The sequence below is a fragment of the Anas acuta genome, chromosome 3, assembly GCF_963932015.1.
Source record: "Anas acuta chromosome 3, bAnaAcu1.1, whole genome shotgun sequence".
In the NCBI taxonomy this organism is placed as follows: Eukaryota; Metazoa; Chordata; class Aves; order Anseriformes; family Anatidae; genus Anas; species Anas acuta.
The window spans coordinates 59,451,885-59,591,444 of NC_088981.1; the positions used below are offsets into that span (position 1 = coordinate 59,451,885).

The window sequence follows — 139,560 nt, forward strand, 5'->3', positions numbered from 1 at the left end:
TACAGGGCACCACTAACAACTTCTGTCCCATACCATGAGGCTGAACCACATGGGGATGAGCTGTAATCACCCAAAACATAGAGGTGAACATCTGAGGGCAGATGTATGAGGAACTGACCTTAGCATTCATCCCATGGACAAAGCAAAACCGCCAGGAAATATTTTGCATGTTCAAAATTTAGTATTTTGAAAAGAAAAAAAAAAAAAAATCTTATGCTGGGCAGTTTCCTCTGCCTCAGTATTTTCTGATTCTAAGCCAAATTGACAAATTGCTTTTGGTTTCTTTTGTTGCATTTTAAGGAAGTGAGAGCAAAAATATGCACATTGCACAAGAAAATGAGTTCCCATGAGAGGTATTTTTTTTTCAGTTTTTCAGGTCAATGTGTTCCTTATGGTTAAGTGACATTTCACTAAAAATCTAAATTCTTGACTGGCATCTGTTTGAAATAAAACTGCAAATCCAACCATCACTGATGTGAACCATGATCCTGGTTCTTATTCCATCCAGAACACATGAGTATGACATCACCAAATATTTAAAAGACCTTACATCATCACAAAATTGGATTCTACCTTCTACTGTAAAAAAATTGTTTCTGTGTTCTCTAAAGAAAAATTGATTCTTTTCATGCCTACTCCGGATGCTGCAATGCTTTTATGCCTATAGCAGCTGATTGCTTTGACCCTGAAGTCCTTCTTGCAGTGCTGCTGACTTGCTGAATCACAGAGTTCATTCACAGCCTCTTGCCAGAGAATAATATGCTGAATGCAAAACTTGCTATAGCAGCAATAAAAAAAAAATGAAATCAGATAATACAAAAAATAAAAATAAATAAAATAATAAATAGACAAAATACTAATAAAAGACTTGTCAAGGTCAAGCAGATGAATGGTAGTGTGACTTCATATGCCACAAATTTTAAGTATTAAACTTCCCCACATGAAAGCTTACTTTGACTTCCCCTGATGTTTCAGTGATAATAAGGACACCAAAAGCAGGGAATTCAAGTAATATTCTTGCATTGTCTTTAATTACTCCCATGGGTGTGAAAACTTCAGAACAGTATAAAATAGCACCAAGGGCAAGAGCTACCAAGGGATGGAGGTTCCTGAATCTCTCCTAATTCCAGCTTCAGAGATGCAATCTCTGCATGACTGTGACTTGATCTTGAATGTATCCAATCCAAAGGCATTTTAGGTGCTGTAACACTGAAGTTCTTGAAGTATCACAAATTTATTTTCTGAAAAAGAAAAAAAATAATAATAATAAACACTACAAGCCGTGATGCTACCAATGAAGCAATTTGGACTTAATTGCTAGCTAGATGCCTACACACACCAGTGCAGATAAATCACCCTTCCTCTAAAAGTGCATCTGCTGGCTTTGCCATCATCTATCCAATGCACTTGGTAGCTGGCATCACAGAACAGGAGAGGGGATGACTCCTGCTGCAATTTAGCATCAAAGGCAGACTTTGGCCATGCCAGATGATTTGCTGTGCCCAAAATTCACTTGACGTATGACTGGGTAGACTTGTATGCTCTTTACTGCCTTGTGTCCAGCAGTTGAGACTTCTGTGCTGGAAATCTGAGGGATCTGCATGCTCTAAGCTGTCTTACCTGCCACATCTGTCACCTGAAGGAGTCATCCTGACCTGCTTACTTAGAGCACATTTAATGCATCTGACCATGCACAAATCTAGCCAGCTGCTAACCTCCATGCAGGAGGATTAAGCCCTCCTTGAACTCTGTGGGAGTCTTTCATATAATAAAGCATCAATTAAAAAAAAAGTTAGGAAAAAAGGCCTAGGTAGCTGAGGAGGGATGTCTTATGAAAAGGCAGCTACATTTTAGCCCTGTTCTTGGATTCACCAAGGGGAAGTCATGCTCAACCAACCTTGTTGCCTTCTATGATGGCATCACCAGCTGGGTAGATGGGGGGGGAGCAGTGGATGTCAAGCAAGGCTTTTGATACTGTCTCCCATGACATCCTACTAGGAAAGCTGAGAAAGTGTGGGATAGATGAGTGGACGTCAAGGTTGGTTGAGAACTGGCTGACTGGCCAAGTTCAGAGGGTGGTGATCAGAAGAGCAGAGTCTGGCTGGAGGCCTGTGACTAGCGGTGTTCCCCAGGGGTCGGTGCTGAGTCCAGTCTTGTTCAACATCTTCATCAATGACCTTGATGAGGGAATAGTGCCTGCCCTCAGCAAGTATGCCAATGACACAAAGCTGGGGGGAGTGGCTGACATGCCAGAAGGCTGTACTGCCATTCAGCGAGACCTGGACCAGCTGGAGGGATGGGCAAGAAGACACCAAATGAGATTTAATAAGAGCAAGTGTAGAGTCCTGCACCTGGGAAGGAACAACCCGAAGTATCAGTACAGGCTGGGGGACGACCTGCTGGAGAGGAGCTCTGAGGAGAAGGACCTGGGGGTCCTGGTAGACGACAGGTTGACCATGAGCCAGCACGGTGCCCTTGTGGCCAAGAGGGCTAATGGGATCCTGGCATGCATTAAAAGGAGCGTGGCCAGCAGGTCAAGGGAGGTGATCCTCCCCCTCTACTCTGCCCTAGTCAGGCCTCATCTGGAGTACTGTTCTGGGCTCCCTGGTACAAGACAGGGATCTCCTGGAAAGAGTCCAGCGGAGGGCCACAAAGATGATACGGGGCCTGGAGCATCTTCCCTATGAAGAAAGGCTGAGAGACCTGGGTCTGTTCAGCCTGGAGAAGAGAAGACTGAGAGGGGATCTCCTCAATGTATATAAATATCTGAGGGGTGGGGGACAGAAGGATGTAGCCAACCTCTTCTCAGTGGTTTGTGGGGATAGGACAAGGGGCAACAGCTGCAAGTTAGAGCACAGGAAGTTCCGCACTGACATGCGGAAGAACTTCTTCACCGTGAGGGTGACGGAGCATTGGAGCAGGCTGCCTAGGGAGGTTGTGGAGTCTCCTTCTCTGGAGATATTCAAGGCCTGTCTGGACACTTACCTGGGCAACCTGCTTTGGCAGGGGGGTTGGACCCAATGATCTTTCGAGGTCCCTTCCAACCCCTACAGTTCTGTGATTCTATCCAATCTTCAAACTAGGATGGAAATCTCCTTTTCTCTTCTCTTCTCTTCTTTCCTGCTGTGTAATCCTGCCAGGAACAGTGTTTTCTTATGATACTGCAGTGAATAAAACCTAGAACTAGAGAAATGTGAAAACTCAGCAAGAGAAGTAAAGTAGAGAGACAATTCTTCCCAGCTATAGCTGAAATGGAGGCTTATTGGGTTTCCAAGGCATTCTGGCCTTCAGACTCTAAATAAATCTTTATTGTTTTTATTATATATCTGAAAGAAAAGAAACTGCTGAGTAATAACAAAGAATTTGCAGACCTGTTTGTACAACCTGAATCCCTCATTTAGGGAAGTTTATTGGGTGATCAAGGACTCTTGGGAGAAGAGGTGATGCAGTCCTCTCTCACCTCCTGGACTGCTCAGAGCTTCCCATAATGTAGCTATGACGCTGTCACTTCACATATGCACAAAACAGTGATGTGCAAAAGAGAGTACGGCTTTGTTATACAGCCAAATACTTTGAGATGTGATGAGATCATTCAAGGCAGATTTTGACCAAAAGTAGCACTCCTACCACAACAGATCTTAACAGGGACCCATAGCCATCCAACTCCTTCTATGTTTGAAGTCAGTTAATGCCTTATAAACTTACAACCTCTTTGAGATGGCCTGCATTGCTAACGCTTTTCAAACTGGTAGAGAGGAATGGAAATCTGCCATGCCTCAATGCTCAGCAATCAAAATACTTATGGAAATCCTTCCCCCAGAAAAGAACAAACAAAAATCTTCCCTTCCCTTCCCGAAAGCTCTATACTGATACTAGACAGCATTTGCAAACATAGTATAAAATAGAACTGAGTTTTTGGTGTTACTCCATCTTCTGATGTTGCAAAACAAATACATTATGCCTAGTTTTAGGGCAATTCTGGGGAGTCTTACAGAGCTCCTTTTCAGGCAGTGCTCATGTCAGCTTCCATGAGCTTCAGGATTTCATATTTCTCTTGCACATCATGTGATTTCAGATGAAACAAGGTTCCTTGACAGTTATGCTCAATATCCTATTTTAGGAGGAGGCTTTATTTTTCTTTTTGTGAAAGGAAGAAATAGAAGGAAAGGTGAAAGGGAGAACACCATGCTAATCTCAGATTTAGTGTCACAGAAAGTAAGCAGTGCTATTTTAGGAAGCTGTTCAGGCACAGGATTCCCTTAGTCTGTTAATTCATTTGAATAAAGCATAAGCTAACCCCTCTCTTGACGTGTCGGTCACAGTGGACAATCCTCTTCTCTGCACACACATGCAGACAGTGACATCGAGCTACAATGAAAGCCACCACAATGTTTGGAAGTACAGCTAGGTATAAATGACTCACTAAGCCTTTAATACTTCCGTGAACAGTGAGGCTTATGTCTAAATGAAAATGACATGATCCTTCTTCGAAATGCAAGGAATAAGTCCTTCTTTACTGCTCCCCCCATCCATGTTGTTGTTGTTCTTGACTTCTGAATAAGATGGTGCCTGTGGAGAAGCAAAGTAAGGGTTGGAAACCCCTTAATTTATTTCAGATGTGTCTAATGAGACTCCACCTCTCCCCACATAACCTCACATCTATGATAACTGGTGTCAGTGCATTGATCACCTGAGGCAGCTGGAGTAAAATCAGGTTTCTACCACACATGGAAAATCTGATGCTGATGTTTGCAGAGGTTCTGGTCTCTGTGGGAGCCTGCAAAGCTGAGTTATGCACTATGGAAGTGCAGCATTTTTTCCCCATCCTGTGCAGGGGGTGCAGGCCTAACATCCTCTCACAGTGGGAGAGGGAGAAGGGACATGTTCTAGGCTTACTAATTTCACTGTGATACTGAGGAAAATAAATCAGACAAAGCAACAACATAGCCCCTGTGAACAGCAATGCTGAAAGAGCCCTGCTCTGCCTGAGCTGACCTGACCATGGTCCCACATAAACATCAGAACTAGTGTGCTGGGAAAAGAGAATTCCTGGTCATCTAATAAAGACAACAGCACAGATGAAATCTAGCATGCCCGGGCTGGCATTTAACCATGTTACCAAAGCAACCTGCAGCCTGTAAACATCAGGAAACAAATCTACTTAAGGTTCCTGCTGACTTGTGCCAGTGGGGAAGCTGCGGGGCAGCAGAGGTCAACTGGAGGAGCCCAGCAGGGTGGTGGGCACCCAGCTTCCCTGGCAGCAACCTGCCTGGGAGGAGCACAGCCCTGGGGCAGGGGAGGGCTTCTGTGGTACAGCCAGGGGATGCGCTGATTCAGGGTCACCCCTCAGCCCATTCCAGCCCATCAGTGAGGCTGCCAGACAGCAGAAATTTCAACAAAGGTCTAACAGCACCGTGGTACTACTTCTGTGAAGAGTGACTATGCCTTGAGTGCATGAAGGTGAGATTAGCTACAGTTCTCTACCCTGCTATTAGGGCATGCGACACCAGACCTGTAACATACTATAGCAATGTGTTGAGATTCCAGAAGTACTTCACTGAGTGACTCAAACGTAGCTAGTGTGTATATTCAGCGCATCTCAGAAGAGAGGCTCATTCCTTTGGAGGTTCCTGTGTTGACATTTTTAGTATATGATGTAAGAATTCAAGGGCAGTCCATCATCAGATCACAAAGGCGACCTCCTTATGCTTTACAGGTAAAGAGAGGTCAAGGTTTTCCTTTTTAAAGATAATTATTTTTATTGTTATAAGATTAGCATGTTCTTGTTTGTCAGATTTTTGGTTAGAGTTGTAGGGTGTTTAGAAAAGTCACCTTACCATCACTAAATATGACATCACCTTGATAAATGTTATTGTCTTGTCAAGTCAATATGAGATTATACAGTTTGAGATTGAGATTCTTCAGAAATTCAATCCACATGTCATGCCAACACCACCTGAGGGATCTAAAATACTTCGACTTAGATCAAAGATAACATGCCAACTCAGATCCTATTGGAGACCATAGAGTTTAGTTCATTTTCTTAAAGAAGAATAATTAGAAATATCTGACATTACACAATAGTTCAAAGTATTCACTCAAAATAGGAATAAATAATAATAATAAAGATCATAATAACACATTTGCTTTGAAATCTACACTTACACAGCACCTTTTACGTAAAGACTAACTCAAGACTGCAGAGTGATGATTTAACAAGCAAGAATCACTCTTCCCACAACTTCAGCATAGACACACATACGCAGTGGAAAGGAGGATCCACATCACACCACATCAGAATACTGTGAGGTTGGACATAAACTACAGTGTCTCTGCAAGTGTGGGGGAATTCAGACAAAGGGAAGTTATTAAGCCAAAATAGAATTTGGTCAGGAAATGAGGCTGACTCACTCTCCCAACAATTATATCATCTTCTTCTAACTTTTCCTGAAAAAGATTAAAATCTACTGTTTTACAAGACATTGGTTTACATTGTCACGATATGCCCCTACCAAGCAGGGAAGTTGGCATTTTAAAAAACTCTCAAACAGACAGAAATAAAAATAAAATTAAAATAAATTTTCCCTGAAAAATTCACAAGTTTCTGTTGTCTGTGCCTACTGTCTTAAGAATAATCCTACCTACACTTGATACAATGGCAAAACCAACCCTGATGACAACACTGTAGTGCTGGGCCTCGAGACTCCTACTCTAGTTTTCTGCTGTCAGAAGTATCCTGTTGAATGCTTCTGTAAATGGATATGCACAAAACTACAGATGACAATGGCAAACAAAAAGGTGACTATGTCATAAATATTCTTTCAAAAATCATGAATGGCATGGAGATATATAATCTTCAAAACTGTTTCCAATACATCACTCTTTCCATATGCCTGTGCATATTGGCTGAAATCTTCCAAGCACTGTCATTACAAGGGAATTTTATGAACATTAATTCAGTAGGTGAATGGCTAATACAGCATTTTTGCTCTCTAATAGCATCCACATTAATGCTGAAAATAGCAAACTGAAAACATGTTATCTTGGAACCCATATCTGAATCAATAAGGTGATCCAATTTGTTTGTTTGGAGCAGCTTGGTCACTGAGCTGTGAAGCTCTGGCTCCAGCTTCTGACATGTTTCTGACATTTTAATTGGAAATCCTTTTAATCTGCTGGCCCATATACAATTAACTTCCTCTGGTAATATATTCACCTTTTAACTAAAATCATTGTGGATAACTAGAAGGAACTGCTATATCTTCATTATGCATTAAAAAAAAAATGAAGAAATCATAACACTTTACTCAGTGTTTTCATTAAGAAAAGTAATGGAATAAGTTAAGAACAATCATTTGGATACATATCCTCCAAAGTAATTCTGTCACTAAATTGTTCTTCTAACATAGAAGGCTTTGTAGATGTAGACGCTAAGACCACTTAAAGCAAGAAGACCGTTAACCTTAGATTTAGTAACCTAGTTGGATTATCTGAGAGGAAATTGTTAATTATTGCTTGTGAGGCTCTAGAAATAGCCTCAATCTGATGTAACTAGTGCTTAAAAATAAAGCCATTTGCACTGTTAGCAGAGAAATCAAATTATCCCTAAAAAAGGGGATCACCTGTTAGGCATACCCTCCATTCTGCACCTGGGCTGACAGGGCTGACACCTGGGCTCCCTATGCAGAGAGCAAATAAGAGATAGCATTTCATCCAACTCAGCTACTCCCAATAAACAAACAATGTAAGAACTGTCTGAATAAAAATCGCATCAATTAGAGAAGACTATTTCTGTGCGGATTTTTTCTTAGAATTTATACAGAAATAGATCAGTTCCTTCCTTGCACACTTGCTGCAGAGGCTTGTTTGATAGCACATACTTCTCTCCCAAGGCCATTACCAGAAAAGTCAGCTACTCACATGATGTCCCTTCACGTCATTTTAAATCTATTATTTAGTTAATCCAAATATTTAATTAGACATTTCAATATTAAAGCAATTTGCAAGCTTCCTATGTACTCAGCAACAATTATGTATCAGCTTAGTAATAGAAGAATGACTAACATTTAGTTGAAATTCTCTCTAAAGACTACTGTGATATGTTTCAAATTGTTGATTTGTTTTTGCCTTACCAGACCTGGTAAGAAACAAAGACTTTGTAAATCTGTTTTTTGGGGGTTGTAATTCTTCTTGCTTTGTAAATGCCAGCGTATCATTTTGCAGCACAGTGACATCACAACAGAGCAGTATGTAGAGATTGCTCTGCATGCCCGCACCATAACATAGCAAAACAAAGTTTCTGTGAGCAAGAAAATAGTTTCCAGGGCATTAACCTTCAATTGCAGGCTCCAGGATGTAGACTCACCTTGGTAAAACCAGACTGATCCTATGAAAGCTGAGGCTTCAGCCAAAGCACTTGTTTGTAGCAGGATACTTCGTAAGAACAGAACCAGACAAACAGGAAACACTCTCTCTGTCATCTAAATAATAAGCACCTTACCAGACTTCTATTCATACAGAAGAAGTCTAGTAATTAATGGATTTATGATTACAGGGTTCGGGTCCTAGCTGAGAGGTAAGAACCACTTGGTTCGACCACTGAGAGTTAAAAGTTTGTGGAGGAAAAGAGGGATCGGGCCACAGGAGGATGGCGCAGACGAAGGAGGGAGAAGCAACAGCATGGTGAGGGAGTGGTGGCTCGGGTGCAGGACCTGCGAGCCTTGCATGCCTGTGGCTTCTTGTGTCACTGGAACTGCATGGTGAAGAAGTAGGTAAGGAATTCAGCTGTGCGTCATTTACTTTATATCCAGTAGCATCTCAGAAAACTCTCCCCTGAGAAGCAATTTCAAAATACACTTACAGCACTTGAACGCAATACCTTAAAGCAATTACAAATACCAGCTAGTAAAAGAGTTGGCAGATGCTCACAATCTTTCAAAAATCAGAGATAAGGAAATGCTGGCTCTCTTTGTTTCTGCCTCCAAAAATTAGCTTCTCCAAGCACCACACATTTGTCCAGTCTGCCAGCTATCCTACTAATATTTTCAAATTCATTTTGGCCAAGGGATAGCAAAGAGAAGGAGCAGCCATTTTGTTTCCTTCACAGCTAAAGTAGGAAAATCTTACATGAGTCAAAACTACTCAAGGGTGCCCATGTGATTGGTGACAAGGGAGGCAGATAGAGGCTGGGCCCTGTACTGAGAGCCTCTCCCGTATTGACCCCCCCCCCCCCCGCCTGCACCTCCCCTTCTCTCTTGCTGCCAAAACTTGGGCATCCTCAGCAAAATCTGGGAAATGTTCCCCAACACAGTGCTGAAGTATGTAAGATCATCAAACTGCCTTTATCTTCTTAGCCATTACCACTCATGGATTTGAAACCTGGTTAGGGTAGAGAAAGGTCTTCCTTCCATGTACTCTACCCAGTTTTCCCACAGGTAATAATTTAATAATTAGTCTTCCAGATAACATTATAAGTGGATTTCTAGAGAAGTTATAAACAAAAATCTACATTTGTCCTTGCAGGGTAATATTCTGGATGCTATGAAACAAGAAACTACCAGCTTCATCCATCCTTGGATGTTTTTTCATTATCACTTTTGTGGTAGGGACCTAGTCAAAACTGAATGTAGGCAAAATTAAGCAGGTGCAGGCAGAAGAGAGTCATTTGTATGCCAAATGCTCATGTGTCTAAGACTTCCTTTACTTGTATGGTGTTCTTCAATGGTGTCTTTGGTCTACTAAAGCAGAAAACAGTCTTTTGTTCTGGCATTGAGAGAGGTATGCTTGAACAGAGAATTGTGTCGCTTATAGCCATTACATTATTTTCACTTCAGTGCTTTAAATAATCTGAAAGTCTGTGAAGAAGGAAAAAGAAATACAGAAAATTCTAGCACATTTTATCCTGCAAAGAACTGGTTAAAGTATGTGTCTGTTCCTAGGTAGTAAGCTAAAGTAAGCTTCATTTTGCTTAGAAGCAAGACCAAATGCCCTGGAAAAGGCAATAAGTATTTGCTTTATGAAACAGGGTTCCTTTCACAGCTTGGGCTTCTGTCAGGGCAAGTTGGTATAGTTTTCTAATTAAAAATAAATAAATAAATAACTGACTTAGAAATCCCTCCTGTACACTGGGGAGAGGACAAGTCATAGGGTTTGGATGCAACGTAAAGTGCAAATCAGCCTTTCCACCTTCAATGCTAAATACAATGCTGATCTCTGATTTGTCTTCCTTAAAGAGTTATGGAACAAATCAGAAAGAAAGACTCCTAAGGAAGAAAATGGACTTAATTTTTTTGGAAAACTCTTAACTCATTAGAAAGATGCACTGACTATTATACTGAGCAAGGGACTATGACAAACGGTACTGTCAAGTGAGCATACTCAGTATGAATGAGAAGACAGAAGAACTGAACTGGAAAACCCACACACCTTAAAGTTGTGTTTAATGGACAGCAACCTACTGTCTAACCATCACTTTTAGGAAAGTATGCAACTTCTTCAGGAGAAGAGGAATAGTGATGCAGGATCAGGCACTGGTTGCATTGATCTTAATGACAACATATTTAATTATTTCAGTGGGGAAAGGATCGGGCCTGTAGGTGAAAGCATGAAAATTTATCTCCATACTAATGAACCAACATCAGCAGGAAAGAAAGCCTGTTGTGTGAAAACAGCTAATTGTAAATGCAAGTCTAAAAGTAATTTTGCATTTATGTTTGCAAAAAGACAGGCAAGACATGAAAAACAAGCCTTTCAGCCAAGAAAAATGGATATTAATTCAGTTCCCCAGCTAGGGCATCTGTGCAAACAATACCATCCTCAGGCAGTTAAAACAGAGAACACCATAGCTAATAGGGTAATGTTGATTAACACCTGACCACTTCACAGGGAGTGAAGAATAGATTTGGCAGATTAGCAAAATGAAACGATGTCACCTAAAAAGCCATTTCACACTCAGTGCTTCTACAAGAATGTTCAAGGTTTGAACATTTTTCTTAGCCAAAACTGGAGTGTTTGACTATTTTTGTGAGGTTAGAAAAAAAAGATTATTATTTGGTAAATCTTAATATTCCATGTAGATCATTTTTAAACTAACTTTGCTTTTAACCATTTAAAAAGCTGGAGCTCTTTTGCTGTAGACCAAGTTAATTTTTCAGCTATGAAAATATTTTTACACAAATGGGTATTTAATAGCTTAAGAACATTTTCATAATGTTTCTCAAAAGTAGGAATTTAATTAAATCAACTGATGGTCACGAATAATTTCAATATAAACTATTTTTAATGTTCAGTAGAAAGATTTCTAATCAGATCAGCTCTGGTCCCATACAAGACGATTTTGACAAAATTCTGAGAAAATCAGTTACAGCACCTGGAGACCTCGCTGCAGCACGTTACATCATGCCAAGAACTTGCAGGTGTGATTAGCTTCTTCTTTGAAAGACTAAATTTGAAAGTAGTGGCCCTTAGAAACATGTAGGAAAGTGAGACTGTCTTTTTTTTTTTTTTTTTTTATCCTGCACTTTATTTATTTATTTGTTTATTTATTTTACAGACAGAGACTTCTGTTGCCCAGGAGCATTTAGTTTGTAGAAAATATGATTCATCTGTGTTCACATTTAGTTCTGGTGGTTCCACTTTGGTAGGGAAATGAACACCATGTGTTGAACACTGATATTAAAAAAAAAAATCAGAATCTGAAAAAAATAGCCTAAGAGATCTGGTCTTACCCCATTGCTAGGAGGACTGGAGATTTGTGGGACCAGAATAGTTTCTGTCTTATGTTAAGGTCTGTAACTAGATTGACAGGAGTTGAAGTAATCAGAACCCTTTAGATATTTTCAGCATCATGCATATATGTTGTCTACATAGCCTCAGACTGACCTCAGTTTGAGGTTAACTTGAAGTTTGTTGCAAGTCAATTAAAAAAAAAAAAAAAAGAAAAGAAACACAACTGTGTTAGGTAACTGCCAACAGCTGAGCAGGGCAGAATCCCGTCATGCAGACTGGGGCTTTTCTGAGCCTCCAACAGCCAACTCAAGCCATTCCTCGGCTGCTCAAAGGAGCCTATTCACAGTCCAGCAAAACACAGATGGTTTTTATTTACAGCTTGCCAGTATCATCCAGACTAGCAGCTAATTGAAACTGTACTATTTTCATGCTTGATCTTTGCTGAGCTATAAATGAAGAGCCTTGAAAAAATATTTTCCCTCATACACTTATACAGTGCACCTTATATTTGCCCTCCTCAAATTCCCAAGAAGTTACCAAGCAGTGCCAAAAGCTCCTTAAAGATTATGGACGACTGAATCATCACAGAATGATTTTTGAGTGACCTAGGAAAGCATTTTATATAAGAGGCTTCGTGGATTGAGAGGGGAAAATGTATGCAAGCCCTTCTAGCATAGGTTGGGAACTGAGTGTAGGATTAAAGCTTGGAAACTGTTCATTTTGATTTGTTCCAATCCCAGCTTTGCTGGGTGAGTCTGAGAAATTCTGGCAAACAGCTGTGTGAGAGACTGCCGTCACAGGAAATAAGGAACCACTGTAGGATGCACAGAATACCTCTATCAACTTTGTTTCTTAAAAAGAAACTGAAGCCCAGGAGCCTACCCCAGCTTTTATACATGCTGAGTTCTTGCAGGACTCTGCTGTTAATTAGGTTTGCAAAGCAGGACAGAAAACAGAATTTATGTAAGGCTGTGGATGTGGAGATTGGTAAATTTTAAGTTGGTCTGCAGGAAAATTGAAAGAAAAATAAGAGTGAGGATTTATTGTGTGAGAGAGACTGCTATCTGGAGTCACGTAAGGCTGCCAGTAGAAGATAAAAATACAAAACACGCTTGAAGTAAAATAAGCATGCAAGAATCTCACTACAGAATGACAATTATTTTCTTCATATAGGGAGAATTTTTTAGGCAAAAAATGTGCTTCTTCACTATCTCCTAACTAGGTAAATACATAAAATTCTCTTGTCCATTTTATTTACATGCTTATTGTTATTGCTGTTAAGAATGAACCATAAACAGAGATCTGCAATCCTAGGCACTGTGGGGATGAAGAGGAGGAGGCAGTCCACACCCTGAACTGCTTACAGTAAAAACAGACAAGACAGCCAAAAATTAGAGAAAGGAGATAAAATACACCAAAAAAAAAAAATCTATGGCAGCAAACACTGGTATTTTCACAGTTGTACTGTCTTCCCAAGCCCTGGTTGCACTTGGGGTAGGGGCAGGAATATGATAAACTAAAGGGATAGACATGCACATATGCACACACACACACACACACACACACAAAAAAAAAAAAAAAAAAAAGAGAGAGAGAAGCAAAGGAGGGAGTGAGAGAAGGAAGGCAAGCTAGAGGGAGAAAGCTGAAACCATCAGGGGCATATCCAGGGAAACAACAGTGAAGAGGCTTGGATGAGGTGAGCATCATGGTAAATAGCTGCTTGGCATCAACTTGCCAAAACTATAGCTAATATTATCAATGTTGATGAGTCTCAGCTCACTTTGTCTGTGGCTGTTGGCACAAACGCCCAGTTACAACTCCAAAGGCCATACATTTGGAAGAGCAGGAGATCCTAATCCTGCAGACAGATATGATTTTTCCCTTATGCATTTCTAAATATGGAAAGAATTGGAAACATTTTTCTCTGAGTATCTTATTCTCCAAAAAATGAGGTTTGGGGCTTAGACAAAATTACACAGAAATCCATGGCAAATTCATGAAATTGTTTCAGCTAGGGGAAAAGGAATGTGTTTATTTAAGTTCAAATGTTTTACTTTGACATTTTTAAACAAAAAAAAAAAGTTACCTGTATTTATTTTAAAATTAATTAAACTTTACCTTCATTTCACTGGGCCTCATATGAATTTGTAAGATACTGACTAAGCCTAAAAATCATTATGCAATGTCCTGGATGCAAGACGAGCCTTGTACTATTTGCCAGCAAACAGAGGAGTGCAATGAAAAGTTTGCAGTTGTGCTAAGCACAGCAGACAGAATTTATCTTCAGCGCTACCTTCCAACATGCATTTTACATAATATGTTGCTTTTCTGTTCCTTTTTTCAAGGTGATTTGGACAAATGTACACCTGATCAGTTGATCTGGACAATTCTTCTCATTCATCACCCAGTATGCTTGCTTACCCCAAAACACACACATACACAATGTACTTTCAGCTTTTCAGAAACTGGGCGTTTTCCCTCAAATACTGGAGAAAATCGAAGTGGCTGCCTGTTGTTCCACAGGTTGCCAGATTCAAGGTGAGAGGAGAGGGCACTCTGAAGATGAGCTCTTTCTATGGAGAGTACCTTTCCAGAAATATTTTTGCACAGAAAACAGAGGGTTCCTAAACACCATGTGAGCGGTTCTTTATTTCCATGGTCTCACACAAGCAAAGGGGCAGGCTTTAAGGAGCCATTTCCATATTAGGTTTAAGTTTACTGGTCAAAGACGATACCCTAAGTTACACCCAGCAATGAAATCCAAACAGGTGTAGCACTAAGTGCTACCTGCAAGAATGCCTGGTCAGCAAGCCAGCAGTGACATGCCACTCCAGCTGTAAGTAATCTTAACCTGGGGCCAAACTATGCAGGGCCTGAACTTTGTTCTGCACTTGGCACAGAGTAAATTGGCAATCTAACAGACAAAGACTTTGCTGTCTAAATTTAGATGTGTTGCTACAATGAGAACAACCAATATGTTGATTATGGACTAAGGGAGTGTAGAAATCACAGCCTTCCCCTCAAAACTGCTTGGATCTGGCACAAGTCATGTTTTGATGATGTTTCTGTTAATTTTAAAGATATTATTCGATAAAATTGGGCCTCACCATGACAGAAACAAGCTTTAATGGGTGGTGGAAGGAGAGTGGGACAATATTTCTGTAAGACTTCAAGAACCCTTCTACTATGAACAGATTAGAGATGAGGTCACCCATGCTCAGATCAATGATGTAGACATCAAGATAACTGTGAACTTCAAGAGGCACTTGAAGTTGCAGTCTATAGAGTTGCAGAAAGTCTTTCAAACCCTAACAAGGAGTCTGCATGTGATACATGGTTGTTAAGAAACCAATGAAGGATTCAAAGAGAAAGAGAGATGGATGAAAATCACATGCACTTTTTTCTTTTTTTTTTTTTTTTTTTTTTTTTTCAGACAGACCAAGGGGGAATAATGAAGAACACCATAGAGGAAACCACAGTAGTAATCACCCAACCACTGGTGAGTTCCTGCACCAGAATCTAATCAAGGAGGCTCCATGGCAAACATGACTTCCAAACCTGGACCTAGGGCAAGAATTTAGTGACTCTTGTTATACTTGCCACACAGAGACAGCAAACAGAAGACAGTAAAAAGAAAAGTAAAAAGAAAAAGAAAGAGAAAGGGAAAGAAAAAGAGAAAGAGAAAAGAAAAAAAGATAAAGAAAAACAGGGAAAAAGGAAAAAAAAAAAGAGAGAGAAGAAAAGGAAGAAAAAATATAAAAGATATAAAATATAAAAATATAAAAATATAAAATATAAAAATTCTCTCAGCCTGGCTGAGAGAATTTTAACAAATTTTGTCATTATACATTGCATGAAGGGAGGAATCCAATGAAGCGACAAAAAGAGATATCTGATTCTACCCAAGCTTCAAACATGGTTTTCTGATGGCTTTCCTTAGTTGCTGCCTACATTCATATACCTGTATGTATAACTCACTTTTCAGATGCAATCACACACTTCTGCCCACCAACTTACAAAATAAAAGGTATGCAGATCAGTGTAAAATGCAAGTGAAGGTGAAAAAATATTGGAGAAAGTCGAAAAATCATGTACAGATTCATTCATTATATTTTGATTCACATTTAACTCAGATAAAAATGTTATTGGTTTAGCTACTTCACAATGGACTAATGTTCAAAATGGCACTTGAGAATGAAGTAATTTATTACATTTAAAATTAAAATTAAGGGAAGTCCAAGATATAAACCAAATACTTACTACTCACTGGCAGAAATCAATTTATTTATTTATTTTGAGATAGATTTTCATAAAATATGCAGCATTCTATTAAAATAGTATAAAAAATAAAAGAGAGATTGATTACTTCCTCAGGTAGTGCACAGTGATATAGCTGTGGTCATTTTTCAATCATGCAGAGTGGAGAAAAAAAAAAAACTGTTTCTAATTATAAGGAAGAGGTTTCAGAAAAAAAAAAAAAAGAAAAGGAAAAAAAAGCTACACTCACAAGTAAGTTACACTCAGAAAAATATTTGGTGGGGTTTACACAAGCTCATAAATGTGTAGAGGTTAACCATGATGAATAAGCAACTGAGAAGTCTTTTCCAAACAAACTAGCATCCTTTGCCTTTTTATCTGTCAATCCTCAGAAGTAGACATTGTGAGTTAACCTGCCATTGGTGGAGTTCAGGTTTTTCAGAGTCTCTCTTCTACCTTGCTTCTAGCTGTTTGTTTTTGTTTTCGTTTTCGCTCTTTCCTTAGAACTAGATTATGTCTGTCCTACAGACATAGCAGGCAATGTCTGACCTAATCAAGATGCTGTCATTTAGTGAACAATATTGGTGGTAGGTGGACAGTTGGATTAGATGATCTCAGAGGTCTTTTCCAACTTTAATGATTCTATGACTCTATGACGTGCATCTGATTAAGTTGTTTTACCTCACCTTGTATTTAGTGTTGAGGAATAGACACTTCCATAACCTGATTCCTCTCGTCCACATGTAGATTTCTAAAAGCATCCAGATGCATTGTGTTCAAAATGGCAGAAAAGAAAAGGTCTCCTTTCTGGCCAGTGACTGGACAGGGGAGGCCTGGGAGATCAGCTAATAGACATGAGACAAGAAAACAGTTAAGAGACTAGATGCATAAATTGCAGATACATGAAAGAGGAACACTGTCTTGAAAATACAATTTTCTTCAGTGTTTCAGAAGCAAACATATTTTGTCCCTGGCATTGTGTAGCTATTTTCCTTTTCAGCTACAACATCATAGTATTAAAAGGTAAGACTTTATTCTTCTTCTCAAAGACAATTCTCTGGATTTCAAAATCTGTTCCCCAAGAAAAACAAAAGAATTATTTTCTATCACCTGAAAATTGGATTAGAGGGTGCTCACAACAAGACATCCAGTTTATTAGAATATCATCCACTGAAAGAAGAAACACGACGGCAACGTATGTACGATAAGTTGTAAGGTTTTTCACCCTGCATTTCAGCCTCAGGCTTCAGCCTCAGGGTCATCGTTTTTAATAACATATCTACAAGCGACTGGAAGTCTCCAGGCAACCACCATGTTGCATTTGGTCACTAAATAAAATTATCAGATGACAGAAGAGAAGAAAAAAAGATAACCTGAGTAGATGACAAACCCCCATTCATTTGTCATGATTCAGAGGATACATTACTTTGAGTTGGACTTTGTACATACTTATCAAGTATCTTAATGCAGTTATTAAGTACAAGGTCATGACAGTATTAAATATGAATTGCTGTGGTACCACACCCAGGTGATATATCTGACATGTAAAGGTCTAGAAATAATCTGATGCTTATCAGAGCTTTGATTAGGGTCAAACACTGATCTGAATGGGGTGGGGGGATAGCTGTAGACATGCAGGATGTTTTCTGTGACCCCAAGAAATCCACATTGGCCACCTCAGGCAATGCTACTTAGAAGGGAGCTATAAATTCTGGGCTGAAGTACAGCCTAATAATCTGCAATCAGGGTTGTTACAGTGTAGTGGTGATGCGATATTTTCTAAACATTAATGAATGTAGTAATTATTGTTAAGCTCTCATTTTGTGTATTAATTTTAAAATTTTTGAGGGTACTGTTCTACTCAGGGGCCAAAGGCCTCTCCAGAAGGACTTTTACTTCCAGTTATTCAGTCTCTGCTTCCAACCTGAGTATTATACTTTGATATTTATAATGAGAGAGTGCATGTGGAAAGAGCAAGTGTTTATACCACCATTCTTAACTGAATCGCTTTCAAGATATGGTTCAGTTCAGACTAGAACAGGGTGAATTTTGTATGGTGTTTTATACAGTTTTGTATGGGTCATTCATTCTTATTTCTGGTTTAAAACAAGCAGTCTTATGAGATCCTGTCTTCAGTTCAATCAGCTCAAATCATACATGTATACCATTCATGTTTTGAATAATACATAGTACTAAAACACAGGGACACATTCTTAACATCCTGATGATTTATATTGCAACACATCACTGTCTTGGCGAGTTGAAATCCACAGCACACAAAACATGAAGGTTCTTTCACATACTGATAATTACTTTTAAATTCTGTAAGATAATCAAGGAAGTGTGAGAAGTCATAAGGCTACATTCTCTTCACAGGATATTAATAGTTCTTGCTTTCTTGCTTTTTCTTTCTCTCTCTTTCTCTCTCTCTCCTTTCTTTCCTGAATGGTCTGTCCCTGGAGAAATACTTCTGTAAATAAATGCTTGATGAAGAAGTAAGAAATGAGTGAGAGAGTTTCAGAAGTTTTCATATTTCCTGCAGATTTTCCTTACCCAGAAGCCACAAATCTGCTGTTCTACATCATCAGGCTTGCAGCAAGTGTGAAAGGCCATCTGTAGCAAATACGCCGTCTTACCTAGTGCTCTTTTTCTTCTAAGAGGAGACATTGAATGATTTGTGAGAATTTTCTTAAATTCCTATTACTCATATCCTTTATGATTTTTCCAAATGAAATGTTATTAAATATGAAATGTTATTAAATGACTAGTGCTCATTTTGAATGTATGACTAGGTTTCTCAAGCACTGGCAGAGGTTTATATGCTCACCTCAAAACACCTCCTTAGTTGGAAATCACTGAAGTCAGGCTATTTGATATCCTTGTGAAACAACAAGTTGTGCTGAGCAAGCACTCTATTCAAAAGCCCATCTTCAAAGTGGATGCTAGAGCCCAGATGCTCAAGTGCACTGAGGTACCTAACTCCACCAGGCTGAGGATTAGGGTCTAAGTGTTTATCTTGGCAGGCATTTCTAGCTGTAAGCCAGGACTGGGTGCAGATGGAGAATTAGCTTCTTTTCCACTTTTAGAAATAAGCATTTGAGCTGAGCACAAAAGCACTATGAAAGTTTCTAAGACATTTGTCTGCACATCTTAAGGATTTATCTTTCTGTTATAGAGAGACTAATACATTTCACTATGTTCACAGCAAAGCACAGTCTTGGCTCTGGCCTTGTTGTGTCCTTTGGGAGCCCACGGCTTCGTTTTTTCAAGCTCAGTGATCTGTCTATATTTCTACCTCAGGCTTCTGATGTGCTTCTTATAAGCTACAATTACAGGTGAACAGGTAAAACAAGAATTCAAGGGCACTGCTAAAATGCTGGGCTCAGCATCCCTCAGTCCCTCATCTATCACCACTTTTGTTTTCCTACATTTAGAACATACCAGCAGTTGAGAAAAAAAGAAAAAGTCATAGAAAAATCATAGAACCATGCCATTCTCTGCCTACTTGTCTGGAACTCAACAGAGAATCTGATTGCTTTCCATTTGCATGAGGAAAAAATAAAAAAAAAAAAAAAAGAGTAATGTTAAGGTCCACAAAATAAGATGTATTCAGATACTACAGTAATGATAGAGAAGGATGTATTCTTGTATGTAAGGAAATAATTTCTGAGCAGTAAAGATAGAAAGCTCCAATAATAAGCTTTGTTTTTCACTCTCCTCCTCCCTCTTCCCATAAACTTAGTTTGGAAAGTGGAATTATATGCATGTTCCTGAAACAATATATTACTCACTCAAAGGCCATAGCTTTCACGGCCACTTTCAGCCAGAAATGTGCTAGCAAGATGCACCTTCACATTCAGTTTCTTGTTACCACTTTTTCTCTCTTCTACTGCACCTGCACCCATTCAGTGTGCAATAAACCACTGTACAGGTGGTATGGACAACAACTAACATGGCAAGAAAAAAATAAAAATGTTGTGAATCTCTGCCCTCCCACTCCATCCTCCTGGTCTAGTTGTGCTTAGATACACAGTGATTTTGCTAGCACAGAATGAGAGGTAATAGTGGGGAATCACAAGGCAGAGGACAGACAGGGAATAATGATTCTTTGAGCTATCTGCCTGCATATCTACATATGGCAGGAGCCGGGGAGGGGCCAGGCATAATCCTCACACTAAAGGGGACTCTTCCTGCTCCATCAGACCTCTGCAATTCTTTTCCTTATAAAGGTAAAATATTCCTTGGTTTCTTTGTGTAACTGTATGCGTATGCTTATGTGTGATAGTAAAAAATGCATGTAGCTAACTGTAAAGGAGACCCTGTATTTTAATATGAAACTAAACAGTTATGAATTTATGATCTCTAACAGGTGAGAAGTTAATTCCAGTATCTCATCAGGGTCATTTGAGAGATTAACTAGTCATTCCTGGGGTATGAGGGCCATTGCCAACTGCTTTGAAAGTAGATGCTTTCTGCAGGAAAGCTGGGGTCATCATGATACCAGATGGCACAACGATGCTGATCTATACACAAATATGAGGGCTCTTGTCCTTCTCTGCCACCAGTCTCTTCCTGCTTTGCACACATATTCTCTGCCATATGATGCAGCAGTCTTGTGACTGTTCAGCCTTTCTTTTCCCCCACATCCACACTCAGGTTTCAGTCAGCTCTGTAATCTCCATCTCTACCAAGTCTCAAAAAGAGGGAAAAAAATGCATTTACAGTTACAATGCTATGTCCCAGACCAGCTCATTTAAAAAATAGCATAAATGGGAGCCCTGCAAAACTCGGTACATTCTATCTCATAAATCCACAAAAATAGTCATTAAAAGGACTGCTTGGGTTCATTTCTTTGTTATCTTTCATATTTTTCTATGCAAGCCTGGAGTTTAGCTGATTTCTGATAACTCCAAACACAATACATAGGCAGGTGATTCCTTCCAGAGGAAGATACCAACGTCATTGCGGAGGCCTGCCTTACACACACTAATCCTTTGAAAACAAAGTATACCTGTATGCAAACAACAGGGATGAAAAGCCCAATGATGCTAGCTGATTGCTTTCCATGAAGTGATCCCAAGCAGGGTGTCCTGGAAGAAGTTATTCTCTTATTATTGCCATGGTAAATCAGCAAAGAAAAATAGACAAAGCCTATATTAATAGCCTGTGTCTCTACTTGAAGTAATGAGAGGTTTGAAATGTACTCCTTCTGACAGATAGAAATAGTAAGAGATTATTTGGCCAAAAAATGATCATTCAGTGACATAAAATTCATGCAGCATTCTTATTACTACCTTTCTGGCTAGGCTGATAGATCATGTGAACAGGCAGGCAGCTTGAAAGAGTAGATGTAGACATACACATGTATATATACATCTAAACTTTGATTTTACAGCAATCAGAGCTAAAGAAATCTTTTGTACTAAGTGCTTTTCAATAAGTATTATTCTTATCTTCTGTTCCCTGTGCTTTTGCCGTATGTTTCCCAGATTCTTCAGGTTTTAGACAAATGAGGGCTATTCGACGCTTGAGTTGCGCTACTTCCTTGTAGCTGCTTGGACAAACTACCAGTTCATCCTCTGAATCAAGTAAGAATGAGCCAGAAAAATTACCAGGACTCCAGAGGGTAAAGTGTCACTTCTTCAATGGGGAGGGCAGGGAGCAGTAGTGACTGATGGTGAACTGAAAACATCTTTCTATTGAACCACCTATTCATTTTCTTTCTCCAGTCCCAACTCAGGGAAAATACCCTCCGCTTTGAGACATGAGGAATTAGCTAAATAGTGCCTCTCAATCCTTGTTGCTGGTTGCACTGGTGTTAAAGATGAAGACTGTGAGAAAGAGGAAGCGCAATCTATTCATTTGAAGAAATAAAACAATGACAACAGAAGAAATCATTTGGATTGTTTCTTCAGTTCTGTTTTCAAGTGCAGCCTCACTGATGGACTTGCTTACAACACAAGCCACTCCCTGTTTCCTCAAAAAGAGTTAGTTCATTGCCTCAGCAGTAGTGCAAGAGCTTCCTGAAGTAGTTTGCACAGCAATCTCATTCTCTGATCATCATGCCAGCTACATTTCCAGAACTCAAGAGGCTGTAGAAACTGCTCAAATGTACATTTGGATAGTGCATGATTAATCCATGACGCTAAGATGACATAAGTCTAAAACAGCTTATGATCCTTACAGAACCTTGTCTTACAAGGAACAGATAGAAAAAACAGACAGTATTTATAGTCAGAGAAATGATCCCCAGATGCTGCTTTAGAGCTGACCCTGCAAGCCAGCAAGTTTTTCATATAGTCCTCAATTTATTTCCACCCAGCCAGCTTTGCATCTTGGATCTCACAGCCCCAGAGACTCCCACCAAACCTTACAGCACCTCTCTCCCAACCCCAGGTGTGGTTCACAGTGCACCTCTGATGAGTCTGCCACCTTCTCTCACAGCCCTACAATCAACTTTGTCTAAACCCCTGAACCACCCTACAATTCACCTCTCCCACCTTTTGAATATTTATGTATTTATATTCCACCACCCTCAGCATGTATACCCATCAGTACATGCACAAATCTTTGTAAAAATCTGCACTCTGTCTCCCTAAGTGCTACCTCCTTCACTATCTACTTGCCAGTTATACCATTGCCAGAGCAATAGCTAGGTGCTGGTCTTGGGACCTACATATTTCTGGTGCTTTTTTGAAGCCCATGACTTCTAGATGCTTGGTTTGAGTATTGCCAATTCTACAAGCCTCCAGCAAGTGCTCTGGGACAGGTCAAACAAAGCATTTAAAGGCAAAGCTAACTTTAAGAGCAGAAATGATGGCATTAAAAGCAAAACAACTGTTCACACACTCATAAATAATCATTTGCCCCAGTGCTTTGACAGACTCAGGTTGATTTCATTCAAAAATCAGCCTTTCAGATGAAGACCTTCATGTCTGAACCTTTCTCCTGCTGTTTTTAATAAGAAACTGCCTTCATTTAGAAACAGGTCTTTCCCAATGCACTCCACAGGGGGAATGTAATTATATGTGATAGAAGTCATGACTTCTAAGAGAAGATATAAGGTATCTGTTTCACTGCCTTCTTTATAGACTTGTGCTTAGATCATTGCTGGTTTAATTAACTTAAATGTTAATTTTCTGTGGACTATAGATTTAAATAAAAGATTTGATGAACAAAATCTAGCTTTTAGATCAATGCAGCAAAACTATTTTTAGTCTAAAAAGGAGAAATTGCTCAATTTAACTAGCTGTTCTCAAATCCTCCTAGCCTGCTTTCACCACCTGATTTTATTCAAACCCAGAGCAGCTCCCGATGAAGCAAGTGACTTGCACAGGATTAGGGGGAATTGTATGACTCTCTTGGTCTTTCCTGCGGCACCTGTATCATCACATTCAGTCCCTACATAATCATACTGCTAAGAGCTATCAGGTTTTACATGCTGCATGTGAGACTGGAAAGTAAATGTTGGTTGTTTTGCCATTTCTTCCCTTTCCCCTCCCCTCCCTTCTCTTCTCCCAAACGTCCTGTATCTCAACAACTGCAGAGCAGCACCCTGCTGCTCTGATCCCACATGCTGGTCAGCAGATCACAGATCAGGTTGACCATCTGCCTATAGCATGGGGAACTGCAGTGTGTGGGAGAAGCCTTGGCAGCTGGGGATTTTCCATCTGAGAGACCATGTGTCCCCAGGACCTTGCAGGAAGTGGCACTTGCCAGCTGCCACGTGTACATGATGTGACACGGCATCACCGCGCTGAGGTGGCCCAGGGAGCAGCTGCTTTCTTTCCCCTTCAGGGTTCTGCAGAGTGAAGCAGTCCTGGGCTCCTTCGTATGATGATATTGGCTTGACTCACCTTTCACACCAGTGTACAGCAGAGCATAAAAACCACAGAAGCAAGCTGCAGTAAAAACCTATTGTCTTCTCTTGTGTCCTATACATTTATCCTGTTTGTATTTGGTCCTAAACAGAAATAATTATATAGAAATAAGTTAACCTCCTGTATGTCTTGGAATTTAGCAACCTACATTGTAAGTCCAGTGAGATTCTGTAGCAGCAAAAGATTTTGACACAACTGCCTTGAGACCCTATGGGAAAAGCTAAAACTACATTTTATTTTTTTTTTTTTAAGATTAAAAAGAGGAGGAAATATGTTTAAAAGTTTGTTTTCTTAAATGGGTATCTAGACCCATGTGAGAAAGAACAGACTACTTCAGCTGAAATGTGAGTGGCAGTAACAGGTACACTCGTGAGGTGGTGAAGGCAAGAGGCACAAGGCTGCTTTTGGTGATGATATACTCAGTGGGGAAAACAAACAGCTGTGAGTGGGTTTAAAGTAGAAAACCAGTGTGACTTCCTCCACACCTGGTATGCAGGGGGTGTGCAGAACCAGGACAGCTTGTGCATCTAGGGGCAGGGAGGTCAGGGAAAAAGCATTCAGCAGGACAGAAAAACAGCTTGCTACACACACTGGAACCCTCTTTTTGCCATGCCCAACATCCCTGATGGCAGCTTCCACCATACTGAGGGATGTGGTGCTACACAGCGTTAAGCCTTGCTGAGGGCTGCAGGCCAGTGTGCCTGCCCACAGCAGCCATGCCTGCACAGGCAGCCTGAACACCGGCCTGATGCTGATGCTAGGCCTTTTTTTTTTTACTAGCTGCCTCTCCCCAGCAATGATGCCTTTGGTCAAGTTTTGATGAGTTCACCAGAATCTGGGAGTGCTCATTACTAATATAAATATGTCCGCTTTTGTTGTGGAGACCAAATTTGAATGTAAATGTCCTTGTTGAAGAAGGAACTCTGCTTAAAGACATTCATAAGATACAGCTGCCTGTTCCATAAATAATTTTGCTGTTCTGGTTCAGCTGACCTGATAAGAAAGAAGATTAGGGCTGGGCTCCATCTTTGTAGATGGGACCACGTGCCTCTGCACACAAGGTAGTCCTTTGGACATGCTGTGTCCACAACGTGCCAGCAGAGAAGCCAGGGCCAGGTCTGCCATGGCCCAGACAGAGCAGCTGGGGTGCAGGAGCTCAGCCCCTCAACTGTCACTTGCTGCTGTCTTCCCCCAGATCCCAGCAGTAGTGAATTTACCTGATGAGATTGGCCAGGCTGTGGAGGTGACACCCAGTTCCCAAAATGACTGCAAGGAGCCATCTCTAGACACCTCTGCTCTCCCTTACCACTGCCCCTGCACACCACCTGTCCCCATAGTGCCTCCTGTCCCCACAACTGCCCTGTCCCCTGACCAGCCTCCAGGAGGGGGCCTGAAAAAGCCAGACACATGCTGGGTTTCACTTCAGTGTCCTGGGTGCATGATGCTGCCCACCGGCAGTGCCTGATGACCCTCCACAGCCCTGCAGCAAGGCAGGAATGCTGACAGGCCTTTAGCTGTTGCTAAACAAATGTTTGGTTTCAATGCAAATGCTTGGTTTCAATAGCTGAAATGGTTGAATGCTAGCTAAAATCGTGACCAAAGACAGGGATAAAACAACAAGCTATCAAGTGATTAAATCCTGGAGACTAAAGTGGGGCTGCAGCCACCTAGGATAAACCATCAGGACCCAACAAAGAGTGTTTTCTGCTGGTGGCAGTGGCATTAGCCCTACCATGCCACATGCCACACTCTCCCAAAACAGACCCTGACCCGGGGTCATGGCTTCGGGCTGATATTTCCATAGGTGTCTCTCTTTGCTTCCCCCTGCCACTTCTCCATCTCCATCCCACAGCTGTGCCTCACCACCAGGTGTAACAGCTTGGGCACCCCACCTGCCAGCCCCAGAACTTCCCACATTGCCCACAGCCAGCACTGTTCTTCACTTTTAGCAAGCTCCAGCTTTTCAGTGTTGCAACAATATTAGCTGAGTCTACCGGAGAGACTCGTGATCAGAAAAAAGGGGCAGGTTTTATTATAGTTGTCTGTCCTTTCCTCATAAAAAACACTGCTTTTTCATCTTCTGGCTACACTGCTTGTCAAGCTGCTGGTCAGGAAGTGAAGAAAATGGCTATTTGTTTAGATGTCAGAGAAGGTGTCATGGCTGTCAAACATGCCGGTAATTCAGCATCATGGGGAGCTGTGGGGTGGCTGCAAAAATGTGGATGCATTGTTCCAAAAGTAATACCCCAGCAGTGAAAAGAGATTTAAATGTTAAATTGAGTTAATTTACATTGAGTTAATCACTGTAGAACTGCCACATGCACTCACCCGGCTTTGTCCTTGGTCCCAATCCTCATCTGTTGCTGCGCACTGAGGATCTGCACTGAGGTCAGGGATTTCCCAGACAGAAATGCAAGCATCACAGAGCATCTGCACAGGGTCACATCCATCTGCTGTGTTTGCGCACTTACTCTGTGTACTTGCTCTACTATGAGTCAGACCTAAGCAGTAAATCCAGCATGCCAGCATATATGCAACTACTGTGCATGCAGAGATTATCTGTGCTTCATGTGTGCACTTGCAGTGATATATAATCCAGATGATGAAAACATAGAGATGTTCCTGACCAACATTCAGATATCTAGATTATCATTACATAGCTCAGAAAGTGTGAAGGGACCTGGATGAGAGGATATGAGAAAATTATACTCAGTTAAAGGCTCTTTTTCCATGCCTTAGTAGTGTAGAAAGGACTTTGGAAATACTAATAGAGCCTGCAGAAATTTCCTCAGTAGAAGTCTAATCGCACATTGCAATCAGACATACAGCTACTCCTGAGCAAATGCTTCATGCCTTAGCTGACATGTGGCACTGAGCTAATACAAGTTGTGCAATTACCCACCAAATGGTTATCACTGAAGTGATAGCTGGTACAGTAGCAGCTTTCCAATAATGGAAAACAGAATCAGAGACCCTTACATCAGCTGTGTAACTGTTTAAAATGCATTTCTACTACATTCTAGGACGGGTTATATTTACACCACAGAAACAGATAACAAACATGATTTTGTAAAAGTAAAATTAATATGATTTATTACTTTGCCTACAAAAATGTGATTTATATTTGTAAAAGTTTCTGAAATACATAAAGACAGAAAAACTGGATAAAAAGAATAAATGTGCCTTTTTAATGGTTGCTTATTGACCATCATTAATGAATAAGCTCAGAAACAAGATTTTAGCCCTGGAGTGTTGGACATGAAAGTTAATTATCACTTTGCAACCTCTTAAATATGTCTGTAATATCCAAACAATCAGGATACAGTGATCTCTGTGTAAGATAGCATATAGCAAATGTTCCTCTCCCATGCCTCTTCGCATGCTGATCAAATGACGCTTGCTGTCCTGGAACTATATTTCATCCACATGTTCTCTCCATCCTCATCCACTCTTCCCAAGAACAACAACAGAGAGCTCTGCATGGGTATATTAACAGTGAGAAAGTGATGACTGGTTACATGAGTCTGGACTTGCTCAGGCTCACAGCTGGCCAAACAAACCTCCCTGCATGCTGTAGCCCGCTCTTCTATTGATGAATCACAGCAGCAATTGAAGCATTTAAAAGCAATAAACTAGTTTCTACTAGCCTGCGATTCAACCTGCTGTTTTAAGGGGGATATGTTGTAGTGGGTAAAGTAGCTTGAGCCCTTCTCATTTCCTTAGCTCTGGCTGGTATCGGCTGGTGTGTATTTGCAGCTACAGGGCTGACAAGCTTTCCCATTTCTGTTGGGACTGCACCCTGCATATATTTTCCTCTTCAGCAGGCACAGAACTTGCTGACTGATTTGAAACAACTTTGACAACTCTCAAATATATTGTTCCTTCAAAGTTCCTGCAAGGGTCACAAGAACAGACAGCTATTGGATGGATTTATAAGTGAAGCTTAGACCTTGAGAATCTGTGGATATAATCTGCAGAAAGAAAGAGACAGATACAAGCAATGAGTACAAAGCATGAAATCAGGTTTCTTACAGGGTTCTGTCTATTGGTTGATTTAACAGACCAGTATTAGGATGTTTTGCTCCCTCTGACGATTCCCCTACACTTTTTCCCCTTACAACTCCCCTTCAGAATAATGTTCCAGCAGTGTTTTATTCTTATATCGAATTTGATTCAAATCAACAAGTAGTTCGAAAAGCTAAGAGGAAAAAGAGCTATATATACAGACTCCTCACCAAGGTGTGTAAATAGAATGCTTAAAAAGTAGATGAAAGAACTATGGCAATAAATCTTGTTTCACAGCAAATATTTTTTTATTATTATTTTTTATTTTTTGCTGCTGCTCATAGAATAACTTAATTTATGACAAAAAGTTTTATAAAAGCCCGTGTGTTTCTCATGGGCAGTTTACAAAAGTAACTATATACTGAAAATAGTTGTAATTTTCTTCTTTGGCTTGTTGTTTCTCTTTTATCTGGCTAGAAATTTCAGGTTCACCAAAGGACTAACATGCAGAAGCTAGTTTTTTTGTTTGTTTGTTTGTGTTTGTTTTTTTTTTGTTGTTTGTTTGTTTGTTTGTTTCAAGTCTCCTGATGCAGAATTGTTGGTCCTGGGTGGACTCCTCATACAGTGCAGAGGAGCATTGTATGCCACAGGGGATAAAAGAGGAGGGTAGACAAGCTGTTGGGACACTGCTAAGAATGGGGTTAAAACTCCATTATTTTACTTCTCCTTGAAGGCAGGTATCTCAGTACTTTCACTCAGTATTCCCAGGCCTTAATTTACATGAGAAAGAACATATCTGTATACCCTTCCTTCCAATACATTGAGTGGGCATTACAGTTTTCTTCAAAACCATGACTGCTGTTTGTGTTTACATGCTTGTAAAAAGTGTTGGTATCTAGAGTGCTCAAGGGAATGTCAAAAGCAAGGATTTTTCCCTGGAAATGTGGGGTTTAAATTCCGTGAAGGAAAAAAAAAAAAAAAAAAAGGTGAATATACCTGTGTAAACAGACCATAACTCAGTTAGGCATTTTCTCCCTTTGCCAGATACAGGCAAAAAGGCCTTTTTTTTCACCAGCTATGTTTTGAAAGCTGCCATTGCATTTTGAATCTAGTATGCTCAGTTTGGAGCTTCCAAGAAAACCTGCTACATTAGGTTGTTAAGGGGAGACAAACAGAAAAAAATACATTTTACTGATCCTGATGGGGAAGAGAAATGAGGCAAGCCTCAAGCTACTTGTCGCTGCCAGTCTGGGGGACTTCCATGAGGAGTTCAGGCACTACTAGGACAGAGCAGTGGCTGGGATGAACTTTCTGGGGCTTTTTTAAAAATGTTTAACTCAGGTAGTGATGTCCTTTTATTGGCCCAAGAGAATTGTTTGAATTCCTGCATGTCCCAAAGACTACAGTTATACTAAATGTCTCTGTTCTTGGGAGAAAAAGCCATGCACTGGGTGTAAAGAGAAGTATTTGCACCCTGAAGGCCCTGGGACAAAGGAATTTGAGCCTGCAACCTTCACCTTTTGCTGAAGCTAAAGGCAATACCCCTCAAGTTTCTTAGCAATCTATCATAGAATAAAATGCTTTTCCAACCTCAAATCTGTCTGTTAGCATGACCCTGATCTTGAGGGGAAGATATACAAAGCAGAACACCAGTACTATGTACTGCCTTCCATCAGCGGTCTGATGACACCACTGTCTTGTTTCCAGGTGGTTGCCAATATCTGATACTTCAGAAAGTACTAGGTGAGTAGGGGAAGTAACCAAAATATATCTAGAAGGGAGAAAGAAGGAATTCTTTCATAGCCCAAAGGCGAACATGTGAGCTCCTCAGGACTGATTTCAGCCTGTGATTTGGAGTCTCCCACTGATGGACATTTATCAGCAATTGGATCTTGTCATGCCTTTATCAGTAGAAGTTTAAAAGCTCTCTACTCCCAGATATCCATCCTGTATGCTATCACTTGTACAAAACATGTGAATCACCTTGGGCTTTTTTTTTTTTTTTTTTAAAGTGAATAAATTACGGTCCTTTTGCTTCCACCACTATGCTTTCCTTGGCAGCCCACAGGAGAGCTTTCTGGCTCCCCTTTGAAATGTCTGTAGTATTTCCTCAGCCTCTTTTTAGGAGTGAGGACCAGAAACGCATGCCAGCTTCTGGCAGTGGTTAACTAATGCCATACACAGAGGTAAGCTCACATCTCCATTTCTGCTTTCTAAACAACTTTTGACAGAGCATTTCACTAAGCATTTATTAAAGGTAAAAGCAATAGTGCTCCTGCAGGTAAACCTCTGCCTTCAGGGAGCAAGTCCAGGCCATTCCTCAGGAAGGCACTTGTATTTACTCACCCAGGATTCAGGAAGGTTTGGCTCAGGCCTCTTGAGCAACCTTAAGAAGCGAATTTGACCTTTCTGTGCTGCCATCATTCTTACCTCAGCCCTGTTTCTGTAAGACATGTACAATACTTGTGCTGCACTGGTCCCACCTGCTTTATCTACAGGCACATCTGCACAGATGGTAGCTCTGCCTGCACTCTGACTCAGACGAGTGAAAGCCTTCTCCAGGCTAGAAGCTGTTTGGACGTGTTACTGAAGGCTGTGCCCATGCTAATGCTTCCTGCTTCCCCACAGAGAAATTAGGCATGTTGAGTTATTGAATTTACTGTTGTGGGTCTCGTCAAGCATAAAAATCACCAGCGCTCTCCAGCATGGAGAGCTCCGGTGCCAAAGCAGTCTCAGGTCTCACATTTCTCTTGTCCAGCATCTAAGCGTGCCCTGCATGCACTCAGCCTACTTTCCTCTCTCCCTCCCCCATCCTCCTGAACAGCACGCACGAGGGTTGCATTACTGCAGACAGATCAAGATCTTAAAACCAAACAGGCTGTAACGAACCCCATGCTAGGGAAGTAAGCGTTTCATTTTCCCAGGAGCTGGGAACATGATGTCCTCATGCCGCTGCTCAGGAATGCCATTGTGACACAGCATCATGATCCTTTCTGGTGACACGGGGATTCCTCGGCCACACATCTTTGGATTGGGTGTCCCCTGCATGCCTGGCTGCCCCAAGGGCTCTCCTGAGAGCCACAGCTCCAGTAATGGCAAAATAGCAAATCTCTCATATGTTGTCTATGCAAGCTTCTACCCCGCAGTGAGTTTAGGGTGAAGTAGTGTGTATACTCAGTCTATAAAATTACAATAAATTACATGCTGCACTGGCAGTGTTGTGGATTCATTGCATCTGGGTAATAAAATGATTATCTTTGGTGGGGATTGCTAAAAGTAATCAGTGTTGCTCCTAAAACCTTTGCTCTTACAAACAATAAATAATAACAGCAGGAACTGCAAGCTTCCTTCTCCCCACATTACCAATAGTGGTGGAACAATGTTAATATATGACTTTACCTTTACTAATATTGAAATGATAACTGAGTTTCCTGACACACCTGACTTAAAATAGCCATAGGAGATTCATGAAAATCTTTCAAAGTGTGGGTATATCTGGGCACTTTAACTGCACATAAGTAGAAATCATGCAATGTTTCCTATAACTTGCTGTGACTTCCCTGCACTCTCATGCTGGCTACTGAGCCTGTGACAACATTACAGAAGGGTTATGTCTCTCTAGCAGAGGTGATGGCAATTAAAGTCGGTAAACTGGTAAAAGAACACATAAACTAATAAAATTCTGTGGAGAAGGTTTTGGTATTGTTCCTGAATCATGGCCTAAACTCATTTATTCTTCTGTTTACCGGTTTAGTCATTTATTTGTAAGGTTTATGTCTGGGATTTTCATGGTTAATTCCTCTGAGCAGTCAGCCACCAGGCTTGTTGTTGTAAATATGAGTCTAGACATAATTTAGATTAATTCACCCTAATGATGCTGTCAGTATGAATATATTACAATGCAAGTGCATAATATGCAGTTGAAATGCAAACTCCAAACGGGCTTTGCTGTGACCTGCCTTGCTGTGCCTTAACATACTGTAATTATTCTAGTAGGAAAAGTAATGGGGAACATGTTCTTCCTTTAGTTACTAGGGGAAGCCTTTGCAGAGGTGTGTGGAGTTTAATGAACTCCAGACCATATTTATTCAAGGGCTGATCCTACAGTGTTGTCTGGTTTCCCTTTAACAATCATTGCTCCTCTTTTATTCCTCTTTTCAAAAGGATTACTGAGAAAAAGCTGTGAATATCTTTTTGGTGCTCATGTTCATTGGGTGCTTGAGCAACAATTAAGCTGTGGCCACTGTCTTTCTGCACAGGTAGTACGGTCTGAGGGACTGCTGGGCTTCCTATCCCAAACTTTTCTTTCTTTCTTTGTTTATTTATTTATTTATTGCTACTTATAACTTATCCCTTGATGCTTAGCTTGCAAACAGCATGCAGGAAACAATTACTTTAGAAGGCATCCCATCATGGTATATTTAAATGTAACTGAACAGAAACATTTCTAATATCTCTTTATATGATAATTACATAAAATTCTCTGTATAGGGTCTAAATATCTTTATCAAACCAGCTTGAATATGTCTATGGCTTGTGCACAGGCTGTTCCCATCTAAAGAGAATTTAATTGGCATACAACTGGAGACTATAGTCAAACTGCCACATGTGCAAGACACACTTATGACTGAGCAGGAGACAATTAAAACCCTTTGTAGCAAGAGAGAATGGGAATTTCTAGAAGCTGTTGCCCCAGGCAATTGGCCACATGGCAAACCATGGCCAAAGCCAAGGAACATGGTCTCAGAGGCTTCCTTGTACCTATTGAAAGCTGTTGCACCAGAGACTAGAAGAAAACAGATGGTAAGATAAGCCCAGTCACCTTCATCTGGGATGGAAGAACAGAGCTTCTTATAGCAAGAACTCACAGGAAAGCAATCCTGGAAACAGGGGTCAGGGAAAGTGCCGGCTGCTCTTAGCTTCTACTGCGCTTAAGGGAATATGTTTGCTGGCAATGACTGGGATTGCAATGAAGGGAAATGTCTGATTTATGAAGCTATTTTATACTCATAACAAAAACAATTCTTACAGAATGTTAGCTAGTTTATCAGACTACTTGGCTGATATGGGTGTGTAGACGTACATATATATGTAGGTATGGATGTGTATCTATGCTGACTCTGCTGTATTTTTGCTTTGATTTGATTCTCCGGGCTCTCCCAGGAGATGTTCAGTTCTCTCCAATACCTCCTCAGTCAGTGGAAGATGTGGCTGCTTGGCATCTCTGAGGACTGATGAACTGAAGCTCTCAGCCCACTCTTGTCCATACAACATATCCTGTCATAGAGTGAAAAGTTTTAATACTTAGCTACCCACTTGGGAGACAGACAAATTTAGAATTTCAGAGTAAATGAATCTGAGGAACATAACAAGTTAGATAATGAGCTCTAGGCCACACAAGATCTCTGTACTAGATAGAGACAAATAACCTAGAATTTAAGAATCTCATACTTTGACCAATACCCTTTAAATATCTTTATAGAAAGCGTATGATTTAAAAGGTGTGGAGGTTAAAGAAGGAACAAGTCTAGCCTTTCCCGGGAGGGCTTCTCAAAAATTATCTCTCTTGGAAAGAGCAAAGAAACCTGTTCCAAATTTAATCTGATGACACCAAATCACTACTGGGTTGGTTTGCAGGTATAAATCTACATAAGCACTGAATGCCAACCCTGCAGTACTGCAAACAGACCTCTCACATGCCTACATAAAACCCTGCAAGTAAAAGAGTTACTTTCCTCAGAACATTTTGTAAACCATTAATCTAGTTTATCCTTGCATGAGCAGTTAGTCTTACAAATGCTTTTCCCCTCACCTTTCCAGCAACAAACAAATCACCCTATTAACTAGCTAGCTTTAGGTGTATGAAAGACATAGGCTCAAAAGCATTACTTAATTTTGTATAATTCTCTTCATGTTTTCATTCCAAGAATTTCAGTGATTGTGGAACAGTACCATAACAAGTGTACAAGAAATTCTACAGGAAGTCAATAAGCTATATGATTATGCATGACATTATACATGACATGAGAGCTTGGTCCAATCAGATTACCACAGTGCCATTTGGTCATAAGTTCCTTGTTCTGTTTTTAGAGACATGGAGCACTATCATAGTCTAAATCCTTCAGATATCATGGTCTAAATCCCATAGATCCCTTCTGAGCAATTATTTCAGGTAAACATGTTTTAGCATAAAATATCATAAAAGCCTTCTTTGGTTCAAGTTGAAAACTAATGAATTTATTGGGGGTGCTTACTAACAGGATGAGGTGCAGGGATCCATGGGGTCCAGGAAATGAACTATAATCAGCTTTTTTGTTTGTTTGTTTTGTTTTGTAACTGTGCAAACCCTTTCTCATCAAATTCAGGTTTGCACAGAAGGAAAAGAAATGGAATCAATTACCTTTAAATTAAAAGTGGTGGGTTTTTTAGTCACCACTTCTTTTTAAGGTCTCAGACACTGGGCAAATAGTATCAGAAGTAAAGTTTTCACTCAATTTATTTTCTAGGTATTTCTTTCACTCAGACCATTCTATAATCAAATAAAATAAAACTTATAAACTTTGGTCCTTCTTGCAGCTATGGGATTACTGAACATTGAGCTCAAAGATATTTTTACAAGAACAAGTTTTCCAGGGCTCTTTCTGCTGCTCTCTCCTCTCACAAGACACTTGACAGAATAATGATCAACTATTACAATAGATCAGCTGGACACTCAGTCATCACTGTGCACACCTCTCTGCAAGCCAGCTCAATAGCAAAGGTGCTGGCAAGCAGCAGTGGCAGCACCCTGCATGCAGGACAGGCTTCCATGGAGTTTGTTTCAGTTTGGACACTGAAAGGGTTAAAAACCATACTGAAATCTCTCCTGACTATCACAGGCAGTTAATCTTACTTTAAAAGAACACATTTCGCCTGTAGACATCACTGCCTGGGGGTGTGACTGAGCAGAACAAGAGTGGCCAGAGGGGCTTTGCTACAGCAGGCACAAGACGGGTGGCCCAGGGAAGGGCTGAAGCACCTGATTGTCCCCACACACCTCACCACTCCCCCCTGCAATGGAAATGAAGCCCCATCCCCCCTAACTGAATGCTGGGCAAGGCACTGTCAAAACACCCCCAGGCTTCAGTGAGATCAGGATTTCATTTGTCCTTCTGGAAGAAGAATAACGTAGTCCACTGCAAGGAATTGAGGCTGACGTCTCCAGGTTATGCTTTAGAGCCCCCCCCCCCCCCCCCCCCCCCCAACAACCTGCCTTGTGCTGAACATGAGCTGTTTACACTCTGATGCCTGCAAAATCAACCTGAGTGTTACGGAGAGATTTCTTTCCCAAGAAGGTGATTATGAAATGTTTGCTAATTCTAGGAACTGTGTTAAATTGTTCCCAAAGAATATATCAGCATAAGGGCAGAGAGAGCTATTCCCAAAAAGTAACTAGGCTACTGGGGTTTGGTGTTTTTTTTTTGTTGTTGTTGTTTGTTTGTTTGTCTTTTCTCCTTCTTGCTGAGCATCCTCCAGCAATATGCATTTACTTTAAATGTATTTTTCTGAATGCATTTGAATTGATTATTGTCAGTATACTTCTATCACAGGGAATTATGGCGCATAATTATAACTCAAGCTGTGCTGCCTCACTGGATGCGGTCAGACAAGATGCAGATTTTATTCCCTAAGTGTAGGAGAATACAAGTATTTCCGTAGCAAAGCATTCATGTTTAAAAGAAAGTCTCCTTGAGTGTAAGTGTTTATAATTCCAAATTCCTTTAGAGCAAATATTTGTGTCTATAAAATTAATTTACAAAAGATGGGACAGGATGTGTGCAGAAAATAAAGGTCAAAACCATAAAAGTGAACTAAAAAGAATAAAACTAAAGTCCTTGAAGTACGGTATGTGATTGTTGTGCATGTATTACAGGTATGGGCCATTTGGAAGAAATAGCTATACCTGGGTGAATGTAAGCATGCAGTTCAGAAAATACATGGAATGTAGGCTGCTATTTCCAAAGCTCATTGTGTATGTGTGTGTATGTGTGTGTGTGCACATGCATAAAGGAGAGGGAGAGGGAAAATGAGGGAGAGAGTGGGAGGAAGATAGGTAGAGAGACAGAATCCCCCCCCTTTTTTTTTTTTTCCTCCCATCAAGATGATTATAGTGTCCTTAGAAAAGAGAGTGCTCTCCTAAAGATTTTCACTTCAAAGAAAAGTTCTCAGTGAAGGCTTATCCTCTCCTTCTCTCATTAGTAGGCAGAGAAGCCTTTAACATAATTGATAATCTAGCATAGAAAAGAAGAGGAGTGTATTTCTCTACCAAGTCAGGCAAAACATTTTAAAGGCATGTGACTGAAGTGAAAGAAGAAAAAGAAGCAGCAACACTTTAGAGGACTGTAAACATAGACCTACAAATACCAATGCAACTCAGGTACTTCTGGCTGCTTAGTCTTATACCTCTATTATAAGACTCCTGTGGCAGTTTCATTTCTGGCATCAGTGTCTCTGTTTTCTCCACCTTTTTTTTTTCTTTAAATCTACATTTTAATTCCCCAGATACACTCTGTGTATGAGAGGGAAAATAACTGCTACCTGCCTGCATCTAGATGTTGATGATGGTTCATGCCCCAGGTGCTTCCAGACACCTGCACTTTGACACACCACCTACAACTGCAGGTGTGCGCCTAGGCAAATCTCACATTTGCCAGTGCTTCTCCATAGAGTCTGGGCTGAATCCATCCTGCACCCTGAGTTTGTAAGATGCACATATGAGTGGCTGAAAAGAAATGACAAAAATGCTTAGCTCCCCAACCCAGTTTATACAGTCATGTCCAGCAGATCTCACTTCTGCATGCTTATGAATGAATGAGTCCTATTCCAAATTAAATGAATCCATGTTGAATAAATATTAGTATGGTTTTAATTATCCCATTCATTTAGGGCCAAGTCATAACCTAAAAGGTTCACTTTGTTTAATACATCAGGGCCTGGAGAATGTCCACAGCCTTTCAAATCTTATCTCAGAGATGCCACTGGTCAATTTTTATTAATTTCTCCAAGTTACACTTGCTCTTTTCCTTTTGATATGCTCTGCAAATGGATTTTGTGGCAGCTTCCTTTTCAGTACTGAATATTTTACAATCTTTGGATTTAATTAGCTGCATTTCCATGTTATTACATCAAAGTAGAAGCTACTATTTAATGACAACAACAAAAATAAAGACTAAAGGAAGCCAAAAAAAAAAAAAAAGTCCTCTATTTTTTTCTCTCCCTTAAAAGAAGACTCAGCTAGCACAAAGGGGAATTGCAGGTCCTTTTACTTCCAGAGCCAAGAGCACAAATAGGACAATGACGGTGACATAATGAGCAATTCTGTAAGCCTGGGAAACTATCATTCGGCTAGTTTGCATTACAAAAGAGTCAGTGTTACTTAATGGACAAATACGGGTTAAGAGATGCTAGGTCTGAAGCACTACTAATCTGCATCAAATATGAAATCAGCTGTCTACTGTTAAATGCCAAGTCTCCTGGCATACAGAAATACCTGAATATGGACAGATACTTCTCCCTGTTTTTCAATATCATCCTTGTGGTTGCCAAACTATATATGAACTGTAGAAATTTTACGCAGCAGAAGAAAAGAATGAGGAAGGAGAAACAGATTTACTGCCTGTAGTAACATAGCAGATGTATGGAATGAACATTTATGAAAAAAGAACTATATATATATGACAGAATTTTTACAATGCCACGTCTTATAAACATGCTGTCAACCCTAACCTATACTACCCCACCTTTTACAGCATTTTTGTCAGTCACCTCACAAATATAAACTATATACTTACAATTTTTATCACTTTCCCGGTTAGTATCAGAAAAGCTACCAGATGAGAACAGAAGAAACATCTGTTTTAGTCCAAATGCAAGGCTAGAAGGCTAGAAAAGGCACAAAAACAATGTGAAATGGACACATTAAATGTTATTTAAGAAGGCTTTTACTGAATATGCTTTTTTGGTTTCTATGAATATAAGCAAACAAGCTTTATGTTTTAAATCCATTAGCAAAAAACATTTTCTTCCAGTTCAGTGTGGTACATAAGAATGCCTCAATATGAGTCATGCTAGAAGTCAGCTTGTCCACAGGAGAACTGCTGAGGTCTCTACCACTTAAATCTAGGGCTCAGAAGTAGTTGCCTCAGCACAATTGTGTATATTAATGAGCAATTGTTATTTAGTCTAAAAGAGGGAAATGTTACCTCTCTCCATTCACCAGTCCTTTATTGTGGTAAATTATGGACACTTGACAGTTACCAAAATATTCCTGAAAGACTAATAAATTAAATTAAATTAAATTAACAAAATATAAATGTAAATCAAACCTTTTCTGAAGTTAATCAGGACACAGAAGAATCAGTGTATTTCAGGCCCGTGAAACTGAATAGTGGATCTGGAAGAATAATAATAATAGCTAAAAAATATATATATTTTTAAAATCATACCACATCAAAGGCATTTTCATTTGGAATGAATCAATTTCTGCAGAATTGCTATGCCTTACTTCACTTTTTACCTTTTGGCAACTTTTCCAAAAATGGGAGAATTTTAAAGGTATGATGCAGAGAGCCAAAAAAGAAAATGCAATAACAGAGCAGAAATGTGATACAGGTGATATAAGATAAAATAAGGAAAGGAGAGCTGTTAAGTCCTTTCCTGCCCGAATAATTCAATACGACACAAGCACTGAAATGATGTGGATTTTTTTGCTTGCAACCAAAAACCAAAAACCCCTCAGAAAAGGTAACCATATCCCACAGCTGTCAAAAGCCCAAGCAGACCAAAGACAGAGAGACCCGTGGGAGAGGGTGAGAATCTTTTTCCAGCTGGAATGGCACCCAGGTTACAGGGTACTCACTGTCCCTGCTCCTTGACACGCCTGACTCCTCCTTCTGTCACAGAACCGCTGTCACCTGGAGCATTGCTTGCTGGGCAATGGCATGGGGAGGCCGTGCTGGAGCGCAGGTGATAGTTGGCATCTGTTCAGCAAGCAACGTGGAGACAGCAAGCAGTGGAGTCTGTCTGCATCTTGTTTTGTCTTTGCTGCTCACAGGGTAGTCACTCACACCAAGCTCCCTTATTTGCTCTTACTTATAAACGTGACCTTCTCAGGGTTTGGCTCATAGTTGCTCACATTGGATTTCCATAAAGCTGGGCAATGATCAAGACTTCATTTTTCATGTAGCTCCAGGGAGAGTGTGTAAAATTGACATTGAAGCTAAGTGCACTAGATTAAAAGAAACAGCAGTGCATAATAAGTCCCAAGTCACCCTGTTGTAACATCAGAAGAACAGACTGAGAACAAGAAATTTTTCAGCAGTGCTTTATGGCTCAATATTTATCATCACAAAATGGTATTTCATGCATAATGACAGGAAGTAGCCAAACATTAGAATATTTCAAGCACGTATAGAATTTTGATTCCATGAAGCATAACATAAAATAACTGTTCTGGATGAAGCCTGAGCAGTTGATGATATTTTTTACTATTGTTTTTGTGATCCATATGGCTCCTGCTCACTCTTATGTCTGGATCTATATTGGGTGGCAAAGTGCCTTTGGATTATGAGACTGACCTGACCCTCTTTGACTCCAGTTTTGGATGCATGCTCCTAAGTTTGGTGAGTTAGGTTTAATCTTTAATTAAGGACACCTTGTATTCTAGATAATAATTTAACATTAACCTGAGATATACCAAACCTTTTTAACCCTTGATGTTGTGGCTCAGAGGAGACAGTACTGAGCAAAGGCCAGAAATACAAATTCCAAAATTCAGGGGTAGAAGGTAGATGGCAACTTCCAGTCAAAACCCTTTGTTTGCACATCTGTTGGATGGACAGCCTTGCATACTGATGTACAGATGTGTATGCTAAGCTTCTAACAGCTCCCATGCATCTACAAGTATGAAATCATTTTCTTATGTCTAACGTAACATCAAGGCCATGACAAAAGGTTGTGTGAAAGAGACATCTGTCCTGAGACATCTGAAAGAGACATCTGAGACAGCCTAAGTGTACGGGTACAAAATCTCTTCTCCCACTACAGCAAGCTGGCTGCCTAGAGGTGGACCTTGGTACTTACTGCTCACTGTAAGGCCACAAAGGTGAAGATACCATACCTTTGGAATCAGTTATTAATGTGTTACTGCTGACTGGGCTGCTAAATTATTACCTTTTAAAACTCTGCCATGGAGATGTCAGTGTAGCTGCATATTTACCTTGCACTCAGTTTCATCCCAATAAGATAAGTGTCAATGTATTTTTGTTGTCTTTTCCTGAATTCCTACCTAGTGGGACAGGGAGTATTAAAACCAGCAATCGTGGAGATGTGGAAGACATTAGAACATTTTTTGGGAACAAACTGGATGCTTGTAAACTGAAGAAGCTTCTGTGGTGCCTCTTTCTAGGAAACAGTATACTGAAAACATCAGCCATTTTAGATGGGGCTGTTCCATTTCTTAGACATTCAGTTAAGAATACAGTGTGTTTGGAATCCACAGAGTATTCAAGATAGTCCTGAAACCCTTTACAGTCCATCAAAAAAATATCCCAGATGGTTGTTCTTCTAAGGACAGATTGGGCAATGATTTGTCTGAAGAGAGATAGCATTTCTATTGCTCGGGAATGACCTGTGGGGAGATCTGAAAGGTTATTTAGTGAGTATAAGTATTCTAGCTTAAATGCTACATACCTCTAATTCAAGTCTGCCCACATCCTGCAGAAAACTCAATCAGATTTGACCATTTTCTGATTAGGTCTGAGGCTTAATCCACTATGGATGAAAAAAAATTGAAACCTTGGCCAAAGAGCTAGGTCGATGCAGTTAATTGTAAGCAATGGTAGGCTCTTTCAGTGAGAGACAAAGCAGCACTGGCAACTCTTTGTTCTTGGTAGAGTGAACAGCTGATGATTTGAAGTCTTTGTTCCTTTGTTTGTTAGATGTCTGAGAGGGTCAGAGTCTGCCCTAAGAGTACTCTCGTGCAGTATTGTGTCGTCTCAGTCATCCTGCTAAGCTTGCATGTGAGTCTTACTTAATTAATAAATGGCAGATATGTATCAGTATGCTAATGATTCCTGGCTCTGCATGTCCATCTCCTCTGACCCTTGCCACACAATGACATAAACGACATGGTGTCTGCACAGATTTGGTGCCTGCCCCATGAGCAGTAACTGGCTAAGCCCTCCTCTAGCTAAAATAAGAGAGAAAAGTTCCATTGTTGATGGGAGAACTGGCAACAGTTCCCCTGTGCTACTGGTCTGGAGGCACCAGCCTTTTGCATTTAGTGTCTGGTCTTGCAGTGCCTGAACATACAAGGAGGACCTTTCTGTCTGCTGCTGGTGAAAAGGGTACAACACCTTCTTGCAGTCACATTGGATACATCTGCATGGGATCCAGGGTAATTGCTTTGTCTGCAGTTTGAATGAACCAAAACCTGAGAAGCCAGGACCTCAAGCTCAAAGCTGTTACATCTCAGCATCTACCGGCCTGTAACTGTGAATGTACTTGTGTTTTGCCTCAACACACAGTGCAGGTATTGCCTCATCTACCAAAAGCCTTAGTCACTTTGGGAACAGGCTGTTATCATGCTCACAACAAAAACCTGCCACCTAATCCCCTGGGAAATTGAAGCTGATACAGCAGATAGCTGCCTTTGACTCAGAAGTCTTGGTAGAGGTGCTTTGACGCTTAGGTTTGTTTGATGATAAAGATGATAAAGGGTAAAGGTTAAGGATTTGCTTTTATCATGTAGTCCCTGCACTGATTTCAGAGCTGTTACTGGAAAAAACATTCTCTTTGGCCATGATGACAACATAGTATTAACTAAAGATGTACAACTTAGCAGGGAGTAGTTGAGAAGCTACCTCCATCGATATTATTTAAAAAAAAATCTGTTTGAACATGCCCAAGCCCAGATTTGCTGCCCTCCTAAATACAGTATGAATTTTAACATTCCTCTTGGCATTTGAGAGGATGCAGGTCAAAAAAGTAATGTATTAAGCATTTCTATGTAGGGAACTCAGTCAATTATTTGTGGTTTTGAATTAATTTATTTATCATCAAAAGAACTGCATTAAAAAAAAAATCATGAAAGCAACAATGGAAATATATAACAGAAAATGAGAGGATTTGCACATGAAATGAACACTGATGGGTCAGCTGTCTGTCACTGGATGATAATGAAAGCCCCCAAATCATACAACAGCTATTTATAAAATGTGATAAGGTCAATAAGAAAAAAAAAAAAAAAAAAAAAAAAAAAAAAAAAAAGAGTGCAAAACATTAAACATTAGAAACTTATATCTGTCTGAAAAGACATGGTGAAAAATATGTCACAAAATAAACAATTTGCAATTTTGCAAATGTTTCACAATGCTGACATTGTCTTATGACTCCTAACTAAATCCAGCAGTACGGTATGCTGAGATATTCAAATGCTGCCATTTGTATAAGAGCTGAATGCAAAGTAGTTTTCTGATATGCAGGAATTTTTGAGATTTCAAAGCTGAATGAGGACAAAGAGAAAAAATTGAAATTCTGTGTGATGTCACAATAATAATTAAAAAATGGTTGCTGCAATCCAAATATTTTTTTCCTGATGATTTATTTAAACCTTTTTCATGGTGCATTAATAAAAATTGCTCAAGAAAAAAAAAAAAAAATAATAATTTTATGTCACAGAAAACTTTTTCTTTAAAGAATCAGAAAGAGTTATTTTGACAATTTGGAATTAATTTATCCCAAGACTTACTAAAATCAACTCTTTTCTGTGAATAGTTTCAGTTCTGACATATGGAATTCTGTAATGAAAAGTGCTTTTACTGAAAATGCTTTAATTACTTTTACCTTTCTTTCTTTCAATGGTTTTCATGGCAGTGTCTGGCTTATAACATTCTAACATAATAAGAATTCTCTTTAGATTCCTAAAGAATTATCTGAATAATTTTCCATGTTAATTTGGTTTATGATAGGTTACAATAATTTTGTTAATCATATTTTTTTCCAGTATCTTCAGACATCTCTGTATTTTTGATCAAGAATACAATTTGACATAATCAATTATGGGATGTGCCTCAGCACTAATGTTAATTGTTAATGGGTATTTTTGACATTATCTGAACCAAGACATTTGTTATAACTGATCAAAGGAGTTTTTTTAGACTACCTCAAACTGTATGAAATACTGAGACATTCATGCAGATGTTTCTACTATGAATTCAGATTTTATGAATACATAATTTTTGGAATTGCATGGAGGAAAAATATAAGGTTCCTGAAAAACCTGCACAGTAAAAGTAAAAAAATGCAAAACATAAGAAAGAAGTTCAAAGACAGATTGTTGGTTGCACCAGATTCCCAGCATTGAGATTTTCAGAAGATGGCATATCTTATATAGGAATAAACAGACTTTTAGAACTACTGGTTTCTCCAGCTGACAACACTGAGATCTAAAATAGTGACACATCTTTTTCAGTACTGTGCTCAAATATACAGAAGTGAATGCCTGTGTCACATGGGAGACTCGTAACATGAGCAGTGAAACATATCTTCCACAGGCTACCTAGCCATTAATGTTTATGGAATGTAAGCAGAAGAAAAGCTTCTAAATTATCCAGGTTAAAATGGTTCCATATTTTCACGTCAATGCAGTAGTTTTTATATGCAAATGTGTGTCACATAAAAATTCATTAGTAATGCTAGCTAGATGCTAAAGAGTATTACTACCACTGCCTACAACTGTTTCTCAGAAAAATGCAAGTCGTGTTGTGGAGTGGTTAATATGGAAAGGCTGAAGTCATCTGGAAAAACAGCTTTGTTTGGGGGTGTTAATTATCTCATATATTGGAAATCTGTTTCATTTCACAAAAGTACGCACAAAAAGTGGCCTGACACATTTTCCTCACACTTTCAGACTACAGAGGGTTGATCTTGAGGAAATTAAATGTTTCTCACTTCAGTGATGTGAATATTCACCTCACAGTTCAATCCTGGTATCAATGACATGGAAGCAACACCTTCAGTCTCAGCAGCAAGTTTCCCAGATTTGGGCCACAATTACACAGTGTTGTCAGTACCTTCATGCCCGAATCTGTTGACGTTAATTGCAGGTGTTACTTCTTTCACCATGCTATGTGCAGCTACCTTGGGGTTTCTATGGAACTAGGGGTGTAGAGCTGCTCCCCTCTTGCACCACCTGATAACTAAAGGATTCCTTTGTAACAGGAGGGGACACTGAGAAAGTTAGAAAAGGAAGCACAGCTGGTAAACTTCCAGCTATTGCTATGATATATGGTTCTATAAAACTCTCAGATGTGTAGATACTGGACATAGAAATACAAGAAAATGAGATTCCAGCTACAAAGGGTTCAGAATTCTAAATCACTGTCTCACCCATGAAAACAGACAGGAGAAATCTCAACAACTGTAACATGCAAAGTTACATCGATAACCACATTGTCAGTTGATCTTCATGGATGAGTGTGAAGCAAAATACATTACAGGAGGGAGAAAGTCACGAGGAACATGATTTATGCATTTAATTACCTTAGGAACCAGTTAATAAAGGTCTTTCCAATGATGTCTTTCCATTCCAGGTGTTCAGTGCAGACATGTTCACACTTTGTAGGCAATTACTAGACAAGCTCTAGAAGGAAGCAGCAGAAGCACCTTCTGCAAGGGAACAGTGGCTTTCTGTAAAAGCAAAAGTATTTGAGGACACATCAAATGCAGAGGTCTGCAGCACAAAGTAAAAAGCATGAGCTGATATTTCCCCTGGGACTCTGCACAGAACAGTCAGGACTTACCAGGCTCTCCATAATGCTTCATTTCTGTTTGCTCTTCCACCTAAAGGAGAGTGTTTCTGTTGGATTTGTCTGGATTTTGAGAATCAGACAATATGAATCACAATTCTGGGAAGGCCTAAAGAAATTTGATTGCACAATGTTAGTCAAGGAATGTAAAAAGAAAAACTACTGCAGACATGGACACAGTCTGAAAAAGCAGCAGAAGCCTCTGAAAATGGAGACATTTTTCTGCCAGAACAATTATAGTGTAATCAAAATTTCATTATAAATGGAACTGCAATTCCCACATTGCACATATGAAACAATTAGTGACTTTAATTTGCTTTGCTATAAATGGAGGTTTGCAATAGCTGAGTTTCCTGTGAAGATAGAGTCAGGTAATTCAGTTATAATGGTACCTGATTTTTTTTTCAAATTGCCAGTACATAAATATTTTCTGATGCAAGCTTCTTTTGTCTTTAAGCCACCAAAAGCATTGTCATCTAGACAGCCAATTTATCTCCCTGAGAAATGGTCATGTGGCCCCCTCTGCTACTCAGCCCAAGGTCTTCCAAGCAGATAAAGACTGGCTGACAGACCTTGAGATACAGGGCAAAAACCAGCCAGCATTGCCACTCATTTTGCCCTTTTGCAGGGCTAACTGATGATTTAGACTAGTAGAGTGTGTGTCAGTGTTACTTACACTGTGCCTTGTAGAAATACCACTTGGAAACACTCCTACACAGACAGCTCATACCTTGGGTCTGACTGCAACAGGAGTCAGCGAAGATACAAGTTTGGGAGAGGAGCAACTGGGTAGGTCTTGGCTCTGTCTCCCCTACACGGCAGCCACTGTAACTGACCCTCATGTGGGCTGTTGCAATTTTTAAATGTTATGAGCTAATGTTAATAGGCTATTACCCCATGTCCCCCTCTCCAACCATCTGAAGGAGCAAATGAGTAATTGTGATTCATCTGATCCCTCTGAGGGATCAGGTTTCTTGGGAATATTTCTAAGTTGGTGCTGGTCCCATCGGAGTCTTTTCCTCACCTCTGTGCCAAACAGTCTTAAGCAAGCCCATTTTAGGTGGACTACATGATATCGACTTTGTACTTTTTGGAAATTTGTCTTGGCTTTGTACAGTGAGGCAGAGTGAAACAAAGGAATTTTGGGGCCCCAAATGAAATGCAGTTATTCGCTTGACTGTAGTAGCTGGAGAATATAACAGGAAAACCTCTCTTCTAGTTTAATTGTTTTTTGTTTGTTTGTTTGTTTAAATAAACAGAGGAAATTTTGCTACACTACAGGGAATGTGGAGGCACTGACCTAGAATTCACAGTGAAGAGGAATCAAGAGGGGGATGTCAAAAGGTACTCCCCAGTGGCCAGCTGAGTAGGGAGAAAGGACAGCAGAAGCTGAGTGCACTAGTTGCTGATTTTTATTAGGGTGATAAATGCTGTTCATGCCAAATGGCTCCGTGGTGTGAGCGAAAAAGGTGACTAGGGCAGAAACACCACCCTGGGAAGCGAGCAGATGAGAACACTAGATGATCTGTAGACAAAAATGTCCCCCAAAAAGTGAAGGGCAATGAGAGCACAGACCTAGCTACTGTAACAATCAGTGGATTTTTTTGGCCTGGGGGGATGGTTGCAATAATTCGTTTCTCAACCTGCTAGACAGAGAGAGCAGATTTCCACAGCATGAGTACTCAAGCATGCATGCTGAGCCTGCTGAGGAAAATGAACAGCATCTCCAGGTTGGACTTGTTTGTACATTCCCATAAAACTGTCCTTGACAGCACTGGCAAATGTCCTAGATAAGTGCATGTCCTAGCTGTGATTTTTTGTTTGTTTGATTTTGGACAAAAAACACACATTTAAATAAATCCGTAGTAGAAAGCTTAGACTACCAAATCCATGCAAAACATCAGCAGCCTCCACAGAGCTTGCTTATTTTAAACATCATCTAAAAAACATTAATGCTTCCATGCTCAAGGTGTCATTGGTGGGAATGGAGTCCAAGTCCTCTTTCAGTAGCTAGGTATTATTAATGATTTCAGTCCTATCTTCTCAAATAAAGTGGGCAGCTGCTAAACCTCCACCCACCTCCCCTCCCCACCCAAAACATCACAGATCTCATTTAAATCTCTCACAGCTTGGACTTAATTACTGTCTGCTTGGGAACTGAATGGTTCACATAGACAGACCATCCATAAAACCCCACCCCTGGAAATGTCAGGACATGGCCTTATTCCAGAGCATAGCAGGGGAAATAAGTGTGATTGAAAGAGTGAAATACACTCATGATAAGACCTTTATTTTGATTATAATATTATTATTTTTTTCTCATTTTAAAGGGGCTTTATATTCCTGCATGCCTCTTCCTACCTGGTGAACTCTGCCTGCTCATCCGTGGCTGCACACCCAGCAGCGTTTCCTTAGGAGCCAGGAAAATCCCAGCGACCCTGGCTGGTGTCACACAGATGCTGTGCAGAGCCACACGCGTGCACCAGACTGCGAGCTGTGGATGAATGGGAGGGAGCTGCAGGGGGAGCGGCACCGAGAGCTCATTCAGCCCCAGCACTGACTCCAGCAGACTGTGCTCTGAAGGAGCTGCTGTGGCTGCAGGGAGGCTTTGCTTTGTGAATGGATTCAAGGAATGTGAAAGAAGCCAGTTAAAATTATTGACTTGATAAGGTTTCCATGAAATTCAATTTTTTCCCCTAATGTTTTTTGTTCCCCTATCTTGAGAAACCTTACAGATCAATTAAGATGCAATCAGGGAATCTAATTAAGTGCCTGTGGTAATAACGATGACCTTCCTCTTTGCTGGCTTTTTTTTTTTTTTTTAGATTGGACTTTTCTGGGTAAAAAAATAGAGTCCTGGCATAAACAAAGCATCTCTGTCTATTCCAGTGAAATTTTGCTTACTTTAGAACGAGATCTCCTCTTCCTCTCTGCTTTGTGAATACTAGTTTTATTTTATTTCATGTATCATTTTGTTTTCATCCCTCTTCTAAGTAATACTCGAGGAAATGAGATGCCTGAAATAATCAAACAGCAAAAGTCAAGTATGCAAAAATTAAAAACCAGCTACCCACTTAGGCTATTTAGCTAAACTGACTGATCATGGTCACAGAAATTTTCACAGTTTGAATTCTGCTCAGGTCAGCAGCAAGCAAAACTCATTATTTTCTGGTGATTGTTTTGTGGCCTATAGGATATAGATAGATGTTTTCTTCCCGTGGAATAGGTTTTATATCTCCAACTCTCTGTAGGCTAGAAATGGGAACTACATGTGGCCGCATAGATGGGGATTTCAGCTCACCTATGAAATATGGAACAATTGCTTCCAGGCCTGGAATGCTTTCAAACTATCAGACCTTCAGATTGCTTCTGATATTGTGTATGAACAAAAACTGTTGTAAGCCATTTTTAAGAAGTTTGAACAGCTGGAGAGCTGTTAGATTTTCTTTTCTATTCTGCCAGACACAGATTGCAAAGGACCGGTGTAGTCAATCAGTTCAGACAGAGACGAAGGTCTGGAGCTCTCTGATGGTGGCTAGCCCACTGCTCCAGCCATGCCATATTTCTGGGCAGCACTCTTCATTCTTGTTTGTTCAACTCTCGCAGCTGAGGAAATTCCCCTATTCCTTCCCTCTTCCCACAATGAATGTTATTTTGCATCAGGAAACTTTGTTAGGGTCCCACCATGGTTTAGTTTTTCCCTAACTAAAACCAAGTTTGAATATCACAAATCTTTGTCAGCGCTGAGAAGTGTCCCAGAAATACCTCAAAAGGAGAGGACAGGGCTGAAACACCCAGAGTGGACACACTGCTAGTTTTGAGAAAGCTTCCAAACATGCTTTTATTTCTTCACAACAGTTTTATTTACATTAATCTTTTATTGCTAGATATTATACCTCCAGCTCTAGTTTCTGGTATGTGAATGTGGTGATTGTATGTTGGGGCTGTTAGTGCATCTCTCACTTCCCTATTCATGGAGCACAGGGGTGAACACAAATAGGATTTTGGGGATGAGTGCTGTGTGTTGGTGAGATAAAATAAAGAAAAAATTAGATGTGGTGTAAGAGGGGTGCCCTCACCATGAGGTTTCAAGGTAGATGTGGACTAGGCTGGTAGCTAAAGGAGCAACTAAGCCCTAAGGCAGAGCTGAGATGAAAGCCATATGCAGACTCAACTAGTCTCATGTCTGGAGGTAGGTTAAGGGACTGGAAGGGTCAAATGTTCATTTTCTCCGTTCAGTTTTCATACACCCTGAGCCCTTCCAATGGCACACCAGGAAATAAGCTGTGTCATTCCCTGTTGGATACCCGCATCAAATATCAGGTCTGCAGTTGCTAGAAGCTACCCACTTCTCCCTGCCTGAAAAGGACAAGAGGGTAGGAAAGAAGCACTCACTAACTCTGAGGTCTGAGAACCAGTAGCTGACAGGAGATGCATGATAAATCTTAGATCATAAATGATCTGCAACACAGGTTTTTGGGCCATGCCAGAGATGCAGGCAACATTGAAAGTACAGCAAAGAGAACCTTACCAAGGGTTGTGATACTAAAAGCCTGAGACTTCACATTCAACTTTTTCTTAGGCAAGGCTGTTATGCCTGTAGCTGATTACACTTCCTTCAGGAAGATCTGCAATGAAAAAATTTACCTGATCTCCTATGGGGGTGCCTCATTGGGATTTACGTATTACTGTGTGCTTTTCAACTCTCCAAAATTTTGCCACTAGGAAAATTCTGCATTACTTTCCTGACTGCCCTAATAAAAAACTTATTTTATCATTGGGTGAATATATGACAGTTTAATGGAAACTGCTAAAGGCTGTTAAAGCATGAAGTACCTGTAGGACTTCTTTAAAGTGCCTGGTACATCTGGCAGGCCACCAAGTTGATGAAAGCCTTTGGTCTTTCATGACAGTCACAATAAAGCACTGCTGAGGGGGTTGGCTTGGCTCAAGTTCTGATTTTCCTACTCAATTTTTATGCCTTTTGATTGCAGTTAAATGCAGTGAACATGGAGTTTTATGCTTATATCGGGTTTAATTATGAAGCCATGCTTTTGGCACAATAATGCAGTGTAACACTTTTCCTTAGGAAAATCTCTCTGGCTTCAAATCTTTGTCTACTGGTGGAAAAACAAATGTGTGGGGTACCTCTTCTGCTGCTTTTTAAGACTTTTGCCCATGTGTGTGTGCTAAATAAATGCTCTGCAGCTATTAAGTCACACTTCTGTTTTCTATGATTAAAAAAAAAAAAAAAAAAAAAAGTAAATTAAATCCCTTGAGATCATGGAGCCTAAAGGATTTCAGCTAAGAAGAAATCCTATAAAAATACGGATATTCTGGAGAGGCCAGGAGGGCTTTGCACGATACAATGGTAGTGTCCTAGTACATTCCCCAGACATCAGTGTACCTGCCTCAAAAAACATATCCTGCAGTACTTTAAAACTATCAGGCTAGCTTGAAAGCAGATGGGGTTTTGTTTGTTTGTTTGTTGTGGCCCTTTTTTTTTTAAGTCTAATGGAAATATGCTTAAATTAAGTGCTTAGCTTAGCTCATCCAGCTGAAAATAGGCCAACATCCAAATGAAATAAATAGCGAAAAGTATCTGGAGGCCAAGTCTCTGACACCAGGAGCCATGAGATACATTCATGCAGGCAGTCACCACCACCATCAGCACTGGAAAGGGGAAGGAGAAGAAGATTTCAGCCTGTAGTCTGGAAATCTTATAGAAAAGGTAGAGGCATCACAAATGCTTTTGTGAAAGAGAATATCGTGCTGAGCCCTCGGGAGAAATATCTGATGCTGAGAGTCAGATCAAAGCTGTGGTTGAATAGATCAAAGATCTCAAAAATAAATGTATGTGCACAGCAAGCTGGCCGGTTAGCCGAAGTGAAAGCCATTTCTGAACAATAGTTTTCTTGCATATCAGATGAGCCGACAAAGCACATGGTGCTCAGAATAGAGTACTGGGAGATGCCACTGGTAAAAACTCACCATTATCTACTTCTCTATCTATAAGCACCAGAATATAGGCCTGACAGCTCTAAAGTGCAGGAAAGGATTAATGAGAGATTTTTTCCCAAATTGCTAGTGACTGGATGTAGGGGATGCTCGGTGCAGGGAGTTCTCACTGAGACGTGCTGAGAATTCCAGATTTTCTAAAAAAAAAACCTCCAACACGCCTCTGGCTGGGCAGTCTGAATTGCTGGGCAGTTTTCAGAGGCTGGGCTGAATTGCTGCTTGGTGAAATCCATTAGCTGCAGACAGAGGGGCAGAGTGGAAAATTCCCTCTCTCCTTGCTCCAGTGACTATTTTATTATTTATCCAAAGTGGAACAATTCTGATGAGATATTGGTTCTTCAGACCACTGCTTCGGACAGTCCTTTAAGGACACCAAAATGCAAAATTACGTCTTTTGTGTGACTTGGACCTCGAACTCACAGCTCCCAAGGGAGTACTCTGAATTGTGATTTGTGGTGGGGTTGTACATCCTCCCTGCAGTTTTGAACAGAATTTTTGTCCTGGTCCCAAGGAGTATTTCTGTATTAAAATGCCACTGTAACAGAGGGAAGGGAAGGGAAGGGAAGGGAAGGGAAGGGAAGGGAAGGGAAGGGAAGGGAAGGGAAGGGAAGGGAAGGGAAGGGAAGGGAAGGGAAGGGAAGGGAAGGGAAGGGAAGGGAAGGGAAGGGAAGGGAAGGGAAGGGAAGGGAAGGGAAGGGAAGGGAAGGGAAGGGAAGGGAAGGGAAGGGAAGGGAAGGGAAGGGAAGGGAAGGGAAGGGAAGGGAAGGGAAGGGAAGGGAAGGGAAGGGAAGGGAAGGGAAGGGACTTATGAATAGATAGCATAGCCTGAAAGCACTGTGACAGGGGGTCTCAGTTAGGTACCCAGGCCAGAAAAATAGTGGGATATTCTATGGGATAGCCAGAGCAGTAGGTGTAAGTTCATAGTTTCATCTGTAAATGCAATAAGGAGAAACCTACTGGGGTTAAGATAGAGAGCTTACATGCTCTTGTTTTTCAAGTATCTTCCCAAAAAAAAAAGGATGAAAAGGGCAGAGAAAAATGACAGAATGTATTCAAGAGCAAGTGAAAACAGATTCTGCTGAAAAATGTGAAATGCTCAGTCTATTTACCTTACTGTAGAGGTGCTTGAGAAGTAACCAATTTACAGTAGACCAGTATCTTCAAATGAGGGGAAATTCTCTGTACTACAGGGCTGACAGATCTCAGAGAGAAAGGCTGAAGAGGAAGCTATGGCTAGAACTAGAAAGCCAGATTAATATTAGAAATAAGGTCCTTTCTTGAAACAGAGGTTCATTAACCTGGACAGAAGACAAAAGAAAGTGATGAAGTCTCTTTTATTTTCCAGACCTTGTTGGAAGATATAGCATAATTAAATGATATTTTACAGTTTAGTTAAACACATGTGATTGGAATCACTGGGCTTGATGAAATGTACCTCTATCAAATTTAATAAACGGGAGGTTTGACAAGGTGTCCTTTCAAGATCCTTTTCAGCCCTATTTTTGTGTAATGAAATAGTCTTTCTAGGTTTAAAATCTAAATATCTCTGTTTCTAGGGCAGAAAAATAATAAAAGGAGAAATATCTGAACAAATTTGTCTGTGACTGCTTTCTTTACATTCATCTACATCAGATGTGGTAATTGTACTTTATGGGAACCACCAGTTTCCTTTAAGCTCATTGAACTTCACAATGAAGCTCCAGAGCTTCCCTGTCTACAACATGTCCTGTCACATAACCCAGCATTGCACTGATCACTGGATGGGCTTTTTTTCCAAAGTACCACACTCTAAACCATTGCAAGGAAAGCAATGTTTTATACAGATATAAAATTAACTCATGTCTCTTTTCTTTTCACACTGACTGTCCACATATACCACATATAAAACGAGAGCCTACTGCTGTCACTCTCCCAAGGGAAGCATATTGCCTTTCAGCACTTCTTTCCCTGAGCCTTCCTCCTATCCTTTGTATGGTTATTTGTGCTCAGCTGCTCTGCCTGTGCATCTCTCCCTCCCTCTCTCTCTCTCCCTCCCTGCTGTTGCCGAACTGCAGCTCCCACTGGAATTTGCACAATCAAACCCAGCTCTCATCTCAAACGGCAGTGAATCACATCACCTGGAGCAGAGGAATAGCGAACTGAGCCCAGTAGCCTTGCTGCCTATGAAGCGTGAGGTACCAGTAGCACCCGACAGACAGAAGGATCAGGGTTTGTGTGAGACCTACTTAGCCTGAGATCTTCTGCCTGTGATTTGAAAGCTGTCACAGGCTTTTATAGGAGTCTGTGCATTTAGTGGACGTTTTTAAGAAGCTGATAGCCTGCTGCAGCTGAGAGCTGGGAAAGGCTGCTGCTCGCTGCTGCTGCTGCAGTAGCTGGTGCAGCAGGATGAATGTGTAAAGGACAGCTGCCCAAGCCGTGTCGGTGAGGCTCCCGTCCTGCTCTGTCATTAACTGAAAGGATACAGAAGAAAGCAGATGCACTAAGCAAGTGCCACACTGGATCTATTACTGTGCACCCTTCACTGTGGAAAATGGTCAACAAAGACATGAATGGATTTCCAGTCAAGAAGTGCTCAGCCTTTCAGTTTTTTAAAAAGAGGGTAAGATTTTCCTTTAATTATTTATTTCTTTACACTTTCTTTTGTTGTTGTTGTTTCTGTTAATGTGAAAGTCATTGACAAGGGAAGGTGTTTTAGTACCAGTCTCGTAGTGCACGGAGCCCGTTGTGCCGGCAGCCCGACTGAACACCAAGGGCAATAACCATGGGCAAACAGGAGCTGGAGAGAGGGACGGGGGGACCAAAAGGCATTACGTAAGCACTCTTTGCTGAGGAATGTATATCTCAATCAGGGCTGACCACAGGGCTTGACGCCATACAAGCAGCTATTCAGACTGGGATAATACAGTCCAAATCAGAGTGCGGGTTTGTTGCAGCTTGTCTTGCTCTCTAACTCCCTCCTCCACATGCACCTAGGGGTATGACTCCCTCCACACCTTTCATTCATTTGCCCGAAGTGCTGCATTACCGACCTCCATTCATCATCTCTCGGAACACGGACAAAAAAGAGAGAACAAAGAGGTGTTTGTGAGCTCAGCAAAATATTTCACAGTCTGTAATTTGACTGTAATCACAATTAACATGGGAGAAAAGAATGAGAGGGAGGTACACCTGGATTTGGTTTTCTTTTATATTCTTTAGCTAAAGGAGGTATGTCAGGATTTCAAAAAGCTCTGTTACATATTCTATTTGGCTGCTGGTTCCTTAAAGACATGTACCTGTAATGCTCTACTTCATCACCTTAGTTAAGTCTTTTCTATTTCTTTGACTCTTCTATAGCGATGGTGCTGCACACTCTCCGTTTAACTTGAACAACAAAGTCCTTTCCATGTGGCAGCAGGACAGGTATTCTGAATATGCCTGGGTAGACCCAGAAAGGAGAAGCAAAGCATCAGATCTGGGGACTCTTCTATGGAAAGGATTTCCTGAATGATTAAAACGACAAACCTCTCTTTAAACAGACTGGTGTAGGAGAAGATAAGCTGCTCCATTCACTCACTCACTCACTCATTCATTCATTCATTCATTCCCATTCATTCTCTCTCTTCGTTATGCCAAGATTATGGTCAGTCCATTTAACCCTTCAGGCAACGAAAGCAACGCCTGCACCAGTTACTGATTTAAAAGCCAGGGTCAAACCCTTCTGGGCACCAAGATGCCAGATTTAAGGGCAGACTAGAAAATGCTAGCAGGGTCACTTGGAGAAAAGAAGAGTAATTGTTGCTGACTTTTTTGTTGTTTCCAAGGTTGTCTGATTAAGCCTCATAGAGATAATCCAGACACCATGCACACTCAGCCCATAAAAATGGTTCTCGTCCCAGGCAACTTTTCATTTAAGTATATTACTTTTGGTACATGTATGTTTGATACTCAGGTCACCAGAAAGGACTATCTTGTTTTCAGAATTGCTGAGAGGCTTAAAGATAAATGTATTAAAGAGCAAATAAAATAGCTTTCAGTTCCTGTAAGAGGTTAATTATTGGCAGTTGTCTTCTGCCTCTGTTTAGAGCTAAAACAAGTTATCACTGGAAACCTCTACATCATTTTGTTCTAGAAGCAGGGAAAATAGTTTTTGGATGTTTGTGGGTTGCTGGTTGTTTTTGTTTTTCAAAGCTATACTGCTGATCAGTGAATTTCTCATTGGAAAAGATTGTTGGCTGTAGTCATATCTGAAGAAGCTAGCATAGTGGAACAGTCCCAGACAGTGGGTCAGGAGAAAATAGCCATTTTTCTTTTCTCAATGCTTATGTTTTATCAGATGTTACCTTCTTGCTATTGTGATGAAGATGGATGCAATCAGTAAAACCAATTTACAGACACAACCGAAGGAAATTCCCTCCCTATACAGTTCTGTCAATCAATATGCATGTTCATTAATATTTCTCTTATCCCAATAGGTATCCCTATCTTCCTTCCAGAAAAACCTCTGCATTCACACCTTAATTACGTTGTTCTTACTGTGCTTGAAATGTATACAAGCAAGAAGAGCTACATGTTTATAATGTGTTACTGACTTCCAGTAATGTATACTGTGTTTGTTGGCCAAGTAACATGCTGGTTTTAATTACTGGGAGGATGGGGCAAGATGGTTAAAGACAGTTGACTTTGTTCACTACCAATGATATAGACACTCTGTTTGAAGAACCACCAAAATCCTGTGCCTGCAGAAGCACAACTGTTAGGTTTCTTGATTTGGATCTAGTGGGTGAGGTTATCTGTTTGACAGGTGCATCACCACAGCACCAGTAGGCCATAACCAACACCAGCAAATAAGGTGCATCCTACATTCACAGTGAGAGACCTCTGTGAGGTCTTCCCCACAGAGCTCAGAAGACCTCACTGAAGGGGTGAGGTATTCCTGTCCACACTGTACTTACTGATGATGGAAAGCCAGAGAAGCAGCTTTGTTGTGTGGATGCTAGATAGGCTTCCCCTGGATCACCAGCAGGGTCTTTAATGAAATAAGGGGTGGGACCCTGACACCTCCAGTTTAAAGTCACCACATTTTTCTCCTGGAAAAGCACACATTACTAGCACAGATGCTTTCAAGTCTAATTCTAAAAAACCTGTATCAATCTACATTAGAACATACAAACTGCAGGAAAGCTTCCTATTTTTTCAAGTTGATTAGAATTTTTGTGGAAGGAAACACTAGATGTATCTCCATTGATTTCATTTTCCATTGAGTCTATTGTTGTCATTAAACTGTAAACCTCTGTGTTGCTCTGGCCAAGAGTGCAGAAAAGACTGGCAGAGTTCTGTGGATTTAGGCTAGGCTAAAAGTGCATTCAAACGTTGGCTTAAAGTTGAGGACCAGATTTTTTTTAAGCCTGGCTTATTTTCTTCTAATGACAAACCACTGACCCTCTGGGATGCTGCCTACTGTGTCAGATGATTCAGAGTACAGGCTAATCATGTCCGGAGGTTGGAGAACAGGAAGGAAAGGCTGAAATTAGCAGGCAGCACACAGATAAAATAAAAGGAAAAATAGAAACTATTGCTTTTGCAGAATACCTTGTAGCACTCAATGGTGGAAGGGTTGGAGCAAGTAGGAACCCCATCCATTTAAAATCTATCCCATTTGGAAGAAAATCAAGTGATTTGCAATGCTGGGTTCCAAGAGGTGTAACAACTTAATGTGACTAAGATCAAGATGACATTTTAATAATTAAAAATAGTTTTTTTAATTAATGATGACATGGAAGTCTAAAAAGAGAAGGGGAGAGAAGAAGATAGGGCAATTATGGGCACAAGGAGAGAATCTGAAGTTACTCCAATGATAATAATTTCTAAAAGCCATTGTTCACATGATCGTGGGTCATGGCATAAAGGGATCTCCATCTGACAAGGCCGGGAGATTAAAAGACATTATCATCTTGTAACACGTAATTACTTTTATTGTCAAGACTCCTGCTTTGCTGTCATCCCTTGCCCCATCTGCTGATGTTGCATATTGGATACCAATATAAATTGTCCACCTACTTGGTTTAGTAATAAATGACTGGGGAATCTTTCCTTTTCATATGATATCATCATTTTGACTTTCCCAAAGTTCAATTAAAAGGTTTTGTTAGTTGGCAGAAATCATGTCCCTAAATTGTGAGGGGCTAAGAGGTCTCACCCTTCAGAACCATGCAGATTTAAAAATAGAATTGGACTGTACTGATTTTAAGATCAAAGAATGGGGTAAACTTGCAGTTACACTACTGCTATTCAGCTAACAGGATATTCCATGGCAGAGGAACCTTTCAGTGGCACCTACTGCTATCATTGCTAGATGGTTTTGGGAAGCCAGGGTTTGTGGTATTTGCACTGCCTTCTTCTGCTGCATTTGCCTCCCTTATAAAGACTTTTGGATAACATTATTCAATATATAACCTCCCTCATCCTGAAATAACGTACCATTTCATATAACACAACAAAATGGTTAAACCAGGATGAATGATGAACTGCCTGTGCCACTTAAATACTGGCTGATGATATGGTAACCTCAGTGAGCCTGGAAATTCATTATCCTCTTTAGGCCTGGACCAAGAGCAAATACAAATTTATTCAGAATGTGACGAAGATAAATGACTGATAAATGGGAAACGAAATAGCTGTCTTCCATAAAAGGAAAAAAAAAAAAAAGGCAGAAAAAAAATACTAGGGCATGTCTTAGAGAAGAATTTTATTGCATGGATTAAGGATTTGCTAGTCTGAAACCTGATAAGGGAAAGAATATCCATAATCCTTTTTCACTGAGAAAATTTGCATTAATTAGCAATTTAGGTCAAGCTAAAGTGAGCTCACAAAGAAAGAAGAGAAAATCCCTATCTTTGTTTCTATGCAGTTTTTTCCAAATATATAGTTTGGGTAAGCCATGCCCTTCTGGATATTTTATGTCACTGCACACCAGCAGCTTTCTCCATATACAAGCTGAAGAGGCTAACTTATAAACATCATCCTGCATGAAGATGACAGCTAAGCCTGCATTAAAGCTCAAGGCAATGAGCTGCCAAGGGGACTGCAAAATTACCTGAAAACCATTTTTAGGATTACAGTAACTTAGTGATAAAGAAAGCCCCTGAAATCAGTATTTTCAGTTGACCTCCTACAGATTATGTTCCTCCTGGTAGATTGTGCTGGAGGGGCTGCTCTCTACTCTGCTACTTTTATGGGTCTAGAAGTCCATTCCAGGGCTAGAGTTATATTTCTTTAGAGTAATTGGGAGCTTACCTAGAAGAAAATAAATGAGATCTGAAGCTGACTGTACCTTAGGAAAATGCCAGCTTTATATGGGATGACTGTTGCTTTTATTAGCTGCTTGGGCCAACGTCATAAAAGTACGCATGCTTTAAAGTTGATTTCCAAAGACAGGGTTCCTGGCTGACTGCATGCAAGACACAGTTGTGCTGCATGTAGTACAGGCTTCCTTCCCATCCCAGCTCTTCTGTGTGCAGAGGTGCTGAGCATCCATGGCTTTGTTTGGCATCAGCTAAAGCTGCAGGCACTTACAAGTGCCATTGCCAGTCCATAACCTGAGGTTTAAAAGTCCCTGTTTGAAAAGTTAGAAATCCTCCTCTCATTTTTGGTCTAATTCTACATACAACCAATTTATCCCAACTTTCTCTTGTACCAACATAAAGTAACAAATAACTCTTCCTCTTCCCTCATATGTACAACCACTGGTGTATTTATAGAGAGCAGACATTTCTTCATTCAGCTGTATTTGGCTAGGCTTCTCTCTGACTCTTCTTTTAGGGTGGACTTTCTGCTCCCCAGTAGACAAAGGAAGCTGACACATTTGCTGCATGTAGATTTCTTTCAGTATATCAAAGTATCCATATAGTCCTCTTTCGCTGTTATTTCTCACAAAGTTCTCTTCACATTTCTAACATCCGTCTCATTCCTGTCCACCTGTTCTGGTCCTCTTCTGCTGAGCAGGCCTCCTTTTTTGTCTTTGGCAAATTTTATAGGCACAAGCCTAGGTTCTGTATCAAACCCAACTCCGGTACTAACCTTCCTCTTTTTAATACACTTTCTTAGTTTCTTTCTCTCATACTTATTTTAGTAAGAGTACCCTTATTTTCCATTTTAACTAATTAACTCTCATGTGTTATCACTGTCTTACTGAGTTACCAAAGACCATATGGAGTAGATTATCCACATTTCCCTCATCAAAGGAAAACATCAGGCAAGTCTGGCATACTGGTAAATGTATGTTGAGTGTTATCTCAACATATTAAACTCTTAAAGATTTCTTTCACTTCAAATGTGGTAAGTTTTGTTTCTCTACACATAATCCCATAAGGTTTTTTCTCCTATGCTGTATACATCATTCTCCTCCTGGAAAACACAGACCAGAGAATTCACTTTGTGATTTACCTTTTAATCTCAGCTCAAGCTTTCTGAGAAACAGACCTCTTTTTTTCCCCTTTTCCCTCTTTTTGCCCCTCTCTCTCTTTTCTTTTTTGTTTTTCTTCTAAAAAAAAATAAATCAGAGTCTTAATGGATTTTTCCAAACTCGTTCACTGCTATTATATCATTTCAGTCTCATTATACACCATTACTATTGAAATAGCAGTGGGGGTGAGGTTGCTCAGAGCCTGTTCTGGTTTATTCTTTCAAGCTCAGATTAGAATTGCTTGAACCTGAATAGCTCTTTGGTCTCTCGTCGTTACGTGCCTTCAGCGTTGAATATGGCTTCTGTTCAGGGATGGGACAGACATGAGATCTCTGACTCTTCTGCCAAGTGCATATTAACACTGTTTTTAAAGGCCACAAAGGCTGGAGTTAAATTCTTAAAGCAATCCTACTCCAAACACAATGATGTCACTGCTATCATAACTCAGCTCAGCAGCCTCAGTATCATTTAACCTCAGTCTGAACATCCAAAATGTCTGAAGAACATTGTGATGCAAGAAACTGCCAGCAAGAAGGGCAGTGCAAAAAAATCTGGACACCCTTGGCTGTCTGGAAAGAGGTGATGTAAACTGAGCTACTGAGAGAGCCAACAGCTGTGCCTGCTGAAAAATCAATGTGTTTCTCTGTCAAATGAGGAGAATGATAAATATGATCAGCAGAAGCTGGGAAGGAAAAAGAATTTGGAGCACCTTGGTGTATGTGTTTCCCTACCTACTAATTAAAGACATGGTTTTGATGAAGGTTACAAGCCTGGGAGAGGTCAACAGTTGCGCCCACAGAGAAAGGAATCAGAGTATTGAAAGCAAGGGGAAAGCTCATATCCTTTTAACAAATTGGCTAATGCAGGGGAGGGGAAAATGGAAGAACAGCCTCTGCAGAAGAACATGTAAATGGATATACTAAAGCAACAGAAAAGCAAGAAAGACCTAAATGCATGACAGAAGCTTGCAAAATCAAATCAATGACAGTTTTTTGTTTTGTTTTGTTTTAAATAGCATGCTATCAGGAAATAATTGTCAGTGGATTTTATTTACAACAGTTGTTTTTACAAGAAGACAACTATGGAGAATAAGAAAACAATGAATAAGTCCAAGATCAATAAATTTTAATGTTTATTGAAGACACAGCACCGACAGGTTTCCAAATCAGCTTACAAGCAATTAACCAAGTCTCAAAATATCCTGATGAGGCAGCAAAATCATTCCCATTTCACAGATAAGTGAACAACAGGAAATAGGTATACACATCAATTAGACAAGTTATTATATTTCCTGACCCTTCTAGTATCTTTCCCTCACTAGGAAAAAAAAAAAAAAAAAAAAAAAAAAAGGACACATTTTCCTGAAACAGCAGCAGCAAACATCTGCTAGTATATGTTTTGGCTGGAAGATATTCAGGAGCTCTAAGCAGCTTAATAACACAAGCACCAAAATCATATATTTACTTCAAATTCTAAGGCACATGTGGCATTCCTCATGCTGCAGTGGCAACAAAGATGCTATATACTATGTTAAATTTGGAAAACTATTATTTCCAGTCTATTCAGCTCATTAAGAAATGGATGAAGAAAAAAAAAAGACAAACAGACAACCTGCCTGCCCAACAAAGTCAAGAGTGCTGAGGGGCACGTTTGTATTATGTATTATGCTTTCAGCATGGCCAAAGCCTGTTCCTGCACTGTGATGTATCAGGAAGTGGATGAAGAGGTGACAGCCTAAGACAGGAACATGATGTGCTCTGTAACCTGTTTTTTTTTCACTGCTGGTTATTTCCCTGCTCCTGTTTCCCATGGGCAACCCCCCATGAAGCACAGAAGCATAGTGAGCTGTGCACAGAGATAGGAGCTGCCTCTTTTTTACTGTAGACTGGGACTTCTTCAAGTTGCATTTTTAAGGGACTACCTTATACCAATATCAGGTACTAAAGGAGTACTCAAGACAACAGACTTCTTACTGAAACTTTGAATCTGGTCTATTGTTTGATGCTGAGAGGTCACCTCAGTTATCCTAGCAGGCATCTTTAGGTCACCTGCCTAGACTGCAAGCTTTTGGGGGCAAAGAAAAACAAACTGAGTTTCTATGTAGCCTAAAGCAGTCAGGTTCAAGTCTCACTTGAGGCTTCATGAACACAGATAATACACAGACTATTGTTGCTATAAAAATGATTTTTTAGATTTCTGATTGGGAGACAGTTGGTTTTTGGCAACTACAGATAGGAAAGATATCTTTTATTTTACTTCCTAGTCTGTTTTATTAGATGTTTGCTAGTTTATCTTGTTTCAGTCAGTTCCTACAATGTATGTTTTTTACCAGGGCAGTGAAAGGGCTTGAGGAGTGTAGCAGAAAGAAGTAAAAAAGATTATTAATCCAAATGCTTGAACTGCAGGCCAGCAATAAAACTTGTAGATGTATTGCAAAAATAACTTTCCCCAGAATATGCCACAAAACTGGCTTGAAATTCTGCTTTCCATTTCAAGTAATTACAGATTAGTGAAAAAACACATAATTCTTTCACTATCTTGTTTTACTAAAGGATTCTTCCATTTGTCTAATGAAAGACTGCTAAACTTTAACATGCTTAACTGTAAGTAGGTTGCAATTTGATTAATGGTAATTTATTTCTTTCTTTAAAATAAATGACATTTTGAAAAACATTGTCATCATCTGACACACACTGATTCATGCAGAATTTTGGACCCCTCATTCCTAAAAGATTGGCTTACAGCAGTTCTTAAAATCACAGAATCACAGAATGGTTTGGGTTGGAAGGGACCTTAGAGCTCACATACTTCCAACCTCCCTGCCATGGGAAGGGACACCTCCCATTAGATCAGGTTGTCCAAAGCCCCATCCAATCCACTGCAGATGGCCACCAAACATGTCAGGCATGATCTTCACTTAGTGAAGCCATGTTGGCTTTCACCAGTCACCTTGTTTTCCTCAGCATAGCTTCCAGGAGGATCTTCTCCATGGTATTGCCAGGCACAAAGGTGAGACTGTTCGGACTGTAGTCCTTCCTTTTGTCACTTTTTTTTTTTAAATGGCGATTATGTTTCCCCTCTTCCAGTCAACAGGATCTTCACAAGACTGCCATGACTTCTCAAGTACAGTGTATAGTGGCTCAGCAACTACACCTGCAAGTTCCCTCAGGACCCATGGATGCATTTCATTGGGTCCCATGGACTTGTGTACTTTCAGGTTCCTTAGATGATCTTGAACCTGATCTTCTCCTACAGTGGGCAGTTCATCATTATCCCAGTCCCTGCCTTTGCCTTCTGGAGCTTGAAATATGTGTCTAGAGAACTTGCTGATGAAGGCTGAGGCCAACAAGTCATTGAGTATCTCAGCTTTCTCCATATCCCAGGTAAACACGTCTCCCATTTCATTCCAGAGACGGCTCACAATTTTCCTAGTCTTCCTTTTGTTACCAATGTACCTACAGAAGCCTTTCTTGCTGCCCTTGATGTTGCTGGCCAAATGTGATTCTGTCAGGGCTTTGGTTTTCCTAACATGATCACTGGCTGCTCAGACAATGTCTCTGTATTCCTCTCAGGATATCTATCCTTGCTTCTACTTTCTGTAAGCCTCCTTTTCTGCTTGAGTTTGGCCGGGAGTTCCTTGTTCATCCATGCAGGCCTCCTGGCATTTTTGCCTGACTTCCTCTTTGCTTGGATGCATTGCTCCTGAGTTTGGAGGAGGTGATGCTTGAATATTAACCAGCGTTCTTGGGCCCCTCTTCCCTCCAGGGCTTACCCCATAGTACTCTACAAAGCAGATCCCTGAATAGGCCAGAGTCTGCTCTCCTGAAGTCCAGGGTACTGAGTTTGTTGCCCTAAGGATCATGAACTCCACCATTTCATGGTGACTGCCCTTGAGCCTCACATTCTTCACCAGACCCTTCTTGTTGGTGAGAGAGAGGTCCAGCATAGCACCTCTCCTTGCTATCAGAGGAGACATTGTAACCTCATCTTTTCTGGTTGTAGCGTTGAACTAAACCTCTATGCTATGGGAACAAAGCCACTGCAGGAATCCTCTGTGTAAAGCCTTTCTGACTAACTGCTATGCTGTGACGCAAAGAAGAGCTATTGGAAAAGGCATCTAAAGAGAAGATAATGGAAAGTAATGTTGGTGGAGGACAGCCTGTGATATGAAAGCCTATAATAAAGTTAGCAACGGCTATGCTGCTGCTGAAGTTATGCAGCTGGGAAAATGTCCAGTATTAGGAACTTAGAACCTGCAGCTAATGATTATGAACTGTGATTCAGTTCTTGTTTGAACTCTTGTCAAGTTGACTTCTATTGATTCTCTGTAAGAATCCTTGAAAGTAAAGGTTATGCAGACTATTTTAATAATATAAGAAACTTTGGTTATAATAATTCAGAGCACAGCCTCAAGATATCATTTCTGTTCCTCAAATAAAGTGATGTATCCATTGTCTACAAGAATATACAGTCACTCAAATGAGGCCTAATCTCTTATTGGAGGAAAGTCCATGAAATCAACAAAAATGTATCAGATTCTCATAATCTTTATCTCCTGATCAGATGCTTGGGATTATCACCCTCATACTGTGATAAAAGCAAAATACTGAAATGTTTTTCAAAATTATTTTTTAACTCACAGACATTTTTTTATATGTTGTAACAAACTTGCTGCCTGTCTATGTAGCCAGGATCTCACCTTATTGTATTGCTCCTTAGAAAGAAGCAAGACATATGTATTTACGTGCCTAAAATGCACACCTACAATTATCTTGGTCTGAACAGACTTCAGTGAGAAAACACAACTGTGATACAGAAATAATTATTCCAAAATACTAACTAATCCAGAGCACATGTGGAGCAGTGGGAAGCAATATTCCCTATGTGAGAAGTACCTTCAGAGATCCGTTCAAATATTTCAGCTCATGTTCAACTCCAGTACCCAAAACCAAAGCAATCTTTAGCTCATTAGCGTGGCCTTTGTTTCTTAAGCCAACAAACTGAAGGTGTGATGAGAAACATGTACACCATGCCCCCAGTTTTGCATTCTCACTCTATGTTGTCATCTCTCTTGCTCCATGGACACCTTGTCCCTTTCTTTCTACTGTTATGTCACTGATGTTAGCCTTATTTCTAACTTGTTTAGCAAACTAGAAATGCAACGTTAGTTAATAACCAAATCTTTTTATTTAATATTACTGGTCAAAGCTGAGTATGGCCTCTCAGAAAATAGATTAACATAAATGCTGTTCAACGCTCAGCAACTCTGTGGATTTGCAGCCTAAAGATTCAGCTTGCTGTCAGGGGTATTCATTGGTCACCAAGATCACATGAATTAATTGGACTCCCTTACATGTTGAGTAAGGCACAGTGGATATGTGGTTAGGCCGACACTGTACTTCTATAAAGCCTTGATAACTTCATAACATTTTCAGATAATCAACCAGTGCCAATATTCCCATTGACTCTCTGAAAAGAGGGCTTTTGATCCATCCATAGATTACATTTTTATATTTCCACAGTCACTTCTCTGTCAAGTTCATTATTCCAGTTCTGGTTCATTCTTCCTGGCTCTGCTTCAAATGAAACAACCAGGTTACACACACAGATTGAGAGAGCGAGAGAGATTTTGCAGAATATATCTCTGTGTAGTGGAGCAGAAAAGACCCTCCAGCTGCCCTGACACCAGTCTAGACCTGGATGTCTTCTATTCCTGTCATCACTGCAACCAAATTCTCAGCTGCACTGAGGTGGTGAGGCGTATCTCTGGGCATCACTTGCCTAAGTATACATACAGGATTTGTGACACTGGCTCCTCCATCCATCCTTGGCCAAGAGTTTTCTACCCTTTAGAACAACCATGCAATGAAAGTGGAATTTGTGCATGTGTCATTTTTTTTTTTAAATGAAAGAACTCCATTATTAATCTCTATGCACTGACCTCCAGTTCAAAGTACATGACAAAACTGGGAACAGGCCTACTAGATGTAGTGTAGACCAACCTTTTAGGCACCATCAAGGCAACTGAGTAGCATCCTCACTGCTATTCTTCTGAAGTTCCCCAGTTAAAATTTCTTCTGTACTTCCTTCCAAAATATATCCAGGCAAAAAAAAAAATAATAATAATAATAATAAAAAAAAAAATCTCACTGGATTCTACAAAGAGATCCAAGATCTGGATCATTGGAGGTCTGCATTTTTAATAAGGATACTGTGAGATTTGGTTCATGGTGTCAGAAACTTCCATTAGTGCACAGAGCTCATGTTGAGCTCACTGTTTTCACATATATATCCTCCACCATCCTCTGTGAGAGGAATTAATCTCATTTCAGATTCAAAAGTTTTTTGTTGTTGGTGGTGGTGGTGGTGTTTTTGTTTGTTTGTTTGTTTGTTTATTTTATTTTTTTATAGGCTTTTCTTTTCACAGAAAAGAGCACAGAAGTGCTGAGGGAGCGAAGGTGACTGCTCTAGGACACCTTGCCTGGACTAAATTTATTCTTTCCTTCTCTATTTAAGATTAATTAAGGAATGTTGAAAAGAACTGAGTTACTGAGAGATTGTTCATTCCACCCTCCAATTATTCAGTGTATACTAAACCTGAAAGAGCTGTAATTAGATATGACAAAAGCCTTATGAGTTCTCTTTCTGTAGAGTTCCAAGCATACTGGCAATCCTCCAAAAGTTAGATAGATAAATAAATCATTTTCTTTTCACCAGATTTCTCCTGTTCTTTGTACTTCCCCTGTTTTTCCCTGCAAGACCTAACCCACCAGGACCTTCACAGTTTAGTAGCCTGTGGATTGAATAGGCTCATACAGAAATGAAGGGAGAGATTGTTTCTTCTCCATTGCAAGATGATGGAGAATCCAGCCAAGCACTGTGCTTTATGAGTTTCTTGGAGGAACTTCTGTGAGTTTTAGAAAACCTCCGCAGCTACTAGACCCAAATGTCTTTGCAGATCTGTGCATTAGTGTGGGATCAAGATATATATAGTGGGGTTCTCTGGTATAGGTATGCCACCTAAAAATTAGTCTCCTGGCCATAGCAGTTTAATTGAAGACAGGTGAGCCAGGCTCCCAGGCTCCCCACATCCACATTTGGGGAGCAAGTTACAGGGGCTGGAAGAAGCCAAGTGCCAGGGAGTTTGGTGCATTTACTGCTTTTGAAAATGTTCTCTCTAGCAAGAGAGTCTCTGGCCAGCCTTACAACATTAGGCTGTGTTCTGATTTCCCCTACTAGAAAAACTATCCAGTCCATTTAAAAAACCTGGCTAACTCGTCTGTCTGAGGCATTTCCTCTCTCTGCTTCCCTTCTTCAATTACTGTTTTCTCTAAATGAAGGTAATTCTTCAAGCAAAGCAACACTTCTTTCTCTATTCCACTTATTCCTTGATGCAGTCATTTACACTGGTGAGCAGGAGCCCAAAAAGTGATTAACATGATGAACTGAAATCATACATATTCTCCTACCTGCAGGGTATTTTCAACAGTAAATACTACTCTCTGATGTCACAGTTATTGTTTAACCGGATCAGCCTCGAACCCTCAAAAAATGTTGGCTTGCTAGGAGGAAAAATGTGTTAGCTTCCAGTGGCTTTTACCCGAAATGACTTCAGATTTTTTTATTTTTCTTTCAAGAACTAGGCAAAAGAAAACCCACACACAACCAAGCATGTGGAATAAGAGACTCAAAACAAGCTGCTTCAGTCACAGGCTTCCCAAAACTAACAGCCTTCACATGTGAAAGACTCCAGCCTTCAAGCTGATGAGTCAGTGTTGGTGACTTACATTTCAGCTTGTGTTTCTAAAACAAAAATCTTTATTGCAATCATCGGGTAATGAGAAGACGACCATGAGGGATAAAAGTGCTGGTTAAAATGTTTCTTGTGTGTGTGAGTGTGCTTCTGGAAAAACACCAATCTAAGAAGGGAAAATAATGTAAATGGCAAAAAGAAAGCTTCCCTTGTTTCCATACTTCCCATGTGTGTCTGGTTTACATCTGTTACTACATTTTTCACTGAAGAACTTTTATTTCTTTTATATATATGAATGACTATTTATGACTGGCAGTTTGAAAATGTGGCTTTAGTCTGATCAGCTACTTTTTGTCTGTGTTTAGCCCTTTTTTAGACCATATTTCTCAACCTATGTTAAAACAGGAACAAAAACAACATGTGGAACAACTTATTGAAATGCCAGGCAGGTTTGACAGGTGCAGGAGAAATTGCTAGGTTTCACAAATTGAAATGGCTGTAGTTTTATAGGTAATAAAATTGCAATAGGATGAGGTTTCACATTTATTTGTTCATCTCATGTTTTCTGTTTTGTTTTTGAAATATTGAGTCATTTCTCACTCTCCAACAAGGAATCTAAAACCTATTTCTCAAGTGAATAGAAGTCTCCACAGAGCAAGGCAAGGGAAAGCTTGGTAAAGGATTCAAACAAATTTCAGTGTAGACCAAAAAGTAACTAGAACATAATAGTTTTCTCCTTCTCAGACTGAAAATAAATGTTACTTGTAGCTTTGGGTGCAGGAAATGCCATGAAAGTTGGCTCCACCTTTCAGATAGACTGAGCTAGATTCCATTGCTTATCTTAAAAGTATACCATGCACAGAAAGTTTTTAATCATTAACCAACAAATGTTATCCTCATAAGAGTCTCTTGTATTAAGGAGTTTTGCTTTCACTCTGTGCAGTTGCTACAGGAAGATGTATGTTTTCTTTTCAAATTATTCAGAGCCATGTGTTTTCCTACAGTGACAGAGTATGTATCAAATGGTGCCACTCCCCTTAAGTTCATTTTTAGCAGTCCTGCTGGGAAACATTACAAAGATAAACCAATGAAATATCTTAAAAGAACTGATCACATTTGGCACTGGACAAATTTGTCAAGCCCTTGCATTTTAAAATCTTCTCCTAGTCTACCACATGTTAGCTTAAATGCCCACTGAAGATGGTGGTTTAAAGCAGTTCTTGTGCATCTCAGAATAAAATGATATTTTAAATCTTGATTTAAAAGTATTGGTGCCTTGCACACTGCTATGCATTGCATCTAAGCTGTGATGTCATTTTACACAGGAAAGAACGAACACAGGCATTTCTCTACTCTGTGTTACACATGGGTCTGCCAGATGAAAAGGTCACCCCAGAGCTCCTGAGCACTCAGATGGGCTTCCTAACCAGGGCTGAGCCACGCACCCCCATGGTACTGCCATTCCACAGGGTTTGTGCGCACACTGCAGGTGAGCCTGCATGACCTGCTGAGGTCCCTGCTGCCAAGTCCCAGCCCAGTCTTGCCTTGCAAACTGTCATCAGTCAAACAGTTATTTCCCAGCTGGAGTCACTCCTGGAATACTGCAGCTTTCTGAGTTACACAGTTCTTCTCACAGCTCGGTGAATACTTTGGTATGTCAATATTTCAGGGCCAGAAAGACTGGGTGTCCTAAATCAGCTCATCTAATGGACCCAGATGCCTTTAAAATCTACAAAAAATAGGATGGTTAATGATATACAATATTATATAACAAATTATGAAGATCTCCGTCTGCAAAATCAAAATGAGTTAAGCAAAGTGCAGTATCAGGCTCAATTTACAAATAAGAAAGTTATTAAATTAAGGCCATACAGAATGTGCTTCACAGCTCTGAACAGCATGATGCCTTTGACTGAATAGCTAAAGATGACTATTGAATAGTACTTGGTACTGAATCCAGCCATCCATTGTGTTCTGCCACTGCAGCCATTACTCTTATACTGCTGTTAAGCTTTACAATGCTGTGATATTTCAGCCCAAGCTACTGGAGGATGCAAATAGTTACTGCATGAGAAAACTAGAATAATATATTTAAGGGAGAAAAAGTACAGTGAGAAATCTTTGTTTTGCTTGGCCTTTTTTTGAAGAACCTACCGTTGCTGCCCATCCACCTCCAAACTTGCATCCCCTGGCTCCAACGTCTGTCTTAGAAAACCATAAAAGCTTGCAGACTGCTTTGAGACTTTGACTGATAGACGTGGGATGTGCTGTTTATCAGGGCAGGAGTTAAAATAAACGTTGCCTAGGTTTACTGAAATTAGCTTTGCTCACATAAAGTAAAGAAGTGAAGGTACAAGCAAGAAACCTCACATGATTTGGATTTGATTTGGGGCTGTATTGTTCATTTGTTATTATTTTATCTAGATGAAAAGCATTTTTAGCTTGGTAGCCTGGAATGATTAGATTTGCACATACACAATAAACCCCATTTTGTTTTGTTTTCCTCTTTGACATAATGTGCAGAGAGAGTGTGTTTATACATCAGAGTGGACAATGAATCTATTGTGTCATGTCCTGTAGAAATAAGTGCCATCAGTGCTTACAATTGATCCAAGAACTCTTACCTGATTCCAACACATCGGCTATTTATTTATTCACAAAGAAAATAATCCCATGAGACTAACAATTGTTATCAAGGACAACATGGGAGGAAGGAAGAGCGGAAAATCTTAAGTGATGCCTGTTCAGTTGTTTAGATTTTTTTGTGCCTCTTTTCAAACAGATCAGCCATTTAATAAAAGGACAGAGCAAAAGTCAATTTAGCAATCAACATGAAATATGAGCATGACAGATTTTCTCCTGCACTATTTGAGCTCACAAGAACTCTCCCATTGAGTGGGACAGGAAAATCAGCCAGGCAGTTGTGTGTGCTCATGAAACCTTGTTACTGGTATTAATGCTGTGCCTTCTGGTATTATTGCTGTAGCTTTCTGCTACTCTTTGTGCCTTGACTTACATCTATGCAATGTATTCAGCAGGAATACTTAAACACATGCTTAGAGGAGCTCAAATTCTCCAAGTCGTATTGGTACGCATCATCTTTTGGTATTGGTGCCTGACTGCAGTCACATGCCGACATATTTTTTAAGAATTTTGCCTTCACTGACTTGCTGCCTGGAGACATGCCGTTCACACTTAAGATCATAAAAATCTGCCTTATTTATTTCAAGTGTTAACACTGCAACTGTTGACAACAACAAATATAGAAACATTTACTATGCTTCATCTGAGATAAATTTGATTTCTGCCAGATGCTGTTATGGCAAGTGAAATGCTTTGGTGTGGGAAAGTGAGAGTGTGTAAATAGCAATGAAGTGCTGGTTAAGAACCATGACAAAAGCTCTGAGATATTTGTCACAACATGATGAACCCAAGCAGAGATGTGATACAGGGCAGGTTAAACCCTCAGCATGTTCCAGGGGTGTGTACTTAGTCTGGGGGACCCCCAAATACTTCCCTGCCCTCAGACCCAGGCAGATGCTACAGTCCATGTCATGCTGTGAGAACTGTGTCCTCTTCCTTGTGTGCTGGTTTCCACAGGAGAAAACCTGCAGACATGATCTGAAGGGCACTGAGCTTGGTTGAGTTATGGACATTTATAATACCAAACCAGCTTGCCCAGTGGCTGTATGGTAATTGGATAAATCCATACAGCCAGATGTAAATGGACACTATACAAGCTTATTACACGTGACATATTAAAGAAAGAGAACTAAAATAGGTCAATCCTCTAATCCAGCCTTTATGGCAAAAGTAGTTGCTAGGATATCAGGAGGATCATGAACAGCAACCACTTAAGATCATCCCATACGCTGTCATATGCTTTTCTTCATGGTATCTATTAAGTCAGACCTACAGGTGGCCACAAATGTGGAGGCTCTCCACAAAGAAGTGTTAAAGAGTTTACGATGAAACAGCAAAGGAAGTGAAGGGTAGGAGGAGAAATCAAACCCCAGGGAACTGGCACCACTTTCCCAAGGGTTCACAGGAGTCATGTCCCAGCCAGGTTGTACTCCCTTGTCTTGCAACACCCTGTGCCTTTGACCGAGGCTCCTGTAAACAACATCATCATTCCCTGCACCCACCACCCTGAACTGTGACTGTTCTTCCTTCCCAGAATTTCCCTCAAATACAGGCAACCTTTCTCCTGGCATGCTTGAAGAGCTGAACTCTCCATAAATCCAGCTACGTTCATCTAGGCCTGAGTGGAAGCAATGTTCTCTTCTATTTGGCCTCAGCCTGCTTTTAGCAAGCAGCTTTTCCACTTGCAGAGTGGCAAATGATGACTAAGCAGAGAGTTGCCCTTCACTTTCCTTTATAAAATAAAATGTGATTATTAATCAACAAAGTGATGTGTTTCAGGGCTCCAGAGGGAAAGAAATAGCTTGAGGTGATTTGACAAACTACTTCTTTTGCCGTGCTGCATTTCCCATGGGACATGACAAATTAAATGTCGAAGCCAACTAGAGAGTAGTGATATATCTCAGCCTGAGCATTAATCAGCCTGCCTCTCATTTACCACTTTCCATTTAAGTGGATGACTGTATACAGTTTGAACAATGGAGCTTTTCATTCCATAACCTCCCTAATTGTAATTTAAATAGGTTTCCTGACGGTTGCCCCCAAGGCTGCAGGGAGATGATTCCAAGAGCTCTGTGTCCACCTACAGTTTACATAATGGATGAAAATTCAAATCCTGGTCTGAGGTGCAATTAGATAATGCGTGAAAAGGAAAGAAGGGATCAGATGAACTGCAATCAGAGAAGGAGAAAAGTACATTTGATATCACTTGGAAGCAAAACTAGAACAAACACACGCACAGACCTAGATCACAGCTAAGACATCTGATACTGCCTGGTAGGGAAATTGATACCCAGACACTTTGCAATGCAACACGTAGAGTTAATAGTAGCTGACTGAGAGCCATGAAAACTTGCAAAATGATGCAAACAGGAACATTTATGAAAAAATGAAATTTAAATACAGAAGAGTTCAAACACGTACTGAGTGGTTTATTCCAATCCCACATAAAAATGGGAAGAAAGCCTCTCCAAAGTTTCAGATGAAGAAAACGCTGCTGTACAGAGCATATGGTTGCACAGACAGTCAGATTAAATATGATACTTGATGTGCTGATGGGTGTGAGGTTTCACTGAGAACTGGCTGATAATACTGGACCACCAAGCAGATTTCAACAGTCTCCCTTAACCCATTCCAGAATTGTTTACCCTCAGTCTTCAGCAAATGCTTGCTATTTTAGTTATTTTAAATGGCCTACTAAATTTGTCTACAAACTTATTCCCTCCTTCATTCATATCAACATTTACTGCTTAGAATATGTATCTTCACATCATCTTACTAAATCCTGCTAAAATCAGAAGTCTTCACCAGGCACTGCAATTTAGTGAAATAAAGTAACTCTTAAATTCACAAACTAACTAACTGTGCAAGACGATAGGTCTCTGAAAAAGGTCTTTTCTTTTCCAATGTTTCCAGCATGCCTGAGACTCCAGCCCACAGCTGGGAAGTCAGCAAACTAGCCCACTGGTGTCCTGAGAAGTACGAGGCTTTCCAAAGCCCCCAGATCCAAGGAAAATGCCAAAGAATGGCCACAGGTGCCATCAGCACCTGCTTCACTCCAGCTAAAGCCACACTTGCATCAGTAGCGGCCCTCAGAGAGCATGCTGGTGTTTCTTTCATGAAAAATATTTCTCATTATTACAGTGATTGGGACTGACTTATGAACACCTGATTAAAGTACAAATTGTGCTGAGTTGACTGATGCCATTGACAACTGAGCCACATGAAATTAAAAGCCGTATCTGCTTGTTATTACATAAGAGGAAAAGCAATGAGTGGAAAAAAATTTGGAACTTGGCAAATCTCATTTAATCACATCTGGCAATTTCTAGTCTGAGAGATTATCACTGTTGGATATCATGGTTTTAGCAAGTAAAGCAAACAAAGAAACTAGAGCAAACAAGATTCAGAAAATAAAGAGACTTTTAATATATATATATGTCTCTCTCTGTATATACTTTAACACTGATATCGTAATCCATGATTGGAAAAGGGGTATTTAAGGCTATTCTCTTGTTTATGACAAGGGCAGTCACATTTTAATTTAGTTTAGGATTAGTAGCAGATGACTACATCCCAGAAGGGTGTGCAATACTTATGAACTCACTTCTCTTGAAAGGATAGGCAAAATGTCATCAATTTTGTTTACGATTTACAGTCACTGCAAGAAAGATAAGAAATACTGAACAGCTTTGGCTAACTGCAAAGGTCTTTGGTGTTCCAGTAAAAGCAGAAGTACCAAAAAAAAAAAAAAAAAAAAAGTGACAGGGTAAAGAGCTATACTTAAGTTTACTCTTAACCATGAAAGTCTGTGACTATGAAGCTAACTGCATTTGTTCCAAACAAAGTGTTCTATCCCAAATTAACAAACAGAAAACTACAGTGAGAAGTAAATTTACCATTTCACATGCATTTAATTCCCACAGCAAATTTAGATGAAAAAGTCTAAATCAGAAATACATGTATCTTAACAAATTGAAGATCTCAAGGAAAGGTTGATTTTACTCAGCCAAAAAATTTTTATTCTGATCATTTCAGAGCAAGCCATCTGTCTCAATCTCTTTATTCTCCCTTAATCTAAATATACTATAGTTATGCCCCCCCACCCAAAAAAAAAAAAAAAAGGAAAAAAAAAAAGACATTTGACTTGAAACTGTGAAACTTCTGTGCTTTGAAAAGTTTAAATGAGCTGCATTAAGATCTTCTAAACTCTCTTCAAAAATTATTCATGTTCGTAGATGTATTAAAGCTGATTACTCTTCAGCTAATTTTGTTGAGCTACCTTTTTTTTGCTTTGAATTTTATTCTCTCCAGATAAGACATGGCAAGGGTTCACTGAAACATTTGGAATCAACTTCCAGGTAATATCATTAAGGCAATATTTGACAAACCTTAACCTTGTCTGCATGGACGGGTACAGATGGTCTTGCTCAGCCTCAGCAAACAGCAAGGGACAGTATCCCTGAGCATGATGGGATGCTGATGTGCAGATCACTGGCAGCTGCTCAGCTCACACCACCAGCAAATCAGACTCAAGACCATCTGCACAGGCCTAGGAGGTTGAACCTTCAAAGGATTAGTTTGGGAACAGCAAATCTCATAAGTGTAATTATAGCTTAATCAGAAGCTGTTGGGTGCTCCACAATGGGCATGTAGCAGAAATAATTTCTAGTGGATATGAGTTCTTGATGAGAAAAAGGTATAATGAACCTACAGTCAAGATGGGACAAGAGGAACTGGGTGCACTTTTCTGAACTGCTCAGCTCTATACTGATTCCTTCAACCACACTTTGAGTCAGCTGTTTATACCCTGTAACGGTGGAGAGCATTGCCTGGAGGTTTTAAAGAGCCTTGTTTTGAAATGAAAGTATATAAATCTCCAGAAAGAGTTTGGAACAGAATTGCTTCCTGAGCTGGGAGCAGGCTTTAGTTTATTTACTGGTAGTTGGATATCATGTTAAGAATAAAAATGTTTGAATAATCAAATATACCTTACATTACTGTGAAGAATGATGCATTAGCACTGTGGTATCTGCATATCATACAGTTCCATAAATAATGAGCTATCATCTGCTCCTTGTTAATCTTTCTGTCTTTGTCATTTGGGGAAGCAACTGTGAGAAAATTATTCAAAATTGTTCTTCTTTTTGTGCAATGCGGTGCTGGAGATTTTTAAGTGGAAGTGAGTTCAAAGGAATGAAGCATTGCACTTGAAAATCGTTGGTGACATTTAAGATAGCCCAAGTCAAACAGAGAGCAATAGATCTAAGGTACTTGTCTAGTGCTAGTGTAAATGTAAATATTAAATATGTAAAAATCTTTGAAGTCTATTAAGGTTAAAGCTAGACAAAAACCTATAGTGTGTACTTACAATTCAATGACTAACACGCATGCATAACATTTCAATAAACGTAAATGAGTCACTCTGAGAAGTAACATATAATCTGCAAACCTCAATAGAAACCTGAGACCTGCAGAGCTAAACCCAGGGAAGTTGTTTTTCTTCAGAAGTCTGTTCTTGGCCCGGCTGCTATGAAGGTGGTGCCAATTCATACTTGCAGTTTCAGATCAACATTTTCAATGCTTTTGGATGGCCATAAACATCAAAAGTCAGTGGCGAAGCATACAGTTTTCTACTCTGAGCACTGGTAACAATTATCATTCTCTTCTGTGCACGTTACTCTGCATTATCTGTGAAATTTAAAAGGCAAATGTAGGGTTTGTCTGCAGAGGGACACTAAGGGACATTAGTCTGAATTAGCCAAAGATGTAAAATTACAGAAGATTAGTTAAATGTCATTAAGGTCCTCATGGACATTTTAATTCACAATCACGACAGAAATTTTAAGCTAGATAAACGAAGCAAATGGCTATGGGATGAATTAAGTCTGTGTTAATGCTGGAGCAAGCTGTCTACACGACACTTTGCTGCATGCTTAACTACTTCATATTTAGGTCAATGGACATTAACACATCCATGTAGACAACATCTAAAAATAATGAGCACAAGCACTCTTGCCACAGCATTTGGCACCCACCGAAGCAGCAGCACTGATTCAGCCCCAGACTGCACCCTGGTCGGTGGGTGTGAAGCCCACATTTGAGGCTTTGCTGAATTTTGCCAAGTCAACACAACACCACAGACTGAGTAAATGCAGCTGACTATCTGTGAATGTAAACTTCGCCCCATTCAATGCAGGAGAAGTAGAATGGTTTTAACTCTCCTCTCTGTGGGTTCATTTGAACTTTAGATCGGCTAACTTATTTAAACTACTTCCAGCTACTAACAAAAATAAAATAAAATAAAATAAAATAAAATAAAATAAAATAAAATAAAATAAAATAAAATAAAATAAAATAAAAAATAAAAATAAAAATCCTGCTACTTTGTTAAGTCTCTCTAAGCCAGCTCCTGCAGAAGTTTTTCACCTTAGCTTCCCTTAAACCCTGTTGTACTGAACAGAACAATGAGTTCAGATCAGTATATGTAATCATATTTCTTTTTCATTTCTCATCATGGTTGAGATGATACCCAGATCACAGTTTGAATGCTCCCCAATACTAGAAATATGTAAATGGAAACAGATGAATCTGTGACATAAATTATGATTAATTGTGTCACTCCAAATGTCCTGAATTTGAAATCACAAAGCTGAACATCATTGGCTCAATGAAATCTCAAGCCCAAATTTGCATTTGAGTTCCTTCCTGGGCTGATGATATATAATCAAGCAGTCTTGAACAAAAAAATGGAATATGTCCCTTAAATTTTGAGTAAAACTGAACCTGCACCTTGTTGCAGTACAGCTCCCTCAATACTGCCTGTTTGGTATTTTTATGCATGCTTGCTGGCTTGCCCATAAATATCTGACTGAAGACGCGGGATGTCAAGGAAGAAACGTAGAAACAGGTCACAAAACATTTAACATCACCAGAATAACATAAAAAGGTCAAAATGTACAGTTTACTCCTCTTGAGATGACATTCGATATGCCGTATGTTTCCCATAGTAAAACTCCCCTGGAAAATCAAGCATGTGGTTTTTTTGTTGTTGTTGTTTGTTTTGTTTTGTTTGTATGGTTGGATGGTTGGTAGGTTTGGTTGTTTTTGGTTTTAGGCTTGTTGGTTGGTTGTTGGTGTTTGGTTTTGTTTTTTGTTTTTTTGGTGCAGGAACATAATTATTCTTTTCAACATAACATGTTCTGGAATTTGATTGAGACACACAACTATGAATTTACTTGGAAAAAGTATCATAATTAATGATGTGCTTAACAACCATAGAAACAATTATGTTTGGCAAAATAAATGTGTTTAAAACATGCTAGAGTCAAAAGAACAGTTTCGAAGTATGCTTATTGAAACAAAATCTGAAAAAAATAATTCTTCCCTCTTGCAACTTCAACCTACCAACCAGAAGTCAGAAAAGTCTGCATAAGGAAAATGGTGAGTAAAAAATCTCTCAGGACTATTAGGGAATTTAGGAATTATGAAAGCAGATCAATAAAAATATATTTTAGTTTTAACATCCTGGAAAAAAGATTCTACAAAACTTTAGGTACTTGGGTTTTAATTCTGAAAAAAACTGTTACCAAAGCATGCAGACATTGCACCTGCCTTCTACTGCACCCAGGAGCTGTAATGGGCAAATGAAGTGCCGGGTTTGTAGGGATGCTCCAGAACACAGAATCAGGGACTGACACAGTCCACACCAAATGGCATCACCAGAAACTGCAGACAGAGAATGCAGTGGGAATTGGCACGTTTACCCACAGATGGACATCTGTTTGCTTGGTTTCCATAGAGAGGAAAGAAAAAATGTTCCTAACCTTGAGATTTCCGGTGGGTCAGCAGAGCAGGGCAATCGCGGGTGTATCACTCACTGACGAGTCACCAGGAGGAGGCCGGTCAGACACGTTTTGTTCTGTTTGTTTGCCACAAGCCATCGTGGTAACCAGTTGCTGTGGCAGAGACTCCCACTGCTAACCAAAAACTTGGCATCACGCTTATGACTAATGCAATGTAAAAAAGAAAAAAAAAAAGTTTATTTTCCAATGTAAAGCATCATCTAACAGCAAACATCATCCCCTAATGCAGCAGGAGGCCAAATGCTCCTCCTGGTTTCCCCTTGGTGGAAGCTGAGCAAGCAGAGCGGAGGGCAAGGGCTCCCTGTCACCTACAGAGGTTTCAGCTCACAGAGCAAATAGGTGCCGGCCCAGCAGTCAGTCCTGATAGCACATGTCCTCATACGCTCCTACTGCCTGCACGCAAAAGGCAGAGTAAATGGGAATGGAGATAAATGTATGTTTGTCAACTGTGTTTTGAACAGATTGGGTGCAAACATAACACAGAACACATCTCTTTGCTTCCTTTGCACAAAATGGGTTGGAAAAACAGCTCAGGAAAGTCTCTGGCTCCTCACTTAGAAACCGCAGCACGTTCAATTCACATGCCATAAAAGAGACAGTCAGAGAAGTGAAAGGAAAAGCAAACTGTGCACAGGGCTCACACAAAGCCCTGAGAGCACAGCGTGCTGCACCTGTGAATCAGGTGCTTCCTGCTGCAGCGCACCATGTCATGCACAGGGAGATCGGGGAAAAGGAGACACAGGGGGAGGCAGCTTAGAGGGATCAGGGCCAAAATCCAGGGCAGGTCATTAGCAGAAACGGATCCTTGAATGTAGCAGGAGGAGGTACAGATAAGGCTGAGATGGTATGCAAGGTCAAATATGAACAAAAGATACCTCTCTGGAAAGTGACTGAAGACAATTTATGAGATTAGTATTTCATACTTGCAAAAACAGGCTGTTTTCTCTCAAGAAGGAAAATTGAGCTCTCTAGGCTGGGAGTACTTGCTTCAGGTAGTTGTTTTCCTCTTCTCAGCAGTCTATCATACACTTTAATATCTTTATAAAACTTGAACAGTTGTTATTGTAGATAAACTGATGACAGACTTGCACGAAGCAGCAAATGATTCTCAGCCTAAAAGAGCCCTGTGATGTTCACACACCATAACCTATATGGTATCTGATCCTACAATTATATCTGATTATTTTCCCTAATCTGTGCCTTTATCCACATTAGAAACCCTGCTGCTCCATCCCAGATTTTTCCATAAATCAGGCAAGGGAGTCTATAATCTCCTTCTGTGTCAACAGGTACGGAGGTGGATTAAAAGCCCGATGGTCAGTGTGGAAAAGCACCCAAACGCCAGCCTCAAATACCCAGGGTCCACTGTGATGCACTTACCTGCAGGGGACTCAGAGCTGGAGGCTCCCCTGTGCCAGACCTGCCTGGGCGACCACTCCTTCCAGCGAGGCATCACACCGCAGGAGGCCGAGTCCTGCTCCTGGGAGAGCCAGCCAAGCAGCAAGGTAAGCCAGGATTCCCTTCCCACCTGCTCGCTTTGTGTATTTCACACCAACAATGGGGCTGTGCAAGGCTGAAGTGCCTCAGTTTAGCCTCACAGTGTTCAAACTGATTGGTAATAACACCAAGTAGCATTTTTATACTTTTCATAAACTGAGGCATGGAGAGGTGAAGTTATCTTTCCAAGGTAATGAAAGGAACCAGGACCTGCCATTTTGTGCCACAAGTACAAGGCAGCACTTTTTTGCCCCCCTTCCTTCATAGAACCACAGAATGGTTTGGGTTGGAAGGGACCTTAAAGACCATCTAATTCCAACCCCTCTGCCATGGGCAGGGACACGTCCCACCAGACCAGGTTGCCCAAAGCCCCATCCAGCCTGGCCTTGAGCACTTCCAGGGACACTTCCTCTTTAGGAATAGTAATTTGGCTTAGGAAGTTTTCCTGAACCAGAGGTGAATGATGCAGTGACTCTTTTCAGTGGAAAGGGCCAAGAAGGGGCTTTTCCAAGGCAGAGTTTGAACCTTTCATCCATGGTCCAGCTCTACCTAATCCCTGTGGAGAAAAGCCAAATGCAGAACAGCACATTGTGCTCAGAAGCCGTCATCCCTGACGGACTCATCCCTTCCCAGAGACACAAAATCCAGAGAGGTGTACAAACATAAAAGCAAACAAATACAAATCTTTCCAAGTACAAAGCAGAGCGAATGTGACAAGGCATTTATCAGAGCGTGCGTGCAGAGCTCATAGCAGAAACATTTTTTTCATGATATGTCAGCTGCATTTTTAAACAGAGAAATTCTAACAGTGGGTAAAATTAGAAGTCCTGTGCACTTCAGAAACCCAGCAAAGGCATTTTGGGGAAACATATGCACAAGCTGAGGAGCTAATTACTCTATTTTGCTTCATTAATAGAAAATTAACTCTGTTCAGGCTGAGGTATTAAAAAATTAAACCACCAAAGAGGGAGGATTCTGCAAATCCTTTGCCATGCCATAAATCACATGTACTCCTATACAGCTGTACGGCCTCATGACTGATTTCAACTGGGTTTTGCATGCATATGGGATAGATTTGGCTGAGCACAGATTCCCTCAGACCTCTCTCGGTTCTCATTACTCCAGGCAGTGGAGAGACTGCTTAGTCAGCAGTTGGAGTCTGCAGCAAAGGGATATTCTGCACGCTGCTTTAAAAATAACATCGTCTGGCGAAAGACTCCTTGGCTAAAGCTACCCTGCATAAGGAGTCTTTTAAGTAAGTTACAGCACGGAGTCTTTGATGAGATTAAATGTAAGGTCACTGCCTCTTTCTCTACAGTAAAACCACACAGGAAGCTTTTAATAATAAAGACTGAAGGAGCGAGGGCCTGACCTTTTCCAGGTTTAAAGAGAGCTGCTGGGTGAGAATCTGTTCAGGGGTTACAAATGGCAAAAACTGCATAAATGTGAGATAACTCCCTTCACTTTAAACCAATGAACTTGAGCAGAGACTGTCTGCATTTCAAGGAGGAAAGAAAGAGGTCTCTTAAACCAGCAGGTAGTGTGGGATACACCAGTTACATCTGCTGTGTAATTCCTGTCTCTTTTTCTCCATTACTTTTCCTTCTGTTTTCCAGTACTCTCACCAGGTACTGATACAGTGATTGCAGTTCCTTTGTGCTACGCCCAAACACAAGGGTCCCACTGACCATTTACTTCTGCTCAAGGGCAAATTAATTCACAAAGTAATCAGCTGTGAAATATTATTAAAGGTTTATTTAACGCAACAAGATTTCTCTGACATGTCTCAGACTATTCCGATCAGTTAAAAAAAAAAAAAACTTATAAAAAATAACCCAATTAAACCACACCACCCAAGGGAAAATGTGTCTGTATTTCTATTCGTATTTCAAAAATAAATAAATAAATAGGGAAAGATCACTAATTCTCATTTACTGTGATGCTAATTTTGTAGTAGTGTCTTTAAAAACTGACAACATAAATAAGGCTATATTGAAACATAAAATATTTTAAATAATGATTTTATTTTATTTTTTATGATATGCTTCCATTTCCACCTCCCCAGGCTCTTCTATTAAGGCATGTGTCAGCTGGAGTTTATAAATGGCTTCTAAGTCCCCTCTGTTATTTGTATGATCATGTATTATCTCTGTACATTTGTATACTAGATACTTTTCAAGCATTTCCAGAAAGCAATGCTAATTTTCACAAGACTTACATAGGTATAATATTGTTTTTGTAACTGACTTGGATTAATTCTATGTAAAGCTTCTATCTGTTCTATCAGTGTAACAGCTGAAGCCCTGAGGGCTTTGGAGCACTGCCAGGGTAATGATTTACAATAGCCATACCTCGCTTTTGCATGTGTATCTACAAACTTCAGATTGTGTAAAACTCACCATCTCTATGAGGAGGGTAAATTTCATTTCAAAATAAATTGCAACAAAGAGTAATGAATACCACTATGTAAACAAGCAGGTTTTGAAAAAGCACGCTTTTTAGACCTGCTTAACTTTCTGCTAAACTCAAAGTGAACATGGTGAAAACTGTGTGTGATTTAAATATCTCAAGTGAAGATTTACCAATCTGACTTTAAAATAAATAATAATAATAAAAATCCTTCATACTCTGCATGATATGTAGATACGTATATGCTGCTCACACTGTACTGTACTCTTGTTTCAGACCTTCCTCTAAATACACAAAAGATAGCAGACCTTGTTAGCAAGCTCAAAATATTTTTTTCCCTAGATAGAGCCAACAGCTAGGTTCAAGGCTAGTTCTGTTCTTTCCGCTTTCTCCAAAAAGGCTCCTGCCACCCTATCTATCGGCTGGCTTTTGTCCTGAAGCATCACGGACACATCTCTATCTTGCAGACCAAAGCCTTGAATGTTAAGAGCTATCTTTTCTCTCCAAAGCTAAACAAAAACTCTGTGCTGCCCCTGGCTAAATGATGAGAGTAGGGAAAGAACAGACTAATGCTCAAATTCTATTTGAGCAATGTGACTTTGCATAGCTGGGAGCATGTGTGTGTGTTCAGCACAGCCACCACTGCATGATGGGGGACTTGGAGATGCTGAACAGGGCACTGAGCCCCTTCAGTCTGAGGAGCTATCTGTCCCCACATCAGGCATGGTATGGTGGGTCTGACGGGCAAAACCCTTAAATGGTTTTGGTCTCTTCACCCTCTTTTGCTGCTGCTATGGGGCTGGCAGTGGTTTGGACAAGTTCTCTGTAACTTATAGGAAAATAATTGCTCTCAAATACATTTCTGGATCACACTATTAAATCAATAGTAGGCATTTATTCTACTGTTAGAAACCACTTGAAAGACCGGTAGATAAGAGAGCTCTTGATTTCAGTCACATTTCAGCACGTTACTATATTTCATGTTTGGATTCAGACATGAGGAATGAAAAAGGAAAAAAAAAAGTACGCAAGACAAAGATTGGGCAATTATTTGAGATAGTTCTACTTATGATACTCTCCTATAAATAACAAACGACTTTCAGAAACCTGCATATGAAATGGGGTAAAAATACATTTCAGGTGATATATATTGTAGAAAGAGACATAATAAAAACAAATGTCTTTCAATGGACTAGAAAATATGAAGAAGAGAAAAGGAAATAGCTGACTAACTCTCGTAAAGAAAGAGTATGGGAACAGATATGATTGGGCTTTTAAGAGGAAAATTATTTTCTCACACATTTTGGAAAAAAAGCCCTCCTATTTTTAATGATCGTTGTTGGCGATGAGGAACCTTGTAATTTATACCCCAATAACCCCAATTAATACACAGACATATGAATATGCAAAAGAGGACATGCAAATCCTGAAGGTTCAGTATGGGACAATTAATCCTGAAATGAATATATGTGAAAAGTGCTGGAACATCATATTATCTGAAAGGAAAAGCAAGTTAAAAAGAGTTCATATAACAAAATTGTTTAGGGAACTGAAATCTGGAGAAGACTGTGAGAGGCTCTAATAAACCTAGGCAAATTAACAACCTGATAGCAGATTAGACTTGATAAAGACAGAAACACCATAATGCACTTTGATGGAATAATTAGAACTACTCGGAACACATTGCAGGATCTTAAATTAATTGTGAATATTCCGGAAGGCAGCCCTGGGTGCCTCTTGTAAGCAGCTTGTTGAAGATCTCAGCTCAGTGCAGCTCAGCAGGTAGCACCCACACAGAGCAAAGCAGCCCCTCTACACAGCTAAGCAATACAGCCCTCCATTCATTGGATTTATTTCTGCCCCAGATGGAAACATAAGGGGAGGGACAGGAAATAAATATACCTCATCTATGTACCTAGTGATACTGGGACAACAAATGCCTGGGAAAGGCCTTGCAGTCCAAACTGTTTCCCTTAGCCTACAAAATTAGATCCAATCTGAACTGGCTGGAGGAGTCCCTGCTAAGTATAATCCTTTGGGAAAAGATTGCCAAAAAGCTAAGAGGCCAGTTCCACAATGAACCTACAGCTCAGGATGATATTTGGCAGAAGAAATATTGTCCTTTTTCATGTGCTGGGATCAACCCATATGGCAATTGAGGAAACACTTACAAAGTTCATTCTCAGTGCGTTTTAGTTTTCCTTTTGTTCCTTCTTGCAACAAGGACAAAGCCATTAGGCTATAGTAAGAGAATAAACATATTGAAGTCTTTCCAGAAAAATTATGGCCCTCTATTTACCTATTCCTTTGTAACAAATAGTGGGAATAGGTCTGAAAAGCAAAAATGAGAAACAATTGAAAACTTTCTATTTAAACTAACGTATCACAGGTAGAATGACAAAATGTGTTATTATACAGTATAAAAGACGGAATATTAAAAGCATTCTTGAAACATAGAGAAACAAGGATCTGGAACTGCCTGTCAAAACAGAAAAGTCAAAGTTACTTAAATCTGGAGTTTAATATATTCATGTGTAGGATGCTTTTGACTTTAGATATTCCAGATTTCAGAGTATATTTTATATTTTTATATTTCAATATATTTATATATTTCATATAAAACTTACACTCCCTAAGACTGGAAGATGAGGGCATGGAAGCTTAGTCTACCGAGTTTGGGAACTGTACATTTTAACACATACAAAGAGATAATCTGCTGAGAAACCCTGTTGCTAGTGGTCCGTGTTGTATTGGAAAGGATACCTTCAACATAATAAAAAGGAAAAAAGATGTAAATCTTTTTAAAACCAGTAAAGTAAATATTTGTATACTGCATGTAATTTAACTTGAGAAGCCATAGCCACTGGACCTTTATAGCTTCTGTTTTTCTTTTTTCTGTTTTCTTTTCTGTTTTCTTTTTTTCATATACAAGTAAACTCACCTGTCCTATTCTGCTCCAGAAAATGTATTATAGCATTGCCTGAAAATGAAAGAAGGCTTTAGAGAAGCGAGTGGTTCAATGCAAGCAATTAGAACAGTAATGATGGTATTTTATACTTCTCTCCATTCAGCACCTTCTGGCTGCACAAAGCTTATGTTTTCTGGATCATCACAAGTCAAAGTTGTAGCTTAATACTGCAAGTTGACAGTCTCAAATGGAAAACTCATTTTCACCAGCATAGCTTACAGCTATTTCCTAAATAGTTCTTTCTAGTTGACTGCACTAAAGCTCTTTTAGCTATTGATATAAATGTGTCGCTAATGGGTTTTTGATGGAATTTGGAATTGAGTACATTTGAATACATATCTCCACCCATATACAGAGGCTTACATATCTGCCAATAGGTGTCTGTACTTTAGGAATTTGTTCATGTGCCTCTCCAAAGACCAGTGACTCAAATGTGATTTCATTGTAGATCCTATAGCTTTACCAAGATGAAAAGCAATCTCAGATTTCTCTGTTGTTCTTATTTCAGCAGCTGTGAGGATCAGCTGTGAACACAGCATGCAAGTGAGGTGGGAACAGGCTTTGTTTCAGGGATTAAATCTAAATGCAGTACGTACTTTCATGGTTTTGTAATGGATTGATATAGGGTTATTATGGATAATATTTATTTAGACGAGTCAAAAATGTTTAACACAAAAGCGTTTTCAAATGGAAATGGCAAAGCACAGTTTGCAAATGCACAGGCTAAAATTATCTATAATTTCAGTGAATGGCAAAGACTGAATAGCAGACAATTGCCTGTGGGGGTTTTTACGGTCCCAACTGACAAAGCGATGTCTATAGCACACAGCATATAAATCAGTTCCGTGACTCAAAGAAATGATGTGATATGTCAGTCATCTGCTTTACAAATGTGCAGTGAGGCACTCAGTCTTTTGTACGTCCATCAGAGGTCTGTTCAGGTGCCATACATTTGGTAAATGAATTGGGCAAGTAAATATCAAACTCTAAATACATTCTCTCATCCTTTCTGAATGTGGGTTCAACACTCATGAAAATAGTTAAAATATTTCCTATTTTAAAGAAACTAATTGTCAAAGTTTTTCCCTGAGGACATCTGTGGCTGGAAAATGATTTGTTGTACTTTCCACTGGGTTTCCACAATACCTGCACTGGAAATGACATCTCTCTCTGTTTCTTTTTTTAAATCTGGTGTTTATCTAGCACCTTTTCCACACAGAGATCCAAACAACTTTGCTAACAGAGAGACCAGAGAAAAGTATTCATTGCTCCAACACGGAGTAACGAGCAAAATTACAGCACAGGGACAGTACACAGTGGGGAAGACACAGTACGCCAGATTTCTGTTTAGTTTTGTCCTGTCATACAGGACAGACAAGGCACATTTCTGAGCAAGTGGTGAGACAATCAGGTCAAAAGATTTGCTAACCAGAATGGAACAATGTTCTTTATTTCTTTGGAATCTTGCTTTTGGCAACATTTAGTACATGATGCTCAAGAAGAAGGTGAACAAAACCAGTCAAAAAGCAGTTTGTTTGGAGGGAGCTTATTTCTTACAACCTAACACTATCTTTCATCCATTTGGTCTTCAAAGGCAGTATTTAGTGGGGATGATTGGGGACTTCTACTGGAGTTTGATTCTAATCTGTTTATTGCCCATCTTGTAACCATTGCCTCAAATAGCTCATTTTGAAGATAATTCAGTGCTACATAAAAGATAAATAAAGGAGTCTGTTGCATTGTGTAACAAAGTCATAAAAACAATCTGACAGGCAATTAATACCCCTCTTTTAAAGAGTAACAGCACTGAAGATAAAACAACACTCTCACATGCACACATGTAAGACCAAATCCAGGCAGCTAAAGACCACATCAGTAAAATAGCTGAGATAAATAAAGAAATAAATCATCCATCAAAGGATCAATAAGCCATGTTATAACATAGCCAGGCGAGTCCTGCATGGTAACGCAAGGGCAGAAGCATCTGCAAGGCCGGCTCAGCTGTACCATCTGGCCCAGGCCAGGGCCATGTCACCAGCCAGACTGCTTGGAGAGGAGGCTCACGTGAGATGAAGCCTCTGGGACTTCCTCCCTGCTAAAGAGTACCTCCTCGGGACAACTTGTGCCCCTTCCTCCTCACACAAATCAGGGTGCTAGGGTCATTCCATGGCATGTCTGGATTGTGCTGTTGAGGATCAACAGAAGTCTCATATGTCATTTTCCCTCTAAAGAAATACATCTCTGATACAAGCACTTGTTCCATAAAGGTTTGTTTCTTCCTCCAGCTACTCTATAGGCATCTTTCTGTTCAGCCAAAAGACATCCAAAGTTTCTGATTGGTATGAGTAACACAGCGAATAATTTTGTTCTCATCTTATTGTTAGCACTGTAGCTATTGCATTCCTTTGCAGTTCATAAATAAGTATCACTATTTCTCTGTATTCTGGATAGCCTGCTGTTTAGAACTCTCCATTTTGAGAGGTTGTAATTGGCTAAGACCTCTGTAGTAAAGTAATGCATTCTAGAAATCCCATTATAACGTTAGTTAATACAGTGCATGAAGCTTATTTAAGGTTATTTAATACAATTCCCAGATCCCAGGACTGCTCAGTGTCTCCTATCTAATACAGTGCACTTGCACTGTATCCAATTATCCCCTTTCCATTTTCTGAAATCTTCAACCCCCTCTAAGTAGTCAGTACAGAATGTTTTAAAAGAGTTTCTGTAGTGTGGTCTCTGTTTGAAAGAGGCAAGATAAGTTGAATTTTTCAAGCATTTGCATTAATGGAAATACAATTATTTCCAAAACCGCAGTGCAGCGCTGCACAAATGTTTGTATGGCTATGTTATATCACACCCTATTGACATTATAATTAAAATAGATTAACAAAAATGCTCAGAACTCATAACACACTATTTCAGAATTATTTTGGAGCCTTACTGGCAACGAAGGCACTGTTTTTAACATCTTTTGCTGGTTTTGCATAATTGAGGAATTAATAAAAAGTGTTTTCCTGATAAGGAGCTTTGTAGGAGTGCACCCCATCTGACCTCTTTAAAAGACGCTTGAGTCTTGAAGCAAGGGGAGTCACGCCCATGGGGCTTTAGAAATATTTAGAAATTACCACTTTTAAGGAACTGAGAATGAATCCAAACTCTTTTAATAAAGAAATCCTTAGCAGAGAGATGTCATGTGAAACCATGGGGCTTTTGCATTCCCATGAAACAAAGATTTTTTGTTGTTGTTTTCTTTGTAGATAAATGAATTTAGGGACAGATTAAAAACAGAAACCAACCAAAAAAAAAAAAAAAAGATAAAACCCATCAATGTTTTAAGAAGGGTGTGATGGCACGTGATTACCACACCTGTCTTCTGGAGCAAAAACCACTGCCTACTGTTAAATACTTAAATCTTCTATCTTGTAAGAGACATAATTAGGTGTTGAGCAAGCACCAAGGAAACACAAAAAGGGGATAGATGTATTTCCCCAAACCATGAAGAAGGATTAGCATGCAAAAATGGCCTCTAAGAGAGTGCAATAGGATCCACATTTGTCCTTGAAAGATAAGAGGAAGAGCTGCTAAGAGTGGGTAACTCCCAGATAATATCGCTGAAAATTTCCAACACTGCAAGTCTGAGCAAAAAGTCTGAGACTAGAATTTAGATACCTTTTCAAGTATCATAGGAGGGGAACAAAATAACCTTCCCACTGCCGAATGCTCTTCTCACTATTCAATAATAAGCTTGTTTAGGTGAAAGTGGACGATTTAATTCCTCCTGTCTCTTCTTGCAGCTGTGTTACTCTTTAAGAGTAACAAAACCCACAAACAAACAAACACAGCAGCCTGCTTGAACAAACTTCAGGTTAGAAGATTCCTGGGCTCCATTTACTGCTGCAAGGATTAATTCTATGTTAAGCAGTTGCTGAGTAAACATCGGGAAAAATGAGAAGGAAACCTATGTCTCCTGTTTACTTCTTAAAAGTCTGATTCTTGAGACTGGCCAGGTGTTTAACAGGTAATCATCTCTAATTCAGGCAATCTCATTGAAAGTGGGAGAAACAGATTTGATTTCCCTAGGTTGGAGAGAATTTAAACCAAGACCTGTCACAATCAGAGCATTTGTATTCAGCCTGAAGTTATTGGATTAAAACAAGGATCGCTGTCCTTGAGGTGCTTTTCAAAAAACACTCTCAAAAGGAAAGAGATAGATAACTAATGCCAACACATTTCCTCCTTCCTTTGCTTTATTTTTTTTTAATTGATCCTACAGTAAACAAGGCATTTTCGTCAAAACTATTCTCCAAACTCCAAGATACATCTCCGGGAAAAATAAATAATCAAATAAATAAATAAATAATGCATAGCCAAATGCATACAGATATACAACATGATCTCATGATCTTTTCTTTTTCTTTTTTTTTTTTTTTTACATATTAAATGACAGCTACCGAGGGAATGGCTACAGATGGAAAGAACAAACTTGCTTTCTTTTCAAAGCACCAAAGGGAAATGCATGAAACAATGAACCTGTTGAGTAAGACTCTGTCACTAAAAATATCACATATCTAAAATGAAAAGTATCTTTAAAATCCAATTACTATAACTGGAATAATTTCAGAATTCTATGTACCTTATTTCAGTCAGTTTATCAGAATTGGAAGTCTGGAGTTTCCACTGTATTTCTATTAACTTTGCTTTCACTTCATTGAAATGCTACAAGCTTTTCAGATCTCTCTGAAGGTGGCTTTGAAAAAACAAACGTGTCAGTGAACTAAGCTTATTATATATGAAAAATGTAAAAGCAATATTTTATATAAATATTTGTTTTGATTATGTAAAATGATTTTGGCTAAGTTGTCAGAAGTGACCTGCCATTTAGGCCATTTTCTCTTGGGCACACGTGTCAAGCTGTACTTTGAAAACATTGCAGAAAGGAACCAAAAAACACCCCTCGTGTGCCAGGGATTTGTGTAGGATCCCAAGCCAGAATCTCAGAAACTGGGGCACTCAGAGCTGTTAGTGCCAGTAGGAACTATTGCTCATTATGTCTCATAATACACCATTAAAAAAAAAAAAAAAAAAGTGGAATTGAAACTGTTAGATAGTGACCTCCAAGGATTATATTTTTTTCAAGGAAATAGTCTCTCTGTATCATGCCCTCCCTGGAAGTGCACAAGGCAATACTATGAAAAGGGAGCATCTGTTCTACAGGGAGGCTATTGAGTTATAACTGGATTTCACTTCCTTCTTTTGGTTCATATTCCCTTTAGAAACTATAGTAACTGCATTTGGGAGGGAGAGAGAATGCTTTTCAAATACTTCACTTTGATCACTGTGATTTTGTCCTGAAAAGGAAATGGAAAAATTTCTGCCACCATTGTGCCAACTGCAGAGCAGAAGCTGCATGTGTGCTCCTCATGCAAGGAGACCGGAGATTTTTTTTACCATACCAGCTTCTGAAAGCCACGTGAAATGGGGCTGACATAAGAGCTCAGCAAGCAAAGTTCTTATCACAGGTTGTATGGCTGTTGACACATCACACATTCAGGATATCACTTCACAGTAACTGATGTAACTGCACAGTAACTTTCCACACTATACAGTATTGGGAGGACTCTTTGAAAATCAATAACTGGGCTTCAATGCTTGGAAGATACTGATGCACCAACAAACATTTGTTATGCTGAACTGATTCCTCCTTCACAGTGTGACACTTTTAGGACATCACCTACACCACAGGCACAACTGGATCATGAAAGCCAACAGCAGAGTGGCCATTTCCTGAGCTACTTACAGATCAGGGCTTTGCCTCTTAATTGGAGGGGCACTTCACGCCCAATTCAGAAGATACTCTACAGACAGATTTGGATCCTGCATGTCCTCCCAGGCCACTGCCCATGGTGGCAATGTTTGCAGTCTTTAGCCCCTTTGCCCTCTCATCACTACAGGGCTGCTATAGGCTGTCGCACATTTGCACATACTGAAGACCGCTAAAGTAGAGGAGCATAGGAAAAAAAAAAAAAAAAAAGTGATTTGGGTATTCCCCAAGTCTCTCACTACAAAACTCAGATTGTATCAGTGCCATGTATCTCATTCAGAGCCTGATTCTTCCTTGCACTTCAGCAATACTGGGAAGGTTGTAAGTCAGTCCTTTAGGAATAATTGTGGATATAGAAGTCCACACCAGTTTCCCAGCCAGCTGTCAGCACATCTTTAAAAGATGTCAGTTTCTCAGCTTTGTAAGGAATTGTGGGGAGAAAAAAATAAAAAAAAATTAAAAAAAATAAAAGTGCTTGGTGCCATTATGGAATATTTGTCTTTTCTTTCTTTTTCTTTCAGTTAAACTGCTGTGTATGTTAGTTTTGAATCTTCCATGTCTTGGCAGCAGCCTTGTGCTGAAGCTGAGGATGACTGACTTGTTCAATTCTGTCACATTTTCACTCAAAATCTGTTTGGCTCCAGCTTGATTGTTGCCATATTTGTGTGGGTTAAGATCATATTTTATCATTTCACTGAGAACGCTGTTTCAGTTATTTTAGGGAAGAAACATAGGCTTTTCTTGGAGAAAAGCCACGATTCATAAATCAATTAGTCCTACTGAAAGCCTGAATGATAATGATGGAAGACTGGTTGTGCTACAGATGCTTTAAAGTTTTGCAGACAGCTGGGGAGACCACCTGCATGCTACACATCCCTTGAAGGAATGGAAAAACTGAATCTCTGACAGTCTAAGCATAACTGGGGTCCTTCCTTTGCATCAGAGAAGTACACAGCTATGGAAGAGAACACAAACAGCCACCACTCCCACATCTGATTATGTAACTTTGAATGCAAGCAAATAGTTGTACTGTGAAATGAGAAGCAACTGCCTACCGGAGCTGCAAGGATTGTTTACACTTCTTAATACGGAAATATTTTCCAGTGTAACAAGTCCTCTTTTTCTTGGTGCTATGACTAGAGATAGAGTTGGAAGAGAAAACGTAAACACATCCAGAGGACCAGTTTTAGTGCTTTTATATTTTGCAATAAACAGTGAGATGTCCCTTTTTTTTCCCCTATTCCTCAAGACCCACAGCAAAGACAGTCCACAGCAGCAGAGGCTAAGGATCAATAAATATGGTCAGTAAACAATGCAAGTAGTCGTGTATTAAACCCTCCAGAACATTTACATTGAACTTTTGGCTGTCATCTGCCAGTCATTTTGTGCAAGATTCAAGTCTTGTTAATGATTACACTACCAAATATCAAACTGCAAATTGTTCAGAAAAAAAGACCCTTTGCAAATGCACAGACTACAGTGGAGAACACAGGACCTATTCGTTCCTACGTTAAAGACTATCTCATGGGCAGAAACTGGAGCAAAAATAAACTGGATTTTAATCTGATTTAAGGAAGGTTCCAGCCAAACTGGACGCTGATTGTCCAGTGTAAACAACATCAATCCAGATAAGAACTGTGTTTATATAGAACTGTACAGCTTGAGTCCCTCAATTTATTTCTTGGGTAGAATACAGTTTTAGAGTTTCTTTACCAGCAATATCCCCAAGGCATGTCTTAATGCCAACGCATATTTTTATACTAACATGTATGTGCTGTGTTGGAATCAGGGTAGCTGACAGTAAAAGCAGGAAAGGATAGGATAGGGGGCACCTACACTGTCTGGCAAGCCAAGCTTGGGAAGGTGTTGGAAAATATCCTAGTATTGTTAACACTGTGTGAGCTTGTACTGAAGTCACTCAAAAGATACCACAGGCTGGGTCTGATGCAGTGGACGTACATCACATACAAAGTTTATCTAACTCTAACCCACATGAATGACCCAGACACTTTTGGCTCCTGTCAGGAAAGCTAAAAGGAACACATTGATAAAAGTTAATCACGCCCCTGACGTAGCCATAGCCTAAGCACTTTTATTTGCTCAAGTTATTTCAGTTTCTGTTCCTGTTTCTAAATAGCAAACAACAATCACTGCCCTCATTATCAGGCCAGTATCACTCCACCTCCACCACCTCTTGCAAAATGTGGGTGTAGGATAACATGGGCTTGTAATGGTTGCATACGATTCCATTTCAAGTTCTCAACACACACAACAGGCAGCACTGGCATTACGTAGACATCCATTTATATCCCCTATGTAGCTTGACTGTAGTGACAGAAATAAAGCTCTGCTTCATTTCTTTCTCTGCACATACACACAACTAACACTGCAACCTTAAATGAACCCAAGCAAAAAAGGACACATTTTCCTAATTTGCTTTCTTTCCCTGCAGATGTTTGTAACAGAGGTCAGGCAGCTAAAATGTCAATTGGTTTTTCACGCTCACCATGAATGAAGCCATAGCCTGTGCCAGCTATAATGTGTCCTTTCATTTTTCTTTTTCCCAAGAGGTGATCTTTCTATCCCTGAAGATAGAGTGACATTGTCTCCGTTGTCTTACACAGAGAAGAGGATCAGTTCCTTCCCATGCCATTGAGCTGTTAGAAATTAATGAAAATATGATTTAAAGTACAGCACAGGTAGACAGTCACCCTCCAAAAACTCATTGCTTCTAACGAGCCTCATTTCATTTTTATTTTCAGGTCAAATGATTCCTTAGAAGGAAAAGTGAAGGGAAGAATAACCAAGTATTAAGAAAAAAGGATCAGACAAGTATGGCCTGTTAATTCATGTACAACTGATAGAACTGATAGACTTTTATAATAAAAAGATGTGCTTGACCTTGCTGTCACAACATTGAACTATGGTGTTATGAAAATAACAACACTGCAAAGTTAATAGGACATCTAAGCTGTCTGCATAGCAAGGTTCACGATGTTTCCTCAAGATATGTGCATCTCAGGCAATGTAAATGGAAGTCTGGATCCAGCAGGACAGTTGATGGGCACACTGTGCTCTTGCTCCTGGTGGGCCAAGGTAGTTGTCTGACCCTCCACTCTCCTCACCTTTCACACTCCTCTTTCTGTATAAATACATTTGTATTTCAGTGAAGGTTATAGGAAGGGTTTTTTCCCTTCTGCACCAGCTAGTGTCCTTGTATGCAGGGATCAAAATGTATGTAGACAATGCTTGTGTAGGCACTGCGTAGGGATAGGGGTCGTGAAAGGGCTGGGCTATTGTGGCATTTGGGGCCAGAATTGGAAACCTGGCCACTACCAGCCTAAGGAAGGCCTGTACAACCCACAGCACCCCTTAGATAATTCAGTCCTGTTTTTTTTCAACAGCTGCAAAACACAGCTGGCTCAGTGTGGGCCCAGCACACAAGTGGAGCCATTATCCTTCACCTCTTCTCACTTAGTGGCAGAGACCTGGACTTGCGCTACAATAGAAGTAATCATTCAGAGACACACTTAGCTCTGTTCCCAAGTAACGCACCCCTGTTTCTGAGCTAACTCCATATATAAAGAGCTTCTTAGTCCTGTTAGGGGGATTTATGACATCCACTGTCTCTCTTAATTGAGTTCAGTTTCTTCATATTTGAATACATGGCAGAACCACAAGCTTTGAAAAAAAGGATTTCTGGGTGCTTGAGGAGCATCAGGAAAACATGCAGAAGAAAAGGGGCTTTTCCAATGGCATAAAACCCACTGTATGTGTAAGCTGTCATACTTACACAAGAATACAGGGTAAAACTTAAACATGAAAGTTAGTTGGAGGATTGGGAACTAGAGTCTATTCCAGATTCTTTGAACTGGGATTTAAGTTTGAACAAGTCTTCAACCTCTTTGGTATTTAGATTTTCCATCTCTAAAATGGACATAATAATTATCCAGCTAATCCATGGGTGCAGGACTTCCAGACCACATGGGTTATCAATTGTCTCTGGCTTGCGGAAAGCACCCATCACTGCGCAAGTGGTCATTGATTTTATGTCTTCCCACATACAGAAAAACAGAACAATGCGATATTGCAACTAGCTTTCTATACTAGTGCCCAGGATAGAGTGAAGAATAGTCTAAAGGATCTCAGTAAAATGCCTACAGAGTAAGTGCATGTACTGTCTGAAGCAAAATCTGCTTGTGTCTTCTCTGTGGCAATATGTGTTATGTGACTGGAACAGCTAGAGAATATCAGCCATCACTGTAGGTAAGTTTTTCTTGCTGAGACATCTCACTTGCTCATCCATGGAAAAATGCTCCTTGGTCAGGCCAGAAGCAGGTCAAAGTAAGTTGGGAGCATGCAAGGGTCACTGATTATTTCTGAGGGTTTTACACCCAGGGCAGAGAACTAGTTCAGACAAAGTGAGAACTGACTGCAACCTTTGCCCAAATCTTAAACCAAACCTGGAGTAACTTCAAATATTCATTTCCCCGCACTCAATGTCTGTGGATGAGACCAGGATAATGTACAACTGAGTGACTCTGCTCCGGTTAGAGCCAGCAAGGACCAGAATGTCCAGTCTTAGGACACTGCCAGGCTGACTTCTGGAAAAAAGGGGAAATATATTCTGAGCCTTGGAAGATATTCAAAACTCTGACAGACCCTGTGAACCTCTGGAAGCTCTAGACTCTCTAACCAATGTACCTCACTCATGCCAGGCTTTGTGTCAACTCTGCACAAAGCTACTTTTTGACTCTGTTGTGTTACTTAACAGTTTACTCACTGAAAATTATTTCAGGTGCTTTTGTTACAGAATATGATGCATTAACTTATTTTTGATAGTTAAATTGTACTGTTTAGATTGATCCACTAAAATTAAAAAGAGACATTTCTGTAACACTTCACCTTATTTTGCAAAACACAGCTAATGTTAATTAAAAGCATTTTTTTTCTTCACTTGATTTAGGATGTATGTACATACTACCATCACACAACAGCACATGCTTAAATTTTTAGGATTATTTGATACCTTCTAGGTATCAGATAATAAGCACACACGTGTGTGCTTTTTCCTTGTGCTGAATGCAAGATTGTTTAACCCTCACCAAAAGACATCAAAGGCTATGATGACTTCATGAAAAATGAGTTTGAGAAGCAACTTGACCATAGCCTACAAATATCTCCCTGGTGGAGCAGCTACTTCTAATACAGAGCTCTTCAAAGAAAAGAGCTAGAAGTATCTTGTGACTGGAAGATTAAGCAAAAACAGTCAATAAGGGTGGATTTTCCATTACTTGAAATCCTGAACTCAAGAACACCTAAGAAGTAATGCTAAAGATGAGGGGGTGAGGCAGCAATAAACCTGACAAGGTTCTGCAGCTGCGTCATGGAGAATATCAGACTAGGTCATTTTACTGATTACTTCTGAGCTTACTGTAATTGTGACTGTGACTCTGAATGCACATACTCCTGAATTTCCACTAAATTCAGAATGGTTTGGACTCTGGTTTCCTATTTAGTCCCATGGAGCAAAGCACAGATACTGATATGAATCCTTATTAAAATTCTACCAAAATCTGATGTAAGAATACTTGGATCTAATATTCTGACTTTCATGAATTTTTAAACAGTTTTTTTGCTTATTCCAGTGCTCACTTATTTCCTTCCTTGGCCATAATAAATGCAGCTGTTTGCTGCTTTGTAATGAGCAATCTGTAAGGCCTTTATTACACAAATAGCATTTGTATGCTATTTGGACTGGTGTACTTCTACATAGATAAAGCGGAGATGAAATTTCATGTAAGTGTAGGCAAGAAAAGTGTTGGTTTTCACTGATGCTCCCCTGTGACTTTGTTTATACAAGAGGCAGGACTCTTTCAGTAAACATGTGGGTGATGTAGCTGCAGTGTGAAGTGAATCCGTATGAATCCATAGCTATTTTAATGCAGCATTTGCATTGCACTGCAGGTTTGCAGTTTCATTATTCCTGCTGTCTTGCAAGCCACAACACAGTCCTTCAACATATTACATCAGCTGGTCCCATTCAAACAGAACTGTTTCCCAACATCATTAAACACAGCTCTGTTTTGCATTGTTGAAGGCAATGAATCACAAAAGCTGTGATTCATAAAGTTTTGTTCAGTTATGTCCCTGAGCCTGGCTTTGGACTGGGATATGATTCGCTCAGCTCAGAAACAAGTGGAAAACACAGTTAACTCTCTCTGTCCTGTAAGACATGCATTTTTTACTACATGGCAATTATCTTGGAGACTGACGTTTTTTTCAGGTTAAATGGGAGCCACTCAACCACAGATTGGACCTGTATTAATCTTCACAAGTTTTACAAAATCTTGCATACTCACTAGTTCTTCTATTAAATCCAAAGCTCTCCATTTATGCTCACCTTTAAGTCAGTTCTCAGGTCAGCAATAACTTCTGCTTCTCCCTTCTCTGATAATCTTAGGAGAACAAAACCTTGTCATGAGTAAGATCTCCCACAATTTGACAATTGCCAGGGCGAAGCCAAGATATTTTTTGCAAATGAAAGTCGCAGCCTGAATAAAACATTCCTTTTATGAATGGAGGACATTTTTTCAATAACAAGCACCTGTGCCAAGTGCTTTTTTTTTTTATATAGCAAAGATATGATGGAAAATGATTGAATAAGTAAGTAACGCAGTTGAAGTCTTGTTATTCTCTGGGGAAAGAATCCTTCAGATCCCACTGGGGTATCTGTACAGGAGTTCTGGAGAAAGAAAAGTATTTTGCAAAGCAAGGTAACCCTCTTCCCTTCAGACATGTATAAATCCATCTCCTGCTTATGCTGCTGTAGTCCAGGCTTCTTTTCATCTTACTAAGGAAGTTCTTTTTCATGCAAGACTACGCAATCTTATCTTCAGGTCTTGAAAAAACACACTTCCCATGAGAAAGATCAGACTTTCTGGAAAGTAGCATAGCAGAAAAGAAGCTGAAGGGTGGAGGTGGAGGGACCAAAAGAAGTGAAAAAGAAAAACAAAATATATGCTTTTTTCATTTATGGAGCAATGCAGGGGCAGCGATGCTTCAGGTTTGTCATCCTGCTTCTGTACCTCTTCAGAAATTATGATCTAGGACATAGCGAGACATCTGTCTAAAAAGCATGTTGTTTCTGACCTTTATAACACAAGCATGGGACTTTGCATAGGCTGAATCCTTCTGAGAGCCAGAAAAGGAGAACAGAAATGTAGACAGGTGTCTTAATTAACATCTGCATTGTGTGTTTGCAGTAGTAACAGTATGGAAATTTGTGCTTCCAGCTCTGGGATCCCGCAGTCCATTATACTTAGTACAGGGGCCTCTGATGCAGAGTGCTGGGTGGAGAAACATAGTGGCTGAAGAAAGTCTTGCAGCACAAGAAATACAGTCAATGGGCTTCTCTCAGCTTTGCAACTCACTTAATTTTGGTCCTTCAAGTTGTCTTGACCTCAGCATAAACAATCCCACTGCAAGTTATGTTTTATTTTGTTTTGTTTTTTAATGGAAATTTGCACCAGTGCTTCTTCCACCCACAGGCAGAGCTCAGAGTGCCCACAGTTTTTAGAGCTCCACCTATGTAAACTTTTGAATGTTCTTTCACAGATCTGCCTGGGAGCACCTGCCAGGAATACATTGCAATAGCCATGCCCTGGTTTGGTAAACTTCAGATTTCAGACTCACCTAGGGTTCGTGCTTTGAACACCTGCACAGGGCAGTCCAGGCTGCTTTCATTTCAGATGCTGTGGCTGACTGCAGTCACTTGAAATGATGGTAGCCCTTCCTGGGCACTAGACACTGTGGTGGCATTTTGGTAGCTGCTTAGGACCTGTGGCAACATGGCTTGGCTCCAGAGACAGTAGTGTCTGGGGAGGATAACACTGCTGAGACTTCAGCACTGCTGAAGCAGTTGCACCAGGAGGAATGTGGATGGTTCCCATTCATTTTAATGAATAATTACCTTTAAAATCTGATTATAGACATTTTAGTGTCACTAATATTATTTAGGTTAGCATTTCACAAGCACAATGCACAGAGATAATGCATGCTCAGCCCTGTCACATCCTGTCATTCTCTTCATTTGAAGGGACTATCTACAGGAGTGAAGCTGTAAGTCTGGAATATATTAAGTGCCATAAAGAATTCAGTGACTTGTTTAGATAATTGAGAATCTCAAATGAAAACATTTTCATCCCACTAGCAAAAATGTGCTGGATCCCAAGACTGTGTCTTAGTAGGGTAGGTCTTCTACAGAAGTCCATGAGGAACCAGTGAAGGCATATAACCTTAATAAATGAGCATCATTTGGTATCTGTGAGCAACACTTTTTCTTTTTAATACAAAGTGGCTGTGGTGTTTAGTCTAGGTAATGTATTCTGCTTCCACTGTTGGTATTGATGTCCTTTCAAGTGAACAGAATATGTAGCCATTAATGAGTTCTTTCTGTTGAGATGTTCAGCAATGAAATAATTAACAATGTTGATGTGTAAATTAGGCTTGAGAGTTTAAATTGCCATTGAGATGAATGAGATGGATCACAGTTCTCTGACTTGGTTCAGCAGAACAGATGAGGACTGGCTAGATGCTAAACATAGCAGTACTTCCATTAAAAGCACATGCAACCACAGGCAGTCACTCTGTCTGCTTTGTCTCTCTTCCTATTTTTCTTTTCCAGGCAGCCTCCAGACTTAGAAAACACAAGAGGTGTTGTGGCTGACAACAACTGTGTGCCTCAGTAAAAAAGAGCAGAGAAGGAAGTGTTTCAGCTGTTATTTTTTAGGGGTTAGAAAGATTGCTGTCTTTTTACTCTTCCTAAAATAAGAAAAATAGGATCATGCAATTAACATCATGTTTGCACAAAATATATGAAGCACTGATATTCAGTGAAAATCAGTCAAGTGTTGCTTGCACTGACACATGAACTTCTGACCTCAACTTCTCTTTATCTTCTCCCAGTGGCACTGAGATCACAGCAATGCTGAAACAGATTAATGCCTCTAAACTCTACTTCAGAGACAGATCCTCTAGCGTGGTTTACTTCTTGCAGACTGGAGGCTGCAGTTTTCCACAGCTGACTGCTAAGACGAGGCTTAGTGGGAGCTGTGCCACTCACCATGGAGACTGGCTTTTTATGGTCACAGTAATGGAGTACTAGAAAAGTGGGAAGGGAGATGTTGTGCTTCATGGAATGAAAGAATGTGTTGTTTTCTACAGTGAGTCACTATTGTATGTATATTGTTATTAAATATTTGACTTGCTGATGTCTTATCTGTTGTGACTTAAGTGTACTTAGCTAGCACAAAGACTTGGCCACTAGCATTAAACTGTTTGCCTCCTCATTGAACTCTAGGCTTGAGCAAAGTCAGATGGGAAACAGACAACCCAGCATTTTCCAAACACCATGAAAGGCATAGTCATTAAGTCACAAAGAAGTAGCAAAATTTTTCCTCTGCAAGTATTATTAAGGGGAAAATAACAAAAATGAAGCACCTACAAAAGACTTTTTATTCCGTGCGTATGGTTGCCTTGTACTTTTTGTCACATTTAAGACATGAGAATCAGCAATGTTTATGCTTCATGTGAAATTCCTATATTTAGAAAATGGACCAAGAACCTATGTGATCCTGCTGGGAGTCACTGCTTTTAATAAGAGGGGCCTCCCTTCTGTTTTTTTTTTTTTTTTTTTTTAGCATAAATATGTTTCCTTAGGACTTGCTGCATATGTGTAGTCTACCTCTCCTTCTAACTGCTGTGTACTTCTCTGCTGTAGCAATCACCATTGCTCTGGGGCCCCTAAGATATATAATTGATAGTTGTGTCATATTCAGTCAGGAAATGTTCTGTACAACTTCCCAGCACTTCACCTTTCCACATTTTTGACTGCGGACCTCTTTTTTTCATGACAAGGTGACCAAGACAGTTTTCCTTTTTAAAGGGCTCTGCTAAGGGACAGAGTTCAGAGTTTGCAGTTTTCAATACTCAGCCTTTTATCGCTTATGGACACTGTGCACATTACACTTTTGTCCTTGACATGGCTTTGTAATATATTTTTAGCATATATTGTTTTGCACATATGCAAAGTTATGTTTTTCTGTAGGGACAGATCCATACCTTTTCCTTAATTGCTTTTCTCTGAGTTTTCTGAACTTGTGTTCTTCTGAGCATAATCACAGTTCTGCCTGGAATACATCAAATTAAGCACTTTTCCTCTGACTCTCCCTTCATCCACACCTGCCTTCTATTCCTGTGCTACTTCAGTCCTACTGTCCCTCTGGCTCTTAACTTCAATCACAGAGCTTTGCAGGGGCTGGAACCGTGGCTGTCTTGAATGTCTATTTCTTCCTTGTTATTCATAAAGCGCTTAATCTCCTGAATAAAATGTCAGAAATATGTCGTCAGAAAAGTGAGCCATCTTTTCAATGTTTTAAAGCCTTGGGCATCCTCAAGAAAGCTCACACCTTTTTGGAGTGTGTGTAACAGTAGGTGAAGCTGCCATTTAAACTGGGAATCTTTTGAATGAAAGTGCTTCTTAAACTAAAACTGTGAAGAACTTCGGAGTTGAAGTCTACTCGAGTGATTTGCCTAAGTCCCAGATTCACACTGATGTGCTCTTTAATCCTTCAGGACTACTGACTTTGAGAACATTGCATTTGTATGAAGACGTATTTAAGTTTTGATGTGAGCAAGAAATATTCTACTATTTTTGGACAATAAAAGTGTAGCCTGTGATTTAGTGGCAATTCTTTACCTTGTTTTTCTGTAGCAAATCATTTGCTTTTTGGCTGCTGCTTCTTGTCCTGATGCTGGATGCAGTATTTTGGTGGGGTTGAGAGCCTGTGAAGCACTTTGGGATAGGGGGTTAGCAAATTTGTGGTGCTGCTGGCTATCTCCACACTCACAGTCAATTTGTCCCCCAGAAGGAGCAGCACTGAGGCCAGCGGCCAGTGCCCTTGCAAAACTGGTGCCAGAGAACAGTCCTGCTCTCAGTTCTCCCAAATTCTTTCACAGCTCTGATCCAAGCCTCTTGTATGAGTAAGGGTGATGCAGAAGGCAAGCAGTTAGATGTACCATAGTAGCAGGGATGAGGATGGAGTGATGAAGGTGAGCACATGTTAATCAGGAGGGCAACAGGGGCCTGTAGCTCCCAGGTTGGCAATACAAGGATATGTGAAGGGATTCACTGTGCTTCTTCTTCCCCAAACTCATCCCCAATGAGGCCTTCCCTGCCAGGCCAGTGTGTGTCTCTCTGCAAGCAGCCCCATGTCAGCAGACAACCCCACCAGGACCAGCCATTTCCTTACCCCTTCCTTACCCACCTCAGCAGGGCCAAGGCAGGAGAATGGGGCAACTGGCCTGGTCCAAGGCGGTAAGGTCAACATGCACACTTTGAGGAAAAAAAAACAAACAATTTAGAGCATGATAAGGCACAAAGCCTTCCTCCTTTCTGGAAGATGACAGTACCTAGCACCTCATAAGTTTGCCCCGATAATGGACACAGCTGGACTGGGGCCTTGAACTGCCACCTGCCATGTTTTCTTCAGATGGAAAATAATCTTGGTTCAGTGCTGTAAGACAACAGCACAGCATTTGAGGCATCTCTGGTGACTCGATGTGTTCCTCCTTTTTTGCAGGCGAAAGAGCCCCACAGCAGGGGAGAGCCGCTGCCCAGGTCCGAAACACGGCCCCTCTGGGGCAGCGACGACACAGGTAGGGGCTGGGCTGCACATGGGGGCTGCGGGGGGTTGTTTTTCCACAGATTCCTTCAGGGCTGTGGTGCTTTGTCCCAAGGCCAGGCTTCATTGGAGGGTGTTTTTCATGTTGAAATGAGATGTAGGCTGTCACCCGCTGTGTGTTTGCTGGACAACAGCGACAACAACAACTTCTGCGTAGGAAGGCTGAAGCACACAATGTGCTGCACAAGGGCTCCTGAGGAATTAAGCTATGGCATAATGAGGAGAAACAAAAGTATTATAGCAAATCCCTTGGATAAACCACCAGCCATGCTTCGGCATCGACCTGCTGTGTGGGCAGAGCTCTCATGAGCTGGCAGGAAGAGCCCTGCAGGTGCATGGAGACCAGGCGCTGTGTGTGAGGAGCTGCATTGGTTTCACGAGAAGGAAGATAGTACAGTGCAGACAGAATAATTGAGAATGTGAGCTCACACACATCCTTCTTACCCTGTTGCCTTTTTGGTTTGGGTCTTTGTTTGTTTGTTTGTTTTTGTGCTTTGTTTGTATTTCTTTTAGCCTTATCATAAGCCTAGATCTTATTTACAAGTTTAAAGCGTACCAGATTAATTTAGTCTTGGTACTGTGGTTGGGTGGCATGTTAAAATTGCAGTTAAGCTAAGAAAAAATGCTGTGGCTACAGACTGCAAAAGTCCTGGTAAACATGCATGGCAAGTATCTGTCAGATCCTGAGGCAGATTTCACTTAACTGTTTGGGGATTTTCTTCCTGCTCTCTTTACCATTTTTGCAGCTGTCCCTCTGGGAAACATCCCAGAAGCCTCTGTCCCCATTAGGAGGAAATATTTCACTTCCTCACTTTGATTTTGAATGCTTAATGCTTCTGTATAATTCCCCTGACCTATAACCAGTCTTGGCTTCTGTGCATACAGAAGAAATGCTGATCTAGATGATAAACTTTTATGAAACCACTTTAGAAATACATCTGATTAAGTAAACACACTAAATGTGAGATACTACTGTGGTCTGTAAATTTTTCAGGTTACATTGATTCGTAACCAACATTAGCTATAGTCATAACACACTTTTTCTAAAATATGGGAGCCCACCCAGGATAGCTCCACTGATTTAGCTAAGTTGCATGATGCTTTATTCTTTCTGAATTGCAGCAGGGCAAGGACCCACTTGACCCCTCTGTCAGCAGCATGGGCAGTGTAAGAGCTGTAAATGAACTTCCTACTTGCTCCTGCCTGTTCTTTGCCAGAAATTGTTCCTTCAGTTAGGTCAAGAGCTGGCTACAAGTGAAATGACCCAGTTACAAATGCAGTATTTAGGCATTTGCACTGTGTTTACATGGCAACATTGGGTGTCCTTGGGGGTGATTGCGACAGGCAAAGTAATTGCTCAGTCAGAGCATGAGGAGCAAAAAAGGGCAGGATATAACCATGAGATTAAATAATTTCTCCAAATGATCTTCAAAAGCTTTATCAAAAAATTATTGGCAATGGAGGTGTGGGTTGCTGTGTTTTTTTCTTACCTGGATTGTTGAAGCATCTAGGATAAATTCAGGGAAAATGGAAAAATTGCTCATGGTTTACTGCTCTAGGAGCTAATCTCAGGGTAGCTGAACTTTAAAGACTCTTCTGCTAGGACACAACTGCTTTAAACTGGTCCTTCAATGTAAGTTTGTACTGACTGGCCAGCTGGGGCACTTAGTGCAACATGTTAATTCACATTTGATTTTTAAATGTTTTCCAATGGTTCTGCTTAAGAAGTATTTAACAACTACCTCACCGTATCAATTAAGCGAACTTGACTGAAACACAATTATATCACCATAACAAGCTTTGGAGCCAATTCTTAGGCACCTGTAAGAATGCCGTTAGAGGTCTAACACAGTATTTCTTTCCAGGTTTCTAGAACTGCAGTCAAAAGTAATTTTCAGGACTGAAGGGGTCCTGAATTTTTTCACTTTACTTGCATACTGGCTCTTGGTTATGCCAGAGGACTTAAACTGCTTTGAAGCAAAAGCTTGAATTCTTGGTTTCCAAACCCAGAGTGGAGTGAGTCTTACAATTTGGCCGCTTTGTGCTCTGTTTACATGGCAACATTGGGTGTCCCCAAGGATGATTGCAACAGGCAAAATAATTCCTTGGTCAGAGCATAACGACCAAAAAAGGGCAGGATATAACCATGAGATTAAATAATTTCTCCAAATGATCTTCAGAAACTTTATCAAAGATCCATCTGTCTTAATAAAAGAGCAGGAGCTCTAAGCCTACTGTGACCTTTAAAAGAAGCGTATGAATTGTCTACAGATTCAAACCACAGCTAACATTTATAGAATTCTCCCATTATTTATCTTGTAGAAGTATATATAATGTATCTCTTGGGTTTGCAAAGGGAATGGAAATAAGCAAAAGCTTGCCAGCTATGGTTTCCACCAGTAGATAATCTGGAATTAATGTTTATAACACTGAACAGTGGCACAGCCAAAAAGATGTTGCCTCACTGACAACTCTGCCTTCGTTAGAGCTCCACCAGGTCTTAAACCATGGAGGGGAAATGCCCTCCCCACATCAGTGCCAATACAAAAGGAAAACTGCAGGACTTAGGAGACTGTCCCTACACCTTTGCATTTCCACACACATTCACTGAGCTCAAAGATACACTTGTTAGCAAGAAGCAGCTCTTACTTTTCTACATCATTTATCTCAAATTGTTCTTAATAATTTGGATCTGAAGTGCCTATTAAATAAAGCTTAAAAATGTGTGATACTTAATGCCTCTGGTTTACGGTGCCAGGTTTACAGGAGTCTTGCCAATTCTTACAACTAGATGATGATTTTCATGATATTTCGAGTTTCCCTTGCATATCCTTACTTGCTGATGTTTAGATATTTAGTACTTGTGTCTGAAGAGAAAATGTGAGACGAAGCAGTTGGAAGCTCTGAAAACATACAGCAAGAACAAACTTACCGTTTATTATTTTTATTTAAAAGTTATGCGTAATCCAGTTTTATAACTTGGGAAGACTGTCTGGACTCATGGTTTTGGAATGCTTTAGGTTGGCAGCACCTTTCCCAATAGTGGCCACTTTATTTCCAATTCTCTGCACCTGTCTACTCAATTCAATTCATTACAGCATTTTGCAACTGAGCAGGGAGTGCCACTTGCATATCCAGCACAGGTTTGCTGTAGTCTGAGAAGTGAGCAGTTATTTGTGCCACACACAATTGGAAATCAGCTGTCCCTGGCCCAAAATAATGCAGTTCATGAGCTTAGCTCTGTGCTTGCTAACTCACCCTAATAAAAATTCATGTATCTCCTCAATTTACTGCAGCCAAGTCACTCCCAGATGTCTGAGAGGGTCAAGGGCCTCGCAAGATCATGATCTAGATGAATAACATTTTACCAATTTAGAAGGGAATGTTTAGGCAGAAATACCCTAAAGAAAAGCGTCATCAAAGCCATGACTAGGCAGTAAGTGTCATTATTTTAGGTAGCAGAGAGACATGTAATCCAGGATAGCTCCCCGGGGACACGGGTGCTGGCCTGGATCTTGAACTCCGGCTTCCATGTCCCCACACCGGCTCCAGTGTCTCTGCCTGGCTCTGCACCCTGCCAAGCCAGCATGCCCATGAAGGCATCTCTTCCCACGTAGGGTGTTGGGGACCTATGGTGTAGTCAGTTCTCTCATTTTGTGTTTGTTGAGGCTGGCTAGATCTCCACAAGTGGTGTGATTTTTGACCTTCGTACTGAGTAGGTCTATATTAATGATTTTCATCACTGAAAATGAGATCTACAGTGTTTACTCAACTAGTTTAAGCAAAGGAACTTGGGAGCTTTCCCAGTCATTTTGTCTTCAGGCTACAAAACTTTTTTTTTTTAAAAAAAAGTAGCCTAAAAAAAAAAAAAACTTTTTTTTTTTTTAAAAAAAAACTAGTCTGCTTCCCAAATACTATTTCTCATTGTTATCTCTGTAGCATTCATCCAAATCAGCATTCAAAGTTAGACATAGTATTACATCTGAAACATTCAAGAGTCATGTGGTAACCTTCTCTCTCTTGTCTCTTCACCCCTTCTTTCCCATTCTCAGACTTCAAAATGGTGAACCCTTAGTTTGGCTTGAGTTTGTTTGGGTCATATTTCACCATGAGGGCTACAAACTCACTACTAAGAGAGAAGGAAGGAAGGAAGGAAGGAAGGAAGGAAGGAAGGAAGGAAGGAAGGAAGGAAGGAAGGAAGGAAGGAAGGAAGGAAGGAAGGAAGGAAGGAAGGAAGGAAGGAAGGAAGGAAGGAAGGAAGGAAAGGAGGGAGGGAAAAGAAAAGAAGGGAGGGAGGGAGGGAGGGAGGGAGTTTTTTTTGAGATTGAGATCCTGTGATTCATTTGCATGTGTTAACACCTACTGGGCCCTATTTTCTGCTACTTATGCCAAAGCTCTCCAGAATGCTACTGCTTAAATTTGATATCATTTTGCACCTACCTTGGTATTCACTGTGGCAGATATCAGTGATTACCAAAGAGGCAAACCAACAGATAATCACTCTATTGGGTTTTCAGGCTTATTGCAGTCAATAACATTGGTAATTTTATATAGCTCTCTGCTACACTTTAAAGTTAATATTCCCTTGAACAAAGTGTGAATGGAGGCATAAAAGGTTGAGGTTTAGTTTTTTGCCAGTTTATCTACAGAGAGTATGCATGGGGAGATCTGTTTTTGCCATGGGAATGGATAGACTGTCTCCTTCTGCAATGAAAACATATGGTTCCCCTAGGGAATAGCAGCCAGAGAGACAGAGATGTAATAATTAGGGCATTTTCTGGAAATTTTCCCTAGTGCTGCACCTTGTCTTGCAGCTCCATCTTACACTTCAGATTGCGCTGCAAGCCATAATATGCAGCAAAATTGAAAGCAGTCTGTACAGACAAAGAGAAGACTGAAAAAATCAATCAATCAATCAATCCATCAATCAATCACTATGTGCACAAAATACTGAAGGGACAGTAAAAGTCATTGTTTCTCCTCTCTTCTTGAGAAGTAAAAAACAAAACAAAAGAAAACAAAAACCACCCTCCACCAAGACCTATTACTTACCTGACTAGCACAACACTCTTATACAGTGTAGTGTAGTAGGTTTTGGGCACAGAAACAGTCCTCTGAAGACCCAGGTCAATATTCTTGTTTGGAAGTGCCTGCAAGCTTCTCTTTCCACTTGTGGAGTTCGTACTTTAGAGAATGGGGCCGCTAGCCCCACCTGGGAGCTCCTACCCTACCATCCAGTGTTCTTTGCTGCCTGTGAGGACTGGGAGCAGAATCCTAAATCCTAACCATACCTGTGTTCACAATGGAGAAGCACAGCATTTTTCCCCATTCTCCTCCTATAAAGCTCCCAGACCTTACCTGAGTGTGAGGAAGAGGAGCGCCCACCAACCCAGCGCCTGTCCCCAGCTCCACTCTTCCTCCCTCTGCACAAAGGGCTAGAACTGCCCTTTGGGTATGCAGCAATAAAACCCATGCTTCTCTTCCAACAAACCCTCAGTCTCATTCAGCAAACTAAGTGGAATCTAATCCTTTGTTTTTCAGACTGATTATCAGGGAGGTCATTTTCTTCTCACTTTCCAACATCAGCTGATCATCATACTAGGTTAATTTTGTTCTTTCAGCACAATATTTTTTAAATCGATCTCCAAAATAGCGTTGGTATTTTTCTTGCCAATGCATGTTTCTTTGAGAAAACTAAGGTTTTATTTCATCAAGCCCAACAATTTGGAAATCTGGTTTCTTAATACAGAAGTTTTAAAGATTACAATTTCAAGCCCGTGGCATTTCTCAGTTTAATGAAACATCAGCTTTTGTTCTATTTTGCCCTCATCTTTTCCAATAAAGCTTTTTTTTTTTTTTTTTTTCTCCCCTGAAACAAAAGCTAGCACAATTAAAAATGTGATGAAACTGATCTAAAAGCACAGCTTGAAATTCAGCTTTGCAACTTACAGAGGATAATTATTTCACATTTTATTTTTCTTTTAATGTATTCATTTAGACACTACAGCATGGTAGCAGATCAAAGGTCTAATAGAGTTTAATTGCAGTTAATATAAAAGTCTTTCTCTGTGTCATACAGAAATGGCAATGAAAAAGAAATGTAGCACTCCGAGCTGAAGGTGTGTGAAGTGACTGCAGATTTACATGGAGTAGTCTCAGGCTGATCAGCCTCCACCATTGGCAGGCAACAAGCAGGCTTCTGTGTCAGTTTGAACGCTGCAATCTGGAAGATGTGTGGTAACTGCCCATTTTAAATTTTGGGGGAAAAAGTTGTGTCCCTAGGACTCATAGCTCTGACGATTTTTTTCCAAATACAAACCCAGTCCATTTTATCACCTTACTTCAGACCTCTGCAAAGTGGATGGTGGTGTCACAGGTTGGCACTCCAGTTTTTGTGGCAATGCATGGAGAGGAACAGACACAGTTTTTCAGACCTGAAAGAGATCTTTTGTCTGAGGAGGAGAAGAATCATTCTCTATTTGTGTCTTTTTTTCTCCTCTGACTATGAAGGAAGGCTAGACAAGCTGGGTTTAGCTTCGGAACCTTCAATGCTGGAGATTCTTCAACACCCCTCTACTCCTTTCTTTCCTGCTCCTTGGAGTCCCATTTTTTTTGAAAATTTGAGCATATATATAACACAATACATATATATTATCTTTTTTTTTTTTTTTTTTTTTTGACTTCTTATTCTGTTGAGTTATAAATCTGGGGTCTGATTTACCACAGAATACGGTGAAAGAAAACAGGCCCAAATGACTCAAACCAAGGCCGTAAAGGGATTTCTTCCAGAGTGTGGCAGCAGATAAGATTTCTAGAGAAACTGCTACATTTGCACAGTGGTGAAGAGCAAAGGCGAGGGAGGGAAAGAGGATAAAAAAGAGGCCACCAGAGAAAACAGCAGAGTGACAAGGAGGCAGGACCTCCACCACTCTCCCAGGTGCCAGCAGGATATCCAGATCTGCCCTTTACTCTTGCCCTTAATTTTTCTCCACCACATTGTGTTTTCCAGCCAGTGTCTAAACTGCAGCTCTCTTCATTTTGAGGTCCCATTTTTCCTGCAGGGATCCACATGTTGGCTGGCAAGACCTCGTGGAAAGGACATGCCATTTATCTGGAGTCTTGCCAATGAAAAAATCTCCAGGCCTTGCAGGAGTGTTATGTTTCTGAATAGCAATATGAGGGGCATCATCCACAAACCTTTTGTGCAGTTATGCAGCTAAGCAATAAATCACACAGAAACGTGGGTTATTGCAAGATTCATAGACAATAATAGCTCTAGGAAAATGTGGCATAGAAGAGAAGCTGCGTATCAGGAGTCTCTTGGATGTTCATTTGGATTGCTTGGCTCCTGCCCAAAGAGAACTATAGTTATATATTTTATATGCATTGAAGGAAACTTAATAGGAATAATAATAAATCATACAAACACCATATTGACTGATGCCCCCACATAAAAATGTAAATACTCAGTTGCTCTATTTTTTTTCTGATTTTTTTGCTATTGTTTCTAAAGGTGACCTTGAAATTACGATTGTGCCCCAGTTGCTTCCTTACAATGAAAACAGACAAAAAAAGACAGAATTTTGTCTTTTGTAATGTGAATGTGAGGACTACATGTATTGTATTTCTCTGCAATATATTTTGCAAGAGAAATCTGTGAGACTGCACTTTTCAAAGGGTAAGGTTTGTCTAGAAAGGTTTGTCTAGTGTATAACAAAGTCATACACTACATACCATCACTTCGGTATTAATTAACCCATACCATCATGCAGCAGAAATGGATGTTGCAACAGAAAAATCTGACTGAGGAGACATCTAACTCTTTTCCTACATATGCAAATACTCTAAGATAAATGTATTTTAGGAGAGAAGGGCTAAATATGGTTTGCTGTTCGTTATCCCCTGGTTACCTTTCAAGGCCCTAGGCAGAGAAAGTTATTGCTTGAGGCAAGAGGGGAAGCCTTCTTCAGAGAAACCTGCTGCTTTTCCAGTTCCTACACAGAAGGCCACTTGCAGGAGATGAAAGGCTTGTGTTCATGTGAAGACACTATGTCATGAACTGTTTTTTACCAAAAATGTTATCAGTGGCTTATGTCTGTAACTGTATGAAAAGGTCAAAAACCTTCCCACTATGCAGAAACCAGAAGAGTAAGAAGTGATCCTAGTAGCCAGTATGAAAAGGTTTCATTTTAAGTGATGTCAACAATCATATTTTTTCTTGATATCCTCCTTAGTCTAAAGGAGATATTTATAGCTGCATTGTCACTGTACACCTGAGAAGGCAATTTGTGAACAGCAGATCAGTGGTTAGGGAAATGAATTCAAAGCCTTTTATTATAACCAGACTTGAATATGTTGGAACAAAATTGCTTAGTTTACCTGAGATATGCTATCATTTTCATTTAGCCTATCACATAATTCAACCAGCATTGTCTGGAGATAATTACTGAAGAAGACAAGCTCTTGTCTTCCTAAAACAAAGCAGCATAAACTCATTTGCTGCAAATTAAAACAGATGGAAAATTGTTGCTGCTTTTAATATAGTTACACAAAAAATGAGGTATGCAAGTATGTTAAAAGTAATTGCAGAAAATACAAGATTGTGGCTTATAGCATATGGTCTAAACAAAGTATTTAAGGCATGCAAGTTAAGATAAGTGAATTTATTCCTGAGAAGTAATTGGAAACTGTGAAAGAAACAGCTCCCCACAAAAGGCATTGGGTGCCTGCGGACAATCCCAGAAAACAAAACAAAACAAAACAAACAAAACCATTATTTGAACAAAGATTTCATTAGAATAACTTGCAGAAAAGTCATAAATATTGAATCAACAAATAAAGAACTTATATAAATGCATGTATGCATAATCACATGGATGTAAATCATCCCACTAAAACTGAGGACTCTACTTGCCTACCTAAAAATGAAGACACTGGTTTGTAGATCTGAGATCATGCAAGTTCTAATACAGGGTGACCTACCATGTCCTGAGATCTATACATATCCTTTAAGATGAGGTATAAAGTCATCTGTAATACTATGTTCAGAATCACTTTGCAGCTCAGGAGCAGCCTGACTGAGGGACAGATACTTCTCTGTTCACACAAACTTTTTTCTCTTACATTTGTTGGTACATGACAGATGTATCAGAATTGCAACAGTTTTAACCACAGAAACTACAGATTCTGCTCTGCTGGGAGCATATTTGCTAAACTCTCAGCATTATTCTGTGCCAGAACATCTTTCAGCAAACACAAGAACATAGAGTTTTGAAGGGAAATGAAAACCAAGGGGATACTGCCTTCATAAAATACATTCAATTTAAAGAAAGAAAAGTATTCAAAAGTATTTGACTTATCCCAGAATTACTGAAACTGTTTAGGTTAGTTTATATTACCTCTCCCTTCAAAAGAAAATAAAATTTCTCCTCTTCCAGGCAAAAGACCCACCTGTAGTTCAGAAGAGACTTTCTAACTGATAGATAGCATGCCAGACCCTACACTAAATGTTTTAAGAGGACAAGTACATCATTTTTCAGTGTTATAGTGATTTTTAGAGGGACAAACACATCCTGTCCCATCCCATCCCAAGGCCAGCCTGTGACCAGCACTGGAGCTGGTCAGTGTGGCTTTGCCTAGCTGAGGTTTAGAAATTTCTGGGGACACAGATTTTTCTCTCTCTAGGCAAAGCATATTCCATGGCTGCACTACCCTCATGATGGACATTTTGTTTCCTAATGTCTAGATTGAACACTCATATTGCTGCCATTGCCCCCTTTTGCACCTCCTTTTACCACTGAGAAGATTTTGGTGTCAAAGTAGCTCCTCTTCAAGTATGGATAGAGGTAGGCTGCTGTTCAACTGCCTTTGATCTCTTTTTTATCAGAATAAACAAACTCAGCTCTTACAAACCCAGCTCTTCAGCCTATTTGCAATGGTTCTGTACAATAGACCCCCTGACCATTCTGGTAGCCCCCTACTTGGCTCTCTCCAGTTTCTTGACATCCTTCTTGAACTGGAAGCATATTTTTATATTATATTTGACTACACCTTATGCAATAAAAACATGTAAAAGTGATCTCTTTCACTTTAAGCAATTTTGAAAATGACTTTGAGCTGCTTATGTTCTTTTGAAGGTGACTGTAGCTGGTGATGTTGCTTTCAGAGTGCTGTCTTCAAATAGGAACAGTGAGAAAGAAAGAAGGGTCTGAAGGTGGAAACAAAGTGAAATGCAGGAAAAGATTAAGGAAAAAAAGATCACTCCAAGGACAAGCTGGGGGCCACCCATCTGGAAAGCAGATTGTCAGAAAAAGAACAAGTTGAACATGAGCCAGCAATGTGTCCTTGTAGCAAAGAAGGGCACTGGTACCCTAGGCTCTATCAGGCAGTGTTGCCAGCAGGTCAAGGGAGTTGATCCTTCCCTTCTATTCAGTACTGGTGAGGCCACACTTGGCGTTCTGTGCCCACTTCTGGGCTCCACAGAACAAGAGTCATGGACATTCCAGAAGGAGTCCAACACAGTGCTATGAAGATGATGAAGGTACTGGAGCATCTCTCCTATGAGGAGAGACTGAGACCTGGGACTGTTCAGCCTGGAGAAGAGAAGGCTCAGGGAGAATATCATCAACGTATATATATACCTGAAGGGAAGTGAGGTAAAGAAGGAGCCAGGCTCTTTTTAGTGGTGCCCAGTGCCAGGACAAGAAGCCATGGACAAAAACTGAAACACGGGAGGTTCTGTCAGGAAGCACTTCTGTACTGTGCGGGTGACAGAGCTCTGGCACAGGTTGCCCAGAGAGGCTTTGGAATCTCCTCCTTGGAGATCTTCAGAAGCTGCCTGGACATGGTCCTGGGCAACCTGCTCTGGGTGTTCCTGCTTGAGCAGGGGTTGGGGTCAAGATGGCCTCAAGAGGGCCCTTCCAGCCTCCACCATTTTGTGATTCTGAAAAGGACAGAAAGAAGACAAAACAAGAATAAAAAGAGGGGGAAGGGAACAGTGAAGTAAGTTATGCCCTGTCACTACTGCTACATTGTGATCCCAGACAAATGTAAATTAACATGATCTATTTAGCAAACAGTGATGGGCCGTATTTGAAATCATTTAAGCTGCAAGTTTATTTCTTCAAAGAGAGGAAAGCCAATGGCAAAAAGAGTCTTCCAAATAATTGCCTTGTTATACATCTCACTAAATATGCTTCTTAGGAGCTTTGCAATGACAGCACTTGAAATATATCTTTCATTTATTTCAGTCCGTTTATAAGTCTGTAAGAGCAGAACACTTCTGTCATGGAGGGGGAGGTCTAAAATAGCCTTCTGTCAGGGATTTTGTCTGAGCTTGCAGTGGTGCCCAATCACACCAGCAAATCCAAGCTTACCTCCACCTCCCAGATAGATAACTGAAAAACTGATAGATGACTGAAAAAAAACGGAGAATCAAATCTGGAATATGAATTGGTCCTGGTGGAAATGCTACTTAAAATCTTCCAAAGCAATGAGTAAATCATCCGTACAAGGACTTCCTCTAAAAATGACTTCATCGTATCAAGGGCAGCACACTACCCTCCCCAGAGCTCTGCGGAGGTCTGACAAACAACTTGTTCAAGACCTACTGCCTCAGTAGAACTTCACTTACACAAGGAAATCTGTCGTATTTTTGGACTTGACTTCTGTGAAAATAAATAAATAGATAAACAAATCTTGTGACAAAACCAAGGGAGCAAACAGCCCTGACGCCACAGGGCTTGGGAGTGTGCTCCAGACCAGCCACCAGCTAATAATTACGGAAACAGGAGGGCTACGCTTCCCTCCTGTCAGATCCGTGTGTGGTAAAGCACTTTGCCAGACAGGATCACAAAGTGCTTTTGTCGTGTTTGCACCTTGCTGCCTTGTAGTTTTTGTAGTGTCGATGGGGCTATATCCCAGCATTTCTGGAGGCAGAAGTGATTCCAGTCAGAAAGGCAGCCTGGAAGACAGCTTTCTGGTTTTATAGAAGTCAGAGGGCTGATTATGCTTTATGGCAGGTCAGAGCAGCTCTACAATCATCCACAGCCTCAGTGGGATGTTGTGTTTTGCACGAGCGGCCTTCAGCTGTTGTGTGGTGTTGCTGTGCAGTAATGCTGACAGCTGCTGTGCTGCGCTCCAAATTAGTGCCTTCCTTTCACTCGGCAGTGAAGTAATACCTACACACAAGGCCAATTTCCAGTTCACTATGGAAATACCCCCAAAACAAGCGAAAATACTACCAAAACAGATGCTTTGCACCCGTTTCCTATCAGCCACACGATACTTCCTGTTTCTATATGGAGTTCCCCACTTACTCCCACACCAGTTCCTTTTTTTTTTTTCTTCTTTTTTTTTTTTTTCTTCTTTTTCTAGCAGTCCAAATATTTTGGTTTGTGAAATGAATTCAGCATCTCAGTTGTTCGTCTCAGTTATTCCACATTTCTTACAAGTCGGCCCCACATAACTGTCGGGATGCTGAACCATGCTGGTAAATGATGGCATACAGCCTGGAAGCCTGTTTTTCTTCCTGCAGAGCCAATTCAAAGTAAAATTTGATTTTGGAAGCCATTTAAAGATCTTCTGGGAAAATGATCGTGAGTGATGAAAGGAATTTTACAAGTCAATAGCTGTAACATATTGATAAAACGGAAAACATAAAATAGTTTTTAATCAGCTTAGCATTCTCAAATTGCCTTGAGAACATCTGAATTGCCATTTTGGTCCAATCAAAGTCCCGTTTGACCTAGTATCTCATCTTCAGTAATGGTCACTGTCAGGTATTTCTCAGCCTGTGGCCTCTGCCGTGCCAGCAGTCCATTAAACATCAGGTGGAGACCTGAAAAGTGGTCACAAATCTTCTTTTAAGTAATCAGTCAAGCAAAGATAACAAGGAAATCAAAGTAATAATATTCTTAAAACATTCTTGAAAAAGGCAAGTGAGTGAACACTCAAAGCATAGCTTAATTATAGCTGTTTAAGTATTAAAATGTTATAGTTGTATCATACAAGGTGGTCTGTGGATAGTTTTCCAAAAACCTAAACAACCCATGAGCAAACAGAATTGGAGAGACACTGCTAAAGGGGAATACACAAGAAACTCAGAAAAACTCAGAGAAGTTCTTTTTTCCTATCCCAGCAGCCAGAAATAGGTTTATACAACAAAATGGAATCTGATGTCTCAGTCCCATAAAATTCTTTTATATTTAAAAACACCACATCTGAGAATAAAAATGTGGATTAAGAAACAAAACCTCATTATATTAATGAATCAATTTTGGTTCTCACAGTTTCTAAAATCCTAACAACCCCCACCCCTGAAAAAATCACATTTTCCTATTAAGCTGTCTTTAACAACTGTGTTCACTACTCCATTAGTCATTACTGTACATTTAAGTATGTTCCAGTGAACAGAAAAGCATGAATAGAAGTCCTTTCTATTATTCTATGACTCAGGTCACACTGCCTAAGCAACTTGGAAGTTTGCTAGTTGTGGTTGCAGCACCTAAAGACAAACACTTGGAACAACCAGGGCTGTTGCTCTGGGGCTTGAGTGAAAGATCTTTACAGATCTTTCATCAGTGTGACCTGAAACTAGATGAAAGAGCTATAAGTTCTATGTATGCTGTTCAAATTAGAAGAGTTAAATAAGAGAGAATAAATACATATTAAATGAAAAACATGATCACAGTAATAACTACATATGTATACATAATACTAAAGATGAGAAGACTGTATTCTGTAAAAAACACTTCAGAGTGATATCTCCAGACAAAGCTGAGCATATTTTACTGCCACGTACTATCCATTTTGAAGCAGATAAAGTGGAATCAAAAAAGGATTATGCAGATACAGAGAGTTACTACTCAGCTGAATCTGGCAGATGCAGCTCTGTGTATTTTTTACTTCCGTATCTGAAACACTGACATTTTTTCCGTTCTGAGAAATGCATTTTCTATCTCTGTTCTTTTCTTGTCTGCCTTTATTGCAATTCTGTGAAAAGCACTAAGAATTTCAAAATTAGGAAATGGGTCAAAACTAGAGCATTACTTGCAAATCTGATGGAGACTGAAAGAGGACAGCATTTTATTGATTCAGAGACCGACAGCTGAGATTTCAATGCCTGTTTTGAGTCAGTCAGTCTGGGTCAGTCACTAAATGAGCAGAACTACTGTCAGTCTAGTTCTGCGCCTTGCAGGAGGTGGGCTGTATGTCTGAAGTGGGGAGCATGGGATAGAAGTCACAAGCCCTGCAAGATGCTTATTCTATATTGGGCTCATCATATGACAATGACCCAAGTGACCCAACTTCCCCATGTCTTCATGCTTTGAAATGTCACTGTTAATATTTGCCTGTGCGAGGGCTTAAAGATCGCTGGATAAAAACAAGCATAAGTGAATATCATGGCTAAGTGAAAACTGCTAATATTGTACTAGTAATACAATTTAATGTAATTGTGAAAAAGTCCTCAATGCTATACTTTGGAAGCAACTAAGGCAACTAAAGCTGCCATTGGTAGCTACATTGTGCATAGACTTTCCATATTTGAACTGTGTATTCACGCTCAGTGATTCACTTGTTGACATAAGTGGTACAATACCAAAGGCCAAAAGCTTTGTTTTTGATCCTCTGTCTCACTGTACAGTAATTTGCTTAGCACTTTTATTTTTCAATTTCTCCATCTGAAACATTAGCTGTTATTTCTGAAGAACTCTGATGTCTATAAAATAGGAAGTGCTTGGTAATATTTCACATATTGCAACAGGCTGACCACGCCCAAGTTCTAGGAGTTGTTTTTCCTAGTCCCCTGATTAAAAAAAAAAAAAAAGAGTTAATTCCCTTTCTCCTTTTTCCTTCCCTTCCCTCCTTCCTTTCCATTCCTTTCCCTTTCCAATATTCTTCAGCATTATTAAAGCTGCCTTGTATGAAAGATTGACACATGCTATTCAGCTCAGCAGAGCAGAGAGGTGTTGTGTTCATCTCACTGCAGGTATGGAGGTCAGTGTCACACTGCATTCAGCGGTAATCCCATATGCTAGACCTCCTGTTCCCTGTTCCTGTATGCAGCTATTTCCTGAACAAATCAAAGTGCTGTAAGGTTCTGATGGGAAATGTTACAGAAGTAGCAGCAACTGTTTGGAGTGGTACACTTCCACATCTGCATCCCTTTTTTATGAGGTTAAAATGACAAGGCAGCTGATGCGTGTAAGATCAGCGGTGTTGCACTCACTGTTTGCCTCACACGCTGGCCAAGCAGGCTGGGACCTTGGCCTGCCTCTGGCTCCAGCTGTGCCAGCTGCAGAGACCGTGCCCAGGTGCTCATCACCTGGCTGACTGATGCAGGCAGTGGGAGCTCCCTGTGGAGACCTGCCAGCCGACCCACGGGCTGGTAACACCCACCCTGCAGGTGTTGACGAGCAGCTGCAGATGCACCGGGGCGAGGAAGCCCTTGCTGAAGGCTGGAAGGGTCACGTACACAGCCTGTGGTCAGCTGCATGATTAGGCATGGGTGGGTGTCTGTGCTTGTCAAAACCTCCTGATGATTATCCTTGAACTGGATGAAAACGTTGAGATAATCAAGCTTGCATTAGGAGAAACAGACAAGAAACTTTAGAGGTAAAGTTGCTGGACCTGAGATATGTAGGAACAAATGCAAGCCCATGTTATGCAGAGAGCCAGGACATGTGTCCTAGTAGCTCCTTTTGGCCCTGAAGTCTAGTAAACTTATGGCCAAAACATTTGAGCTTGGTTGCCTGAAATTAAGCTCTCCTTTCTTTTCTTCTTAATCATGTAAAGCACTTATCAAAAAAAAAAAAAAAAAAAAAAGACAGCTTCTATCAAAGTAAACAAAGCCCATATCAAAGCTTCCCAAATTACTTTAGGATTACTTTAGGGCTTAAGGTGTTGAAAAGATTTGGGTTAATTGGAGTACTACAAAGAGATTCACAGTGTAGTGAATGACTGCGCAGGTTTGAAAATAATATCTGGAAGTGAAAAAAAGAAATTCACGCTGCAGATGTTTGTGGCTGGTTCTTTCTGTATGTGCCTGTGAAACAGCTGTGGGACTTTTTTGTCTTACAGTAATATTCTCTGTGGTGATCCTGTGCTGTGGGAAAAGCACTTTCCTGGCATTTCTGAGATAGGTGATGTTCCCAGGTGCCAGTTAAATGCGGATACAGATATGGATCCTTCTCTTCCCCACAGATCTGGATTCAGGTCCTTTCCTGAATCATAAGAATAGTTTTTAGTTGTCAGTGTTTCTAAGTCCCACATATTTCTTTGTGGGCAGTTGTTGCTGTTGGGAAGGGGACCAGGGCTACAGTAATGCTGGATATCTAGGTGGGATCCACCAAGGTACAGCAGGCGCCTGCAGTGCCTGCTCTGGTTGAAAGTGATCTTGCCATCCTAAATTGTCTACTTACAATGCATGTAACAACTCACATGATGTTGGCAGATAAGGAATATATAGTTGGGAGATACAGAATACATAATGCTGCAGAGCAATCACAGAATCACAGAATGGTTTAGGTTGGAAGGGACCTCTGGAGATCATCTGTCCTAATCTTAATCCCCTTAATAGAGTGGGGGAAAGTTTACTCTGCATTTAATTTTCAGTTCTGCCGCAGACTTCCCGTGGATGAGACACATTGTCTACCCTGTGGTTTAATTCCCACTTGTACAAAATAGAAGTAATTCTTCTAGATCTCACTGAGATGTTATCAGGCACAGCACAAGGCAAGGTACATCAGATAATTTCAAGAAAGCTGGTATGTCTTGTCTGTCCAGCACAACACAGAACCATGCAGGGATACCAATGTGAAACCAAGACGTATAACTGATCCTTGAGGAGCACAATGGAGCATTATACTAATGTTACAAGTCTTCTTCCACGTCCATAGCTAAACTGAACTGAGGCATGCCAGGAATCTCTGCATACCATGTACAGTATTTAAACTTGCCCTAAGATTTTATCTTTTTATATAAACATATATAAATCAGGGGAAAAATGGCTAGAGTGTCAGCTCTCTCCAGGTATGTTGAAGACATGATCCTCTAAAGCAATTCCACATCTCTTACCTGTGAAGCTTCAGAAATAACAAAAATAATCACCTGAGATTCAAAAGAGCCTCTACCTATCTGTGGGTTTCAGGCCCCAATTCCTTCAACTACATATTAGGCACTGCCTGATTTAGGCCATAGATTCACTGAGTGGCCTCCGGGGCGCTTATTTCTCTCTTCTGACCAAGGTGGGTACCCTTGGTGACTATATGCCTACCACAAATGCCCAAACTTAAGAAGGGTAAATGTATAGAGTATGAATACAAAAATGCATATTTGGACCCTGCTTTGGACCACTTGCCTAGGGCAAAATTAACACTTCTTTCCTCACCCTCTAGGTTAGACTAATTATTCTACCCTGAGAAATAGGTAATAACCACACTGAAAACAACCAGATAACTAGGTAATAAATACATCCTAAAACTGGATAAACGTGTTCCCATTGCTGAAGATAAATCCCCACAAATAAAGCCTGGTTTAACGTGCATGGTGAGCATCCTTCTGCCCAGAGAGCCTCCTGAAAGAAAACCTCATAGAAATAGTGAGGAATATTAAAGCAGTTGATGCGATGGCAAGAGACGGGGTGGTATCACCAAGACAAAAAGCATTGAGACCTGACAGCGTGAGCCTGCCTTTAGCACACCTCTGTTTGCGTATCCAATTCACCTCAGGGAATTCGAGTTGCTGTTTTGAGTTAGCAGCCAACTGAACCTCTCTCTAGTAAAAAATCCTCAGTTTGACTAATTTGCTCACTATTTATGGCATTTAGTACCTTAACTCAAGGTTGCTGGAGGGCTTACAGGCTTAAAGAGATCTTCCTTTTAAGATAACGAACTACAATGATGATGGGGGCTTTGTAAATACATAAAAGGCACTGCGATATCATGGTAGGAAACACCTTGTGGAACACTAGATGAAGCGATAGGGGAAAGACAGGTGATCTGATTGCTAGGTTAGATCAGTTATCACTTGTATTAACACATATATTTAAGCAAGAGGTATAAGGAAAGTTGTTCCAGTTGTACTCTCAACAGAGAATGCCTAAATCCATCTCTGCTATTATCCTTCAACAGCTAAAGTTTTCAAGGGAAGTCCGAGTGCTAGAGTCAGCAGACAGTGCTTGTTACACTCTTCCTTCTGGAGCACATACCCACTGCTCACATTAGGCTGACTTGTGGCCGAAGGAGAGCAGCAGAGAGACTTTATAGCATGATGAAGAATCATCTTTCTCACGAGCCCTTTTTATCATCTTGGCATCTGATGTTTTCACCTCATTTACCATACTAGCATTATTCAATTCTGATAAGACCAAACTCTACTCAGTCACAGCGCATTATTTTAAGTTCATAACAACAATAATGAATTCAAGTATCTGTCATCTAACCTGTTTTTATGAGGACCCTAAACTAGAGAGGCTGTTCAATAATGCAAGGATTTATATTATTTATTTTTTTTGATGGGGGGCACACTCAGAGCAAGACATGCAAATGCCAGCATCATTTGCTCATAAAGTCAACTACATTTGACTCAAATCAGTGTGCTGGAGTTAAAATGGAAGTTAGGGACATCACTTATCAGCTCTTTTAACTAGAGGTCAGTGCATCTAAAGGATGCTGTAATTTTCCACTGCTTTCTACAAGGACAGGAATTACTTTTTTTTTTTTTCTCAGTACAGCCCTGCATCACTCTGTGATCCTGTGAGCGTAATCCCTTGGCACTAAAGCCTCTTATTGACGATGCAGTAAACCTGCTCTGTACACACCAGAAAAGTAAAATAAAAGATGTTCCAAATTTGTGTTTGGCAAAATATGAGACTGAAATCAATTAGATGTTTCCAGATCAATAGGGGTTTCAGTCAATACCCTTCTGTCAGAACAACGTCTAGCAGACCTGTTGACAGCACTCGAAATATCCTGATTTAAAATCTCTGTTTGGGTTGTTATTAAAGCTGTTATTCAGTCCTTATCTGTTTGCTGCTACTTGTAGAGACTGTTTGTGGGGACAGCCTGAAGGTCTTGACTGAAAGTTTTGGCTGTCGCACACGAAACTTAATTACAAGGTCAGAGGCAAGAACTTGTTTGTTGGGGATTTCGGGGAGGAAAATAAAAGCTTTCGAGATTTCGCTTCAGAGCAATCTCCTTTTGCATTTGGGGGCAGAGTCACTGTTGCAGTCCAAGGCTTGAATTCCATCTTTGTTTAATTAACCCGAACCCAAATATTGCTGAAAATATTTGCAGAATTTGGGGAAGCTTCCGTCCAGAGTCAGCCAAGCAATTCTAGGAACAGTTCAACCTGCCACATCCTAACATCTATATTCAGCAAGATAAGTAAGCAGGAATTCTTTCCTTTAGCACTGAATTCATTGCCAAGATGAAGTTCAGAAGCTATCTGAGAATCTAATTCCTCAAGGATGGAGGCACTGAAGGACATGCGTAAATCTTGCCCCGCAGCGGACAATGAGTACCAGTACAATGAGAATCAGAGGAAGAGAGCTCACAAATTATGATTACCATGCGGGCTGTGGGAGCCTTTCACCTTCCTGAAGGGCAAGAGGGGAAAGTTTCTGTGCACCCAGCAAGCACTGCCAGGCAGGACTAACACCCGTCCCCTGCAGATGAAGAATCCCCCCAAACAGCAAGCCTTCTTGAGGGAGACAAATTTCCACAGGCCAGCAGCTGCTGAAAGTGCTTCAAACAGCACAGGCCCACGCTGGTGATGTGCCTGTTTGTTGAAGATGAACTGAATCACATCCCTATAGGACCCTAAGGTTACCCATACCTGCCTCATACAGGCAAGCCAGCCCACTCTGCCCTTATGCCTGCATCACCTAAGGGTCTGTCAGTCTGTGTCTTTCTGCATTTCTCACCTCCCCACAGCAGGACCCTGGTCTGAATGCTGGCACGGTGAGGAGGCTGATGAGAGCCTGCTCACCTGGTGCTACTTTTACGTGGAACCGAGCCATTTGGCAGCGTCACGCTTCATATTACATTACAAAATCCAATCGTCTCTCTCCTTTTCTTCTTGCCAGCAAGCAGCAGGTCCTGGGGCTTTGTGAGTTGGTTAAATTCTGTGAGCACAGACCCATGCCACTCAGACAGGTAATATCAGAACGAATGCCTCAGCCCCGGGTCCATGTAGCTCAGCATACGGGGTTCCCAGCACCAGCTAACAGTCCCCTGCTAAGGCTGACAGCAGGAACAGGCAACTGGTCAGTGATTCGCCCCCAAAACACCCCTGGCTTCCGGGCGTTCGTTCGCGGTTGAGGAACATTCTGGGTCAGGCACACTGCCTTTGTACTCCACTGCCCTCAAGTATTCTTTTGTCACTCATTCACCCAGCCATTACCCAACCCACCCACACTTCGGTGTGCGCACATCCTGCAGCGAGCTGTTCCGCAACTGTTCCTACTGCCGGTGTGGAGTCTCCGTTTACTTTTGCATTTTGCATGTCCACCTTTTACTTTATTCATTTGTCTTTGAAAAAGCATAAAATTTTTATTTGGAAATTTTAGAAGCTCGGGACAATTTGTCAGAATTGTAATCTCGGGGAGAAACGTAATGGGAGTGAGAAATATTATTGCAATTATTTTGGTTCTTCTCTTGCCTTTACTTATCAGCGCCTATACAAACTCCCGATGCAAACCCTTGCAGTTTGGCGACCTTTGCACAATGCCCGACCCTTTTCCAGAACAGCCGGCCCTCGAGTAACGGGATGCCTCTTGGCCACCTTTCCTTTGCTTGAGCTCCGTCTTCCGTTCCAACTGCAGCCATCACCGTCAGGAAAAGCTTTAAAACGCGATTTTGGGGGCTTGCTAAGCGCATCCCGGGCTCCTGAGACCCGGCTTTGGGAGCTGACAACCTCCCACCGCACCGAGCCGCCCAGTACCCGGTGCGGAGGCGGACAAGTGCGTGTGTGTAGGGGGGCGAACCGACGGCCGGACAGACGGACGGTCGGACGGACAGCGGTGTCCCGAGCCGGGCGGCGGCCGGGGGGGCGCCGCCGGGGCGCTGCCGGCGGAAGGCGCTGGGGGCCGTGCCCGGCCCGGCGCTATCCGGCCGGCGGGGAAGCGCTGCCGGCAGCCGCGGCTCGGCGCCCGGGGGCGGGAGCGGACCCGGGGCCGCCTCCTCCGCCCGCCTTGGCTCGGGGCCCGGCCGGGGAAAGGAGGGGGACGGGGACGGGGACGAGGACGGGGGGGGGGTCCCGGTGCGCGGCGGCTCGCAGCGGGTGCGGGCAGCGCCTCCTGGCGCCGCCGCGGGGCCGGGGCGGGTGTCGGAGGGCAGGGCAGGGCCGGCCCCCCCGCGGCGGGGTGTGCGCGGCTGCCGCTGATGACAGTAATTTTGAGGGCGATGTTGCAACGGGGCAGAGTGTGCGGGGCGGCCCGTGTCCGCGTTTATAACGCTCCCGGAGCGCCCTCGGCACCGCGATCCTAAGCGGGGCAGCGGCAGCGGCGCCCGGCCCCTCCGCCCCCCCCTCCCACCCCCGCCGCCTCCCCCTGCCCCCGGGCCGGGCACTTGGCCGGCCTCAGCCCGCCCCCGGCTGCTGAGCGCAGAGCACGGCCCCGCGGCGGAGATGAGGGGCAAGGAGGAGAAGTCGTCGCTCAAAGGTGACGGGGGGCACCGGGGGACACGGGGGGGAGGAGGGGGCGTGAGGGGCGCCGCGACCCGCGGCAGGTTGTGCGGGGCACCGGGGGCTGTGGCAGAGCCTGGGGTTTCTTTTTCTTTTCGCCTTTCTTTTCTCTTTTCTCTCTTCAATTTCTGCCTCCGCTGATAGCGGCGGTTTTGGCGACAGGCGCGAGGAAAGCGACAAGTGGGAGCAGGCAGAGCCCCAGCAGCCGCTCCCCTCGCCCCTGCCCTTCCCGGCGCCGCTGCGCCCGCACTGGGGCGCCAGGGATCCCCCCCTCCCCATCTCCCGGAGGGACCCCGACCCCTTTCCCTCCTTCTTCCCTCGCTGTAAGGCGCTTTTGGAGACCTGCTCCCACCTCGCTGGGTGCCCCTGCTGCTGTCACCCCCCGAGGTGCGGCCGGCTGCCAAGGGATGCCGCCCAGCGGCAGGCTGGTGTTGGGCACGGGGGGGCACGGCAGCGGTGCCCCACGCACCGTGATCCCGAGTGGTCGTGGATAGGGAAAGCAAAAGGGAAAGCAATTTCTCCCCTCCTTCCCCTTTTTTTTCTTTTTTCTTTTTTTTTTTTTTGATGTTTGCACTGGTGCACTTGTCATCTCCCCACCACTTCCAGCAGCAGACCTCTCAGCCCTTTCCTCCCCCCGCCTCCAAGTTCAGCGAACCGGGATTTATTTATTTATTTTCCCTTACGTTTTCCCCTTTTTTGGCATTAAAGAAAAAAAATTTTTTTTTTTTTGGTTCGCTTTTGTGCTTTTGTTTGTTTTCCTTTTCCCTTTCGGTAACGGCCCGGCCGGGATCAGGGCAGCGCACAGAAGGGACATTTGTTTGTTTTAATGCAAACCGGGCAGGAAATCTTGTTCTCCGGAGTGGGGAGCGGGGAGGGGGGGGAATCAGTCTCCCGGGGCCGGCAGCGGGGCGGCGCCGTTCATCCCCCCCCCGACGGCCCCGGAGGCGGCCCCCGGGGGGGGGGACGATCGGCGCCGCCCCTCTCCGGTCCCGCCCCGCTCCGCCGCCACTTAAGCGCTGTCGGGGGCCGCTCCGGGGCAGTGCGGTGCTGGTCGCAGGCGGCTCATTGTCCCGGCATCTTTTCCCCTTCCAAGCCCAGCGCAATGACAGTGAAGGCAGCCGAGGCGTCGGGTCCCACCTTGACCTACGCCAAGATGAGGGGCATGGTGGCCATCCTCATCGGTGAGGCGGGCAGCAGGGATGCTGCTGGGTGGTGTGCTTTTTTTTTTTTTTTTTTAAACAAGACAGACAGATGGCTTCGCGATTTTTTTTTTAATTTTTTTTAAATTTTTTTAACACTCCTGTCCTTTTATTTTTTAGCTTTCATGAAGCAGAGAAGAATGGGGCTGAATGATTTCATTCAGAAGATAGCCACCAACTCCTATGCATGCAAACAGTAAGTATCAGACACTTCGGCCGGGTTTCAGTAATAAATACCATTACGTTTTATGAGACCGAGGAAAAAAAATTGTTTACTCTAATGCCTCTGGCATGACTGTTACTGAAGAGTTAATTGCTCTTCTTGAGGTATTATTACTCACCTTGCACCAGTTCTTCATGAGCTGGGTTTGGGCGAGATGAGTCGGATGGGATTTCTAGAGCCCTGTCCCTGTTTTGATTTGTACTTAGGGCACAAAGACATTTCTTTTTACGGCCGATTTTACTTTCTCTAGATGGATTTTATTTCTCAAGCCGAATAGGTTGTTTCAGTTGCTTTCTTTAACAGTCCAAGCCAAAACTGAACTCTTGCCAGCGCGGTACTTGCTTGCCCTCTGGCGGAAAGATCTGCCTGACACTTACGGTGACTGATTATGCATGCTTTTCTCCTTACAGCCCTGAAGTTCAGTCTATTCTGAAAATCTCCCAGCCTCAAGAGCCTGAACTTATGAACGCTAATCCTTCTCCTCCGGTAAGCAGATTTAATGCTCTGTGAAGCATTTTTAGAACATCAACTGAGCTGGTAATAGAAGCGTAGCAAAATTAGCATCACGAGTGTAACTTCAGTTTATAGCACTGATGTAGCTAGGAAAAAGAGTAATTAAGTTAGACTGAAACATTTTCCTAAAGTGGAGAAGAAGATTTTAAAAATAAAGCTTATTAGTTGGAACTTCACTGTGGAATGTAGTTAAGACCTCAAAGAATTCTTAAGTAAACCACTGCTGTTACACTTCTGTTGCGTAGTACCAGATAGTTTAACTTAATGGCAGATATCTAGATTCCTTTTTTAGTGATAAGGACAGGGCTGATCCTCTCTTTTGTGATCACTTTATCTATCCTTTAAAAAAAGAGAAGCACTGTTGAGCCTCTCACTGCCAAGCTGTTTTAATAAAAGTGGTTTCTACGTGTTTATTTTTCTAGCCCAGTCCTTCGCAGCAGATCAATCTTGGTCCGTCATCCAACCCACATGCCAAACCATCAGACTTCCATTTCTTAAAAGTGATTGGAAAAGGCAGTTTTGGGAAGGTAAGCTCAACTTCTTTTTACTGTGATTTTGATTACTCTTTAGCTCTTTTATGTAATGTCTGAGGGTTGTGCCTGTACCGGCTTTGGGGAAAGGTGGTCAGTTAAAACAGACCCGGGCATGTGCTGCTGCCCTGTGCCTGGCCCACTGCTGAGCTGCGGGAAGCAGGAGCGGGGTGCTGTGTTTAATAGTCACAGAAGAGCAAGAGAGTGAGGAGGCAGGAGTGCTTCAGCTTGGGGGAATATACGCCTTACTCTTGGAAAGAACGCTAGCTGTAAAAGCTGGATTTGTTTATCTGTGGGAGTGGTGATAGCTTTAGGCATTGCCAGCAAAGAGCTTGCAAGGTGAACTGGAGGAGTGTAGGAGTGCTCAGCATTTATCAGAAAGCGTTGTTTCTCATTGCTTACAATTTGTTCTGTATTTCAGTATTGCTCAGTTTTGGGGATTTGTTCTGTTCCAGGTTCTCCTTGCACGGCATAAGGCAGAAGAGCAGTTTTATGCTGTCAAAGTCCTGCAGAAAAAAGCAATCCTGAAAAAGAAGGAGGTAAGCTGCTTCTTAGTGATGCTGTTGTGATGTCAGTCAAATACATTTTTACTGCTATTGCTCAGCAAATCCTGTTGCTAAACATTGATGGTTTCTCATGTTTTCAGGAAAAGCACATTATGTCAGAACGCAATGTCCTGCTGAAAAATGTGAAACACCCCTTCCTAGTCGGACTTCACTTCTCCTTCCAAACTGCAGACAAATTGTATTTTGTCCTAGACTACATCAATGGTGGAGAGGTAAGCAGCAAGAAAATTAAATACCGTTTCCTATCATGTGACAGTGATAGGGTAGGCTTTTACCCCTTCCTTTTAAATAAAAGAGTTCCAGGGGGAAAAGCCATGAGGGAAAAGTTACTAGAGTTAATGTTTCCAGCCTGCCAAGTTTTGAACTACCAAAGGATCGTTAGGCCATTTCCTGCCATTGTTCTCCCTAGCTATATATGTTGAGTCTAATTAAGTGCATTGTTAACAGGCTTTGGCGCTGTTTACAGAACTTTGTTCTTTCTGTCTCCTGCAGTTGTTCTACCATCTCCAGAGGGAGCGTTGCTTCCTGGAACCAAGAGCCCGATTTTATGCTGCTGAAATTGCCAGTGCGCTGGGCTACCTGCACTCCCTGAACATAGTTTATCGGTAAGCAGCATTGTTTTGCTTGTTAGACTGAAAAAAAATAATAGGTCCTTCGTTTAATAAGCATTAAAAAGTTGACCTCAGTATTAGCTCAAAATAGCTTTTAATCATTTTTTGTGGCTTATTGAAATTCTGTGAACAGTCTTCCTGCTTTAGCTCTAACGAGTGCTTTTGTTCTTTCATCTGTTCCTACAGTGACTTGAAGCCAGAGAATATTCTGCTTGATTCTCAAGGGCACATTGTCTTGACCGACTTTGGACTCTGCAAAGAAAACATAGAGCACAACGGCACAACCTCCACCTTCTGCGGCACACCCGAGGTACGTCCAGTCCTCAGCCTGCAGTGAGAACTGACACTTCTTGTGCATTTTTACAGTGGGTTAGACAAGTGGGAGGCAGTATGGGTCTTGTAATATCAGGCTGTGGTGAGGACATGGGGGACACAGCTTGTTGATTAGGGAGAGAATGGCTTTCAAGCTGTCTCCCTGTTTATAAAGTACTTGCATCTTTCCAGTAGCTTAGATGTTGCTGGGATTCAGTAAGCTGCTTTCACTCAACAGCGAGGGGGTTTCTTAACTGCAAAGATCGCTTTGGCTAACAAGGCTCTCTTCTTCCACAGTATCTTGCTCCTGAAGTTCTGCACAAGCAGCCCTACGACAGGACTGTGGACTGGTGGTGCCTTGGAGCAGTCTTGTATGAGATGCTGTATGGCCTGGTAAGTCCTTGGTGTCAGATCAAACGAGCTTGCTCTTGAGCTTTCCCTGTGCTCTCAGCACAGACCTGCATGTTGTCAGCCTCATTAACTTTGGTCTCTCTGTTGCTGTTCCCACAGCCGCCCTTCTACAGCAGGAACACAGCAGAAATGTATGATAACATCTTGAACAAACCCTTGCAGCTCAAGCCAAATATTACCAACTCTGCTAGACATCTCCTGGAAGGCCTTCTGCAGAAGGATAGGACAAAGAGGCTTGGCGCCAAGGAGGACTTTGTAAGTGCCAAGTGGCCAGTTCTTCCCTGTGCACAGCACAGGAAGATGACGAGGTCATATTACTTACATTAGCTGGGGTCTGAATTAATCTATTTTTCTCTCCCTAACAGATGGAGATTAAGAGTCACATCTTCTTCTCCCCAATTAACTGGGATGATCTCATTAATAAGAAGATTACTCCCCCTTTTAACCCAAATGTGGTACGTATCACTTCTAATTATAGAATGTATAAAGTGTCTTTGCTTCCTACATGTCTATGTGGGGCGCCCAGAAGCCAGAGGGAACTAATCAGGTAGCTGTGTTTGGGAAACACAGCTTTTCCTTTCCTTGTGGCTGTCTAGACAAGGTTAAAAATAAGCTGTAGCTGGCTTTTTGCTGATGGACAGTCTAAATTTAGCAGGCTTTTTTTTGCCTCTGACAAATGATTCATTTGCATGGCTATTTAAAAATAATCCCCCTTATCCCCATGTTACTAAAGGGTAAGGTAAGGTGCAGAAAGGAAGTAGCTTCACAAGCACAGAGTAACATTTGGCTTGTCAGATATTAGTATCTAAGAATAGGGTTGTGGTAGTTCTTTTACTGTCTGAGCACTTCTCCAGCTTAGTTTAATAACTTGTCCAGAGATGGTAGTCTCAGATTGAGGGTGCTTGTCCCATTCTGAATTGAACTGTGCACTTAGAGAAAATAAAGACTTGTTCTAAATGTTATGCCTTTCCATTTCTCTCCTTTCAACAGAGTGGCCCCAGTGACCTGCGGCACTTTGATCCTGAGTTTACAGATGAGCCAGTCCCCAACTCCATCGGCCAGTCTCCAGACAGCATCCTCATCACCGCCAGTGTCAAAGAAGCTGCTGAGGCTTTTTTGGGCTTCTCATATGCCCCACCCGTGGATTCTTTCTTATGAACATTTTTCTTTCTTTCCCTTTTTAATAATAATAATTATTATTTTTGGTTTTGTTTGGCCTGCTGGTGGAATTGCCAGTTGACCGGTCATCTTGAAACAGAATTTGCACATTTCCACCATGGCAGCTTTGCAGCCTTAATTTCAACTACACTGTTCGCTGGAAGCTTTTTTGAAGAGCACATCACTCTCTGAATGAGCGTTACAGGCTTTTCATTTCCATTTGTTCTTCCCCCAAAGTGGTGCTGTCTCCTTGGGAAAGAAAAATAAAAGTGACTGCTGCCATAGGCTGCTACAGCAGACTGTAGGAATAAGAACAAGCAGTTTTGAAATCATGCTCTGAAAAGCCTTGCCTGAAGATCTATCCGCACGTGATGAGGATTTTATGAAATGTGCCTTTTTCTGATGAGATCTTGTTAGCTCCAAAGCTTTCCCTGTTGCAGAGTGTGTTTCTTAGTTCATTTATGTGGGTTTACTATGTGAACAAATGGTATGCGTGTGGTCTGCGTACTACAGATGGACTTAGTGTAAAGCATCAATGTGACACTTGCAGGATACCACAATGTGGGGCATTGTTTGTTTCTTCCATATTTGGAAGATAAATTAAGTGTAATTTTGAAATTTTTTTTGTAAATCTATACAGTCAACTAAAATTATTGAAATGGGCTCACAATTACTTGTATCCAAATGCTTGAAGAAAGCATTGCTGCTATGAAAAGATTTCTATTTTTAGAAAGGGTTTTTATGGACCAAAATGCCCCAGCTGCAGTCAGTCAAAGCTGTTGGTTTCTTTCTTTATTTCTCTTTCCTTTTTTTTTTTTCCTTTCTTTTTGTTTAAAAGATGTCATCTGTAAAATGGGCATTATTTATGGTTTTGGGGGTTTTTCATTCCTAATTGTATGTATTGTAAAAAAGATCTGTACATTCAGTTGTAACTCTAGATGTATATTTAAACTTACAGACTTACTTGTAATGTATACTATCATTGTAATGTAATATAATTAACATGGTTATATGTATCATATTTTTTTGTGACCAAACCCATTGGTTTGCAGTAAAATCTTGAAAAATACATCCATGAAGCCTCATTTCTCTTTTAAAGCAAAGGTTTTCTCCTTTAAAAAAAAAAAAAAAAAAATCAGCTGCCAATTAGCAAGGATACCTGCATCACTTTGCTTAGGCGTGTGATGATTATTTTGTCAAGCTGCACATAAACATGCTGTTTGCCAAAATACTTGGTCTTCTAAATGTGGGTGGGTATACATTGGTTTGGGCTCCCTTTGTGGGAGCATCATGGGTTCTCAAGGACTTTCTCTACCTCTAGCAAAGTGATGGTACTGCTCCCTGGTGTAGACAAAGCTTAACTACACTTAAAGAATTAACTCATTAGGACAGTTGTATAACAAAGACTTGAGCTATTTTACTACTACGCTGCAGACATGCTAAAAGTAGGTTTTTCTAAGGCTAGTGGAAGCTCCCTATTTGGGCATCTGTCTGGGAGCATTGAACATTGCTGCTATAATGTGTATGATGCACCCTGAAATCCCCTCCTATAGCGGGAGGGCAGATTTCACCAACTCATTACATGCTTACTTGGATGGGGTATGCATTTTGTGAAAAACTGAGCTGTTAAATACAGGTTCTTTATTACTGACTACAGCTGGGTGGCTTGCAAGAGGGAGTTGCTGTCTTGTTTCAGTCAAGAATTAAGCTTCTGGGGTGATCCCATTCAATTTCTTTTTCTGCATGGTGATGGATGGCTTCCTTCTATTAGGGACTGCGTGCCTGCACCTTATTTACAGCTTCCATTGTCTGCTGGTTATTGCAGTTGGTGGTCTTAGCAATTTGGAGAATCAAAATGAGCAGTTGCTCAGAATAACCTGGACAGAGTCTGCTGTAGCTCATGTCACTGCAATAATGGAAGTGTAAGCAAAGCTCTCATAGGGATGGTATTTCTGTTCATTATGTTTCTGAGATAAAAACATGCAGTAATTTTCCATCTTTTATTATCTGCTGGATGAAGGAACAACAACAAAAAAAAGTGTTTTCACCTATAAATCGTGTCTCTGGGAAACCACCCTCACAGTTGAAAATGCTTAGTTATAGCAGCCAAGAAACCCCTCTCCTTTCAGATCATGTTAGGATATGAAAGAAATGTAGCTGCCTCCCCCTCAGACTTCAGCAACCTTCAAATTCATAAGTTCAGTAACTCTTTGAATAGCTTGTTGACAGGCCTTGCAAAGTTTTCCACTGCTATAATGTGCCTGAAACATCTTTTGTGTTGATGCCTTCTAGGACAGAGGTGTTAAAATATAAAGTACTAATTTGCTTCTATAGAAAATGAAACTGCACTTGCTACGCCACACAGTTTTGTGATATGCATTATCTTTGCCTTACATTTCCCACTCATTAGCAAGGTGCTGCATGTAGATATGCAAACAGAAACGTGCAGCCTTAACGTAACAAAATGTTAAATACTTTCTACCAATTTTAATAAAAATCCACTGGAGGTATTAATAATGAAGAAACGTGGGACTTCAGTGACTCAGAGCTGTACCATGGGTGCATTTTGTCTTTGCCAAGTACATAGCAAAATTTTAATGGATAACTTTTAAAAAAACAATGTCTGATTGTAATTTTAACTGTTTTACTGTGCATAGGCTCGTTATGTTGCTGCTGCTTTGTGCAAAAGTCTGCAACTGTTAGCAATGCATATTCAACACAACGCCTCCATTTTCAGTGTAGCAAAGGTGAATAATTTGCCTGTGTTTTTATATGCCTGGTGTTAACATACTACAGGCATGCCTAAAGGGAGACAGTCTGTGGTAGTCAGCTGTGCTATAACTGCCACTGGCTTGGGTAGCTTTAGGTAGCAGAACAGTTGACCCAATGAGCCTTAAATCAAACATTATATTGTATTCTGTCCAGTAAGTGCCATAGGGCCCTCTTACATTCCCTGGACGGAGTGTATTGATGGTACATACAAACATACACAAATTCAGACATTTCACATAGTTCATTCTGTATCACTTATCTTTATGCACCATAAGTCACATATCACTTCATGAACCTTAGGAAGTTAATTGAAGCTTCCTGGTGATTATGGTATTCTTCTTATGCTCCATGTATAATCAAGAAAGTGGCAGGTACTTTCTGGAGGGTGGTGTGTACCTTAAGAGAGTCAGGCAGGAAATGCCTTTTTCTCCTCCAAAAGGTTTTCACAATGTATTCTATGACCATCTTCCATACACTTCTCATAAAGAGTCTGCAGAAATTAATTAAGAAAAACAAGATTCTTGTAATGCTTTGCAAGTAGAGTGAAAAATTTCTACTGGCAGATACCAGGAAAATATAAATAAATAAATAAATAATAAAAAAAGGGGGGACATGGCTCAGAAAAGAGCTTTGTGTGGTGGTTCTAATTAGGCATTTTACCTAGGGTACCTAAAATGAGGTGAGATGAATCCTGGCCCATCTGCACTCTTCTACGAAGTGAAATCAAATATTTAACATTACTCTCCTATTCTACTGTAGCTCTACAGATGTTCATGTGATACCATATGGCTATAGTTGTCCCTGGTAGATCTAGCAAAATGGCTTATAGTAATGATGGTTTCTGATACCTCCCACATTCACTGTTTCTGATGTCAAGACCAACATATAAAGACTGAGATAAAATTTTCCATGCTGGCTGGAACTGCCTCTGGAAAGTTTCTGTAAAAATGCTTCCAAAACTGCTTTCCAAAAATGAGAGTAAACAAAGAAAAAAAAAAAAAAAAAAAAGTGTGTCCTTTGAAAAAGAAAACTTTAAACAGATAGTGCAGATACGTGCTGCATTTATTTTTTGAATCAGAGACAATCTGGCCAGCAGATTGCTTTATTATCAGGTAAGGCATGAGATGAAAGTTTTCTCTGGGAGACTGAAGTTCATCAGTTTTTTTCTGTAAAGGTATGGGTACTGCAATAATGTTGTATAACCACTACACATTTCCATTTGGTCACCTGCAGTCATGACATAAATTTTACAACCTTCAGTGTTTGGGATCCCTGAAGACCTCAGGGGTCTATTGTTTATTCAGGAGTTTCCTCCTACTCCCATGTGCCTGAATAATAATAATAATAATAATAAAAGGTGTAGTCATGGGGGAAAGTGGACCTCTGTGTTTCTCTACAGATTTAGTATAGCATAAAGTACCCAACTGTGAGCTTGCCTGGTGTTGTGCTGCCAATCTGATGTCAGGACCATAGCCAGGGCTGAAGGCAATCAATGTCCATGTCCTTGAGGTCCCTGATCTTTGTACATGGTACCACTGACTGAAAGTGTGGTGGCACTTTCCTGTGTGGCTTGCCTGGACCTGGCCGGGAAATCCCTTGAACCTTTTTCACCGCTTGTGCCAATATTTGGTTATGTGAGATCCTCAAACGATAGCTGCCCACAGCTGAAGGCCCCCCCTTCAGCCACGCTGCCCAGCTGGAGCCCTCTGCTCCCCGGCTTTACCCCCTGTCGGGTCCCATGGCAGCAGGTGCCCTGGCTGTCACAGTCCACCTGGACCAAGAGTGACACCGTGTGGTCATGGCCGTGCAGCGCTCCCGAGGAGAAGGAAGCCTGTGCGGCCATGAACACTCGGTAGCAAAAGGGGCCTGTAGCTTCTGGAGCTGGGAAATGGTGTCCTTCTACACCTGGGTTATCAATTGCTTTACCCTACTGTTAAGTAAGGCACAGGAGTGATCTCATAACTCCCGTTCCTGTTCCTCACAGGCTTCGCCTCCTGGTGACAGGTGTCTTTCTTTCCCCAAGCTATATAGGCCTCAGCCAGCCTCGACAAACTTCATTTGGTCAGGTGCAGGCTCCTCTGCAAGATCCCTCTCTCTGGATCCACCAGCTTTTGAGATGCACCCAGCTGACACAAGAGTTTCCTCCATTTCATTAAACACAAGAGTTCCCTACATTTTAGTGTTTTGGTGCACAGACTGCCAACTGCTTATAAAGCCAGTGCTCAGTCCTTCCCTGTCCTCTAGTGAGTAGGCCTAAGCTGCAATGGGCAAGAGCAACATACACCATGCCCATGGGCTCCTTCAGTAGCTCCTGATTTTGGAAGATCAAACAGTAAGGAAATGGGCTACAGCCTGGGCCAATTTGTTCGATCAGGATCTGTTCACTGAATCAGCTTTCCCCACCATGCTGGAGGATGTGAGGCATGCAGTGGTTTGTGAAAGAAACTGCATTTTTTTTTTTTTCTGCATTTATGCAGAAAAGATATCCCACACTTCAGGCCATCTCTTATGAATGTAGTATGTGAAGCACACAAATAAGTGGTTTATAGGATAAGGCCTAAGCCTTCTTAGACTTCATCCCTCTTTTTCAGTACTCATAAACATCTCTCCCATTCTTTAGAGTCTGTCCTAATGACTGTTCCCTGGTGGCTTGATACCGAGAATTTCTACACTGGTATTTTTTTAAGTTAGAAAACAAACTTCATTTTAGTATACTGAAGTAGAGATATAGTAGAGAGACCAAACAGGTTCAAAAATATATTGTAAGTCAATTATCATTTTTTTGCTGTTCCCAGGGAAATCATTTCATTAATTCAGGTAAATGAACACACCGCTCCGAAGACAGCTGTGCAGTTAGCCTCTCTCCAAATACAAAGTAAATGCCATTCAGTAAAGTTTCCTGCTAAGAACCATGCTGTAGCAATTCAGCTATATATGCTCAATATAGCCTTTATGTGGATTTGAATGAAATTAATAGATGTCATACAACATACTGTAGTTAATGATTGACTGAGCTGAGGTACACCAAAATAAGAAATAGAGATGATGTGTGTGTATACAGGGGCCTAGCTTTTCTGAAGGCACAAAATAATGCATTGATTACTTTTAAGTGACAACCACACAACAACCTATGGGCAAGACTTCTTTGGATTATGGTAAAGGGGGTCTCAGATGTGACTTTTATTTCCAGATTTGGGTCCAAATTTTCTTAGTGCTCCAGGCCACTTGGCTTCAGGATTGGGATCACACTACATATCCTGGGCTAGATGCCATTCTTAAACTCAAGAATCCAGAGGGTGGTGGTGTAGGTACAAGCAATTTGTCCACCAAGGTGGACAAATAAAGTTGTAATTTATTGATGTATTTTCATAGTTTGGTTGTAAAGTTATAATTTACCAAGGTATTTTAAAAATATATGTGTAGACTTGGACAAAACCTTATTAAGGAACATTTCTGTTTGATAAGTAGTTATCCAACTATTATTTTACTCAACCCTGAATACAGAATATTATCTCACTGAGGCATTGAGCCACGCTTCAATTAACAGTGTATGGCTACATTAATTAAATCATATCACTTTGTGAGTCAGACATGAGCCAGTTGCCCAGTCTCCCTTTACAGAGAGAAACAGGCAACCAGGGAGATCAACTGTTCTCTGACTTGTAAATGCAGTCAGAGAAAACAGATAACCTTCCCCACCTCCCCAAATGATCATTCAGTATGTAAACATCTTGTTCAATATACATGTATATTTAGCGAGTCGCATCTTAGGCACGTGGGACTGGTATCAAAAGGTTGTAGAACTAACTGGAAATGCTGCTCACTAGGGAGTTGAAGTATTTCACCTTTGCAGATGCATATCCATCTTGCAAACAATTAAAACTTAAATAAATAAAATAAATGAAGAAAAATTAAGTAAATAAATAAATAAAATCTGTATTTGTTTCAACTATCACTGCAAGCTAGTAGCAGGCTTATCAGATGTGACTATTAATACACTTACAAAGCATGGATTTCAAAATTATCATTTACAGATAACTAGTGATATATTACTCCTTATTTTGTGGTCACTAAAAAGAAATAGCAGCAATTGAGAATAAGGAGAAGACAAGAACAAGCATCCTATAAAATGAAAAGTGCTTGAGAACAAGAAATATGAAAAAAAAAAAAAGGAGGAAAGATATAAATTTTAAATTTCTAAAGCACCTATAACCTTGGCTGCCTGCCTTGAAATATACATGATATATTAAAAATTAATAACATGACATTGCATCTCTTGGCATATTGCCATCATGCAAAATATTGTGACAGATAATGGTGGAGACCTGGAACTAGATAAGGTGCTGGAAATAAATAAGATGCTGGGGCACTACATTAGGAAATCATTTTCAGCATTTTCCACAGAGAAGTAATTCTTGTATGAAATAATGTCAAAATCTGCATAGAGTTATACTAAGTCATGTAAATTTTTAAACCTCATCCTGACCCATTTATAGATGCACTATCCTATAGATGCCCAACTTTAAGAAGGGTCATAAGGAGGACCCAGGGAACTACAGGCCTCTCAGCCTGACCTTGGTGCTGGGGAAGATTATTGAACAGATCATCTCATGTGCAATCACAAAGCGTGTGCAAGACAACCAGGGGATCAGGCCTAGCCAGCATGGGTTCATGAAAGGCAAGTCCTGCCTGACCAACCTCATCTCCTTCTATGACTGGGTGACCTGCCTGGTAGATGAGGGAAAGGCTGTTGATGTAGTCTACCTAGACTTCAGCAAGGCCTTTGATACGGTCTCCCACATTATTCTCCTGGAGAAGCTGGCAGCCCATGCCTTGGACAGTTACGCTCTTTGCTGGGTTAAAAACTGGCTGGATGGCCAGGCCCATAGAGTGGTGGTGAACGGAGTGAAATCCAGCTGGCGACCAGTCACCAGTGGTGTTCCCGAGGCGTCGGTGTTGGGGCCCATCCTCTTTAACATCTTCATTGATGATTGGGATGAGGGAATTGAGTGCACCCTCAGTATGTTTGCAGATAACCAAGCTGGAGGGAAGTGTCAATCTGCCAGAGGGTAGGAGGGCCCTGCAGAGGGACCTGGACAAGTTGGGTCGATGGGCAGAGGCCAATGGGATGAGGTTCAACATGGCTAAGTGTCAGGTCCTGCCCTTTGGTCACAACCCAATGCAATTCTACAGGCTTGGGGCAGAGTGGCTGGAAAGCTGTCCAGAGGAAAAGGATTTGGGAGTGTTGATCGATGCTTGCCTGAGCATGAGTCGGCAGCATGCCCAGGTGGCCAAGAAGGTCAATGGCATCCTGGCCTGTATCAGGAATAGTGCAGCCGGCATGACCAGGGGGGTGATCGTCCCTCTGTACTCGGCTCTGGTGAGGCTGCACCTTGAGTGCTGTGTTCAGCCTTGGGCCCCTCACTACAAGAAGGACATCGAGGCCCTGGAGCATGTCCAGAGAAGGGCTATAAAGCTGATGAGGGGCTTGGAACACAAGTCCTATGAGGAGCATCTGAGGGAATTGGGATTGTTTAGTCTGGAGAAGAGGAAACTCAGGGGAGACCTTATTGCTCTCTACAGATACCTGAAAGGAAGGTGTGGGGAGCTGGGGGTCAGCCTCTGCTCACAGATAACTAGTGATGGGACTAGAGGGAATGGCCTCAAGTTGTACCTGGAGAGGTCAGGAGAGGTTGGAGATTAGGAGAAATTTCTTCTCAGAGAGAGCAGTCAGACATTGGGATGAGTTGCCCAGGGAGATGGTGGAGTCACTGTCCCTAAGGATGTTTAATAAAAGGTTGGACATGGCACTTAAGGACATGATTTAGTGGGCAATATTGGTGGTAGGGGGATAGTTGGACCAAATGATCTTGGAGGTCTTTTCCAACTTTAATGACTGTATGATTGCATGATTCAATGATTCTGGCATTTTTTCATACAACATAAGAGCACTGTTAGTGAAGCCAAACAGCTGACACAAATCAAACCAAACATTTGATGATGGTGTGTTACCATCTGGGTCAAAAAATAATTCACCAACTGTTCATAATAGAATGCTTTGGTTAATCACTGTGAGCCAGACTATAGAGGCTTCCAATATTCCACACACACAGAGCAGTCACTCTGATACAGTAATTGTGATAGCTCTTGCTGATGCATTCAGATGAGCATTTTTTATGTGATTCACTCTTCTTCTTCAGTTTGCTTCAGCTATGCAAGATGCATGGCAATGGATAGGCCAGACAGCTGTTGGTTTTCATGTCACCTTGGCTGGAGCTGCCTAATAAGAAACTGGTGACAGAGCTTGCAATTACTTTGCCTTAATAAGCCACTGCCCATCAGCTCAGTAGTGGTGATATACCCTCTATCCTTGCCAGAAGCTGCACAGTACAACTTACAGGGTTTGTGAGCAGTTCATTTAACTAAAATGTGAGGGTTAGTTACCATTCTCATGGTCGTGCCAGAGCCACTGATGGTCACTCAGTTGTGCTATAGAAAGTTGATCCCTTTGAGCTAAATGACTGTAACTAAAGATTATAACTGGTGAGCAGAGGCTGCAGGTGGCTGTTAGCTGTGGACAACTGGCCTATCCTTGATTTGCCTTTGTGTAACCCTGTGTACTGGGGCCCAGGGCTGTGGACCACAATAGCAGTGTTGCAGAACATTCTTGTGATGTTCACAAAATCTGCTCCATTTCTAAAGTGTTCCTGTGTTTGAGGTGTAGTGCTCACAAGAAGCTTCAGAGGGAAACAGTGCGATCTTCCAAATAAGCAGAAATCGAATACAGATTATCTTAAGTATGTTCATGCATCGGGGTTTTTCTTCTTCCCATTATGTAGTCGAGTCTGAAGTCACTTCAGAAATTTAGGAACACTCAAAATAAGCATTTGAATGCACCTCCTGAATTTTAATTTGATAAATTTAATTTGCTAAGATTATTTTGTGAATACTGTTAATTTTGAAGGAAGAAAAAAAAAAAGAGAGAGAGAGAGAGTGAGCTTGATTCTCCCCTCTCTCTGTCAGTTTGATTCTGGCACAGCAAGGTTGACTGTACTGAAACTAATCTGAGATTCTGCTGTGCAATTAAAAAAAAAATTAGGCCTGCAACTCTTTTAATATTACATGCCAGTTGTTACAGTGAGAATAATTTTTGACAATATATGCTTACCTTTTTCTGCTGGGGGCAGTTTTATGTGACTAATGATAGTTTTCAATGAGACAAAACCTGAACATCTACAAATTGTGAGGAATTGCAAACAAACTATTTGTATCTATCCCCTGATATTTTATGAGTGCATATGAACCAAGAAATAGATATTTTTCTCACATGTAGCCAAGTGTATATTCCCTATCCATTTCTTCATTTCACTTAAGCTCTTTCATCTGTTGCAGCAAATACACCTTTAGAGTACCATGTCATCTTGTAAGTTCTCTTCAAGTAAAAAAAAAAAAAAAAAAAAAAAAAAAAAGTCTGCATAGGTCCCAGAATTGCCTTTCTGAAGAGGCCATTTAAAAATAGAGATCAATACCTTACCCTGGATGAGACTTCAAGAACTCAATTTTCAGTGCTCTTGTACTGCTGGCACAGTGCTCATTGCTGATGGATGACACTTACGTATACTGTATTAGTCACCCAGGCACATGCAGTACCCAAAGCCATTACACGTGGAGATAAAATACACATTGCTTATAGTTTAAAACCCAACA

At 40.8% G+C, this 139,560-nt stretch overlaps 1 protein-coding gene and 4 long non-coding RNA genes across 10 annotated transcripts; 3 read left to right on the top strand and 2 right to left on the bottom strand.

Annotated features, from left to right (window-relative positions):
* Positions 1-1,003: 1,003 nt before the first annotated feature.
* Positions 1,004-8,573, bottom strand: LOC137854218 (uncharacterized). Of its 2 annotated transcripts, XR_011095022.1 has the most exons (6): positions 8,366-8,573; positions 5,859-5,965; positions 4,298-4,569; positions 2,986-3,183; positions 1,898-2,288; positions 1,004-1,241 (listed from the first exon to the last, which is right to left on the bottom strand). It is a non-coding gene; the product is annotated as an uncharacterized lncRNA (long non-coding RNA). The 2 variants fall into 2 exon arrangements; XR_011095021.1 differs by lacking the exon at positions 5,859-5,965.
* Positions 8,574-8,630: 57 nt separating this feature from the next.
* Positions 8,631-22,666, top strand: LOC137854221 (uncharacterized). Its single transcript, XR_011095025.1, has 5 exons — positions 8,631-8,771; positions 14,073-14,265; positions 15,161-15,226; positions 21,474-21,610; positions 21,714-22,666. It is a non-coding gene; the product is annotated as an uncharacterized lncRNA (long non-coding RNA).
* Positions 22,667-24,641: 1,975 nt separating this feature from the next.
* On the bottom strand, positions 24,642-44,780 carry LOC137854220 (uncharacterized). 2 transcript variants are annotated; one of them, XR_011095024.1, is made up of 7 exons: positions 44,711-44,780; positions 44,451-44,597; positions 38,822-39,135; positions 38,234-38,301; positions 37,700-37,790; positions 36,451-36,630; positions 24,642-27,835 (listed from the first exon to the last, which is right to left on the bottom strand). It is a non-coding gene; the product is annotated as an uncharacterized lncRNA (long non-coding RNA). The 2 variants fall into 2 exon arrangements; XR_011095023.1 differs by having other exon boundaries at positions 38,767-39,135.
* A 7,938-nt stretch (positions 44,781-52,718) lies between these two features.
* Positions 52,719-102,348, top strand: LOC137854223 (uncharacterized). 3 transcript variants are annotated; one of them, XR_011095028.1, is made up of 3 exons: positions 52,719-53,333; positions 78,725-78,940; positions 80,058-81,939. It is a non-coding gene; the product is annotated as an uncharacterized lncRNA (long non-coding RNA). The 3 variants fall into 3 exon arrangements; XR_011095026.1 differs by lacking the exon at positions 80,058-81,939 and adding an exon at positions 101,773-102,348 and having other exon boundaries at positions 52,721-53,333; XR_011095027.1 differs by lacking the exons at positions 52,719-53,333; positions 80,058-81,939 and adding exons at positions 77,404-78,427; positions 101,773-102,348.
* Positions 102,349-123,267: 20,919 nt separating this feature from the next.
* Positions 123,268-130,152, top strand: SGK1 (serum/glucocorticoid regulated kinase 1). Of its 2 annotated transcripts, none has more exons than XM_068677360.1 (12): positions 123,268-123,535; positions 124,878-124,953; positions 125,391-125,466; positions 125,916-126,020; positions 126,479-126,562; positions 126,670-126,801; positions 127,082-127,194; positions 127,387-127,510; positions 127,810-127,905; positions 128,023-128,178; positions 128,289-128,378; positions 128,914-130,152. In XM_068677360.1, the coding sequence occupies exons 1-12, from the start codon at positions 123,502-123,504 to the stop codon at positions 129,079-129,081; spliced, it is 1,254 nt and encodes a 417-aa protein (XP_068533461.1). In that variant the 5' UTR covers positions 123,268-123,501; the 3' UTR covers positions 129,082-130,152. The 2 variants fall into 2 exon arrangements, with proteins under 2 accessions (XP_068533461.1, XP_068533460.1); XM_068677359.1 differs by lacking the exon at positions 123,268-123,535 and adding an exon at positions 124,571-124,739.
* The last annotated feature ends 9,408 nt before the right edge of the window (positions 130,153-139,560 follow it).

What these genes read in the sequence shown, in the direction of transcription:
- SGK1 (XM_068677359.1), top strand. Translation starts at nt 124,661, where the DNA reads ATGACAGTGAAGGCAGCCGAGGCGTCGGGTCCCACCTTGACCTACGCC. An exon ending in ACGCTAATCCTTCTCCTCCG is followed by an intron (nt 125,467 to 125,915) that starts GTAAGCAGATTT and finishes TTATTTTTCTAG; the next exon opens with CCCAGTCCTTCGCAGCAGAT. An exon ending in CCTTCTGCGGCACACCCGAG is followed by an intron (nt 127,511 to 127,809) that starts GTACGTCCAGTC and finishes CTTCTTCCACAG; the next exon opens with TATCTTGCTCCTGAAGTTCT.